At 39.1% G+C, this 121,896-nt stretch overlaps 4 protein-coding genes across 6 annotated transcripts; 3 read left to right on the top strand and 1 right to left on the bottom strand.

Moving 5' to 3' along the window:
* Positions 1-8,931: 8,931 nt before the first annotated feature.
* LOC110048043 (uncharacterized) lies at positions 8,932-13,482 on the bottom strand. Its single transcript, XM_020753809.2, has 2 exons — positions 13,196-13,482; positions 8,932-10,941 (listed from the first exon to the last, which is right to left on the bottom strand). Exons 1-2 carry the CDS (start codon positions 13,422-13,424, stop codon positions 10,112-10,114), a joined length of 1,059 nt encoding a protein of 352 aa, XP_020609468.2. The 5' UTR covers positions 13,425-13,482; the 3' UTR covers positions 8,932-10,111.
* A 269-nt stretch (positions 13,483-13,751) lies between these two features.
* On the top strand, positions 13,752-18,188 carry LOC110048044 (PAT complex subunit Asterix-like). The gene is made up of 3 exons (XM_020753810.2): positions 13,752-13,952; positions 16,198-16,295; positions 17,661-18,188. The coding sequence occupies exons 1-3, from the start codon at positions 13,791-13,793 to the stop codon at positions 17,725-17,727; spliced, it is 327 nt and encodes a 108-aa protein (XP_020609469.1). The 5' UTR covers positions 13,752-13,790; the 3' UTR covers positions 17,728-18,188.
* A 6,757-nt stretch (positions 18,189-24,945) lies between these two features.
* On the top strand, positions 24,946-91,421 carry LOC110048050 (uncharacterized). Of its 2 annotated transcripts, none has more exons than XM_089287414.1 (32): positions 24,946-25,128; positions 25,873-25,895; positions 28,305-28,463; positions 29,752-29,848; positions 30,313-30,641; positions 31,557-31,732; positions 34,102-34,245; positions 34,559-34,700; positions 35,576-35,809; positions 36,249-36,337; positions 36,415-36,652; positions 37,724-37,912; positions 38,465-38,641; positions 38,940-39,176; positions 40,302-40,390; positions 40,749-40,986; positions 42,128-42,316; positions 42,766-42,942; positions 43,773-44,009; positions 44,593-44,681; positions 45,453-45,690; positions 46,594-46,782; positions 47,551-47,727; positions 48,408-48,675; positions 49,057-49,238; positions 50,192-50,379; positions 51,040-51,211; positions 51,946-52,133; positions 53,219-53,483; positions 54,116-54,304; positions 55,005-55,049; positions 91,407-91,421. In XM_089287414.1, the coding sequence occupies exons 1-31, from the start codon at positions 25,049-25,051 to the stop codon at positions 55,040-55,042; spliced, it is 5,427 nt and encodes a 1,808-aa protein (XP_089143540.1). In that variant the 5' UTR covers positions 24,946-25,048; the 3' UTR covers positions 55,043-55,049; positions 91,407-91,421. The 2 variants fall into 2 exon arrangements, with proteins under 2 accessions (XP_089143540.1, XP_089143539.1); XM_089287413.1 differs by lacking the exon at positions 91,407-91,421 and adding an exon at positions 55,950-56,119 and having other exon boundaries at positions 55,005-55,047.
* On the top strand, positions 65,127-120,969 carry LOC110048058 (uncharacterized). 2 transcript variants are annotated; one of them, XM_089287417.1, is made up of 21 exons: positions 65,128-65,420; positions 67,163-67,300; positions 77,706-78,013; positions 78,272-78,419; positions 79,380-79,643; positions 80,993-81,166; positions 83,191-83,436; positions 84,653-84,841; positions 84,978-85,288; positions 88,246-88,393; positions 89,056-89,361; positions 103,009-103,311; positions 104,925-105,227; positions 108,956-109,243; positions 110,481-110,783; positions 113,960-114,068; positions 115,552-115,864; positions 116,615-116,657; positions 117,061-117,327; positions 117,793-118,089; positions 118,836-120,969. In XM_089287417.1, exons 1-21 carry the CDS (start codon positions 65,276-65,278, stop codon positions 119,201-119,203), a joined length of 4,971 nt encoding a protein of 1,656 aa, XP_089143543.1. In that variant the 5' UTR covers positions 65,128-65,275; the 3' UTR covers positions 119,204-120,969. The 2 variants fall into 2 exon arrangements, with proteins under 2 accessions (XP_089143544.1, XP_089143543.1); XM_089287418.1 differs by lacking the exon at positions 103,009-103,311 and having other exon boundaries at positions 65,127-65,420.
* Positions 120,970-121,896: the final 927 nt, after the last annotated feature.

Raw genomic sequence — 121,896 nt, forward strand, 5'->3', positions numbered from 1 at the left:
TACTAGAATGATTGAAGGCAAACTGAAGATTGCCAGTAAATCCGGAGAGAAGTTCTGCCGCAGCCAGTGAAGCCATATAATAACGCGCTGTAGATCGCAGTGAGGGAATGTTTCGGACAACTAAACGAACGGCCAGATTTTGTAGAACGGCCAAAATTCCAGAAATACAACAAATCGTGGTTAGTATGGCAATGAAAGTTACAGATACACTAAATCGTGGATATACCATGGTTAATTAGGAGGATGAATAGGTTTTCAGATCGACGGATTTGGCATTAAAAAGCGCGCGGATTGTGGATTTTTGCGGTAACACGAGCGGATTGGCGGATTTTGAAAACACAGTGGATCGTGGATCAGCTGTGAATTTTGGCGCGGATTCCAGATTGTGCCTGTCTTAATGTTCGGACCTTGGGTCCTAAATGAAATTTAGATCATAGATCTTTCTTCAGCCTTGGTCGGTATGTTAATGAGTTCATCCAAATGATATCTCAGTTTTTTCGAACGAAGCTCATTTAAACTCAGGTGTGAGACAGTTGTTGGAATTGTACTGTGTTATAGTCATCAAATTTAAACGTGCTGCCTTCTTTACTATTTGCGTGAAATTAACAATGGCATGCACATTTATTAAATTACCTTTGAACTTTTACACTTCTGTTTCCGGATGTGGTTGTGGTTTCGGATTTGAGCAAAAATATTGGCGGATCGACGGATTTGGCGAAAAAAGAGGCACGGATCGGCGGATTTCCATACCCCTATTTACCCCCCTCGTTGAAATATTCATCTGTGAAAACATTCATCCTTCCTAAATAGCTGCCGTAAACCAATTTATTCTTAGATTTATTGCCTTCGTCAGTAATCCACCAATAGGAACAAAGCTCGTTTAATTATTACTGCAATCTTTTCGATTATTACAGTTGTCAATGTCGAACCTTTTGAGTTTTTCAAACAAGTAAGTGACAAGAGCAAACAAATTGATACATATTATTATGACTTTTGCCTAAAACAACCTGTATTTACATGCGTATGAAAACGCAGGTCTCAAACTACCAAAATGACCTCTCCACAATGATCAGTTAATCAAGCGACTGACAAACAGTTTATATAAAACGCTAGGTTATATTGTAAAAGGTCACAAAACTTGATCCGTACTGCACGTCGTTGGTGTCTGTTTCTGGTTGGTTTCTGTTTTATTGATATATTTTGATTTTGTTGGGTACTGCTATGCTACAATGAGCATATTTTAAAAATAAAAATGTTGTGCCTCCGAAAAAAAACCAAAGCATATTACACCCCTACTTCTCTATAGCGGCCATCTCTCGAGAACTGCCACTTTTGCCTGTCCTCAAGATTAACTTGTGGCTGAAACAAAAAAAAAAGAAAAACCTTTCAAGTTATTTAAAAGATAAATTATTTTTCTTTCAAACGAGTATGGCAGAAAAAAAATCCCCGAGTCCCCCTGGGTCTTGAACCCACGACCTTGCACTCGCACGTTGTGCAAATGCGTTGCCCCTGGTCAAGGGGGACTCTGGTCGTGAGTTAGGCAATTTTTTAGCTTTATATGTGTCTGTAGTTGCTATTGGTGGCCCAGTTTAGCTCCGGCAACTGTGCCGCAACAATATTACAGTCAAACCTCCACTAACGGCCACAACTTTATAGCAGCCGCTTTTTCAGTTTGTTTCGGCCGACAATCCATACATTCACTCCTATTTTAACCTTTCTAGAACGCCAACGCCCACCCAAACACGTCCCAAACTACCAAAATGACCTCTCTAACACGACCAGTTAATCAAACGACTGACAAACAGTTTATACAAAACACTATGTTATATTGTAAAAGGTCACAAAACTTGATGCGTACCGCACGTCGTTGGTATCTGTTTCTGGTTGGTTTCTGTTTTATTGATATATTTTGATTTTGTTGGGTACTGCTATGCTACAATGAGCATATTTTAAAAATAAAAATGTTGTGCCTCCGAAAAAAAACCAAAGCATATTACACCCCTACTTCTCTATAGCGGCCATCTCTCGAGAACTGCCACTTTTGCCTGTCCTCAAGATTAACTTGTGGCTGAAACAAAAAAAAAAGAAAAACCTTTCAAGTTATTTAAAAAATAAATTATTTTTCTTTCAAACGAGTATGGCAGAAAAAAAATCTCCGAGTCCCCCTGGGTCTTGAACCCACGACCTTGCACTCGCACGTTGTGCAAATGCGTTACCCCTGGTCAAGGGGGACTCTGGTCGTGAGTTAGGCAATTTTTTAGCTTTACATGTGTCTGTAGTTGCTATTGGTGGCCCAGTTTAGCTCCGGCAACTGTGCCGCAACAATATTACAGTCAAACCTCCACTAACGGCCACAACTTTATAGCAGCCGCTTTTTCAGTTTGTTTCGGCCGACAATCCATACATTCACTCCTATTTTAACCTTTCTAGAACGCCAACGCCCACCCAAACACGTCCCAAACTACCAAAATGACCTCTCTAACACGACCAGTTAATCAAACGACTGACAAACAGTTTATACAAAACACTATGTTATATTGTAAAAGGTCACAAAACTTGATGCGTACCGCACGTCGTTGGTATCTGTTTCTGGTTGGTTTCTGTTTTATTGATATATTTTGATTTTGTTGGGTACTGCTATGCTACAATGAGCATATTTTAAAAATAAAAATGTTGTGCCTCCGAAAAAAAACCAAAGCATATTACACCCCTACTTCTCTATAGCGGCCATCTCTCGAGAACTGCCACTTTTGCCTGTCCTCAAGATTAACTTGTGGCTTAAACAAAAAAAAAGAAAAACCTTTCAAGTTATTTAAAAGATAAATTATTTTTCTTTCAAACGAGTATGGCAGAAAAGAAATCTCCGAGTCCCCGCTGGGTCTTGAACCCACGACCTTGCACTCGCACGTTGTGCAAATGCGTTGCCCCTGGTCAAGGGGGACTCTGGTTGTGAGTTAAGCAATTTTTTAGCTTTATATGTGTCTGTAGTTGCTATTGGTGGCCCAGTTTAGCTCCGGCAACTGTGCCGCAACAATATTACAGTCAAACCTCCACTAACGGCCACAACTTTATAGCAGCCGCTTTTTCAGTTTCGTTTTGGCCGACAGTCCATAGCGTGATTTCCTCCTATTTTAACCTTTCTACAGCGGCAACGCCCACCGTCTAAAGAGCCAGCTCAAGTTTTAAGAATATTTAACACTACTCTATTCGTTAACTTAGTCAGTCAGATTTAGACATGACCGATGTCAAACAGTGTTAACAAGCTGAAAGAACTAATTAAAAATATAGCAAAGTGTTGTGTGCGTTTCTTGATAAGCGATCCGGCACGCTAACCTTCTCTAAAGTTTGGTTCATTTCCATAAAGTAACCTTCTCACATACAGTTCACTTGCACCTCCTTAAAACCTCTATTTGATTTGTTATTGTTTAAAAAAGAGTCGTAAATGAAATCATAGTGAAACCCCACATGACCGTTTCGGTTTCCACGGACATAAATTTTTTTCTAGAATGGTTTAAGGAAAAGTAGAGATAAGCGATGAGTCCCATCAGGAGTTCTGCAGCAGCGAGTGAACATGAGCGAAAATTCCTAACAGATAAAACAACGGACTGGTTTTCCACGGCGGCCGAGATTCCAGAAATACAATATACAGATGTTAAGTTTGGAAAGAAAGTTATCGATAGATATTATTGTGGACATGCCATGGTAGACAAGGGGAAGGCAGATAGTGATATAAAAGTACGGTTTGAAAATAATCTATTCAGTTATGTTAGGTTAGGTTGTCACTCAGCGCTGTTTTGAGAGGTAAATGAAAGAAAACTGTTAAAATTGTCATCCACGCTATTTACATTAATTTATTTTTTTACTTCTTGCCATGATAATCAGCCAATAGGAACAGCCTTGGTTTAAAATAATTTGTTTGGGTGCAATTGCTTTCTCGCATGTGATCTATTTCGGTTGTAGATATATGACAAAAAACTTAATAGTCGATACGGGTGGGTTTATTAATGAACCTGACAATGCCACTACTAACCCGATACCCGCCCTAAAAAAAAAAACAGGTGTTGTGCAAACAGCCTCAGTCTTTTCTGAAGTGGCTCTTTGAAGGGTAAATTACTTGATACATGTACTCGGTTTTGCTTCACGTTAAGCCGGCAAACAAGGAACATTATTTGCATCACTGACAGCACACTTACAGCTATGAAGTAAAAGTGTTAGATCTCCGTTGGGTCATTGCTAGGCGAAATTTTCACACATTGAATAAAAAATTAAAGATAAAACGAACAGTGTAGTCACATGTACGTATGGCGTACCTTTTTTATCTATTAAGTATTTTATTTCTTACTTTTTTTGAGGTGGCTTTCTTAATTCTAGATATATTAAAGCGTCACTGTCAACACTATCTTATTCTTTCAGGACGGAATATTGTCTTTAACTCTTTTGACAAAACTGAGAGCATAGATTGATTTTCTCAATAAATGATTGAACTGTTCTTGTTATCTATTGAGGCATCACTAACAGGTTCCTTCGCCGGGATGGACTCGTTGCATTCAATACTGCTTGATGGATTTACCAGTTGTAAAGTTATTTTTGTTACAGTTGCAACAAAAGCCTTTTCACCGCTTTCTTCGATTCTAACATTCTATTTGAACAGTGAATTTACATTAAAAAAAAGCTGTAGGCGCAATTCCTCAAACTTTGCTAATCTCGTCACTTTTTCCCATTTATCAGGAGTAGCTCCAGTATGTTTTGTTTCCCCTTTCCTTTAGACACCCATACATATCTTCTGTGTTATCTTTATTATTAACGTCTTTTTATAACTAGCTGGTGCTTTAGATACTTTGAATACCGTACAAGATATTCCTCTAGCTTGTAGGTCTAGAACAATCGTACAAATCTTGTAGATTGACCAGTTCAGGTAGACGGGGCCCAGTGCTGTGAGAGGTGTTGCCATTAATATTTCACGATCAACAATTGCTCGACTTTCCTTCAGTCGGCAATATGGTGTCCTCGGTTTGAATTCCTTTTAACTGTTTGCAGTTAGGAGAGGTATCAAGTACAGCGGAAGAGTTCTTTCAAAGCCATTCTAAAATCGCGCATTCTTATTGCATAAACCCAAGGATCAAGAACCGCGCTGAAATAAGAAATCGCAACTAGTGCAATCCAAACTTTTCTTGAGGAACTTCCGCTTTTTACGTCACTCAGATCCGGAGGATTGGCTACGAAGACACAGTCATAAATGAAACTTGGCATGAAGAGCAAAATAAACAGTCCCGTGATAATTACAAATGTGTTTGCTGTTTTCCTCTGCCGCTTGTTTTCCGCGATTTGTTGAGCCTCTGTTATGTTATCTCGCACGGGAAAAGAAGTTTTCGTTGCTTGATAGATTCTGAAATAACAGAAAGCTATTACGCAAAATGGAATAGGCACGGCAATTATCGCTTGGCAAATCCATATTTGTATCAAGTTTTGTTCAGGAACAAGGTATACCGTAGTTGCGCCCAATACGGCCAAACACCACGAGAACATTATCAAAATTAAACATCTTGCCGAGGTCATTCTGTTGTGATACTGCAAAGGAGAAGTTATTGCGATGTATCTATCCAACGCAACATTACTCAAGCTTAGAGTTACAGATGTTGTAGTAAAGCAAAATACCGCACTCTCAGTTCCTAGGTTGATGCTTTCTTTTCTAGAATGATTTAAGGCAAAGTGAAGATTGCCAGTGAATCCGGAGAGAAGTTCTGCCGCAGCGAGTGATGCCATAAAATAACGCGCTGTAGATCGCAGTGAGTGAATGTTTCGGACAACTAAAAGAACGGCCAGATTTTGTAGAACGGCCAAAATTCCAGAAATACAAAAAATTGTAGTTAGTATGGCAATGAAAGTTACCGATAGACTAAATCGTGGATATGCCATGGTCGATTAGCGATAAAGCTGCATGTGAAAATTGTCATCCTTGCTAAATGGCTGCCGTACACCAATTTACTCTTAGATTATTGCCTTCGTAATCCACCAATAGGAACAAAGCTCATTTAATTATTACTGTAATCTTTACGATTATTTCTGTTGTAAGTGTCGAACCTGTTGAGTTTTTTCCAACAAGTAAGAGACAAGAGCAAACAAATTGATACATACTATTATGACTTTTGCCTAAAACAAACTGTATTTACATACATATGAAATCTAAAGAACAAACTGAAGTTTCAAGAATATAATACTACTCTGTTCGCTTTTGTATTCGGATTTACACATTGTATTTTCTTGTGCTTCGTATTCATGTTGTTATTTAGTATTCATATATTCTATGAAAGTACGCTCTTACATCACACCGACTAGCAGTACATTTGTATTTGCAACTGAGCATGCAGTCCATATGGGTGTTGGTCATCCGAAACGTGGTTTGCAAATTTAAAACTGTGTGTTTTTATCTCAAAGTTATTTACACATGACCGACAGCAATCAGTGTTAACAAGCTGAAAGAACTAATTAAAGATATAACAAACTGGTGCGTGCGTTTCTTGACAAGCGATCCGGCACGCTAACCTTCTCTAAATTTTGGTTCATTTTCATAAAGTAACCTTCTCACGTACAGTTCACTTGCACCTCCTTAAAACCTCTATTTTGATGTGATCTTGTTAAAAGAGTCTTCTACTTTTCTAAAAGTGACCTACTCTTTTAAGTGTGACCCACTTTTCTAAGTTTTTCGCCCACTTTTCCAAGCGTGACTCTTTTTCCAAGTGTGACTAGTTTTTCCAAGTGTGACTAGTTTTTCCAAGTGTGACCCATCGCTCCGATCGCTTGAAATTCTCTCTTTTATCGGCATCCAGGATCTTTCGTTTTTAACGCTCTTCAAACTATTCCGAAGAGAGTAGCAACAATAACTGTGTCTTTCTTTCTCAAAGATTGAAACCACGATGACCACGATGGATCCACGAACCCGCCATTTGTATCAGACAGATCAAAAATATAAACTTTTTGAAAACGGAAAGGAATCACTTTCTATGAACTCTAGAGGTTTATGAAACCATTCGCTCGACATGGCGAATCAAATTTGGCTCGGATCGAGCAACCTTGATCGATAGAGGCGAACAGAACATTTGCCGCCATGCTCTAGCTAGTTCGCCTCACCCGTTCTTTGATCGAATTTCATGCGATGCATAAACAGCGAAGCCTCTGGTTGTTATATTAACTATTTCAACTTTTTTAACCAGGGCATATATGGTTGATCTGGCTTACCGCATTAAATTATTCTGTCAAATGCTAAACGGCTCATGCGCCACAAAAACATGACAGATCTGTAATCTGATTAGCACCAGCACCAGACGTACCCGGGAATTAGAGCCCATGTCCTGCTGGGTATTTCAGAGTCTCGTGAATTACATCATGAAAGATTTAATAATGGATTTCAAAAAAACTTTATCACTTAAACAAGGTCTTTCATAATTTTCACAGTACGTATTCCAAAGCAAGTTTGGGCTGTCAATAAAAGCTACATTTCATGTGCATATAGGTACCGTTAAATTTGCTACTCAATTCACGGAGTCCCCCTGTAGCCCAGTGGTTACATTTCCGAGCTTCGGTTCGGATGGGCACGGCGTTCAGCCCCCAAAGGGGGATTCCGCGTATTTTTTTCAAATTTAAAAAAAAATTTTTTTTTTAATTTGTTTGTTGGACTCCATTCATATTTTTACGTACAATCTTCTTTTTTCTCCTTTTTGAACCAAGTTAGGTGTTAAAAGAATTTTTACGGAAAAACGTCAGCCCTGGCTGATGGTCAATTATACCCATCTCGCCGTGTCTTAGTTATTTCATTTAAGCCGCTCTTTATTAGCTTTGTGTCCAATAGGCAAAGACCTGCAAAAGTACTGATCTTAATTGCTTTTCCAAGTGTGACACACTTTTCTAAGTTTGACCCATTTTTCCAAATGTAAGCCAGTTTTTTCAACTGCAACCTATTGTTTAATTGTGACCCATTTTTTCAAGTGTGACCTACTTTACTAAGTGCGAGCCACTTTTCTAATTGTGACCCATTTTTCCAAGTGTTACCTATTTTTTCAAGTGTGACCCGATATTTCCAAATGTGACGCATATTACCAAGTGTGACCAAATTTTTAAATGTAACGCATATCTCCAAGTGTGACCCATTTTTTTTTAAGTGTGATTTTTTTTTCCAGTGTTTTCCATTTTTACAAGTGCGACTCTTTTTTTCAAAGTGTTTCCCATTTTTACAAGGTCTTACATAATTTTCACACTACGTATTCCAAAACAAGTTTGGTCTATCAATAAAAACTACATTTCATGTGTATATAGGTACCGTTAAATTTGCTACTCAATTCAAGGAGTCTCCCTGTAGCCCAGTGGTTACAGTCCGAGCTTCGGTTCGGAAAGGCATGGCGTTCAGCCCCCAAAGGCGGACTCCGCGTGTTTTTTAAAATTTTTTTTAATTTGTCTGTTGGACTCCATTCACATTGTTACGAACAATCTTCTTTTTTTTCCCCTTTAAACCAAGTTAGGTGTGAAAAGACCTTTTAAGGGAAAAGATCAGCCCTGGCTGACTGTTAATTATACCCGTGCTGGAAAATAGTGTTTTGCAAAAAGGAATGATTCTGCCTTAATGAAACAATGCAGGCAGAACATGTAAACTCAGTCTCATTCCCAGGCTCTCGCTCCCTTGCCTCCCTTGTTGTCGAGGAGAGGAGAGAGAGCCTGGGATCAAGGTTGATATGACCTGTGGGAAAAGAGCATCATTCATTCCAATCTCCCCTCCTTGATACCATTTCAAGGAACTGACATAAACTTCAACATAATCAGTTAAGTGCAACATCTCTTATAACTTGTAAATTATTCCAAATTAATTTTAATTTGTTGGGAAATGAGCAAGGGTGTCATTCCTCTTCACCAGTCCCTCTCAGTTGTTACAAGAACTTAACATCGTTTGTCACTTTTAATTGTTATTAACAAAACCAGTTTAAAAGTAGATACTGGTACATTAAATAACACAAAATAGATACATTCAGTCAGTTAAATAACAAATACAAAAGCAGTTAACAACCTGTGACAAACAATGTTCCAAAACATTCAAACACAATGCCAGTTAATCATCTACTCTATCTGTGGTGGAGGCAGAGAAACCTCATTGTTAGTGTGCTCGCCTATGGATCAAGCAGTTCAGGTTCAAGCCCTGACAAGAGGAAACGTGTTGTGCTCTTGGGCAAGACACTTTACTCTCACAGTGCCTCTCTCCACCCAGGTGTATAAATGGGTACCGGCAAATTTAATGCTGTGGGTAGCCCTGCGATGGACTAGCATCCCATCCAGGGGAGAGTAGAAATATTCTTAATCGCTTCATGCAACAGAAACAAGAGATAAGCGCTAGCCTGATGGACCACTTTGCTTGTATGCAGACTTTTTACTTTATCTGTACCTATGTGGCACACAAGGCTTCAAGTGATGCTTTTAATTACACAAAATGGGAATATTTGTAAATATTTGTAAAAGTTTCATGTACATGTGGTTCATTTGACCTAAGTCATGTTTTAACCTATTGTTAACATTGTATGCTAATGTATGATCATTTTTAATGGCATAATGCTACACAAGTTCTGATTGGTCAGTAGTAATTGACTATGGTTATTGTTAATTATGTGACACAAAAATCATAGATAAAAGTAAGAGTGGTAACAAACACAAACAAATTACTATATGTACATGTAGTATGTAGACTTCTTGAAGCAGCACTAGTACTAAATAACTATTAATTTTGCCAATGACTGGGCTGTTTCATGGAAAAATATACATAAAGTGTATTCAAATTAAAATGGACTAAAGCTGGTCAAAAAAGTGTGCTTCTAATTCAACAACATTTAATATTTATATTTTCCTATCTACTAGATAGGTCAAAGTAATTCCACACCCAGATCGGTCTCCTTTAGGGGTTTAATTCAAATTTTCCGACAAATATCCCCAACTTATTCACATGCAAATCTCCCCACTGAGGACCATACCTACCAACATTAACAATTGATTATGTATACCCAATAGTTACTTCACAAAATTGTTGATATTTTCCTAGAAGTGGGCCACTCTCAAATTACACACATTTTTACTGACATCAATACCACTTCATTGATGCAATGACCACACTCAAACCTAAGAAGGTGAAAGAAAACAAAAGCTGGCATCCTTTACAAGCTTTTGGGTTTTCCTCTCCACTCCTTTCTGGCGTATGGGTGTCATCATCTTTCCTCGGCCCTGGATTTGTTTCCGTGTGGGTGAAGCTATTCTCACCATATAAAGTTGACTTCCAGTTGTCACTACACTTATCTATCTTGCTTCGCAATAGCCATGTGCTTTCAATGATCTCTGTGTTATTTTCCCCACAGATGTGACACTGCCCCACCCACCCTGTGACAGATGAACCAGTCTTCCATACCACAAAGTAAGCAAAAGTGCTGCTTGAGCCGCCGAGTTGACCAATTCCTAACACCTCGGAATGACTTGTTCCTGCAGCCCCAGTTTCTCGCTCAACAGCAGTCCGGTACTCTCCTTTAATAACACTGTCTTCTCCCTGCTTTAAAATCATCTCAGAACCTAAAAGATTGTACCATTTTCCATTAAGGTTACAAGGCTTGTTTTGACCTTCAGGGTCCCAATTCTTGATTATTGTATTAATATTTGGAGAAGTTTTCGTATTTGTTACATCTGGTTTGCGAGGACCATCGCGTTGTTCATATCTAGTGAATGTGTCACGTCCAATCCGGGTGGATTGCCACTTGTCTATACATGTATCGACCTTGGAGCGTAGCAGCCATGAAGTTAAAAGTTTTTCATGTCCATCTTCACAGACAAGACACTGACCAGTCCACACAGTTGTTGAGGAGCCATTACGCCAGACAACTGAGAAAGCAAAGGCTGCCCCTGGGTAGTCATAGGGTGCAGTACCTATCACAAAGGAAAATCACAATGTTATACTTAAATCCACTGATTAGAGGGCTAAGAATATGGGTCTTTAATTAATTAGATGTGAACAATTCTAGTCAATTTGAATGCATTAAATGTCTGGTTCTCTAGGTAATATTTTGTGTTTTTATTTCTCCGCTTGACGACTTGAATACAAGTGTGTTAAAATAAAATGCAGTGACAGGAAAGTGGAAAGGACAAGATTCTACTACAATTGCCCTTTGATTACAGAGCTAAACAGAATACATGACACCACCTATTTGCCCTTACAGCTGAAGGACATTGTCAATTTCTTCAAATGGATCTTGGGGAGAAAGAGCTGACTCACCCTTTTACTACCCCAGCAATAGCTGTTATTACAGTTTTCAGCGGTTTGACATACAAATGAGGTGAAAGAGTCAATTCTGCTTTGTATTGACTTGTTCGCCTTGTTTGTATGCCTTCTTAAACAAAAGAATATTGGACCGCAGGTTCAACTGTAATAACAGCTATTTCTGCTTTCTTCCATTCTTTGACAACGTATTGCTCTCCCTCCCATCTATTTTGGTTATAGAATTATTTAGCGGGGTTTGGCCTAATTAGTTTTCGCAAACGTTTTCACACAGGTCTTTAATTTTGCAGTTTTTCTGAAAATCGTGAAAATGTATTGCAGCACAATAGTTTGCAGCACAGCGTTTGCAAATTCCTCAAAAGTTCCGCGTTAGAGACAAATCTTATCCATGCGATGGATTTGCATCTGTTGTACTCTTCTCCCTAACATATCTTGGATTCCATCTTGTTAGAAAGTGCGAAACTCAACAAACTTGCAAACAGACTGTGATTAGCAACTTGCCCAACAGCAGAGATTCACTCATCGCACAATCATCAATTTAAGGCTTTCATACAAAAAGGGCGTATATACAGGTAGCATTTTGGGCCGATTTTTATTTTTTGCAGGATCAAGCTAATTTTTGGTACACTGACTTGTTTTGACATGAAACGCATTGTTGCATAATTGTTTTTGCTGATTTGCGTTTCGTTTTCAAGAAATAACGTATGCAAAAAACTCAGTTTTCCGAGCGGCATCTTTTGGAGTGAATCCTTCAAAGGTGGATTTTGACGCAGCACGAACTTAAACAGTTACTTTCAGCAGCTTCAACAGCACGGTTTTTTTTAAATACATGTTTTTATTTTTGAAAGAAGTAGAGAAATAGACCGGAAAAAAAAATCCACCAACCTCGTATCGAACTGGTGTCATGACAAAACAAGCATGAATCCGGCCTGTTCAGCGCCTCATTCGCTTGCGCTAACGAAGCAAACAGTAAGAGACTTGCATAATTATATGAATAATAAAAGTAGCAGCAAATACCACACTTCGGTGACTTCATCGTTTAGCAAAACAAAAGGTTTCTTTTGTTTTTCGCTCAACAAAAGATCTCCAAAAGATACCGTTGGAAAACTGAGTTTTTTGCATATGTTATTTCTCGAAAACGAAGCGCAAATCAACAAAAACAATTGCACAATGATGCTTTTCATGTCATACCAAGTCAGTCTGCCAAAAATTAGCTCGCTCCTGCAAAAAAAAAAAAATCAGCCCAAAATGCTATATATGCCCTTTTTGCATGAAAGCCTTCAATTATTTGTCACCACGTGGTCACTTTTTTTTTAATCACGCGAATGAAACCAACGGTGCCCGGGAGACGGCCTGAAAAAAAAAAAAAGCCATCTCAAAGGATGTATGGGATCAATAGTATTAGTCACGGCACCATGAGTAATCAGGCTTATTTCTTATTGTTAGCTTCATTATATTTTACTGTTGGTATAAGTGAACAAGCCTTGCGGCTATTAAGAAACACGTGTTTCCCAAGGTTTTTTACTTGGTCTATTGAACGCGTGTATACCTCGTGAAACCCACGGCCGGTACACTGACTTCATTAATAAATCACAAGTATTGTTCGATAGAAGGCCAAACACCACAGGACATAATTAAAACTTCCATTGCCTGTAAAACATAACAATGTCTCAAAAAAAGAGATAAAAATACGAAACTAAGCACAGTATAAGCTAAACAACACAGGCAACACTACAATATTACACCCGTAATGCCTGTAATGCGTGTAATATCAATGATAATTTGCAAGTCAGGCATGGTCAGGCATGCCAGCTATCGCATTTAAGCTTGCATTTGTACTTGCACTGCTTGAAAATATTACAAATCAGAATTTTTGAACATAAACAGTTAAGTTCTCATATTCACCTAGCAGGATTGAATGAGTTTCGCCGGCCGAGCCATTCTGTCTCTCAACCGCCGTTCTGTACTCCCCTAGTAATCTTCCATCGTTTTCGTGCTTTAGGAAAATCTCAGAACCCAGCTGATTATACCATTTGCCGTCTAAACTCTGGCAGTTCTTTCCAGTTGAAAGCCATGCAAAAGCAACGACCAAAAAGGCACAAGAAAACAAGTAAATTGTCGGAGAAACAGCCATCTCTCTTGCCGGCGTTTACTCGCTAGTTACGTGCAAATGATCATTCACGACCCACGTGGAGTATAAATATTTTGCAATAGCTTTCGTTACCAGTCTTGCTCGTGCCTTAATTTACCACCCCTGGCTCTAGTCGAGGAATGAGGTTTTAATGAGCAAAAACACCCTAATAAAAGCTTTGCAAATGCCTTAGGCAATCATTGGAAGTGAAAATTTACAATCTGCTTTTCAATCGAGCTGAAAAATTCGAAAACATGGACTTTCAATGCAAAGAGAGTTGTCTAGACCGGGAACGTAAATTGCCTCAGGACCGCCATATTGAATGTCTGCACAAGGCATGCCGGGAAGTTCTTCCTCACGCGATTCAACATGCCTGCCGGTGCGTCGTATTCGTTGCCAAAAGAAGATCCTAGAAGGCCCGCAAAAATCTTCCGATACAAGCCGGTGACTAGCAAGCCTACAGATGATCCGACAGCAGAGTATATGAACCTTCTAGGAATGATATTTAGTATGTGTGGGCTCCTGATGAAGGTATGTAGAACGCTACACTTCTGAATGTAGTCGATCTGTAATCAAACATGTTAACTTAAATTTGTTTATCTCATCGTCATAACATAATTTTTATGAGATCAGTAAGTTCCCACAATGTGTAAAAAGAGATTTTAAATCCCTATAATTTTTCATGTACAGGTTTTACTACCATAAAATGTATTTACACTGTAAAAATTATGTAGATCTCCTGCTCTTCACCTCTGCTCTGTAAAAAATGTTACCAACACAATCGAACGTTCGATCTTGTGATATTTGCGTGTGTTGTGTTCGGTGTTAACCTTCATGATAGCTAGTTAGGCTAGCGAGTAAGTTGAGTCATATCCTGTGCTGTGATTTGTTATCTAGACAGCCTGGCAAACTGAATATCTAGCCATCTTTGACTGAAATATATTTAATTCATTGAAGGCCTCCGCACACTAGCCGATTTTTTGTTGGCCGACAAAAAACTTCACTTGTCAGCTAGTGTACGGTGAATTCAGACAAGTCTGCGACAATATCGAGGCTTGTCAGGCGATATCTGACAGTGCTAGATCTCAAAACATCTTTTCAGGCCTTGTCAGCCAGTGTGCGCTGGAGCAAGACAATTTGTTGGGGCTCACACACACCTCAACCAATTAGGAAATTTCATGAGAGTCACATCAGTGGAATAGGCACCATCTTGATTTTGGATGACTGGGCCCCAAGCTTCATTGCGGTTAGTCATGACAAAAAATTGGCTGATGTGCAGCAAGCTGATGGCCCAACAAATTTTAACGCAATTTGACCCAGACAAAAAATCTGCAGTTCTAGGACAAAAAATCGGCTAGTGTGCAGCAGCTTTTAAGTGGGGATGGAAGTAAACCATGTAGTCCAATTCTTTCAATACCCTAGACTTGAAATAATATTGTTTTATCATTATGAAGTCTCTCTTTGTTTCATATAATTGTACATATGGGTTATTGACCAAGCAAGAGGTCAAAATATTAGCCAAGATCTGTTTTGCATGTTTATAGATTGAGACGTAGTTGAGGTTCATAAACATGCAAAAAAGCAAGGCAAATATTCAGCCCTCTTGTCAGAACAAGCTTGGTCAATGAAGGATATAACCACTCTGTTGCAGAATGAAGCGAACAGTACCAATTGGGTCCAAATATCCCCATCTTGTCTGCTCTGTTACCCAATCAGAGCACATGATTTGGTTCATTGTACTCGGTCACCAAGCTAGCCATATAACAAAAAAAATTAATGTGATAAGTTAATAAAGATGGTGAATTTTAAGCTCGGTAATGAAATGTGAAGGTGAATTAATCAACATGACACGAGCGTGGGACAAAGAAAAATTCTGAGTCCCCGACAGGAATTGAACCCATGACCTCCCGAACACCACACGGGCGCTCTATCCACTGAGCTACGAGAACTCATGGAGAACAAGGTCATTTATAGAGCGCCTGCCCGGTGTTCGGGAGGTCATGGGTTCGATTCCTGTCGGGGACTCAGAATTTTTCTTTGTCCCACGCTCGTGTCATGTTGATTAATTCACCTTCACATTTCATTACCGAGCTTAAAATTCACCATCTTTATTAACTTATCACTACTCACGATGAATTCAATAGTGTTGATCCTAGCAGTATGCAGGACATCTATCATATATGAACTCAGTTAAATGACCTTGCTCTCCATGAGTTCTCGTAGCTCAGTGGATAGAGTGCCCGCCCAGTGTTCGGGAGGTCATGGGTTCAATTCCTGTCGGGGACTCAGAATTTTTCTTTGTCCCACACTCGTGTCATGTTGATTAATTCACCTTCACATTTCATTACCGAGCTTAAAATTCACCATCTTTATTAACTTATCACTACTCACGATGAATTCGATAGCGTTGATCCTAGCAGTGTGCAGGACACCTATCATATATGAACTCAGTTAAATGACCTTGCTCTCCATGAGTTCTCGTAGCTCAGTGGATAGAGCGCCCGCCCGGTGTTCGGGAGGTCATGGGTTCGATTCCTGTCGGGGACTCAGAATTTTTCTTTGTCCCACGCTCGTGTCATGTTGATTAATTCACCTTCACAAAAATTAATGTATTTCTAATCCAGCAAATAGTTTAAAATTTTACACTGAGCAAAGTATGAACCTCTTTACAGGTGCATAAGTTTTAGTTACTCTTAGAAGATCAAAATGGTAAAAATGGTAAATATCATTCTCTTTAATAATAGTAAATAATTATGTATCAACACTTTATTCCTAGCTCAAATGGGCAGCATGGGCAGCTGTATATTGTTCATTCATTACTTTTTCCAACTCACGCTCGTCAGAGGATACCAAACAGATGTTCAGTAGTTTTCTGTAAGTATACAATTTGCTGTAGAAATCATTAGATTAACAGCCTAAAGGAAAAAAGCAATTAATTTTACTGGTAGTTAGTTGGATCAACGATCCCAGACAAGAAACTTGAACACCAAGCAAGTTCTCCCCTCCCCCACTTACAATGTTGATAATTCCCTTTTTGTTGAAAAAAAAAGCGCTGCATTTTACAACATTGATTAGGGGAGATGGGGGATATGTGATCCAGCTCAATTGTCCTAACTAATTTTGTCCAGGATTGAAGGTCAGCACTGAATTACTGCGGACAAAGATTATCAATTGAAAGATAACATGGGGGCTTTGATGATAAAGAATTTTCGAAGATTACCCTGAGTTTAAATGTCATCTCTGATCAGTAATAATTAAATAGTCTCCCAAAGATTGGCAAAGATCACTCATTCTACAGTGATGGGAAAAGGGTCAGACACTGTGATTGAGTTTTCCAGTTTCACATAATTCCTTACCAGATTTGGTCAAACTTACATGTACATTGTACATTTGTCATCTGTTTGACACAGAAACGTGTGTCACCAGTGCAAGGCATAGCCATTAACTGATATCATACAACTAAACTGCATATATTCTTTTAAAATTACCCTTAGCAGTTCAATCAGTATGGCCAGATAATTTTTCCAGGTCATTGACTGATATGTACATGTACATTGAATGCTGCACATCACCCATAAAAGCCCCCAGGTTAATTTTCTCAGGAAGGCTTTGTGTTCACTTTAACATTGTATTTTTGTTATTATGTGATGTGGAGGAGGGGGAGGTGGATTTTAGAAGAGATTGTTATCATTTACATACATGTTAAGTCAAGTGTGAATTTTTATTTTTGAAATGAGTTAGACTCATATTTGGAAGGGATTTTGTCGGTGAAAAATTGCTGAATCAGGGGTCTTCACTGTATTGTCTATTGAGGTTTAACCAAGCTTTCAATGAAAATACATGTACATGTGGGTTTCTCACTGAGATTTCCCTTAAAGCAGGGGCCATTATGTACTGGTTTGAATGACTTTGTCAGCAGACTTACTGCAGCTGCCAACTAAAAAGTCCAAGAGTTTTTTTTTAAATATCAGGCAAGTGCTGCATAAAATTCAGCAACACATTGTTACCTAGTCATGCTTGGCGTGGTTTGTCTTGTCTTATTCATAGGTGTAGTGGAATGACGAGATTATCCAAGATACATTTTCAATCAGTGCTATGAAATTGGTAGCTTCTGCAATGCAATCATCGAGAAAAAATTAAGTGACAACTGAAAAGATTGTCCTGCATAAGAGACTTAAAGGTGTTTTAATTTTTACTGAATGCTTGAAGCATTTAAACTCATTCTGATTTTCTTTTCAGATTATCTGTCTCAGCTGTTGTGATGTCATATCTTCAAAATCCACAACCAATGGCCTCAACTTGGTAGCAGGCATATCTTTCAGTTCACACAACAAACCATTCATTGGGATTCATCTGGGATCAAAATAATTTGCCTGTTGACATTTTACATGCTTTCTACCAGCCCTAAATTGCACAGAATCTGAGAATAACTTATTACAGATAGAACCAGGAATAATTATGCTGTAGAGAACTTTTTTTTTTCATGATTGTGTTCTAAGTCTTGTGTTTTAGAGTTTCAAGCAGTATTTCACAAGTATGGTTTATAGAAGTGTTTGTTATTTGGTCTTGTACCCAGGTCTTCTCATCTTCTCCTGAAGGAACCTCTCATATTTGTAAGATCCATTTTGATACAAACTGTATTAGTACCATGGCATGGCCCATTGGATGTACAACTGTACTATAAACTTGTAAATGCTTTTGGTCACAAATTACATGAATGTAAATCTGGTTGAATCTATTAATAAACTATGATAGCTACAGTCAAAATTAATCCTACAGTACATGGCCAGTGATTCAGGATAACAGCTTCTTGCATCTGTTTGTCTTACAATGATAAAGTTTTCTCTGAGAGCAAGAGATTTTAGCTTTGGGAAGTACGATGACCAGTTTTCAATCCTAAGTTTCTGTGATGGGTGGGTGCTTGGGTGTCCAAGGCAAGCTTTGATTCAGTAATTATTTCTGAAGCCAGCCATTAAGTAAACCATAGGTCACATTTGCCATCAACTCTGGGCTGAGGATTACAGCCGCTTTAAATTAATACCTACATACACCTTTATTTTATTCAAGCTAGGTTAACACAGTCAGTGTCAAAAGATGATTCTGTTATCCAAAGCAGCCCTGGAAATGAAACTTAATAGTTTTTTCATAGACTGTGAAAATCATGTGGAACTTTTTCTAAAGCATTTTAATGAGCTCTTTTGATGACATTTCATTCAATGACCAAATTAAACTACAGGTTCCCCTTTTAATAATCTTTGTTCTGCAATAAAGGAGGTCAGGGACATAAAAGGTCATATTTATTGAAATCAACATTACTGCAGCCCCCGTTCTTGAAATTTGTGCCAGTGTTGTCAAGAATGCTTCCTGGAAAATATTGAGCCTCTTTAACCTGAAAAATACAATGTTGTTAAAACGGCTTCTTCTCTTAACTATCAAAATAGCTTTCGTAGTATTATCTATATAGTAGCCTGTTCCTGGTTCCGTTCAGTCTGAGATGGGACAGGAAAGTTTAATAGGTGCATGAGAAAAACAGGAAAAGAGAAACACCTCTGTTCTCCCTAGTCCTCACTCTCCTTTTGTCCTTTCTAGTCACGTGTCACTGACTATAAGAGAGCTGAGAACAGCCTGCTATGTCAGTACTTTCATGTGAATTCAGGCTCTGAAGTTGCCTTGAGAAAAATTAAAAATGTTCCTTTTTTGTTTCTTTTCTTCCTCCCTCCCTTTCTTCCTTCCCTCCATCCCTTTCTCTTTATTTCTTTCGTTCATTAGTCGTCAACAAACGAAAGAAACGTAGGAAAGTGAACGAAGCTAACACTAATCATTGCTGGAATGACTATTATAACCATGAGGTTTAAAGTGCTGGTAATGTCATACTACTTTAAACTAGAGTAGAGCCACGATTCTTACAATAATTAACTTTAACTGAGAAGCCATCAAAACACAAGACGCTTCTATTCCAACTCACCAGAAAAAGCAAATGAAGTGATTACTTCAATTATTCCTGTTAGCCTTGCTAATTTCTGTCCGATAAACACCTGTCTCCCCTCCCTTGCAATCAACTGAAGGCTGTCGTGATCCACGTCCGAACCAATCCCCACTGCTACTATTTTAACGCACTTTTCCTGTTAAATGTATGTTAAGTGCCATGACATGACACCATAGTGGTTTGTACGTTTCTTACTACACTACATGTGCGATATAGGGGGGTTTATGGATGGCGTCACTTTCTTTGTCAAAGTCTTTGGGCTCGTCACGCAGTCTTCCTCCCTCAACAACGGAGGAAGATTACGTGAAAAGCCTAAAGAGCGTCTGCGTTTATGAGATGCGTGGCTGAGGTACAAACGATGTTAACGTTAAGTACTCAAAATAACGAGGGTATTTAGTTAACAGTGCATAGTAAATGGTTTGTGCCCAGGTATATTAGTAATTTTCATCTAATGTGATCGTCCGTGTTATGGTTTTTCAGAAAAGAATTTTTGTTGGCGACTGACGTTTCCACAACTTAAGGTGGCCGAACACAGTTTTCAAGAGCCTCTGCCTAATTCACCATTACTTTAAAGATATTTATGCTTTGGCGCCCGTTTTTTGCAAGAGTCAACGTTAACCACAGAAGGGTTTATTCTCACATTTTGGCTAAGGTGAGTGCTGTTGCCATGGCAACGGGGCTGGTTAAAAACAAGGCTTAAAAAATGGTTTTTGTTTATTTAAAAAAAATTCAGTCGTTAGATTTTTTTCCTCATTTGCCCACTATGAATTGACATTAAATCCCTTCTGTCAACACTGTTCTAATCAAATTTTGACATAGGCGACTTTCGTAATTCGCCGTAAATCGTTTTCACTGCATGTTCTGTACTATTAAAAATTCCCTATGTCAAAATTCAGATTTTTTGCGATAGATCATTCGCGTGGTTTCTGAATTATTTTTTTGCCAAATTTCTTGAAATTCTAACGACTGGATCGTTAGAAATCGGCAAGTTTCTGCAAAAGCAATCGGTTTCAATTTTTCGAGCGATTGCGCATGCGCTGCATTTAACTGGGTTCTTTCGGTAACAAAGAAAAAGCTGAGAATTGCTGGGTTCTTTGCGTCGTTACCTTTTCTAACATAGCTTTGTAATAAAAGACTGAAGGCATCAGTACACTGCGTTCAATAATGGAGAAAAATAGCGCATATAGTGCGGGTGTTGAGTAAATAAAATGATCGCTCTGTTGAAGGCATGTTTTGCATCAGCAAAAGCGCGCGCGAAAACTGTGTTCGGCCACCTTAAGCGGACGTCACAGATATTTGAAATGAGTTCAGTGTCAGCCAATTGTGTTATATGTCTGGAATTAAACTGATTGCCCTGCAATCTAGCCGTAATGATATTGTCTACACGACTCGTGTCAAATTTGTCAACAGTGATTGGTCGGTTCAACAATAGTAAGTTTCCGCATCTGTCTATTGTTAGTCAACTTGAGCTTTACCACGTGAAGTCCATCCGTCACTTTGTTTAAGCGACTCTTAAACCAATAACAGGATTTGATACTTTTCGCAGAGTGTCGCTACTTTCGAGAAACTTAAAACTGGATTCTTTTTGATAGGAAAAGTTTGAAATAAATGCTAAGATGTTACTTAACGTGCATGAATAAATCAATATAATAAGTCACTGATGAATTAATAATAATAGTAATGATAATAATATGATAATAATAATGATAATAATGATAATAATGATAATAATAATAATAATAATAATAATAATAAATAAATAAATTAGTATTTTAAGAGCAGGCCCTCCAATCACCTAGAGGTGGTTTTCGGGAGGGTCCTCTTAAAATAAAAAAGAATTCTAAAATATTAATTCAATGTCTAAAATACAGAAGTAATAAAAAATAAAAACTTAAGACTACAACTAAATCAAAGAACGAATGAAAAAGAAGATACCACCCACCTTAAATGTTTTGTTTATGTTATCAACAAAAGCCTTGAAATCAAAACCTTTGTAGGTACCCCTATGTTTGCCATCCGTGACGGACACATTTGGTATGTCTGATCTGTCCCCAGCCTCCTTAGTAAACAGTATATCCCGCGCCACTGCCAGCGCCAGATCGATGCGAGTTTAAAATCTCAGTTCTAGTGGTTTACCGGCGATTTTCTCCAAAAGGGCTTTCTTCTCATAGTGAGAATTACCGAAGTTGAACTCTAAGTTCGCTCTGCCATTGAACGTGATAAAGCCCACGTGATCTCCAGCTGCGGCGACTTTGAATTTGTTCACCCAACAGGTTGACTACTTTATCCAGGTGACGTAAATTGATGCTTTTTGATTTGTCGAGAATGATTCCAATATCGAGTCCTTGTGTACAAGGTGGTACTGTGGTGGCTGCTTAAAGAATCAACAAGTAATCATAGCATTATTATAATGTAAGTGAAACAAATTATTACGATAACAACAACAAAAGCATGCTCCTTATATTTTACAATCGGCAGAGTAAAATGAATTTTGTTGAGGACTGTAAACTATAAGCCAAGGCCTAACTAAAACCAAATCAGGCTAATAAAAAAAAACTAGCCTCAATACTATTAAAAAAAACACTAAGTGTGATACTGACCCTATCAGAAAAACTTAAAGTCAAAAACTAATTTCAATTTGCTGTCTACATTTTACACACTGCGGACTGTAGACTGAAATAAAATCTTAGCTTAACAGTTGGTTTTAACGGTTAGCTTTTAGGTATAGGATTAGTTTTAGGGTTTGTTTCTAGTCTTCAATTTACACTTCCACGACCGCTTTTATATCCCCATACAGATACTTACTATATAGTTTAAAAAATGCCGCGCGCATTAAGTTTGCTTGCTAAGCATATGGCCGGCGATGCAGAAAAACGTTAAGTTTCGAGTTTGTTTCACCCGGCGTATACATGTACATACAAAGCATAAATGTTTTAGCAGTTTGGCGCGTGATGAGTGGCCAGTTTGAGCTCACTATAAATTTAATTGTGAACTAGCCCGGATCTACTGTTCATGTGTTGTAGAGTTGAATGAGCACGATCGCACAAGACTTAGCAATAGACGTAATTAACCTAGTACTTCTCCAGCACACTCATATAACCCGACTATCACAACGAGCAACTCTTGGGTTTTAAGACGAAATCCGATGGAAAATCGAGGAATTTCAGGTTTTATTGGACAAAAATCTGGTACCAGAATAACTTTAAGTATTTTACAGTCATTTTTACATTTTCTTAAAGTTAAATACATAAATAATTGCCTGAAATAACACTGAAAACAATTTTCCATGGGAACGAGAGAAAATGAATTTCAAAGTTCAGAGAACTTGTGCTAACACAGGCAAAATTTCATCATCGGTTTCATTTCACCAGTACTTTCAAGCGTTTCATACGAAGTTCAACATTCGTTTTCGACGTTTGGTGTCGCTAGGAATGATTTTTTTTTGAGAAGACATTTAAAACAGTCGTACAGAAGTTTGTAATACGATGTAAATTATCTTGGTACTTGGTTTTTGTCCACTCGTTACTCGAACTTCTGGTGGATTCCATCTTAAATTGTTCAAGAACTATTGTCATAAGCTGCGAGTACCATTTAATAATTAGCTCTTAAGTTGCCATTTTCTTTCTTTATTACACGACTAACATATTTCACGACTAAAATCAGTCAATCCGACTGGTCTGGTGCTTGTCCAATATTTTCTTTTTTGCTGGACTGAGCACTGTACAAAATGCTTTTGTAGTTTGATGGCTCACTTTTGTAAAGAATTAACATGGAAAGTATTTTCTTTTTAGTACCAACTTATTCTTCTTCCTTAAGAAGGAAGAGGTAGGCGGTTGTAAACGTCCCTTTTCAATGAGAAATTCGCGGCTGAAGATTATGATGTTTTTCCAGCCCGTCATCATTGGATTCTCTTTTCTTAAAACCATTTTAAGTTATGTAATAAATATCTTATTAACCAGACTTGCTCAGGACCTTACTGGGTGAATATCGACCCTTGCGCTTGGCTACTAAGTTAATATACAAGTTTGTTTTCGCACAGTAAAGCTGAATAAATACTGTAAGGTAGTCAATTTTTAACTGCAAAGGTAAAAGAAAACAATATGTTGTCAAAATAAAAATTGCTGTTTTAGTGGCGGAGGTGAGGTGTTAAATTCTCAATTAAAAGCCTAATGAAATAATTCATAAACCATTCTAATACTTAGTGACGAAGTTCTAAGAAACTTAAAAGAAAAGCGCGCGCAAAATTAAATTGGGAATGACCTTTGGCTTTATTTGTTTCTTGATGTACACCGTTTTAATCAACTATTAGTTGCTAGATTAAGTTGAAATCACTGATATAATATCTATCTGCTCTTCGTTGAAAATTATTTTGAATTTTTAGAGAATGTATTTTATTGCGGAAACTCTAACATCTGCCAAGTCCGTGCTTCATACATGTAGTATATATCTGATTCAATTGACGATCTTTTTTAGTTTAACTCAGGCTTTCTATAGTAGTTGTAGTTTATTAAAACTCTCTGGAAGTCTTAGGCTCAATTAATGAGCTAGGTTTACAAGAAATAATATTAAATAAATCTAACTAATCTAACAATACTAACGATTCTATCTAGAGTTGATAGAATATTTTTGTTTGTCCTCTTTTTTCAATGGATAGCAGCAGTTGCCGATGTTTATTCTTCTGATAAAAGCTAATAACTCTTTCCCTATTGCGTTGATTGACATATGACCTTATTGGCATAGTTAACCAAAAAATAAATTCTAAATTTCAGTTTAGTTTCAATGATCGAAATTGTAATACAGAGAAAAAGTTCATTATGTTTTTTAATGGCAATATTGTATGAGCGATTAAGATTTTTCTGGGTTGCTTAATATTTACATGCTGACAATGAAACACTTCAATTTGAAAAATAAAGAAGTTCTAACTGAAAACGGCTCGATTTCATTAGATCTTTATGATCACAAAAGAGTACTTCGATAATTAATGAAACTAATCTGCTGAGAAGTCAAATCACTCTTTAGAATTTTAAACATGCGGTGGGAAGACTTTTTTGTGTCGAAGAATAGTCACACGTATGTATGTCATGTACATATTCAATATTTCCATTTTTTCATATCACCTTATTTACTCAGTATCTTTGAAAACCAAGACTAAACAAAAACTCAATATTTACCGCGCGCTTGTCACTAAGAATGAGTTTAGTAGTTAATTTCAAATGGCGAAACTAAGTTACCAAATATCCGACAAATAAGCTGAAACAAAAGACCTCCAGCACGGCTTTGTTAAATTCAATTCGACCTTACAAGCCAGTTCACTAGGACAATTTATACAGCCGTCTCGAGCTGTGTTTGAATAAAACTGCTTTTGCAGTAGGATAGCAGTTTTATTCAAACAAATGGCGGGACAACTGTTGCGCAAAGCCAACATGCCCAAATTATTCTCCGGCCAATTTCAACATGAAATGAATAGAACAACAAACGCAATTGTTACCAAGCAAACTAAACAAACAGCCATTTTTATCGGATTTAAATCTCTTCCACATGTAATTGGTTTGCTATTTGTGTGTAACTCACCCGTAAATTAACTTCCACGCATTAGGCCCGATCGCGGTTGGACAGTCAATTCTTCTCTCTCTTCTCTCTCATGAGTTATTTCAACTCTGATGCAGTCAACATGCCCAATATTGTATTAATCTTGTTTTTCTTTACTGCGTGGAACCACTGGTAAGTACAAAATATAAGATCATGACTTTCTCTTAAAAAACAAATTTCTCTTTTAATAACAGTTTTTCACTTAACCAACGGCGCATAGCCGCTGCGAAGATAATTGCGTTCGCGTATAGAAAGTTTTATCTAAAAAGACAAAATTAGAGCTACGAAGGAGCGTTCTATTTCAATATACAGCATTCCAAAATTATAACTTTTCGAAGGAAAAAACCTACTTGAAACACTAGAATGTTAAGGATATTCTTTAGGAGACATATTTTATGATGCTTTTAAGTTGGCACCTAGAGCACTGAACATAGTTAAGTTTTACGAAGAAAATGGATAAAGTCACATATTGTAAGGCTGCTAGCATACTTCATGAATCATGCATTGATTTTATTCGTTAAAGAAACCTATTGCTTTTAAGGTTTCACAAATTTCTTTTATACAGCGTATTTTGCATCGATTTTCATGTACTGTTACGAAAATTTCTCGTCTTGATACCATAGAACAGATTTCTCGACGCTGAAATAGCTTAGTCGAGAGAAGGCGATGTATATATATCTCGTAAAATAGAGTTTATTTGATAAAATTAAATGCATGGTGGCCGAGTTCTTAATAGTTCTTTTGTTCTCGCTAGTTTGAACAAAGCATAGCTCTGATTTCTTAAATACGTTTCACTGTAGGTCTTTCAGATTTGTTCGTTCCTTTTCTCGAATTGAATAATTTGACAATTTTTCATATATTTTTTCCTTTTAACAGTTTGACAGAAGCTGGAGATGGAGGTAGGTATATTCCTGTTAATAATTTTACCTTCTTTTTGTTTCGATGCTTTGCTATCCGTGTAAATGTTCATGTGGACAGTGTAAATAAAATGTCGGGCAAGATACAATCTAAACAAAGACAAATTGATAATTCTACCATATTTTCTCGTTTTCTGCTCAAACATTATTTTGTAAGATCACTGCTAACCCTTCGCTATCATGGTAAAATGGTAACTGAAATTTCGTAAAAGGCACAGATAGAGATTTTCAACTGTGATTCATTTTCTTTATTGTCTTTAAAGTAATCTGAATTTTAACCTGTGCCGCACTATGTAAGGCTAAAAAATCAGGACTACTGTAAGGCAACAAATTAAAGGAACTGCGTTGTGGCTTTAGAAATAGAAATAAATTTAAAATCACAATTAACCAAGGACGAAAAATGCTAAAGAGGTCATGATTCGCTAAAAACAACAAGGTATGGCTGAACTCGAAGCATTGTAATTTATGAACGACGACAACCTTGAAAAATGGAAGTAACGTTTTTCAAAATTCGCCATCTATGAACTTAAAAGGAGCTTGTCAGTCCTTAGACTATCGAGGAATAATACTGATAACACGTCGGACGTCCTGAATATGAAACTATGATACTCCCAGGAGTACAAGGACGTCTTCCACAGATGCAAAAAATGGTAGAGTATCACATGAAAGTACCGCTCAATAGCTTTTATTTGAATGGTCACACACTAGAGTTTCATCCACAGACATAAAACTTAGAACCACCTTGTACAGCATAATAAAGAGTATCATATGAAAGTACTGCTCAATAGCTTTCATATGCATTGAATGGTAATATCACAGACTTGAAAGTTAGAACCAGCTTGAACAGTATAACAACGGTATCATATGGAAGTGCAGCTCAATAGTTTCATCTGAAGACCCTCTGAATGAGCCCAGTCCAGGTTAACAATTAAGGTTGAAATGTACTAGTGATTGATTGATTGATTGATTGATTGATTGATTGATTGATTGATTGATTGATTAATTCACTCATTCATTCATTCATTCATTGGTTGATTGATTGACTGATTGATTGGCACAAAATAGCAATAATCATTCAGGTTTCAGGTTTCATCTTTATAATTGCCTATTGTATTGTTTTATTTTGTGATTAAAATGTTTTAGTTAGAAATCGCACCAACAGCTTCGCGTGTCTGGCAAGAAAGAAAATTGTTTCAGGCGACCAAGTGTTGCTTAGTATCACACTTAAGAAGTACTCACTGTCTAGCTTAGAGAGCCTAGGTAATTGGTACTTTTTTTCCAATCTAGGTTTCACAATTAATAGCACGGTCAAACTTATTTGACCAGGGACTAAACAATGACCTGTCTGATAAATAAATTAAGCAAATTTACAGTGAAACCTAACCTAATATAACGAACTCGCCAACCCTCTCAATTTTCATCAAAAAAGAATTGAAAACGTGCAGCTATATTTTGAAAGTGTGGGAAATACAGCATTGCTACAAGCTTTATTTACAAGAACTGGGTTTTGGCCGTACGCGTTGACCAAGATTGTGCAATGTTAATAAAATAATTATTCCGCGGAAGCGCGTAGGCAGGAGAGCATGAAGGGCAAGAGACTTAATCTCTTCTATATAGGCCTTACTCGTGGCTTCAGAAATCGCAGGAGGGTCTGGAAATAGCCAATCCTGTGATGCGAATCTTACTCACGTGGACAGCCCAAGCGGCTTCACACGTATTTTCATCCTCCACGAAAACATTCACAAAACGCGCGCGGTAACATTATTCGCGGGAGGACTGGATACCATATCTAAAAATAACGTGAAAGAGATTACCTTAATTGAGGATAAGGCCTATATCAACCTCGTTCCCAGGGTCCACCCCCAAGCCAGGGAAAAGACCCTGGGAACGAGGTTGGGCCTATATGGGATTAACTCTCTTATCCTTGATCTTCTCTTAGCGTACGATGTTAGATAGTAGATAGCATAATTATTTCATACCCATAAGTGGGGGTGGAATAATTGTCTTACTATTAAAAACAACAACGAAGCATTGATAATTCTATTTAAGAAGACGAAACTTAGAAACTTCGGGCTACTGGTCTGCTCGTTAAATAGCTCTTTGACGCTAAATAGCTCCATTTTCTATTTTACAGATATTTTAGACGTTTTTGTATCTCAAGCATGCTTAAAATATGCCAAGCATAGAGCCAAAATATTCTCAAATCAGGCAAATGACGCGATATGCATTTGATAGGCGTATCTAATAAAATAGCGAGAGTATTTCCTAAGTAGTGATACACTCTTTTGGTTGTCCTACTCAGAAAATAGGGAAGTCTTAGCATTGCGTATAAAAAGCTGAGTTTTTTGCGTCACTAAATCTTGCGATCCTTTTTTCCATTTTTTTTCTCAGCCATGTGCAGGATGAAAACAAAAGACAACAAGTGTTGCGTGTTTCCTTTTGTTTACAAAGGAAAAACGTACGACTCATGCGTCACAGCCAGGGCTAACAGTCGTTGGTGCTCTCTATCGCCAAGCTATGACGACGATAGAAAATATGGATACTGCAGAGGTACTCTCCTTAACCTATGCAAAACAGAGGCCATCAACCCCTCTGGTAGAATGTAACGGGCATAGCAGTCGATTTTAAATGCCATAATCCTTGACTCGATTGTTGAGAAACTTACGAGAACAGAAAACATTTTACTCAAATTGAAGGCTTAACTATTTTTTTCAGCAAACAGCTTAACATATTGCGCAGTAGGGATACATTTTCACTTTCGTTCTTGGCCTGTTCTCTCCTTGATAAAAACAACTTTTGATAATAGAGAGTGTTTTACTTAAGTTGACGTGTAAGGGAGGAACGCATAATAATAATAATAATAATAATAATAATTTAATAACTTCTAGAGCACTATTTACATTTACTGATCAACAGCGCTTTACAACTTAAAATACTACAATAAAATTCAAATTTGTAAAACTAATTACATGTATATTAATAAAATAGAATATTTATAATAATGATAATAAACTTAATTAGTAATACTAAATAAGTGTGAATATCAAGCAAGATACGCTTTAAAAGCTATACGAAATAAATAAGTTTTCAGCTTACATTTAGAAATAGCTAATGACTGAATATCACGTAATTCAGCCGGCAAACTCCTCCATAAATATGGAGCAGCAGCAGAGAAAGATCTATCACCTAAAGTGACAAACATTTTCCCTTTATTAGGGTCTAACAATAAACTTTGATTTGATCTAAAATTATATATAGATCTAGGCATAATGGTAATTAATTCTATGATATACTTGTCGCAAATCCATAAAAAAAAATTAAGATCTTAAAATGAACACGATGTTGTACTGGTAACCAATGAAGTTCATACAAAGCACGGGAGTAATATGCAGGTACTTTCTTAGGTTCAGCACAAGTCTAGCCGCAGCATTCTGCACACGTTGCAATTTAACTATTTGCGACTTAGGCATACTTCAATGTGTATTATCTAAAGTGAATTGGAGCGTTCTGGAGAACGTTTCAAGTGAAAAGGAGATTGTTGTTACGAGCGGGAAAGACGGGGCAGGCAGGGGGCGGACGCGGGAGTTGAAATGGGAAAATTCTCCCGCTCGTGGTAGGTAGCTCATTACGCACTCTTAAAGTTTCATTTTTGGGTCGAAAGCTGTTGAGCAAAGACATAATGGCATCTGCGTCCAATGACCATCGCGTTTATCTTTGCGTTTGAGTAAGGAAAGCTGTAGCAACGTAGTCGGACCAGCAGAGTGGTCGTGATTTTTTTCTGTATAGTACAAAGAAGGATTTAGTGAATATAACAAATCTTCGCGTGTGATGTTAACAGGAATGGAAGGTTTGATTACTGGAGATGATCAGGCATGGGTCTACGCCAATGGAAGATACCTAGGAAGGGACAATGGAAGATGGGATGTTCCTGTGAGGTAATAAAATAACTTGTGTAAAGGAAAGGTCTTGCACACGAACCAAGTGGCCCATCAGGCCATATAGCATGAGGCGACTAAGAGTATTTCTCCTCCACCCGGATAGGATGCTAGTCTATCGCAGGGTTACCCCCAGCATTAAATTCAAATTCGCCGGTACTCTTTTGAACACCTGTGTAGAGAGGCACCGTGAGAGTAAAGTGTCTTGCTCAAAAACACAACACAATGTTCCCGGCTAGGGCGTGAACCCGGACCGCTCGATCCGGAGACGAGCGCGCTAACCATGAGGCCACTGCCTCCAAAATAACTTGTGTAGGGATCTGTAATGAAGAAATGGCCATTGCTTTTGAGTTTCACTTCAGGTAAAAGTTGCATGTCCTGAGGTCTGCTTCTCAATATGTTTAGTTGTGCTTACTTTCGATGCTGTTCTTCAGTCTGAAACAAATTTAAAAATTTTCTTACAGCTTCTACTTCCCTGAAAATCTTCAAGTCGTTGCCATCTATGTGAAAAACAGTGGCGGCGCTGCAGGACTCATCGCTTCGTTCGCAAACGGCATCGTAACTGACAACAAATGGAAGTGCACAACTCAAGCGATAAGAAACTGGCATACTACCGGATTTGACGACAGCAATTGGTCAGCGGCCACAATTCACGGCGGTAACAGCGGTCAGTTAAGAGTCAATAGATTGCCAACGAATGCTAAATGGATTGGTTCAAAATATCGAAATGCTGGCGGCCTCTACTGTAGGAGACACATGACTTACTTTGGAGAGAAACCATCAGCTGGTGGAAGTAAGTCGTTTTTCAACCTTATCGCAAATTGAACTCTCATATGTAAAATAATAATAATATAATAATAATACAATAATAATAATAATGATAATAATAATAATAATATTTATCCAGGGAGCCCACTCGCCTTGGCGGTTTTCAGTGGGGCCCTGCAAATCATAACAACAATTAAAAAGAAGACAAGAGATAAAAAAAAATTGGTATTACAATATAAAACTAATTTTAAGATAATTTAACAATTAGATAGGGCATTATTTACGAAGTTTTAAGCTTTGCCTTAAAGAAGGACAATGATTTGCTGTTTTTAATGTCATTGTCTATATACGTTCAACCTGAAGTTAGATACTTTAAAAGGTGGCTCTAACAGTTCCCAGCACTTTCCAAGACTTAGATTTTGATAGGTCATTATAACCGCTCTTTATCAGTTGATGCTACAATCATTGTATCAGAGCAGCAGTACCGACGCAGCTTTTGGCAAAGTTTATAGAAATTCTATAAATAGTGTTCAGTGCCTCCTTAAATTTTCAAAGCTAGAGGCACTTATTTCCGTAACATGAACCGATTAGAAGCATTTCTACTGCCCCCTTGAGGGAACGCTACTCCACCCGTAGGGTTGCCCCCAGCAACAAAAAAATCGCTATCCATTCACAAACTTACATTAAAAGAGGCTTTGTGAGAGAAAGGGTCTGAGGATCAGGAGAGATATAATTCTCTATCCCTACCGCGGCACCAATTTTGGTTACTCCAGTAACCTGTGAACCCTTACAGTGATTTCTTATGCATTTGGTATCTAATCAGATCTTACAATCAACTGTTTCTTTAACGCGGTGAATGGTTAAAGCCTCGTTTGGCAGGGAAGAGTTCGACGCAAAAATAATTCAATGTTTTATTCTATTTTTCCTTTGTGCAATACAGGTTGTGACAAGCCTCTTGGTCTACAAAGCGGTTGGGTGGAAAACAAGCAAATGAGAGCTTCATCCATTTGGAGCAGAACACATGCTGCATGGAGAGGAAGACTACACATGCCAAAGCAATACAGTTACCCTGGTGCGTGGATAGCAAAGACCAGCAATGTTTACCAATGGATTGAGGTTAGGGAGAAAGATAGTTGGTTGATAGCAGTAAATCGAAAACCGAAATCATCCCTTTTCACGTCGACCTGGGATGACTCCTTACTTGAAATCCCATTATTAGCAATGCAGACATTTTGTGAGTGTGACATCTATAAACCCTGAAATCTTCTTTCCTCTTGATTGAGAATAAATTTCCATGCGAGTTGACGTGCCGGCAGGCTGTGTGCAGCAGAGTCGGCGGTTGTCCAGTTTCACCACTTGCCAAAGCAACACCACCGAAAGTTCAATAATTGTATGTTTTTCTTCTTCTTCTTCTTCTTCTTCTTCTTCTTCTTCTTCTTCTTCTTCTTCTTCTTCTTCTTTCCTTTTATAAAATATTTTCAAATTCAAAGTCTATGTTTTTTTTTATTTCGAACGTAAATCTGTTAGTACATTGCTGTAGTAACTGTTCAGTCCAAGTGATTTTTCAATCATTTCCGTCGCGGGAAACCTGCAGCCTGTAGAGTTGCATTGAATGGCTTTTCTTGCGACTTAGTGTACTTTGTCGGTTTGGTCACAGATTATTAAACTTAAATCCTACGAGCCAAAGCTGATATACTTTCAAAACTTAACAAAACTCTTAATTTCGAGAGTTAGACTAATCATTTACTAGCTGGATGAGTTAATTATCTGAAACGTAGACGTGAACCGTAGGCCGACACCTCCATATAGGAGAATGTTTACATGTAAACTTTATGCACAAGTTTGGAAATGACGTCTTGTACAACTGAAGGAAGGTTTGTGTAATTATATCGAAACAGACCCCTAAAGCACAGAATTATTTGAAAAGAAATGCGAACGTTATCTTCATGTAGTTTGCCCCAACCTTAAAAAGTAACATGACTAAAAACATTTGCTGCAAAAGTTTTAGACACGGTCTTCGGGTCTACAGATTAGCTAGGCGTGCTTTTTTCTCGGAACAGAATAATATTCAATACAACTAGAAGTATGTTAGAAATACCAAAAATAATAACCTCTTATACAACTTAGTATTGCTTTCAATTACCGTTTTACAACAGACTAACTGAATAAGCTGAAACTACACGCAAAATGTCAGTGAAAATGTGCGGATGTTCTTGAACAATTTCCCCCTTTGCGAAAGAGATAACTAACGTCTTTCTTCAGTTTTGGCCAAACGTTGAATTGACATATTTTTGAAAAAATATGAAAAGCTGTAAATTTGCTGTTGTATCTGCAATCTCACAAACCATATTTTCAAATCGGGGGAGTTTGGTCGCCATGATTTCAGCGAGTCAAACACATGCCAGCAACTATGTCCCCATTTGGTTACGCTATCTCGATTGTTTATAGTTTAAAAATGAATTATTTTGGATTAAAAGTCTTATTATCTTACCTTAAAAGCTCTCATTCCTTTTTCTTGGGTTGAATTTCGCCTAAAAAGCACCAAAATCGCATCGGTTTTAAATTGTTTTGAAGACAATATGAAACCACACTTGATTTGACACTTGTGCGAGACTTGGCGCTTGTTGCCCCGCAGCCGCGTTTTTGGCGCGAAAATTTGCACTTGGCAGAGATCCGGGGGGGGGGGTACTCCCAGAAAAATTGGGTGGAGTTGTGCGGCCCGGTTCCCAAAACCCTTACCCTTTTTATGACCAAAATCTGCGATATTCCCTAGCCTATTTATGACCTGACCAAAAAATCGAAACCCTATTTATGACCTGACCATTAAATCAAAACCCTGTTTCAGACCTGCGTTATAATTAGTTCCCTAGTTCAGACCAAAGTTAAATTACCGTAAAGATAGTTTGTGAAGGGCTTTTTTTGTTTTTCTTTTCGATAATGATGAAAAAGTGGCTTCTTCTTAAAATCATTAACCCATATTAAGGCTAGAGTGTAAAAACCATACCCTATTTATGACCAAAATGGCCAAAACCAGCTAAAATCGATACCCTATTTATGACCAAAACGGCTGAAAAACCATACCCTTTGGGGCCGCACATACCTATATAGCCCATATAAGGGAGTATTCCCCCCCCCCCCCGGGGAAGAGATATCGACACCTCGTGTGTTTGTAAATATTTGATTAATACACGGTTAGCAAGAATTGGCATTCTTCAATTTCCTGCGAAAAAGGTGCATTTTCTAACTCAATTCCTCTTCGTATTTAATACATTTTCATGAGTTTATTTGAGAAAAGCCAGTAGAGTTTGTGAGATAACAGGAAGGTGTTGATTGTAGCTTTTGTTTGACTACACGGTGGTTCACAACACGGAAAGCAGTGTGCAGTGCGAGCCATTGACAGTAATTTATCAAAGAGGGTGCTATTGTATTTCATCAAATCAGCGCTTTTCATTCATTAAAAATGCAGTTGTCATCTTGTTTTTAAGGTCTCATTTTACCGTCCGGTGCAAGTCACCGCTTTGGCGACACAAGGAAGAGCTAATTATAATCAATGGGTTAAAAGTTACACTCTAACCTTCAGCGAAGACGGCAAAAAGTACTCTCCCTACAGCGTCGGCGGACAACAAAAGGTTTGAAGAAAATGCCTTAAATTACTTAGAAGATCTATAAGACTTGCAACAGTTTTAATTTATATCTGTCAGTTTATGTTGCGAAGGAACGTCCTGCACAGACGCTCGTTTGGCTCGTCACGTTAGGGAGGAATGCGTGACGAGTTTGGCTCGTCACATTGAGGAGGAATGCGTGACGAGTCAAAGGTGAACAATGCGAGCTGAAAAACGCATTTAGCACGTGAATCATGACCCTTCTAGAATTCATTTTTAAAGCAAACTGTTTTAGTTTTAGTTTTCAAGGGAAAAGATTCATGTTCTTTCACCTTTGTAGGTATTCGCCGGAAATAGAGACAAAAACTCTGTGGTTAAACATAACATTTCACCCAGCATTGAGGCTCGTTTTCTTCGCCTCCATCCCAAGACATGGCAAGGGCATATCGCAATGAGAATGGAGCTGTATGGATGCCTGAAGGGTAAGTCAGGTTTATTTTATGAAACTTGTGCCCATTTAACAGCAACAAGCAACAATTTATGATCACCTTGAGTCTCTATATGTACTGTTGCCAAGACGACTAATAATTCAGTATTTATTTCTGACATTTATGATTGTGTTCTTATCTTTTGTACTTAACCATGCTTGACGTGGACTGCTTCTAGTCAAGGAAGAAAATTGTCCTAGTGTGACCAAAATTGAATGAAAAATAATTCGTGAAAAAAATCATTATAATTGGCTATTTTCGTATTCTCGGTATTGGACTGGAACTAGCTTGCAGTGGAGTCTGATGCGGGGGAATACATTAATAGGAGAAAAATTTAATTTGCATTTGAAAAGACTCCCCGCATTGGTCTCAGTTGCAAGCCAGTTCCAGTTCAATGCCGAGAATACGAAAATGGTCTTGAACATAACTTGAGTAACTGATTCCGTCAAAATGAGCGTTCAAAATGAGCATTCAAACTGAAGCCGCAATTTCTTGAAGTTGATGTGAGATAAACTTGTTTGTCAAATGTAAATCTATGAGTAACTCAGCATGTTTCCTCAAAGGGAGTCAAAACCGCATCCTTGATGTTCACGATTTTATTTCTCTATAAACTCCTTAGTATCAATTTCGATCGTGAAGATATACCAAACACTCAAGAATTAAAAGAGTTTTACGACATTTCCAAACATCTCGAAGCTCGTCAAAAATGCTCCGCTCCGCGTCGTATGTTCAGCTCTCTTTTCTTTGTTTGGAATGTGGTAATACATGGTCTCTGGTTTTTGATATATCAAAAACATTTACTTAATTTACTGATGATACGGCAAAAGAGTCAGCTTACTCTGCAGTTAACTGAGATGAATCCTTTGCAGTTTGCAAGGTTGACGTGGGTATATTAATGGACGAGTCTGGCAGCGTCCATAATAAAGAATTTGAGAAAGAGAAGAACTTTGTCAAGGCCTTGGCTGGTCATTTCCAGTTCGGTCCCAGTGCCGCGCAGTTTGGCGTCGTCACCTACAGCACAGGATCACAGCTGGATATCGCTCTCAATCGATACCGCGATCTTGCTTCCTTTCAACGCGGAGTCAGTGCAATACGATATCACGGTATAACAGTGTTAAAGGAACTATTTGTACTTAAAGAGGCCCACCTCTACAATTGTAACTTTGTAATTTCAACCCTTTTCTTGATAATGGCAAAAGGAGTCAAGTGCGCATTGTGTATGACCGACACTACATTAGAAAAGAAAACTAATTGATAAGGAAGTAAATGTGAGTAGTCTGTTACCAGAAACTTGATTCTATTTTGTTTCCTTCCTTATTTTTCTTCCTCCTTTTTCAACTTTAACTCTTGGATTTCTAGGTTATAATCTAATAATTTCCTGAAAAACGAAAATCACCAAATAGTTATGAGATGTTCTGAGATGTGACCCTAAGTTCTCCAAATCAGCATTAAGAGAAAAATATGAATACTAGCAAGGAGAATTTTAACACTACTTAACTTCGATCTTTTAATTAAAAGATCTAAGTGTCTTATGGTTTGTAGGTGGATGGACCCATACTGGAACCGCATTGAAGCTGGCTTACTCTCAACTGTTTAGTTCTGGCAAAGGTGCACGTGCAAATGTTGCCAAGGTAACACCTTCATTCTAGTGTTTGTAACTGCTTTAAATCAGATGTAATAGTTATACTTATTTCTTTTTCAACTCCAGGTATTAGTTATTATCACAGACGGAGAAAGCACAGGAGGAATGAAGACTTTGATGGACCCGATCAAGAGGCTGAAAGAATCTAGAGTGAACATCATTTCTATTGGCGTGGGTCATAAAACAAACAAACACGAATTGAACTTCATGGCTTCCTCCCCTGCTAACACGCACGTGTTCTCAGTCAATAATATGGATCAGTTAAGGGCTCTGATTGGCTCTATCACTTCATCGTCGTGTTCGAGTAAGTTTTGTTAAGACTTGTAGAAGAGTGTATTTTTATTGCTCGCTTACTTGCTTAATTGCTTGCTTGCTTGATTGATTGATTGATTGTTGGTTGATTGATTGATTGATTGATTAATAATAATAACTGACTAATTGATTGACTGATTATTAATTTGTGTGTTTGGTTGGTTGGTTAGTTGGTCTACTGACTGACTGATTAATTAATTGATTGACCGACTGATTAATTGCAGACTGACTCACTGATTGATTGATTGATTGATTGATTGATTGATTGATTGATTGATTGATTGCCAGTGACTGAATAAACCAAAAAACAAAATGGCGTCCATATGCAGGAACTGTGTCACGTGAAAAAATCCAAGAATGCCATTGGTTGAACCGTTGCGTAAACGCAGACGAACGCGGAAAAGTTGAACTGAGTTTAACTTTTTGAAAGAAGTTCGCGATCTCTACATGCGTCTACGTACGGTTAACAGTAGAAATCCACCTTAATGGTTAATTTATATTCCTTACGGTTAACAGAAACCTTAGAAATTAATAGACCAATTTCGATATATTAAAATTTAGCCTAAAACAATAGACCTCAGCTCGAGGCTCCGGGGAATAAATTAACCCCACAGACTCTGTAGTTATTCCCCGGAGCCTCGTACTGAGTTCTATTGTTTTAGGCTGAATTTTAATATATCGAAATTGGTCTATTACCATTGTTTTAAAAAGTTGAAACTTTATTTTGATTACCGTATTATGAGAATATTAAGTCTCCCAGCTTTTCAACATATAATTCATGGTAGGCCACCCATGTAGTCGCCCTGCGGTTTGCTTTTATTTACTACTGTTTGTAGTTAGCATTTCTGTGGCGAAGAGGAAGCCGGCGACCATATGTGTCCTACCATAAAGTTCTTGCCGTCTTTTCCATGTACTACCAAGCCACTAGACAAGACACAAAAAGTTCTTGACAAGTGATCTTCGGACTTTCACTTTCGCGGCTATTTTTTTTTTACGGAGAACACTCTTTAGATTGCTCTACGGCTAACGGTTTAACCCATTGAGACACTCTTTTATTTCACAGCGTATAATTGCCGTTATGTGACTTGTGACTATAACCAGTGGAGTTCATGGTCAGCTTCATGCGGAGTCGCAATGAAACGTACCCGGGGATTGTCCAAGGTCAACGAACATTTCATTAAACGGCAGGGAGGCTGCTCTGGACTCAAAGTCACGTGCGACGCACAGGAGACTGAAACTAAAACGACAAACTGTGAGTTCATTTTAGCATTTTTGCCCTTATTCGAGTGGCTCGAGGTAACATAAAACAAGTTTTTCAACATCACCTTCTCATTTTCTACCCAGCAACGAACGTACTAAAACGTTGAAACTAATTCATGTTAAGCTAATAACACAGTTGATAAATACTGTACGTTGTATCAGATTAAGATAGTTGGTGGCTTAACACTTCCTGTTCCTTACTACTCCCAGCTCTCGCTCCTCTCTGTAAAATATTACTTAAAGTTACGAAGTTGTTTCTATTTCTTCTGGTTTCTGCCACCGTGGGAATCTTGCTTCCTTCCCCCTTATTCTTCTTCGCCCGAGTTTACACCGTCGTTAATTCCGAGTTTCTGCCCCCAACCCCGAGAAAAAGTATATGAAAGAGGCTTACCTTAACCACTCAATTGAAAATAAGAATTCCATTGTGGCAGCTCACTGACAATAATTTCTATGAACTGGACAGCGATGAGAACGAAACTATACTCTTAGCCCTTCACACTAAAACCGAATTAATACTCGACATTTGATTGGACGCACTTGGCAGGTCCTTGTGTCATTGTCACGTGTTCCTGGAACTCATGGGGCAGTTGGTCTTCTACCTGTGGAAAAATGACACGCCAGCGTACCAGCAAGGTCACGCAATCTATCATCAATCGACCCAACTGCAATGGACTGCAGTCAACGTGTCCCAAACCGGACGTACAATCTCTCTATGTCTCTTGTAAGTAACTAACGATCTATAATGATGCCTGGGTTTATAATTATGTGTTCCATGAACATGACTTTCATATCTTCCCTGCTAGTCTTCATCCAGTATCTCGAAGGTGGGATGTGATTGGTGCATTTCGATCCTCCAGTTGCTACAGTTAGGATTAACTATGTACCGACCTAAGTTTATAATCTATTCCAAAACACGCTCATTTTCAAAGTATGGCAAAGAATAAGTAGTCATTAAAATGTGAAAGAGCGAGTTTAGTTAAAAGCGTTTAAGCATGGCGTTTTGGTTTGATTGTTTACAGGTTGTAAGGGTGAACTGGGTATCTTAATGGACGAATCAGGTAGCATCAAAGATAAAGATTTCGAGGAAGAAAAACAATTCATCAAAGATCTGGCAAACGGCTTCACTAACTTTGGTCCGAACGGGATGCAGATGGCAGTAATATCTTACAGCACCAATGCTAATCTTGATATCAAGCTCAATCAGTACTCTAACAAGATGCAGTTCATAAACGCTGTACGAAAAATCAAACAGTTTAGTAAGTGGGTTGTTTGTAGTTGCTCCCTTTAAAGAGAAAGTCCATCTTCGCTACTGCCATACTGTACTCGATTCACAGGTAGACTAGCCCCACCCCCGAAGAATTACTCCCATATAAAAAGGACGGGGTTACTCATCGGAAATTTTGAAAAGAAACCCTGAGAGGTACCAGTATGTAGTCTCCTTCGCAGCCGTTATTAGGGTCGTCACGCAACTCTCCTCCCCACTAACGGCCGTTAGTGGGGAGGAGCGTTGCGTGACGACCCTAATAACGGCTGCGAAGGAGACTAACCAGTATGCTGTTTTGTCGGTGTGGCTTGAAGATTTTTCACCCCTAAGAGGTACCAATTCTAAAACAACACATAATCTCCTGTCATATTTTCTTCGGCTCAATACTCTAAAAAGTAACTCAGAAGCTCCCGCTGTGGACCTTTTGAGGCTGAACACCGTAAGAGGTATCAAAACCGCTTTTTTAGCCCCTAAGAGGTACGACGAGCACCCCCGTCGTCTCTATAAGGGAGTCTTCTCTGGGCTCCCACCACGCTTCTGTGTAATTAAGATGGTGGTTAGCTTCAACGTTTGGGGAGGTGCAGTGGCCTCATGGTTAGTGCGCTCGTCTCCGGATCGAGCGGTCCGGGTTCGAGCCCTGGCTGGGGACATTGTGTTGTGTTCTTGGGCAAGACACTTTACTCTCACAGTGCCTCTCTCCACCCAGGTGTATAAAGGGTACCGGCGAACTTAATGCTGGGGGTAACCCTGCGATGGACTAGCATCCCATCCAGGGGGGAGTAGAAATACTCCTAGTCACTTCATGCTACAGAAACCGGGATAACCTACGGTCTGATGGGCCACTTGGCTCGTATGCAGACTTTACCTTTACCTAGCTTCAACGTTAAGAGATGAATATAATGAGCCAGATTGGTCAGCGGGGCTGGTGCTCTTGCAAGAAACAGATAAAGAAATCTATTCACGAAACATTTTCTGATAGAAGTATTTGAAGCCCATTCATTAATCTCTCGCCATAAACCACCAAGCAATTTGAGATCCAACTAAAGTAAAAACAAAGGTTTAAACCAAAACTCAAATTAATCTTGAGGTATGAGGTCGGTTTGTTATTTTTCAACAGAGGGTTGGACTTACACCAATAAAGCTCTAATCGCCGCCAAGAATCAACTTTTCCAAAAAGCAAATGGAGCTCGACCTGGTGTTTCAAAGGTTTGTTACATAAAAGAACAGAAAATTATATCTAAGGCCACATGTATGTTCACACTTGGTGCCCTAGCACGGTGCCGAGCATGAATTTCGCTGGGAACTAATGTGAACACACCTTTTTTCCAAGTCCAGAATTCAGGCACAGTGGCCATGCCCGGATACAAGGTATCGACCTTGTACTAAATGGTACTTGGGTACTTAGAGTACCCAGTGTCTGAACGTAACACTACGCAAACGCAACCTAAACACAACCTGAACGCAACCTGAAGGCAACCTTGCGCGCGAAAAAATGTTCAGTAAAATCGTCACGCTAGTATTTGTAAAGTCAATGTTCAATTACTAATTTTTTTCCCCACCTCAGATTCTTGTCGTGTTAACGGATGGAGTTAGCACAGGAGGAGAAAAATCGCTTCGCGATCCTCTCGAGAACCTAAAACAAAGTTACGTCAATATATTCGCCATTGGAATCGGTAGAAATATCAACAAACGAGAGCTGGAGATGATGGCCACAGCACCTGTCAAAGAGCACGTGTTCTATGTAGCTACTATGCAGGAGCTGCAAACTCTGTTGACAAATATCGGCGAATCAGCTTGCAAGAGTAAGTGAATGCCGGACATACTCCCCCTTTGTATGGGTTATATAGGTATGTGCGGCCCCAAATTGTGTGGTTTTGCGGCCGTTTTGGTCATAAACAGGGTAGGGTTTTTCCACTCTAGTATTGGATTGGGCATGTTTCTTAGGAAAAATTATCGATAAGACCATCAACAAAAGCCCTTCATAAAAGTAAGAGCAACTGTGCCAGCCGCAACGGTCATAAATAGGGTATCGAATTTTTGGTCAGGTCATAAATAGGGTAGGGAAAATCACAGATTTTGGTCATAAATAGGGTAAGGGTTTTGGGAAGCGGGCCGCACACCCCACCCAATTTTTCGGGGAGCACCTCTGGGAAGTGCATATTGTAGTTGCATCCTCAGTAGGAAGGGGGTACATCAATTTTTACATGACCAGAGAAAAGTGAAGTTGACTTGGAAAAATAGATTTAAGCTTCGGTCTGGTGCACTCTAAAGACCTCTGGACACTTTGGATGAGTCATATTGTTTTTAGAGCAATGACAGGTTTAGTGTAAGCGTTTCCTACCCTGATGTAGTCATCTATATTAAAGAAATGCAAACTTAAATGATCGTTGGTGTGGTGCACGATAGAGGTGTGGAGAACTCAGAACCATGGGAATATATAACAACAGCTAACCAAATTTTGAAGAGTGCGTGATGGCTCAATGTTCTTTAATAAGGATTTTATTGGATGCTCGTCAATAATTTGCGAAAGTGCGTGTGCACCGGAATTCACTAAGTCTAACTTTTAAAGATCCATAATGCGGTTTTCAGATAAAAGCAAAAAGGCGATTTTTTCTTCAGTTGACTCAAGGTTATATACCTTTAGAGGTGTCTCGCGTCCAAGCGATTTAGCGCGCCTCTTTTTAAACTGTAGGTACCTAAACCCCCATATCAAATTAAAGCTTATAGAGCTGGCTATCAAACTATACCAAGAATTTGGAAATAAAATGAATCGTATCGTCGTATTTTATACCTTTTTGCTCTAAAGGTATACGGTAACCTGAAAAGACTGAATCAGTTGTTATTTATTGAGTGTGACATACCTGTTTTATTCTTGAATTGGTGTATTTCGTAAGACGTTATTCAAAATTTCTTTAATAAAAGTAATATCTTCTTCTTTTACAGAATACAAGTGTAGATACGTCACATGTGATTACAGCGTGTGGTCCTCGTGGTCGACCTCGTGCGGTCCTGGTATGAAGAGGAAGAGAACGCTGACCAAACAGAACGTGCACACCATAGAACAACAGGGGGGATGTTCGGGTCTTACGACAACATGTCAAAAGGAAAAAGTGGAAACTAAAAATTCGCTGTGTGAGTATTGCAAGAGGGACCCTTCCTGGTAAAAGCACAAAGTTACTATAATTTAAGAGGGGTTAGGAAACCTATTTTGCGATTTTCGCCAATTCTGTTGTGTGAGGTATGATTGCAACTTGAATAAGACAAAAAGACAAAGTGATGTTCTCAGCTAAATGATAAACATAAATTATTTCTGAATTGGTTGCGAGTGGGTCGTCGTGAAAGGAATTTAACCATAGTTTGTGATTTAACTCAGTACAGCTTGTTTACTCTTCCGCATATTTAACCAAGATTCGCACTCCTTCCTCATTTCGTTTTCCAATTGCCCTTTAAACCGTTGTTTGGCTTGTTTGGGACTTCTATTTCAAATGAATTCGTTACTTTATGCGTAAAATGATTTCTGCAATAGTGTGACCTAGCTAGCCACCCTAAATTAAGGAATATTGCATTGCGTTATTCATCAGGTCCATGCAAGTACGTGACATGTTCCTGGAACTCTTGGGGAGGATGGTCTGGAACATGTGGTCAGATGACTCGACAGCGCACGAGTAAAGTCACGCAACACGTTGTCAACAGACCAAAATGTAACGGCCTTCAGACAACCTGCCCTGCTCCACAGACGGAGTCGACTTTTATATCATGTGAGTTCTGCGTTTCCGTTGGCATTACATGGCATGCTATTCCGACACAGATGACATGCGTACATACTATGGTTGCCCACAGAGACATGTACCATTGTTGTATTGAAAATCGCTTCTTCCTAGCTCCATTTAGGTACCTCAGCTACAAAACTCAACGTCCTTAACCAAAACTATATTTCTCAACACTGGCTCTTTGACATCAGATTCAACTGAACTGAGTTGGTTATTTACGACCAACGTTTCCCCTCTAATCACTTACCACTTAACATCCAATTAATCTAGATCACGTGATTTTTTCTAAGAAGTCCTCTTTTCCCCATTATATAATATTGCAGTCTTACTTCCATTAATGGGCAGGTACCCTTAGAAGTAGAATCGGGTCCATTTAATTATGGAAGGTTTTGTTTGAGTTTTTGGTAGATGTTTTTCTCTAACTAGTTTTACCTAAGAAATCCTTGCACATTGTTATTCCTGGTTATAACGTAAGTAATCTTTACCCTCTTAAGTCTTTACTCAAAGCTTTCTGCACACTGAACAAACTACTATCCTGGTCAAAAGTCTTGGGACACTTTGCACTTTTGCCAGCATATGGTCTTTCTGTCTTCTTTCCCCTCCCCACCCCCAAAGCAACGTTGATGTTGATTCATCCATAGCAGACCCACTATTCCAACATTACTTTGGCAGGAAGGGAAGAGGGGGCACCTCAAAATAATGCCTCAACAGTTAGCATTTTGTGAAGTATCCCAAGAACGTTTGGTCATGATTGTAGAATTTACGGTATAAATCGATCTTAGTAACCTTACACGTTCCTGAAACTTTCTGATTTTCAGGTTGTAAAGTTGAACTCGGAGTAATCATGGATGAGTCTGGCAGTATAGATAGCGATGACTTTGATCGAGAAAAGAATTTCGTCGCGGCCCTTGCAGATGGCTTTTCTAACTTTGGCCCCAACGGAGTTCAAATGGCGGTGATTACATACGCCACTGCCGCTGACCTTGACATCAAACTGAGTGAGCATTCCACCAAGTCTTCTTTCATGGCCGCTGTTAAGAAGATCAGGCAAAGAGGTAAGTGTAAAACTATTCCAAAATACTTGTTTTTCGTGAGAGACGTTCGTTTGTTTGTGCTACTGGCTATACTCAGAAAGGATAAAGAAAATTGGTCATGTGCTTCCAGCAGTGTTGCACCCATTACATTTTGACGGACGTTCGAAAGTCAAGTGTTTCGAATCCTATTGCTAAAACTCGAAACGTTTTTCCACGTGTCTTTGGTAAATTACCATTGAATAAATTCCTCATTTCTCTGTCATGTTTGAGTAAGGTAAAGTCTACATACGAGCCGATTGGCCCATCAGGCCGGTGTTTATCTCCGGTTTTCCGTGGCACGAAGCGACAAGGACTATTTCTACTCCCCCTGGATCGGAGATGCTACTAAGTCCATCGCAGGGCTACTCCCAGCATTAAATTCGTCCGTACCCATTTATATACCTGGGTGGAGAGAGGCACTGTGCGAGTAGTGTCTTGCCCAAGAACACGACACAATGACCTCAAAACTAAACATTCCCCTTCTAACTGTGTGAAAATAACAGTTTGCCATTATTCTTATAGGTTAAAACTATTTTTCTAACTAATATTGTCTTTGATTTTTAAGGTGGATGGACTTATACCGGTAGAGCTCTTAAGCTCGCTAAGACAGGACTATTCCAGACATCAAATGGAGCCAGACCAGGGGTAACAAAGGTGAGCACTAGATGAAAGACGTGTTCAGCATTGAAACTATAGGGAAACTTCCTTCAGCACTCAGTCCGGACAAATTCCTAACTAACCATAGCGCACTATGGAGATATATAGAAGAAACCAGGGACAGAGGATTGACTTCCACCGTGTTTACGGATTAGTTTTGTTAAGGATCTAATGCTTAAAGTAATAGGTTGAGCTGAATCTTAAAAGCAAAGCTACAGAGTTGAAAGTGAGGCTTGAACCGCACGCGCTAAAGCCATTTTCAGATTTACTAAAAGGCCAAACTGACGACCACAAAATAATGGCTAATTCAGTAAAGAAGAAAATCGCCGATGAAGTTAGAAGTAATCAAAGACGAACCAAGATGGTTAAGGCTGGGGAGGATTAAAAACGATTGCATATTTCATATATCTGAATTTATCAAGTGTAAACAAAGTAACTCATGACCGTGGCGGTGTTTGGATATCTGATCTTAATTAGTATAGATTTTTACGATTTTATTTCTAAGTTTTCTCCTTAGTTTTGATTTCGAATGAGAAGATATATCAAACTTTCAAGACAGTGTTTGACTACATTTCCAAACATCTCGAAACTCTCTTCTCGGTGTTTGGAAATGTGATCAAACGCGGTCTTTCGTCTTTGATATATTACCCCAAAGACCATCTTCATGACTTGAGTGTTTACCAACATTGTTCTTATCATTTGTTTGTTTTAAACATGCATTAACACACCAGTAATAACTACTAATACCCTATCCTTGAATATTTACAGATGTTACTCATCGTAACAGACGGAGCCAGCACTGGTGGTATTAATTCTTTGCGCACTCCAGTATCAGATCTCAGAGCCATGAGCGTGAATATATTTTCGGTAGGAGTTGGGAGAAGTCTCATTCGGGCAGAGCTGGAATTCATGGCTTCAGAACCGAAAGATTCTCACTTATTCTTTGTCCGTAACATGGCAGAGTTACCAAAACTGCTGCACACTCTGGCAAATTCTTCTTGTCAAGGTAAGAATTAACAAGACTTGTTACTAAACGACTTAATGAGATGGCTAATGATACTATAAAACACCCAATAAAAATGTATTATGGCCGGCCATGAAAAGTTTCTACTGCTTTGCAAGCCTCATATGACCTCTTATTGATCAAGTTTGCTTGGGACCTTATTGGCAAAGCACCGAACTCGATCTTTTTGCACGGACTTCGTATTTCGCTTTAGTATAGGCTCCGTTGAGTGCAAAACCCAAACAACAGAGTTTGCCCAGCAGGCTTGATAAAATAGGGCAGACTTTCGACTAGGACGATAATTCTCCAGCTTAGTGAATAGATACAATTTCTTCATAGAAAGGCCGACATTGTACATTTGGCTGTATCTGGATAAAAATACAAACGTCAATTCAGTATGTTAGTAAGACTGAGGTATCAACAAACTCCATTCGGGATTATTTAGTAGAAACAACATAACCTATCTTTTTCACCTCACCACTTCATAACTTAGGCCTAGCTATCAGTTCCAGGTAAAAAGTGCGAGCAGAACTCAGTTTGTGACAGGTTTTAGTTAAAAACGAGCCCGTACAGCAGTCTTACTAAAACACACTGCGCACAAACGAATTCTACTTGTGTGGTTTTCAGATCTTTGAATCTCTTCTTTCGGCTCTAGCCTGAATTTAACCCGTCTCCGTGAGTGTGTGACTCGAAGAGATGGCTGAATTTTAGGCCAATTTTTTTTTTGTTCAAGAACAGGATTGATTTTGAAGGTTTTTCAGTTTAGTGAAAACGAGGAACGACCATTTTGATTGGTAACAGCAATATGCATTTTACAAAACTCAGGAAACAAATAAAAATAAACTAATCTCGACAGTCTCGAATTTGACTGATTAATACCATTTGTCTCGTTGTGTTTCTTTTAAGCTTTCAAATGTAAGTACGTGACATGTGACTACAGTGTGTGGTCCTCGTGGTCCAGCTCGTGCGGTACTGGCATGAAGAGAAAGAGAACGCTGACCAAAGAGAACGAGCACGTCATAGAACAGCAGGGTGGCTGTTCAGGCCTGAAGACATCATGTGACAAGGAAGAATTGGAAACTAAAGATATGGATTGTAAGTACAATTCAAAAATAGAGGCAAAACTAGTTCGATCTGAAGTTCTCAAACTTATTAATAATTCATCAAGTTAAAACAAAGAAAATTACAACGTGAAGGAGGTTTAGATACCTGATCTTAATAAGTTTAGATTTTGACGACTTTACTTCTCCGTTTACTCCTTAGTTTGTGTTTCTATTGAGAAGATATACCAAACACTCGAGACAGTGTTTCATTGGCTATCCAAACACCTCGGATTTTGTCAAAATTACTCCGCCGCCCGGCGTAGTTTCAACTCTCTTCTCAGTGTTTGGATAACGCGATGAAACACTGTCTCTCGTTTTTGTTATATTACTTCAAGTGTCATGCACTATCTTTAATTTTCGATGCGTTTAATTTACCTCCAGCCGATGACTCTTGCGTAAAAGTTCTATACTTACAAGGTTTAACTACGGGTTCTCTCTACTTACTTTCAAAAATTGGAAAGTTGAAAAAGCACGAAAAAGCATAGGAGTTACTAGAAGCTTTGGTCAGCAGCTGATCTGGTAATTTCTAGTGATAATAATAATGATAATGATAATAACAATGATAATGATAATGATAATGATAATAACAATAATGGCGCTTTACAATTCTTGTGATTAAGATTAAAACTAATTCTAATTAAAATTACAAAATCATTTAAGGAAAGACTATAATAATATAAAATAACCACCTAGTCCGATACCAGAAACTGCCATTGTAAGTGACACAGTACACACTAAGACTCGATTTTACCATCTCTAGGTCAATGCAAATACGTCACGTGCTCGTGGAATGATTGGAGCTCATGGTCGGCCACGTGCGGAACCAGTTCCAGGCAAAGAACGAGCAAAGCAACAGAACACGTTATTAATAAACCATCTTGCACTGGACTTCAGACGTCATGTCCGAAACCTCAACTTGACAAGAGAACAACTAATTGTAAGTAAGATTACTGGACAGGTTTTTTCTCAGCCGTAGTCCCGTGAAGATTCTTATTCTGGTACACTATTGCCTCACACTCGGCTATCGCCTCCTGTGCTACTTTTTTGTTCTTACCACATTTTGACGTGATGTGTGATCTTTTACTAAACAGACGCACGGCAACATGGAATCTACTTGTTTTATTTAACAAAGAAACAAAAAAGAATGTAAAAGACGTCATCTATGCGTCTGTCTTCCAATAGATCATAAGTCAGAACATCAAAATGCCAGAATAATTCAACTCATTATTTAAGAAATAGAAAAGATGTACCGTGTTTCTATCGAGTTTTAGTATAAATCTATTAGCGTTCTATCACGAATGCCGTTCTCTGATTCGCTGTGCTACTCACTATCTATTCTGTGATAGGTAGTGAGAGGCGTAGCAGTGTGCGGTTTTTACCAAAATGACGGCCGCTTCTTGGCGTTTCGAAGTGTCTGTGAAGAGGATTTAGATAAAGTATTGAACGACTAATAGATTTATACTAAAACAATTGAATTATTCGCTCTCGATAACAATGCGTGATAGAAATCTCGAGCTCAAAATCTAATTGTTTAATAGAAACACGATTTTTAACCAATCAGCGCGCGTATTTTCTTAGGGCTATTTTCTAAATAATTATAATTCATCGACCTGTAAGGTCCTTGCAAGAGTGTCAAGTGTACTTGGAAGCCATGGACGGACTGGTCAGCGACGTGCGGGTTGGCTGAGAGAACACGGTCTATCCAGACCACTCAAATTGTAGTACAGCAACCGGATTGTTCTGGTCTGCCACAGACCTGTACGCAACCACCGGAAAAGGAACAAAGGAATAAAATGTGTACATGTCAGACAGTACAATGCGAGTGGAGTGATTGGAGTGAGTGGTCAGCTACTTGTGGCAACGCCAAGCGAACCAGAACTATACAGTGAGTAAAACGTAGTCCTTTATCTTTTCTCTTTTCTTTAGGGGTGGGGAAAGAGGGGGAGGGAAGTCGCCCTTAAAGCGGAGGCACTTGAACCATGAAGACTGGACATTCTTTAGACACTTTTTTGGTGGCTATCGAATGAGGGAACTCCATATGAGCGAACGTAGTTAGCGTTTTCACATTGTAGAAACGCTCATCTTCTACATCTTAGACTTGTCAAGTGTTCATGGTTCGAGTTGTATCATATCCTTAATGCAAGTCTGGTTTCTGAAGCATACATCAGCTAGGAGTATACAGTTTACCCTTGAAGGGATATTTTTTTATTACATATAACCCTTAACATTTCAACACTTTTTTACTATCGTTCTTTTAATTTCTCAGAACAACACAGATAACGGTTCAAAAAGAGAACTGTGATGGATTACCGCAGTCCTGTCCTCAGCCTCCAGAAACTGAACAGAGAACAAAGGACTGCGCATGTCGCACTGTTAGCTGCAGATGGGAAGAATGGTCCTCGTGGTCAACAAGTTGTGGTGTTGGAACGCGCACACGTGATATCCTAGGTAATCGAGAGGTTAAGCATGACGTTTACTGCGAACGGCGAACGGCAAACGGCAAAAATGAAACTTTTGCCGTCTGTCTTCACCTGTTTGTACAGTAGAGTGAAAATATTTGTATTTGTGGTGAAAAGTAGGAGACATTTTTCTATTTTTGTGTGATTTATTTAGGGATTGAAAGAAAAGAATAAAAATTCCGAGGTTATCTTTGCCGTTTGTCGTCTGCCGTTAACGTCGTGCTTAAACTCTCTAATATCTGAAAAATAACCTCCACGCTATATACGAGCTTTCATTAGCAGGAAGCCCGATACTGCGTCTTTAACGGAGTTTAAAAGCAGAGAAGCGTGTGTATAAGAGAAAGAACTTGCAAACAGTTTGTCAGTGTTTTCATTGTGGTTTCACAGGTTGACGAAAGTTTCAATTACTCGAAAAAGCCGAAGAAACGTTTACCTTTAGTAACAAGAAAATGCTTTCTGTCCCTATCTAAATTAGCGCTTTCTGTCTTAATCAAATAATCAACATTAAGAGGCCTAATCAAATGAATTTCTCACAATTGAGAGTTGTAAGCTTCAAGGAGGAACAGAAACACTGGGTGCTGAAGTATCACAAAATCAATTCGTGTCAAATAGCATGAACCACCAAAGAGCTCAATTGGCCACTGTTTAAACGATCCTTACCACTTATACTTGTTCCAAAACGGGGAAGAAAAAGCAGACTAACAGATTGAGCCAAGTCGTGAAAATGATATAGCCACTAGAACCTTTTAAATTTATTACATCCTGTGCTGAACTGTTTATTTCTACAAAATATGAGTAGAGACAGAAAAGTAAGCTGTTTTCATCGTAAAGCGTGATGACTTGTATTTCATCAAATCTGCAATATACAAAGCAAAGGAACTTTCTTCAATCACTTGCTCAGGCATTTCAAAAGCAATTTTCTTTTTTGCTTTTCTTCCGTAGAAACTGTTTTAACAGTTAACAAGCCTAATTGTGCTGGCCTGCCTCAAGAGTGTACAGAACAGCCTGAGACAGAGTCACGTGAAGTGAAATGCACATGTCCTACTGTGGAATGCAAGTGGAACGCGTGGAGTGCATGGTCTGCCACTTGCGGTGCTGCTTCAAGAACAAGGACAATTAAAACGATTAAGGTGCGAATAGAGTTATCAGTGTCACTGGGAGAGAAAATCTAAAGAGAGCGCACCTGTTTAGGTCAGGTAGCATCTCTCGCAAGGTCTTACATCGGTGGCTCGATACCCCAATAGAACAAACAACAGAAACAATGCAAGTAGCCCCAAAACAATAACAGCTGCTACACTTTGATGAGAAAAAGAATTACAAGATTACGAAAACTGCTACACTTCCTCCTATTAAGCCACTGCAAACTATAGCTATTTCGAGCTATTTTTCGATTCATGGTCCGTTACTTGCAGTGCTGTCACGCGACTAACTGAAGGAGACGAAAGCAATTTTATAAAGTTCGAAATGAGTTGTTTGTCTGACTGAGAGACTATAACATCAGAGAAGGCTCCTTTTTGACCTCATGCGATGTTTCTCGAATTGTTTTTAGCTACGTGAGAGCAAACGCTTTTTCTTGGCGATCTCAAGACTGGGTTATAAAGACAGTGACATTTGAAATATCGTTGTTATGCATAAAAATACCTTAAGATTGATCAAAGAAAGCCTCACTGCTAGCTTACTAGCCTTGCAAATTCAAAATGATGCCACGAAGCATCCAAACGTCCTACAATTCAATAAAGTCCAGGAGGAAGTAACTAAAAGAGATATCTTTCAAACTTTGACCTCCTTAGACAACGGTTCAAAAGTTGAAATGTGAAGGTCTGCCTCAGACTTGTCCTCAACCTCCAGAAACAGAACAACAAACAACAGACTGTAAATGTAAAACAGTGAACTGTGAATGGGCTTTGTGGTCCTCGTGGTCGACAACATGTGGAGCAGGAACTCGAACAAGACACATTGAAGGTGAGGCTATAATTTCTCAGTTTACGAACTTTTTAAAAACTGATTTGGTCAAAACAAATGTCACTTGCATTATTGTGGTTAAGCATTGTAATTTTTCGCCGCCCTTTTCCTTCTATTGGTTATAAGATGTGCGAGCCTTTGTCTCTTACAAATAACAGCAAAACTGAATTTACCTGTGAGCTGTCGATGTGTGTATGTTTCCGATTTCTTTTCCCTCATTAACGGAACTGATGAAAAATTTGAATAGATGTTTTAAATTAAGTAGCTGTAGCTGTATTTTTTAGCTGCCCTTCTCTTTCTATTGGCTTAATGTTTTTCGTTTCTCGCCAATTCATAGCTTGAAAAGACGGGCGAGCTCCAAGATACCGTCTCTTACAAATAAAAGCAAAACTCATTTTTCCCTTATCTTCAGCTGTAAAGTTACCTGTAATTTGTCATTGTCTGGGTATTTCTTTTCCATCATTTATTAAACTGATAAAAATTTGAATAGATGTTTTCCGGAGCCTATGTTTTAAAAAAGTAGCCCAAGCTGCAGGAGTTCTTCTTCTTTTGTAAATAAAGCGTTTCGATTTCTTTAGCCCAACTGGTCGTATCCGAAGAAAAACTGAAAAACATGCACACTAACTCCGTCCGCCAAATGAGAGATTCGTCTTTTGTTAGAGTTTCATCTCCTTCCAACGGGCACTTGTTCTTTATATAAGCGGTAACGTTGTGTCGTTTCCTAAACTTAACAGAGACAGCTGTGGAGGTGTTTAAGCCGGACTGCAGCGGTCTTCCACAAACATGCCCGCAGCCACCAGAATCCAATCATCGTGATGTTAAATGTGACTGTCAAACTGTCAACTGTAAAAAGGGCGAATGGGAGGCGTGGTCGGCCACGTGCGGACTGGCAACTCGAAAGAGAACAATAACTACAGAACAGGTTTGGAAAATATCTTATACACCATGTATACTCTTTTTAGTCTTTTTTGTCTATAATGGCGGTCCTTACATAAGTTTATTGTTTGTTTGTTGAATGTTTATAGAGGTCGATGGGCTAGCTAGTTCTCAGGCATGCCGACTAAATTGAAAGAAAGAAATATTTCAAATTAACATAACAGGATTAAAAATTTCATTTGGGATGAGGCAGATCAGTTGGCTCTTTACAAGCATGACCGAGGAGTTGAACGAGGGTCTACCGAGAAACAACTCCAGCTTAGTAGTCAGAGCGGACTTAAACCCGCGATCTCCGGATTTCAGGTCCGGCGCCCTGACCACTCGGCCATGTTCCCCTCTTCATGCACCCCTCCTCTTTCTGGTGTAAGAATATAGACAGGCTTCTTCCTCTCCTCCAATCTATATTATTACGCACAGGAAATTAAAATTTCATAACTGACGACTGATTGACCTAGAAATCAGCTATAAATCAGCTAGCTGATTGACCGGAATCAGCTATAAATTTATGTTTTGACGGCGCGATAGAAAGGCCTGGGCATATACTTTAGACCTCTCGGGACTATCTAGGCTTTTAGCAGAGGCTGACAAGCGCTTTTTCAAATGAACTTTTTCACCCTGAATGGCTTCTGGTAGTGTTATGAGAATATGCACTTTGGAAGTTGGAAAATTGAACAGTGTACCAGTCAGTCAGCTAGAGAGTTAGTCAGGCAGTCAGTCAGGCAGTCAGTCAGTCAGTCAATCAGGCAGTCAGGCAGTCAGGCAGTCAGGCAGTCAGGCAGTCAGGCAGTCAGGCAGTCAGGCAGTCAGGCAGTCAGGCAGTCAGGCAGTCAGGCAGTCAGGCAGTCAGTCAGGCAGGCAGTCAGTCAATCAATCAGGCAGTCAGGCAGTCAATCAGTCTGTCAGTCAAAATAAGTTAAAACAAGTTGCTGGATAAGTATTGTAAAATTCAGACGAGAAAGTAACTTGGACTGAAAAAAAAAAAATTATAACCCTCTACACCGCATGACCTAGAATTAATAACCCCGAGGGCTGTCTAGGATTAACAACTTTTCCCTTTGACATGTTTGTTAGATTGTGGTACAAAAGCCAAGCTGTGATGGCCTGAATCAATCGTGCCCGAGTGGGCCTGAGACACAGACTCGCAAATCCATGTGCACGTGCCAATCAGTAAACTGCACTTGGGGGGAATGGGGCAAGTGGTCTGGTGAATGTGGCGAAGTAAACAGAACAAGAAATATTGTGGAAACCCAGACATCTGTTCAGGCTGAGCGCTGTGATGGAATTCCTACAAAATGCACTCAGCAACCGGAAACCCAGAACAATAAACTTTCAGAATGTAAGTGACGTGAAATGTTGGAATTTATTGAAATAAATTAAGTTACGTACACGTTACGAGACGTTTCGATATCTTTCGATTGGTTTCCCGAACTTCTAAGCCAATCAAATTTCAAACAACTATACATCAATTTATGCCGGTTAACTCGGTCTTTGATTGGATAATCAGTGCGGAAAACCAACAGGAAGATGCCTAACAGAATCAATCATTCAACCGCATGGGACTGGTGCGACTTATATCACTCTAACAAAATAGCGCGCTGATTGGTTAAAAATCGTGTTTCTATAACTCGATAGAAACACAGAACTAGCACGAGCTGTTGACGTAATGATGGCGCGAGCAAAGAGAATTTACACTTTGATAATCAAGGTTAACAAGTTGTTTTCCTTCTTTTCGTCGCGGTGTTTTCTAAAAGAAATAGAAAACATGTTCTTCGTATTTCTATCGAGTTATAGAAACACTCGTGAAAGTTTGGAAGAACTCGAAAAAGCTGTGGAAACACTCGCCTGCGGCTCGTGTTCCCACAGCATTTCTCGTTCTCCCAAACTTCCACTCGTGTTTCTATAACTCGATAGAAACACGGTACATGTTTTCTATTTCTTACTTATAATTTGCATTTCTTGCGTCATAAGGTGAAGAGTGCTATACTGTGGAATGCAGTTACAATCCTTGGAGCTCCTGGTCAGCAACTTGTGGCGACGCGTTCAGGCGTCGTATCCAGGTCATCGAAGAAATTGAACTTTTGAGGCCAAGTTGTGACGGACTTCCCCTGGAGTGTACTGGGGACCAGATACAGGAGGAGAAAAGGAAAACTCCATTATGTAAGAATATGGGAGGGGAGGGGAATAGGGGTGGGTGTTTCGGTGGGAGTAGCTTTGGCAAAGCTGGCAACTGTGGGAAACAGACTGGATACAAAAATGGGTCACGTGATTTAACGTTGCTTAGCCATCACCCAGTCCTCTTTTCAGTGTGTGAGAACCTTCTTCCGAACGAATCCTTAGTTTGAAAGTTCAGCTGCCAAGAAAAACGTAACCTTGACTCTGTCATTTGTAAATAGTCATGCCAGTCAGAAAACTACAATTAAGTGAAACACTGATTTGGATTATAACATGAGTGATAAACGAGGAATTTGGAATCCCTGATTATGGTATGGCTCTGGCCTAATGACAACATATCTTTAACTAATAGTCTAAACGATGCTTTTATTAATGCCAGGTTATGATGACTTTCATCTTAGAACTGGTTTCGGATCGTGCTTTACTCTTTTCTTATGCAAATTCTATAAATAATTTCTGTCGACTCCGTGCATAAGAATGATATTTAATAAATTATTCTCTGTTCTTATTTGCTTCACAACTGCTTGTTGATTAGTATCAGAATTGTTGCAACAATCGACTATCAGACAGAATGACTTGGGCTACATATCAAGAATGTTTCACATTCTCAGTGTAAATTAAGTTGCATAACAATTCTACAACTCGACTCTGGTTCACGAAGTAATGATTGTTTCTTCTAACTTAGGTCCGACTACAAAGCCTCCTCCAACACCGACAACTTAAATGAGGTAAGTCCCACTTTACCCATTCTCTACCCCAGAGCGTCGCTTTCTGGACTGAGCATCAGTCATGCGCAAAAAAGAATAGCTCTGGGCTTACCAAGAAGAATTCGATCGGGGGGGGGGGGGGGTACAACCATATCAAAAGGACGGGGTGCGAAATGTACCCTTTATGGGAGTGCCCCGTAAGTTCGATGTGAAAAATGGCTAAATTAAATTATCACTTAGTTATTTATCAACTTGAAGTTGATAACTTCGATAAACAAACCCTGTGGCAAGTAAGTGAAGCTGAGGTTAGGAGCCCAATGTTAGAGTATTTCGTTAAGGAGAAATTTGTACGCTAGACACACTTCCAAATTCAACATTGATTCGATTTGTTGTTTATCTTATAATTATATTTTTAATTTAACATTATTTCTGTTCTTCGGAGCCTTTTTTGCCCGGGGGACTCCCATTTGAAAAGGTCGGAGATGCTCCTCGTATCACTAAGGGGTATAAATCAAGTATTCTGGTCTTTCTTGGGGTGTCGATGACGAAACGCCACAATTTTTAGCTGTCAAAGTATTTGTTAGGGTGCAATCGAAAAATGATAACAAGAGAAACGCTCTTATTTCCGTTTTTAGACTTTTCAACCGCGAGTTCCGCCAGTCTCTCAAATCCGGTCTTATAGCACGGGCTCCTTTCCTAAACAGTGGCTGGTAATCAAGCCTAGTCCGTCTTAAGTGGTATCTTTTAGAGGTCAAATAAAGCTCAAGCAACGCCCTGATTGGTCTCCTTGAGGGGTTCAATTCAAATTTTCCGACGAGGGGCGCCCTGACCTTTTCATATGGGAGTCGCCCCCGGGCTTTTTTGTTTCACTTTGTTACTTCTTTGTGCGCCTTTATAATTAGTTCTTCATTATTGTTTTGTAGGTCGCTAACTTGCTTGAGAGCGATCAGCATTCGGGCCTGTTCTGGGGAACATGATGCAATGTAACTAGGCGTGCAAACATGCATGTTGACTTGTGCTTATGAATCACATCATATATAAACACTGTGTAACAGTGACAACGGTTAAAATAAAGATGTGCTAGTGAAAATAACTGTGGTTGCTCGTAAAATTGACTTGAAAAACTGAATATGACGTACCGACAGCTTCGTTCCCAGTGCTTTTCTCTTAGAGATTAAGGAAAAACCCTGGAAACGAGGTTGACGTACCGGGAAAATTTTATTACACGACTAACTGCTCTCTTGTTTCTACAAACAAAGTAGAAATGGCATGGATTTATCTGTCTTGTATAAGCCTTTTCTTACTATCCAGGGGAATTTTGCTTCGCGGTCTTAGTAGAGTACGAGTAGTCTATCTTTCGCTCGGTAACTCTTAGTCGAGCGTGACCCGATAAAAAGTGTGTGATAAAAATGGCCGCGCGAAAATCTGAGGACGAGAAAGGCGCTTCTCGTCCTAAGGTTAATTGATTGATTGATTGATTGATTGCCTGAACAGACGTTTCGAAACGAATAACTGCGCCTAGGTCGCACTTATTGTCAGGGTTATGGTTTTTGATAGAGCGGTCTTCTTTTGTAAACCAATCGAAAGTAATCACTTGGACCAATCACAAGCGACACAGATATCCAGTGAACCAATCAAAACTCGACGCAAATAGCAGACAGCATGTAGTTGGCATGAAGCGCTTGAAAAAGTGCGCTTTTGTTTAAATTCTGACAGGTTTACTTACAGTGCTTCCCGTTAAAGTGCCTATCTCTAAACGTGAATATCTCTAAAACAAAAAAAGATATTCCAAAAAGGAAAACGCTATTCTTCTTTAATTTGAAAAGCCTTTCAAATAAGCGGCAATTATTTTTACTTCATAGGCACTTTAAGGTAATTCCTCTGAAATAAAAGTTACAATAGATTTTTGTTCAAACTTTGTCCACTTAATATTTGTCATATGATAACTTCGATTTTGAAATAAAAAAGGTGGGTGCCCATGCTCATTAAGGAGCAGTGAGGCATTGAAAATGCCCCATTTTGGCATTATTTAATGCTTATCATAAGAACGCATTCCCAGTAATTGTAACATCTTTGTGAGGCCGGACTCATAAGAACACGCATTAAACTACAGTCAATACAATGTGTCGGACACAAATAAACGTTTTAAGTTTGATTCAGACAGAAAGCTAAATCCTTGATTAAAACTTTGAACCAAATTTCTTGACGTGGTTACCGACTGCAAAATAGAATAGGCCACAGTGTATCTGCTATTTTTCTTATTTATTCAATTTTTAGCAATAGAAATTAAATCAGTCTTTTCTCACGCAAAGCTTATGATTAGTTGATTACAATGACTGGAAAAAAAATTGGGGTGCCCGTGCTCGTTGGTGAGCTAGAGCCATTTTTCAGCTGACAGAGTTCAATATCAAGGCAAATCCGTCCTGTTTTCAATGTGCGCGTGCACGAGCGCGCGCTAATGACGCCATAAATTATGCGCAGTAAGGATGCGCAATGCAAATGTAAGGAATGACCTTAAACCGTGAACGCCAATGAAAACTTCTGGAATGTTTATTGTTTCGCGACCAATCAGATGAGAGACGAAACTGCAAAAGGTCACCGTAACAAACCGCGACAGCCTCACGAAACAACGAGCTGGCTTTTTCTTCCACGACAGATCTTCGATTTTACCGTTTTCAAATACTGAAATTGTTCTTTTTGTATTTCAGTGCTTATGTATAACAAATATGAACGATATTTTACTGAAAAGCGACCAAAAGCGCTGATCAGCCACGGCTAAACAGACCCATGACAGCGCATCTGAGAGCACAAAAGTGTTTTTCAATTTCTTTTCGGTAGCAATGGAACGGTCGGAGTTGGTCCATCAACATCCGCAGTCATTCCTGAAGCAGGGCTGTTTCATGCAAACAGATTCCACTCGGATGGAACTTGTTTTGTTTTTATTCTGTGTAATAAAAAATAGACTGCTCGCAGTTTCTCTTTTCCTCGAAAATCCGTGGGGAACAACGCCAAACAATTAAGCGTGTTTTCCGACGCCCGCGCCACTAGCGGCTAGCGGCATTGCCGCTCGTACTTGTTTTGCGTTCTTCCCCACGGATATTCGAGGAAAAGAGAGACTGCTCGCAGTATAAATAACAAATGGCTACATAAAATGATCGAATATCTGTTCTTAGGAAACTGTGAAAACGGCTTTGACGCAGGCACAAGCACAAGCGCAAAGCACAAGCGCAAGGATCAATTTTTTTCCTTTTTCTTGTGCTTGCGCTTACGCTTGCGTTTGCGCTACAACAAGTGAAAACGAAATACCGCTCAGGCATAACACAAGCACAAGGATATTTACCACACATGGTTATGTTTGGCCAATGAAAACACTGGATCCATATTACCTCGCGCCTAAACAGTTTGGACATAACTATGGTTTGGAAGGTTCGGATGATTTTACTTGTGCTTGTGTCTGCGTCGAATTTCGTTTTTACGATAACTGCAGAAATTCTCGCGCGCTCATTGGCTAATTTTCATTGTCAATAAGCGGACAGACACATGAATTTATAATTTATGCGATGCATCGACGAGCGAGAGCGGACAATGTGACAATTTGTTATCGTAAAAACAAATTGACGTCAGTTTTTCATGGGTCTGTCCTGTTATTGGCTATCGCCTCGTGGATCCAGAGCTACTTTGACAACGTTATGACGAAATTCATGATCAATAACAGGACAGACGCATGAAAAATTGACGACTTGACAACACTACTTGTTCCTACATATTGGAAAGGGTTTCTGTGACTGCCGTGTTGATTTTCTTGCTCCTGTTCCTGCGAACATTTTCTGCAATTATCAAAACAGTTGAATTAAGAGCAAGTGTTTTTTAAGTCAATCTCTATGCATAAAATTGCAAAACGAAAGCAACACAGAAGTGAAGACTGCTCTTCGACCCGACTCTATTTAGGGCCTGTTTACATGGAGGGAGGGTACCCCGGCTAACCGGCATACCCGGCTAACTAGCTACCCTGGGAGGGCTAACTTCTCATACGTTTCTTCAGAAAACGCATTGAAGCGTTTACATGCAAGATAGGGTAGCCATTAACAACAGTCCTATACACTGAAAAGAGGCCACTAGCGGAATGAGGGATAAAAAAAATTAAACTTGCCGTCAAAAGTTTCTTTGGTCGGCCATTTTGTTTGTTGCGCTTAGCGGCCGCTCAAAAGATGGCCCACGCAGCCCACTCACTGTCCCGGTTCGGTGAGTTGCATGTAAAGGCGGGGCTATGTGTCAACCCTTCTAGCCGGGTAGCCCGGTTAGACGGGGTGTCACAGTGATATGTGTATCCCCGTGATATGTGTATCCCCGCACACATATCACTAGTGATATGTGTATCCCCTCCAAGATGGCGACCAGTGATATGTGTATCCCCCACCCCCCTCCCCTCTACTTTAAATAGCAATATCCTTCTTGAAAGCGCTCTCGTCGTCCGGTCGCTTACTGGACGAACGACTAACCCAAACAGACTTAAAACACAAATCTCAATTTTTGTAGTTGAAAAAGCATACGTATCTGCTGCTGGAATTGTGTTCTTGATCCTAACTGGTTTTCTGCGAGCAGGATATAATGAATTTAAAGTTGAACACCAAATGGATCTAGATATATTTCAATTTGAGTTTCACGGCACGGGATTTCTAGGACGATATTAATTGCGCGGTGCATTCTCACCCATCGAGTAACGCATATTCTCCACTTTTCATCGCCTTGTTTGCATCTGAATTATTCGTGGAGTGAAACACATATCACTGCTTCGACCCGCTCGCCATAAAATGATTAGTGGCACTCGTGTATCGCCTGCACCCGCTTTTCAGTTCCACTTTTTGTAAGATATGTTAAGTCTCAAGCTGTATACATTGCTATACTGCGAACATTGCTAACAAGTTTCATAACAATCGACGTTTATTCTTCGGCAGTTAGCCTAGATAACGGCTGTCTTCAGGGGATACACATATCACTGCGCCATGTAAGAATTAGTGATATGTGTATCCCCTGCATGCGGTCGTGTACAACCGAGGTCAGTGAAACTCCAGAAATCCCAAGCTATGAATAAATGCCGGGTGTAAATATTTCTAGCAAGCCAGTTTTGACAATGCAAATGTAATGGGCATTTTTCTTCTTGGGTAGAAAGCCAATATAACAGCTGTGTCCATGGGGATACACATATCACTAGTCCATGAAATAATCAGTGATATGTGTATCCCTTTTATCCCGTGCACGCGTGCACGCGTTTTTAGTGGAATTATCGCGTTTCAAACTCTAGTAAACCCAAGCCGTGTAAAAACATCGGGTGCTAATATTGCTTGCAGTTTTGACAACGTTGATGCGCTATATTATAACAGTTGTGTTTATGGGGATACACATATCACTGCGCCATGAAATAATTAGTGATATGTGTATCCCCTGCACGCGATTTCAGTTTAGATATTTAGACATTCGAGTTGCAAACTCCGCAAACCTCAACCTGGGTATAAACGTCGTCGTGAGTAAGCAGCCAGCACGTTTCGGCAATAATTGGCCATTTTCTTCGATCAGGTAGATTAAGATAGCCAATCTAAAGGCTGTGTTTAGGGGATACACACTGAGATCACTGCGCCATGAAATAATTAGTGATATGTGTATCCGCTGTTCGAAGTTTTAGTCAGATATGCAATCGAGTCGGTTGGAACTCAACCAAACTCAAGAAATCCTAATCTGCTCCGTTGGGCGCGAATTCATTTCTGGTTTCTCCTACTCTTTACAGCGCTCGTTGGAACCTCGCAACCGAGTCGCCATTTTGTTCGTTGAATGCCCAGGCGCGTATCAGTGTTTTGTGTGACACCGCGGAAATACGTTTTGGGGCGCGATACAGTATTTTGCTGGTCAGCGGTACACCTTAACAAAACTACAAAATGCCTGCAGCTTTTACATTGTTATCGCAGCGAGTCTGGTCGACAGTGAAAAAGATACAAAACTTAGAGCGCACACTGTAAACTTAGCTTTTAAACTCCGCTCATTTGTTGGATAGTTCTCAGTTAATATTATATATTGTGCCAAAGCCAAACTGAACTTGCACACGGTGTGAAATTGTTGTTGTTTCGTGAAAGTTCATGCTCGCAAGCGGCGAGCCAGTGGCAATTTACGTTACGATGTGCGCTAAGGCTAAAACTAAGCAGCTTTTGTGTTGCTGTAGCGGTGTTCTGAGGACACCAACTTCTCAAGTTTGTTGAATTGATGGGCTTGAACCGTGTGAATCGGTATGTCAACGGCATTTCGATCAAATTCGTCGGGAAGACAAGCTCGTGTTCGTCCACTTGTTCGATTGGGGGCACTCGCGTAAGTAAACACGGTCATCCTGTCTCCACTCGGTATCACCGAATTATGGACCAAGTTGGCCGAAACCGAAGCAGTGCTTCGTATAAATCTTGGACACGTTGGTGTAACAAGTGTAGGACTGAATCCCTAAAAGGGTTCAAAATCTGGCCTCAACTCGGGGAAGAATTCACTGAGGTATGTTTTATCATAAAATATCCAATTTTAATTATACTGTACTTCAGTAAGCTTGAGGCTGGCGAAAATAAAATTTTAAATTTTCATGTTTATTATTGTTTCTTTGTTTCTTGTCATAATTTCGAATTGTTGCAGTTCTGTATTTTGCTTTTAGCGCCTCTAAAGTGTGAAAATTATTTTAAACTAGTTGCATAGCTATTAGAGTTTAGAAAAAAAAAGCTATTTAGTTATTAGAAAAAAACACAAGAAGTACATTACATCTGATCATCTTAAGATGGCAGAAGACATGGAATACAAAGCTGTTAAAAGGGTAATTAAAAATAAATGCATATGTTATTGCAAGACAATAAAAATACCATAAAATCTGGGTAATAACAACTTCCAATTAAAACTCAATAAATGAATTTCATTTTTTAGTTATAAATAGGCTATCCCCCCTGTATTCACACAGCAATCTTCTGATTGTAAGGCCACCCAGATAATTTCTGACCACATTACCTTAGAGCCTGAGGCTCTGTATAACTTTCTAAGATTAATATTTGTTTACATATTACTATTATCTGGATTTCCTAATAGAAAACTTCTTCTATTGTACATTTTTTTTCTATTTTGGCTCGGCAAAAATCCTTTTAGATACTGTCCATGGATGATTTCCACAACATCAATGCTGTAAAAACACCAACTGAGAGAACAGTGACCAATACTCTCCATATGGCAACTCCTCTCCTGAACATTCAGCCATCTGTTGATGGTGGGGAGAGGCAGGGAGCAAGAGCCCGGGAGAATATGGGGCAGGAGCCCGGGAGAATAGGGGGCAGGAATCCAGAGAGAAATGCAAAATGCTAATTTTTGTCATTCATTAAGACTTCAAATACTTTCAAAAACAAGAACTGAAAATGTTACTTGACTTTCATTTAGTGTCTTTAGAGACTTCTAGGCTGCCAGGCAAAGAAAAATTCACCCTTGGGCTCAAAATGAGGCCCAAAATGAAACCCTTTGACAATGGTTACATCATAGGTCATTCACTTGAAAGATATGGGTAAGAGTAGCAAGGCTGAAAACGAAGGAAAAGGAAATGCCCAAGGGGTGTGCAGCTAAATGACTTAGATGTGTTTTGAGTCTCTTAATTTACAGGGGACAGGAGCAGGACGAACAAGGGTGGGAGTCAAGAGATAGAGGTATGGGAAGTGGGAGAACAGGGTATGGGAAGTGGGAGGTTCTGACTCCGCTGTCTCTTCCCCCACTTGATGCAGTACCTTGTCCCTAAGTAAAAGGTAAAGTCTGCATTGAGCCAAGTGGCCCATCAGGCCAGGCTTATCTCGGGTTCTGTAGCATTAACTGACTAGGAGTATTTCTACTAACCCCTGCTGGATAGGATGCTAGTCGATCACAGGGTTACCCCCAGCATTATATTCACCAGTACCCATATGTACACCTTTGTGGAGAGAGGCACTGTGAGAGTGAAAGTGTCTTGCCTAAAAACACAACACAATGTCCTTGACAAGGGCTCAAACACGGACCGCTCGATCCATTGCTGAGCACACTAACCACAAGGCCACCACACCTCTCACCTTGTCCCTTAGGCCTAACCTTAACCCTAAACCTAAAAAAAGGAGTCTGTAGATTTCAGTCAAGTTTATCTCTTTTATCACTTGTGTGTTTGAGACAATTTCTAATTTCCTCGCTTTCTGCCATTCAGTTTACAGTACCAAAGCCTGATTTTAAGTGATTCGCAACTACTGACGGAACTTGTTTTTGCAACTTACAACTTCAGACTTTGCACAAAATTTCTCACTGGAGAAAAGCAATGTTGTAGAACTTAAGTGATGAACTAAATGCAATAAATATTAATTTGTAAGAAATGTATCTGTTCTTTAATACATGCTTTTGTGTCTAGTATCTGAGTTGGATGTAGCGAAGATATATTACCAATGGTTTGTAGACGACAGTAAGCCAATTCAGAGACACAGTGGCATAAACAAACCCACTTGTTAGCCAAATATCACAGGAAAAAAAAATAAATACATATAATTATATAATTTATTGCCATCAGGTGCTATGTCTTGTAATAAAGTGGTTACAAGTTAAGTAAGAATCTTACAGAAGGGAGGATGATACAATATTATGACTAAGGGGATCATAATTAATTTCTTATTGATTCAAAGCACGTGATATGTACATGTCTGATTCATTAAGCACATACAATGTAAAAATTATTTTGTAGTAATTGAGCAAAGCTCATCTGAATTAAATTAAATGAAAGGAAAAACAACAACAGTCAATTATTTATATCAGTTTATACACTGCACATGTAAGATAGGGAAATAGAAATCGAAAAGCTTCAAATGCTTGAGTAAACAAAATAAACTAGTGGGTTTCATTCAAGAGTTGATTACTGCCTCTCTGAAATGTTGAATGTCTTTTCAGCATCAAAAGATGTGAAACTTGACCACATCCCATAAGTGGAAGCGGTTTCGTGTAACCAAATTCAGGTGTTTGGGCATTTTAAAATATTTAGTTACCTGTGCATACATGTACAAGGAAACGGTCTTGAAAATTTCCATGTACTATCAACATGTAATCGATGTAAACAAAAGAGACCTCAAGCGAGCAAAAATTGTCTATGAACCGAACATATTGCGCGGTCTTGAATGTTTTCAGTATTTCCAGCGTTCGCTGCGGCCAACAAATCACAATATTTTCGATTTCTACTCCCTTCGCAAACGCCACCATTATATATAAATGTAGGCTTAAACAATCTTTAATGATAGAGAAATATCTTGTGAATGAAATGAACAAATGTTTTATTCTGACAGCAAACGGCAGGTACAAAAAAATTATGTCACCTGTTCCAAAAGGCGCAGAAAGTCAGAAAGGTGATAGAAATGCCAAACAAGCCAGTCTTTAAAGACAAATTCTTATCAAAGTTTCTTTGACGCGTTGCGAAATATAATCTAAATGAACAAGCACCACATGTCGGCGAAAAGTGAGTGTGAATAAAACGGTCCCGACTTACATGTACCTTAACCACTTCATGCAAATTACACTTTTAATCCAACTAGTCTTCAAAATCCTTGCAAAAGCTTCATACAGAACCAATCTTCTGCTTTGCTGGATACCCATCGTTGTTTTCGACAATTCTGAGGCGAGGGCGACTGAAGCAACACGATCCAGGCTCGAGTCAGCAAACTACACATTACTCCACACAAAATGACTCCCCTGTACCCCTATTCATTACCGGAACATTGTTTGAGTATTAAAAACCCATTTCAGGACGTCAAACTCACCAATAACGAGAATTATCAAGGATATTTTCGACCTTAAAACGAACCAAAATACTGATCTCGGAAAACTGATCGATCGAAGGACAGCACAGCCTGATGGTGATGACCACTGACCAGTTACGGTGACGTCAAAAAACGTATTTCCGCGGTGTCGTTTTGTGTATCCCCACGGGGGATACACATATCACTAGTGATATGTGTGCGGGGATACACATATCACGGGGATACACATATCACTGTGACAGGGGTACCCTTAACTAAAAGTGCAAAGCATGTTGGGAGACCTCTGACACCTGACACCATCTGAGTCACTAGCTAGAGCTAGAAAACGAAAATTAGTTTGAGCATTGCGCAGCAACGCAAACAGCACTCGACGGAAGAAGTACCTGGGTTAATTTTGTACTGAAAAAGGCCTCACTTATGAGGTGAATATTTTAATGCGGAAGAGTAGTCAAGCGAGACAGATACAATCACATTTCGTGACTAAACAAAACCTGACAAAACATATGGCAGAGTTTATTTGTGGTCCCCAACTTTATTTCCGGGTCGCTTTCCTCGCATTGCTTCTTCCTTTGGCTTCAGGTGAGCTACGTATTATTTACAACAGCGGTTAAACTTTGTTCAGTTTAGATGCATTTGTGATTATGTACAAGTTAAATGAATGTGCTTTTGGCAAATTACAATGTGCGCGCTTCCTTAAAATCGAAGCTTTTCTCGCGAGCTTAAAATCTGCTTGTTGTTGTTGTTGTTGCTGTTCAAGGCTTTCGCACAGCACCATGGTGGACGCGATGCTTCATCATGCATAACGTACTAATAAAAGAGATTATGCATTAACATCACAGTAGATAGAGGTGAAAATAGCCCTCCAACATGCATTTTTCAACTAGTGGAAGTTTACACTAAAGCCAGCTGCCCCCGATTTGTAAAGGAAAGTAAAGGTGGCTGAACACAGATTTGGCGCACGCTCTGCAACTTGAATATCAAATGCGAGGTTAAACACGCGCACAAGGTTTACAAGAAAACAATCATGGCGATATGGCAGTCAATTTATTTGCTCGATTAGCCTCAGTGCTCTCTGTGCTGTAAGTACAAAATGTAGTATAAAATACTGCTGAAGCATGACCAACTGTCCATTTTTCTGTGCATCTACATGTTCAGGGAGTATAAGCTGAACTGCCACTAATTGCGTTCGACATTAGGAGAACGCATACTAATCGGGTCATTCCTGCGGGTTTATGTCCCGCGATTTTCTGTAGACTGCTGGCAGTCTGTTTTTCTCTCGAAATTCAGCAGGGGTTATGAGGAATGATGCTTAGCGTAAAGGGGAGTGGGACGAGACATGGGCGTGGCTGCCTTCTTCCCTACTTGACCACCGCTATACCACCCTTTTGCATTCGCGATGACTAAACACTCCTTAGAGAAAAAACCGGCTGCCAGCAGACTAGATTTTCTGTGATGCCAGATGATTTCAGGATTTGGACACCATCTTGGACTGACTGGCTGGCTGGCTTGGCTGGCGGGCTGGCACAAATGGCCTCGATCTCAAGTGAAATTTTTTTGGCCGCCGGGAATTGTTAGGTAATAATAGTGGCGTGTTGTGGGCCAAATCTATCTACTTCAAAGGTCTTGTTTCATTCCTATCATGGGGAAATTACCACTTTGAGATTTAAAGTAGAAAGGAAAAAATGCAAGTCAATGTTCAGGTGACCTCAGAATGGAGGATCAACGAGTACAGAGTCCTCGAACCATGACGATTCGTTGTATGCATTCAAGTAAGTTTTGAATATTATATCAATCCCTTGAATATTTATGTGATCACTCTCAGGAAGAAAAAATATTGTCAAGTTGTTAATAAAAATACTTGACGTCACTTCCTTTTTGTCTGACCGCTTACTTTACTGAAACAAGGCCATTAAAATAATTTAGCGATTTCACAATGGGAAACCTATACGGAGCAAACATTTGGCAGACAAGGCCATCGTTTGCTGTCTGTAAATATGTTGAACCCAATTAAATTGTTGAAAGACACCGTTGTAGAATGTGTCAGATAAAACAATGCATTGATGGCTTTCATTTACAATCTGCTGAAATATGCTGAAATAAACCAAACATAAGTAAGCTGAAATGGCCATAGCGCAAAGAATATCGGGAAGCATGTAACAGATATCCACCTTGCCCAGACCTGTGGAAGTAATCTTATTTCAGGAGATCGAGGAAAATGAAAATTGTTCATGCATCAATAATGGCCGATATCATGGCCAGAAACCCCCACAATTTTCTGGTTCAACTTTGTGCTGCTAACAGAGGCCGTTCTTTAATATCAGGTGAAGTTTTTATGGGAAAGGCTAGTCAAGCGAGACGGGTACGATTGCATTCTGTAACTAAACGAAAGATGGCAGAGTTTTTATCGGAACTGTATTTTCAGGTGGCTTTCATCTCATTATTTCTTTCTTTGGCTTCAGGTGAGCTCAATATTATTTGCAATATGTGAAGCAGTTAAAGTTTGTTCGATTTAGATGCGTTTTTGATTATAAATAAGTTTATTGAATGTGCTTTTGACTATTACATGTAAAGTGCAAGCTTTGTGACTCTTAAAAGCTTTCTGCGAGCTTAATTGATGTAAAGTCTCTATGAGACGGAGTTCTGTTTGAGCTTGTTGTCTTTGCTGAGGACTTTCGCACTACACGATACAGTGTTTCATCATGCATAGCGTAACAACATAGAATATTACAAGGAGATCAAAATAAGAGGGGTTGTGCGTAACGGAACAATATATAGCAGACATTATTGTTGTTACTGTATGACCCGGCGGGGGAGGGGGGGGTACTCCCAGAAAAATTTGGTGGGGGTGTGCAGCCCACTTCCCAAAACCCTTACCCTACGTATGACCAAAATCTGCGATATTCCCTACCCTATTTATGACCTGACCAAAAATTTGATACCGTATTTATGACCTAACCCTTAAATCAAAACCCTGTTTCAGACCTGTGTTACAATTAGTTCTCTTGCTCAGACCAATGTTAAATTACGGTACACATAATTTGTGGAGGGCTTTTGCTGATCTTCTTTTCGATAATGATGAAAAAGTGGCTTCTTCTTAATAACATACCCATATCAAGGCTAGAGTGCAAAATCCATACCCTATTTTATGACCAAAACGGCTGAAAAACCATACCCTTTGGGGTACCTATATAGCCTATATAGCCCATATAAAGGGAGTATCCCCCTCCTCCCGAGCTGTATGACAGGGCTCAACTGTTTCCGTAGTGTGACCTCCTTTCTGTTCGCTCTTGCTTTGGTGACCCAAAGTAATGCAAACTATCAAAAGTTATACCCAGGCATGATGCATAGGTCAAGCTGTTGTTTAGGGTGCATTTCTTTGAGAAAATTGAAGATTGGATTCTAAAATTCAACAAGTGAATTTTGCGTTTCAGCACTAAACAGGTTAATCCAAAATCACTTGGATCATGGTGCATCGAAGAATCAAAGAATCCACTGGGGGTAAGGATTCTTGACTATTTGACAGTTCCTTTGATGCACTATTATGCAAGTGATTTTATATTAATCTGTTTAGTACATGCACATATTGAAATATGCAAAATCCGTTTTTGGATTAAATAATGTTGGAAATGATATTCCCAAAGACGACCACAATAATAATTACAAATGAAAACCTATTCAGAAGGCAGTCTGGCACATGTGAGATGAACATACTTAAACACAGAGCGAGCCTATATAACTAAGCTGAGGTGTTCATGCTCCCATTTGATTGGTGTATTCATTCAAATCCAATTTTGGCGTGTACAGAGTTGCCATTGAGTTCTGGAGAGCGATCAGGTGTAATTTTAATTCCATTTCTTAGACGTAAGCAATGCCTTTTTAATTAATTGACTGATACCTTCAGGAGAAGAGTTTAGAAAGATAATTAATTTTTTTATTCAGTCATAATTTTGTTTTTCCATGTGCAAAAGTATATGTTTTTGAGCTGTTTACTCAAATTAAAATGCTGTGTCTTGTAATTTTGATGCCAGATGAGAAAATGGGGTCTTTGCGGTTCAGAAATAAGTTTGGAAACTAAAACTCGTAAAAGACCCAAGGTACAAGCTGTAACACTCTTGCTAATTATGCTTACAAGAGGCCCCGCAGGACATCTGGTATTTTTGCGCGCACGTGAGGTCAATATGTTAATAAGACTAGTAGTTTAAATTCTGTGGCAACAGTCAAACTAACATCCTTCGAATTATATTAGAGCTAGTCATTGTTGCTGTTCTTATAATTTCCTTTTTGCGATCATCGTCTACCAGAGGTCAATCATTCATTTCGGGAAAAAGCTGTAAGTTTGTGTTTTTCAGGGTTTGTCTGTTCAGCCGTCTAAAGTTGTAAATGTTTATTTTTGTTCTATTTTCAGTCAAACTCTTTGTTGTGAATAAACTTAAATGTTTGTTTTTTTTAAACGATGTTTGGAGACCGATCAAGATTGGCTTCGTGATATGGTGGTAACATTGTTTGAAGCTTTCCTTAATGTTTGAGATGTCTGTGGATCGTGGAGTAAATTCAGCGACTGAAGCAGCAGAAGATGCAACCGGCAGAGTTCGGGTGAGACATCCCAATGTCACTATTGATCAATCCCAAGTCACATACGAGCGAAATCTTCGTTTGAAGGCCTCTAGAAGCGCCGCTAAAGGAGTTATTACCCATAGGCGAAATGAAGCGAGAGAGATGATGTCAGATTTTGGCAACCCATACGACATTGGACAAAAGCTTGTGGAGTTAGACGAAGCAATAACAGGCTTCGAAGCAGTGCACCAAGCATATCATAATCAACTGGATGATCGAAACGTGATCGAGGATTCACTTGAATACTATGAAGTTACAATGCTTCTTGCTAGCGATTCCAAAAGAATTATCGAGGATTGGATACAGAAATTTAAACAACCGTTGAGAGCAACTAATCTGTCGAACTTGGACCCCGAGGACTCAATTAGCAACGTTGGCTCACGAGCTACATCAAAGGTTTGGCAGAAATCTAAGGCCAGTTCAAGAGCAAGCTCCAGATCTTCCAGACGAAGTTCAGTCAGTAGTGCTAGGATAGCAGTGGCGGCAAAAAGAGCATCTTTAATGGCTGAAGCCTCCATGCTACGAGAACAGCAAGCCTTACAACAGGAAGAATTACGCCTGCAACAAAGAAAGCAAGAGTTAGCACTTGAGACTGAAATTGCTAAAGCCAAAGCTGAAGAGTGTGCCCTTGCAGAAGCCGAAGGTGGGATTCCAGAGCGTTCGGCGAAAGAAGGCTTTTGAAATTGGGCACCTGCCGTAAAAGTTGAATCTGTTTAACTAAAGAGCCTATGGAAGGTCAGCAAGTCCCTATAAGGATCACTCATCACCCGGTAGCTGAAGTAAATGTTAAAGAATCTCAGCATCATACATTTGAGGACAGGGAATCTCAATATTCCACTTCAAGTGAAGAGGGATTACATCTATTATGGGATTTGGAACGTCAACAGCAGGAGCAGAATCGTAACATGCTAAATATTCAGCAACAGCAAAACCAGCAAGTGCAACAACTGCTAAAACAACAACAGCTTCACACTCTAACTCTAACTTTGCCACAACTTGAGGTTCCCACGTTTACCGGTGATCCTATCGAGTATTACCGCTTTATTAGAGCCTTTGAGAGCATGATGGTGGCAAAGACCACGAGCTATAGTGCGAGAATGTATTACCTTGTGCAGTACACGGCAAGCGATGTTCAGGAGCTGATGCGTAGTTGTCTAGCATTGGATTCAGAGGAAGGGTATAGAGAGGCTCGAAAACTGCTCGCTAAACGGTATGGGCAGCCGTACAAGATTGCTTCTGCTTATGTAGAACACGTAGCTAATGGACCAGTGATAAAAGCGGAAGATGGGGCAGTATTACAGTCGTTTTCTGCTCTCGTGACAACCTGCAAGAACACATTGATTGAGATCGGATACCTAAGCAAGACTGAGAACCCAGACAGTCTAAAGAAAGTAGTGGCCAGACTTCCTTTCAGCCTATGACAGAAATGGCGCGAAGTTGCAGATGAAATAACGGAGGCAAAGGCGAGGGAGGTGATGATTGCTGACATTGCTGATTTCGTAGAGAAGAAAGCCCGCATACTAATGCACCTGATATTTGGAGACATTATCAGCGAGCTGACAAGCAAAAGTGTCCTTGACGGAAAAAGACCAGGAAATAGAAGACTCTCCTCGTTTGCGGCTGATGCCCATAATCTCAGTAGTAGTACTGACGGTGGTGTGTCGGATGACACCTTGGTGTTAGGACCCACCTTCAGCTGTCCATTGTGTATAGCTGCTCATTGGTTGTCCCTGTGCTACAACCGCTTGATCCCGGGTCATTATGCTGCAGCGTGCCCAAAGGTGAGCTTTTGTAGGGTGGATGGCTGCAAAGACAAGCATTCGACATTCCTGCATCCACCAGCTGTGCGTGCTACCAGCAGAACGCAGCCAGACGTTGGAACCAAGAGTGCGTATGTTAATGTCGACAAGTTGCAATGTGCCTTTTCTGGGGTCAGAGGCTCAGTGACAGGGCTACTGGTAGTGCCTGTAAAAGTGAGAGCCAAAGGGAGCGACATCACTGTACACACATATGTCTTTCTGGATGGTGGCTCAAACAATCCTTCTGCAGTGAACAGCTAATGAAGCGGCTCGGGGTTAAAGGCATCAACACCACCATATCATTAACAACGATGGAGAGAGTAGTACGAGAAAGTGCAAACTTGTCCAGTTGGAAGTTTTCGACTTAGAGGAAGACAATTTCATTGAGCTGCCCTTTGTATTTTCTACACCTAGACTTCCAGTAGCCTCGGAGAGCGTCCCTCGCCAGGAAGACATTGACAGGTGGCCTCATCTGAAGGGGGTAACGGTCGTGGAGATCAATGCCGATGTCGGGCTACTCATAGGCCATGACATTCCTAAAGCTTTAGAGCTGAGTTTAGCTAGTATTTTGCCAAATAACAGAATACTAGCTGCACACCGTCTGGAACTGCTATGAAGGAGACTTGTCAAAGATCCAGTCCTCTTTCAGAAATACTCGGCCTTCATAGACAATCTTCTTGACGAAGCATATGCCAGAAAGGTCCCAGATAATCGGCTTTGTCGATCAGGCGAGGCTACTTGGTTTTTGCCGCACCACCCAGTCTTTCATCCGAAGAAACCTGGGAAAGTTAGAGTAGTGTTCGACTGTGCAGCGAAGTACAAGGGCGTGTCCCTTAACGATGTGCTGTTGCAAGGCCCAGATATGACCAATACCCTGATTGGTGTTCTGACTCGTTTTCGACGAGAGCGAACTGTTATCATCGCCGACATCGAATCTATGTTTTACCAGGTCTGTGTTCATCCAGACGATTCTTATGTACTGTGTTTCTTGTGGTGGCCTGATAACGATCTCCAAAGATGACCCGAAGAATATCAGATGACAGTTCATCTTTTCAACACCGTCTCCTCTTCAAGTTGTGCAAACTTTGCTCTTAGAAAGACAGCCGAGGACAACTTTCAACGATTCGATTTCGAGGTGATCAATACAGTCAGAAGAAACTTTTACGTAGATGACTGCCTGAAATCTGTACCTAGCGAGAGAGAAACTATCTGTCTGACTACTGACCTCAGAAGACTGCTAGAAAGGGAAGGCTTTAATCTGACTAAATGGGTCTCAAACTCTCGCAAACTTATCCAATCATTACCTGAGTCTGACAGAGCCAGATCATTCAAAGACCTTCCTGATAATCAAATGCCCATTGAGCGTGCTCTTGGGGTCCGTTGGGACGTAGAAGGCGACGCATTCTGTTTCAAGATCGAAGTCAACGACGAGCCCCTCACAAGAAGAGGATTGCTATCTGTCGTTTCCTCAGTCTATGATCCGCTTGGGTTTGCAGCCCCAGTGATACTCCCAGCCAAAGCAATATTGCAAGATTTATGCCGAAAGAGATTAGAGTGGGATGGCCCAATCCCTACCGAGGAAAAGGAACGTTGGCTGAAATGGTTGAAAGATCTGCCCAAGCTCGAACGCTTCTCAGTTGATCGCTGCTTTAAGCCACAGAACTTCGGGAGAACTGCGTCGCTGCAACTACACCACTTCTCAGACACTTCGCAGCAAGGCTACGGTGCAGTCTCTTATCTCAGATCTGTGGATGACAAGGGTACAATTCACTGTTCATTTGTGATGGGAAAGGCGTGTGCTGCTCCGCTGAAGTCCATAACAATACCAAGGCTAGAATTGTCAGTAGCTGTTCTTGCATCAAGGCTGGACAAAATTATTAGACGAGAGATTGACCTTCCAATACACGAGTCCGTGTTTTGGACAGATAGTACTTGTGGGATGAACTACATAAGAGCAATGACAAGCGATTTCACACCTTCGTTGCTAACAGAGTGGCAATCATACATGATGGATCTTCCCCGTCTCAGTGGAGGTACATGAGCACCGAAGCGAACCCGGCAGATGATGCCTCAAGAGGTCTGGCAATAGACTCGCTCATTAAGAAGAATCGTTGGATACGCAGTCCTGATTTCCTATGGGAACAGGAGTCAAGGTGGCCTACACAGCCGACTACCGTCCAAGAAATACCTGACGACGACCCTGAGATCAAGAGGGAAACTCGCACGTTTTCCACTGTATCGGACTCTGGCACAAATAGTATGAACAAATTGCTCGAGAGATTCTCGTCATGGTCTCGACTCAAGAAGATTATGGCCTGGATCCTGCGCTATCGGGACGGACTGAGAGCATCGTGCGAGAGGGGTAAAAGGGGATCGTTGTTAGTACTGAAATCCACCGTTGGCAGGGAGAGTGAGTCTATCAATGTGGATGAGATTAACAGAGCAGAGAAAGAAGTTCTAAAATTCGTTCAACGTCAAAGCTTTGAAGAAGAAATGTCCCGTCTCGAACAGAAAGGAGGAGGCATTGGAGACAATAGCTCAAAGCGTTGCAAAGAGCAGGAATCACTGGTTAAGAAAATGAGTGCGATTTACAAGCTTGCACCAATAAAAATTGATGGTTTACTGTATGTTGGAGGATGTTTGACGCAAGCTTCCATACCAAATGCCGCCAAGCACCAACTAATCCTGCCCAAGAAACATCACATTGTCGATTTGATCGTGCACCACTATCATCTAAAGTTGGGTCATTCAGGCCTGGAACATGGGCTGTCCTTGATTCGTGAAAGGTTTTGGATTCTTAAAGCGAGAACTGCTGTGAAGAGCGTGCTACATGGCTGCTTCGACTGCAAAAGGAGGCAAGCACCATTAGGGGAGCAGCAAATGGCAGATCTGCCTACAGACTGCGTGACACCTGAGAAACCACCTTTCACGTTTGTAGGAGTCGACTGTTTTGGCCCATTCGTCGTGCAGAGAGGAAGAAACCTTGTGAAAAGATACAGGGTCTTGTTTACCTGTTTGTCCGTAAGAGCCGTACATTTGGAGGTCGCCCACAGTCTTGATACAGACTCCTTTATCAACGCAATGTGACGGTTCATTGCTCAAAGGGGACAACCCAAAGAAGTGAGATCAGACAATGGTGGAAATTTTGTTCGTGGGGAAAGGGAATTGCGTAAAGCGATCGAGGGCTGGAACCAACACAAGATTGGCGAATTTCTGCTACAACAGAATGTTAGATGGACGTTCAACCCCCCAGGAGGCTCTCACCATGGTGGAATTTGCGAACGTTGCATTAGGACGGTGAGAAAGGTTATGGGCGCTTTGACAAAGGAGCAGATCCTTGATGATGAAGGCTTGGCAACGCTGTTGTGTGAAGTGGAGTCTATTGTAAATGGTAGACCGATGACTAAAGTCTCAGACGACCCGAGAGATATGGAGGCCCTCACATCAAATCATCTGCTGTTACATCACTCAGGACCTTCGGCACCACCTGGCCTCTTCTCCAAAGATGAAATTTACTCTCGCAGATGCTGGCGGCAGGTTCAATACCTAGCAGACATATTTTGGCATAGGTGGATCAAGGAATACCTCCCTTCCCTGCAAGAGAGACAAAAATGGAATAGACCTAGGAGGAATTTTGCTGTTGATGACATTGTCTTAGTAGCTGATCTGAGCTGCCCACGAAGCTGCTGGCCGATTGGTCGAATCTTGGATGTTCATAGGAACACCCAAGATGGCTATGTGCGAAGAGTAACGGTGCAGACCAAAGGATCGATCCTACAATGACCAATCGACAAAATTGTCTTGCTTGAATCTGCTGATTAGGTGTTGGATCTTCCCCAGTCATAGTATGGCAGAATTTTTTGGGACTCAGTGTGCAAATCACAAAGCGAGCGGGCTATGACATTGGAGTTCCTGTGGATTTCAGCGGTAAAGAACCTTACCGAAATCAGAAGGGAATCCCCCTCTTTGAACACTACCTAAGAACTGAACTTATTATTCTTCACTTAGCAGTATCGTTTGGAACTATAAAATAGGTTTTGTTCTTTCGATTAGTTTACTATCACACAAGCTGTGAATGTCAATCATTCATTCCGGGAAAAAGCTGTAAGTTTGTGTTTTTCGGGGTTTGTCCATTCAGCCGTCTAATGTTGTAAATAATTGTTTATTTTTGTTCTATTTTCAGTCAAACTCTTTGTCGTGAATAAACTTAAAGTGCCTATGAAGTAAAAAATAATTGCTGCTTATTTGAAAGGCTTTTCAAAATAAAGAAGAATGGCGTTTTCCTTTTTGGAATATCTTTTTTCGTTTGAGAGATATTTACGTTTTTGTAAGGAAAGTGATGACATCATAGGTGGTTCCACTAAAACAGCACAACACTCAATCGACAATAACTTAAGAAATATTAAAGCAGTGTTCTTTAAACTTGGCACCAGAAATGTACATCACAAAAGAAACATAATGACACCCGTCGTGTCATTGCCATGACAACAGTTTTGCCGCTGGTTCTGTTTTAATTAAGACTTAAATTCTCAGATTTTATCTTAAACAAGGATCATCCACTCCCACCAATCTAATGGGGAGAGTTAAGACAATATGGGAACCATGTGTGTTCCGAGCAAGACCCTCTGTCCCACTTGAAAAGGTTGCAAATGGGAATATTTGGTTTTTCACAGAAAGAGACTGGAGCCAAGAGTGTTGCCATGGCAACAACATAGTAGGTGTCATTCTGTTTCTTTTGTGATGAGCATTGCTCGTTCCAAGTTTGAAGAACACTGCTTTAATATTTCTAGAGTTATTCTCGATTGAGTGTTGTGCTGTTTTAGAGGAACCACCTATGACGTCATCACTTTCCTCATTTGCATAATACAAAAACGTGAATATCTCTAAAACGAAAAAAGATATTCCAAAAAGGAAAACGCCATTCTTCTTTACTTTGAAAAGCCTTTCAAATAAGCGGGAATTATTTTTTACTTCATTGGCACTTTAAACGTTTGTTTTTTTTAAAACGATGTTGGGAGACTGATCAAGATTGGCTTTGTGATATGGCGGTAACACAAGCAGACTAGCCCAAAACAAAATATAATTTATTATACCTACGGTAATATGGCTATTCTTCAGCCAGTTATCTAAAAGATATTCCATAAGGTGAGCATTGGCTGCTGTTGTAATCTTGTTGCTGAAATTCAGTTGGTTGTTTTTATTGCATTCAGCTATGAGTCTTCCTTCTCCTTTGTAATGTTGATTTTGAGGCGAAATCTCACTTTGCCATGTTTCAAGTTCTCTTTGTTTTCTTCTTAGTAATTTTTATTTCTAATTCCTTTGCTCTGAATGACCTGAATGTGTACTGGCATGCAATTAGAGTTTTTGGCATATAGTGGCGTGCACATTCATATGGTGCTGGCGTATAAACGCTTAACTTTGTAAGGTGAATTGGCGTGATAACTGTGGCTTCTTAACTTCTCTTTATCCCCCAATTTTATTCTGTATTGAATACTGTATATCCTGGCTAGTAACGGGTATCTTGCACAATCCGTTTGAGTCCAAAGCTTCCCAGTGAACATAATAGGAAGAAAATTGGGCTTATTTGAGCAGAGCAACGTGTGACTTGGCTGCTTAGTATGTTGGGTGCCAGAGGTATTTTTTTGTTGTAGCTAAGCCACTAAAAGTGAGCGGTGGAGCTGCAATCGTTGGCGTGGAATTTATAAAGACTTGGCAAATCTTTTGCATGGAGGTCATGCAGAATGCACCCTGGCCTCCTTCCCTTGGGCAGTGTTAACTGGCAATACAGAGAGCTGGCCATGGCTTCAACAAGAGTGAAGTGTATAGATAGTGCACAGTTAGGAAGAACTTTTCTGGCCATTGTAGCAAGATGGGCTTTGCAAAAGGGTGGCAACATGTGGAAGTTTGACTGTAGTCTCTGTTTTTTGGTCAGACTCCGAGGAGCTGTACTCACATTTTACATGGTTGTCACAGGTCAGGAAATGGTCAGAGAAAAAAAAAATTCTTCAAGGTTATGAAGGGTCAGGAAATTTCATTTTGAGTCAGGGAAAATTGACAATGTGAAGAAAAGTCAGGGAAAATTGAAATAATAATAATAATATAACACAGCTGATTCCATTAAAGGCTGGAAGGACCATTTGGGGTCATCGTGATCTCAGTGATATTTTTACTTAATGAAGAAGGAAAATTTGTTGAAAACTTATCAGTCTTAATGATCAAGTGTAAAGAAGGGCTGTAAGTTGCGGCCAGAAACTGCTACTGCATGTAGATCTGACATTTTGTATTTATTTGGTCAGGGAGACTTTATTTTGATCAGAGAAAAGTAAGGGAATTTTGAAAAGTGATGTCTGTGACATGTAACCATGTTTTATGAGGCAGTGTAATGTTTCTTACACTTACAAAGAAGTGCTTTTTCTCTCAAGTTAACTACACAACTTATTTTTAACTGCAGGATACTGTAATTATTTGGATCTTGGTATGGAAACTGGATCAATTCCAGACAGTAAACTAACAGCTTCATCTGAAAAAAATGTTAACACAGCAGCCAAGAATGGTCGACTGAACTCAGGATCATCATGGTGTGCAGGAACAAGTGACAGTAATCCATATCTACAGATTGATCTACAAACACTTCATATCATCTGTGCTGTAGCCACTCAAGGGAATTCTCAAGCAAATCAGTGGGTGAAGAACTACACTCTACAATCATCCATAGATAGGTCAAAGTGGACAGATTACACAGAAATTGGACAAGTTAAGGTAATGTGTGAAATGAATCATTATATTTTCATACATAAGGAAATGACTCAGACTTTTCTGCAGTTACATGTAATTATTTATGTTTGCATGCAATATGTTCACTAGCTGATACAAAGTTGTACTATTGCTCTGTGACTATAATTATTTTAAAATATGATTTTAAAATAAAGATAGTTTTGGTGAGCCATCTAACTTACTAAAAGAAAATCAATTTGTTACATAATTGAAACTTATTGTTTCCTACTTTTTTAATTTCAGTCTCTGAAGGGAAATGAAGACAGAAACTCAGAGATTAAGCACATTCTTAATGCAGGTGTTTTAGCGAGGTATTTGCGATTTTTGCCAGGAACTCACCATGGTGGTGTGTGTTTGAGAGCAGAGGTGTTTGGAGTGAAACAAAAACCAGGTGATTATTACCTGTATTACTAAAACACATCTTTGATGCTGTACACGTGTTGTAAGTAAGTTTGAGTCTGCGTATCCTGTGCTTCTCTCTGGCTTCTGTAGCATAAAGCCATCAGACTCCCCTTACAATGGACGCTAGTCTATCACAGGGTTACCCCCAGCATAAGCATTAAAGTTACTGGTACCCGTTTATACACCTTGGGTGGAGAGAGGCCTTTATACATGTATGAGTCGGAGTAAAATGTCTTGGCCAAGAATGCAGTTAACATTATATACATTTATAACCAATACACTTAAGAATTTTTTATCAATACAATTTTCATCAATTGCAATTAATTATGAAATGAAAGTTTAAAATTACAGATTAAACTACTTGCCATTAAATTATAGACCCTATTCATAAATGGCTGCCAGTTTAAAATTCTTTTGTATGCATTTAAATTAGCGCAACTAACCTCGTTTGAGAGTAAAAATTCTTTTGAATTACCAACTCAAAAACGAGGCTAATTGGGCTAATTTTAATACTTACAAAAGAATTTTCAATTGGCAGCCATTTATGAATAGGGTCTATTACTGAATCTACAATACAGATATTTATAGTATTACAGTACTGTTAAAACACAGTTTTTACAAGCAACGTTAATTAACTTTAATAAGAAATACATGTACTCTCAAGATTGCCCTTGCAAGTGGACAAGAGATCTCTAAACTTAAAATGGAAAATTTTTTGTCCATTTCTATAGAGGGTTATTAAATCACTGTTCGTTATGGAAGTATAAGGTAAGATAAGGTAAAGTAACTTTATTTAGAGTCATAAACATATCGTAGTGGTTGCCCAATCTCCTGAGCCAGGGGCTTATGTTAAAAGTGCATGACTATTTACAAATAACATTACTACTAAGTGTTTTTTTCTACATATATGCATAAGAGTTGATGTTTGTTTTTACTGACTGACACACAGAGAATCTTGCTCTTGGAAAGCCCACAAATCAGTCGTCAACATACAGTGATGCTCTGATCGGTGCTGCTGAGTCAGGAAGAGCAGTGGATGGAAATGCTGACACTGATATGCTTAACAAACACTGTTCACATACAAACCAAGACAACCCCAGCTGGTGGCAAGTGGACCTGGCTTTAGGTCATGCAGCAGTCTATGAAATACACATAGTTAACAGGTTCACAGGTGATCCAGGAAAAGATAATGTAGACTACAAAATAACATTTGGTGAGTACATACATGTAGTGTTCTTAAAACTTAAACCCTAAGACAAACTACATGGAAATAGCACAAGAGCACATGTTCTGTAAATTATCACTAAAAGGAGGTCATATTTATATATATATTTATAATGCAAAACGTTGTGTTTAAGGGGCAAATTGTTTGAATGTCTTGATAGATTAATAGATAAAAGGTGTGCTCAAAATAGTACTGGCCAGTTAGCTTAGAGAATTTCTTGTCAAACTTCTTTAGTTGAAAGATGAGTTCTAAATGTATCTAGCCAAGTAAGAAAAGAGCTTGTACGCTTCAATGTGATGTTTTCATGGTACACTGTACCTTGATGATCTTGGACACCGACAGATGTACATACAAGTAACTTTGTCTTCAGATGTTTTTCTCTAGCAAAGCTCCTCATTGTTAGAAAATTATAGGCATACCTTGACAATAAGAGTTTGTAATATGACCTGTTTTTAGCATTGTTCAAATGTACTTCACTTTTAAGTAAAGGTTGCTTGATGGCACATAATTTGTTTAAAAAAATGGAATTTTAAACAATTAACAAATAGCAGACATAAGATCCCAGGAAAAGGATAGCATTATTATTATTAACCAAATTTGAAGGATGTCCCTGTGCTAAAAAAAAATTGTCCAGAGCCATTTATAATTTTTGCATACATTGGTCTATGATTTTTTTCTGTGAAGTGGCATGCACTTTTAAGCTGCGTACAAGTTTGCAAAAATGTGACAGGATGTTTTCTCTTCCAGCTGTTTCCCTCGAATTTGCTTAATGCAATCTTTTGTCTAGAAATTTAACTTCACGATTAATAAACTGTTCAGAAGTAGATTTTGAAGAAAATTATTTATCATAGGTTCCCTTTCAAACACTGTTAATAAATTGTTAATAATTATTTTCTGACACTTGCCTACATGTAACCATCAAGAAAGCTTCCAAAATCATGATAAGGTCTATTGGAACTCCTTTTTGTCAAGTTTGGGGTGGACCATTGGGCTTTTGAGGAGGGTGTGGGTAATATGGTGCATACACAAGTTTTCCTCTTTACCCCTCCATGCACTAGCAAATTTTTTTCTCACGACATGTGTACAGTATGCATGGTATTTTTTCCTCTGTGTAACATGCTTTTTATTGGCTCTCTGAATGACTGTGAATTTTTTTCGCCAGTGGTTGTGTGCATGAATGTTTTTTTTTGGTACAAGTATGTTTGCAGTAATTTTTTTTACAAAATTACCTACCCCTCAATATTCAAGTGGTCCACCCCATAGTGAAAGCCCCAGGTGAGTTCTGCTGGGAATTTAAAATAGTAAGATTCAATGGTAGTTCTGTTTTTATGGCCCAGGTAACTCTATACATGTGGCAAGCAACCATGAATGCACAGGACGCTATAGTTTTATTCAGTTCAGAGCATCAGCCATATGTTTCACTAATCCACTGACAACTGGTAAATATGTTGGTATTATGACTACAAAGAGTCAAGTTCTCCAGCTATGTGAGGTGGAAATTTATTCACGAGGTAACTCAACATAATACTTTATCTTTATAAATTTACATGTAATTCAGCATAGTCAGGTTGAATGATACACACGCAGTCAAGAAATGCTTACTGCCTGTTGGCACCCAGGGAAACAGTGATTGCTCTTTGACATCCAGGAAATCTTTGTATTCCTGGTATGAGATAAATATGGAGTACAAACCGACACTGTACGGACCTGGAGACATTTTTCATAAGTATATCAAACAAGAGAGACAGTGTTTCATTGGGATATCCAAACACCCAGAAGAGAATTGAAAACATGATGTGCAGTGGAGCATTTTTGACAAAGTTTGAGGTGTGTGGATAGCTGATGAAACACTGTCTCAAGCATTAATGATATATCTTCTCTGTTGAAACAAAAAATAAAGAGAAAGTGGAGAAGTAAAATCATCAAAATCTATGCTAATTAAGACCAGGTATGCAATCCCTCTTGATGGTTGTGATTTTCTTTGTTTTTACTTGATGAATTATTAGTGGGTTTGAGAAGTACATACTGTACTTGTTTACACCTTATGGTGCTGCTATTACCATTTTCAAGAGAGGCTAAACAGACCAGTATTCTAACTGAAGCCTTTTGAGACTATGAAGAGCCCCATCCAAGCTGATCTGAATGCAAGTCTGTAGGTTGCAGTCTGTATTTTGTCACACCCATCTCATTGACATTCTTTTGTGATGTAATCATTCATTGCTTTCAATTACAAATACAGCTAACTGAATAAAAATAAATTAATATTATTTGAAATTATTCATTTACCACATTGACATTTTGCTGTTGGGGAACTTTTCTTGGTCAATGTTTCTTTATTTGGTGATGTTATTGCTTGTCAGTTAAACCACTTGTACATGTAGCTCTGCCTACCAGGCAATCATTAAATTGTGTGACACTGTACCTTGTGTTCCTGCTGTGAGCAGCTTTGACGAGAGTTTTAATTAATGATAAACTGTATTCCTGAGCTTAAGTGGTCAAGATACATATACATCACTCACTCACTTCCTGCCCATTGTGCCCACTGGCACGTAGGGCAGCAACAAAGTTCTTCCACTTCTGTCTGTCTTTGGCCAGCTGTTGGATCTTGTTCCAGCTCTGTTTTAAGCCCGTCAATTCTGTCTCTACAGTACGACGCCATGTATTCTTAGGCCTGCCACGCTTGGGCCTGCCTTCGGGAGTCCAGAATAGTGCTGTCTTTGTGATGGATTCATTATCCTTTCGAATGACATGGCCAATCCACCTCCAGCATCGTTGCATAGTAATAGTACCCGTGTTCTCCTGTTTGCACCGCGAAAGCAGAGCCTTGTTGGAAATGGTCTGAGGCCAGAATATACATATACATACATACACAGACATATACATATACATATACATACATACGTTTATTCCACGTCCCCAAGGGGCTTTTCAGTGATCTTAATTGTATTTATCAATGCCTGGAAAAAGATACTTGGTGGTAGTGGTAAAGAAGACAAATAAACAGGGTAAAGATCAGGTCAAAATTAGCAGTAATGTGTTTAAGTTACACTGTTAGTAGATCATGTTTTGCTAAAAATAGGAAGGCAAGTCTATTAAAGTCACATGCACAACAAATTAAGTTCTAGCAGAAAGGTGTAATGGACAGTTACTGTTCATGTACCTGTCAATAGAATGTGAATGTGCTTCTCATCATTTTATTTCTGTCACAATTCTTTACCTTGAATTTGGCAAGTACATGGTTTTTCTTCACCATTACGTTGTGTGAAGCATTGACACCATTGAAAGGGCTTGTTTGATAATAATTATTATGTTTTTATCCCATGGTTCATCGGTCAACTTTTGTCCTCTTGACTTTCCCATTCTGTAGAAATTTTTTTTATACATGTACATGTAACTTCTCAACTGCCCTTTCCTAACCCCTTGAAAAATAATGAAATGATTCATCATGTTCGTTCTGAATGTCTCTCTAAAAAAGTTTTGAAGACTATATAGTTTTATTAATTTTAATCCAATGCCATGCCATGCTTCTTTCAAGAAAATCTGGCCTTTGGAAAGCATGCCGATCAGAAAAATGGTGCAGCTTATGGTGGTTTAGCCAGCCGAGGAGTGGATGGTAATAGTGAAACAATCTATGATAAAGGATCTTGTACACATACACCATTGGCAGTTAGACCCTGGTGGAGAGTTGACCTAGGGCAGATAGAGCCTGTTTCTGAAGTGTACATAGTCAACAGAGGAGAGGGTTTTGGAAAGAGGTTAAACAACTTTGAAATCAGAGTGGGTAGGTTAGCTTTTCCATCAATTTTATAGTGTTTTATAAAGGTTCAATTACATGCTAACACACCATTCAGCTTGTTTTTCCATCAATATGCATGGTGACTGTAATGAACCTTGGAAAGTTACCCTTCTATTACATGTATATATGTTCTGTCAATGTACATTTGCAATACAGTAGAGACTAAGCACAGCCAAGCCCAGCCTTGCTCAGCACCATTCAGCATAAAGAACTGAGTCCCGTGCAGTGTAGTTTGATGCAGTACAGTGTAACACAGTGCAGTGTGCAGGTGTACATGTAGTTCAACTCAGTGGGGCTCAGCACAATTCAATAATGGCAAAAATGGAGTTACCAAAAAAAAGCCTCATGGTATGGTAATATTTTGAATACTGTTAAGAAGAACTTATCGAGACTTAAGCTCTCATGCTGACCCCACAAGAGAAAATTGAACTTGAAGTTACCCATATTTCAAAAAAAAGAGATACTTCGTGTTAGTTAAAAACACAATCACACATGCTTTGAGCATTCTTACGAGGTTTGATATTAGCTTTCTCGAGAATGCTTGAGAATTGAATCGTGGGGTCACTTAGAGAAATGAACTAAAGTGAGCTGTTTTAAATAGTATTCCAAAAGTTACCATGCTATGAGTAGATTTTTAGGAAATAAGTTTTGCACTTACTGCTCAAACTTTGTGTGGAATGTGTCTTAATTACTGGTCCCTTTGGCCTTGGGAAACAGTTAGTTTTGTTTTCCCTCAAATCTTCATCTCAGGAAACATTGAGGTCCTCAGGAAAACAAAACTGACTGTTTCTCTTGGGAAAAGTAATTAAGTAGATAATATGGTTCAGTGGTTTATTTTTTTATGCTGCTTAGAAGACTCCTGAATATCAGTTTCCTAATTGTTAGCCAACTCAAAATACTATACATTATTAAGCTGTATAAGTACATGTAGCTTTGCCATGCTACACTGTAAGTACTTTTTAATTTGTAGCAATGTTTTGTATCAATATTAGAATGATAGTTCTGTAAAATTTTGAATAATTTTGCCTTAGACTTCACCTGGCAACACAGACATAACTTTTGATAAAATCATGAGTAATGTTGGAAAACTAAGAATTGTCCTTTGACCATAGAAATGATAATCAGTGAAAGGCAACATGGCAAATGTAGAGCACAGTTATGGTGTCATTCTCTTTTACTGTCTTGTCTACCTTTCTTTAAGGGTCAGAGACCAGTGGTGGGGGTGTGAACAACCCTACGTGTGGCAGTGGTTCCAGGAGTGTTCCAGGAGGGGAGGGTAAATCCTTCTTCTGTCGCCCTCCCTTGTATGGAAGATATGTGACAATCAGAAGTTTATTGAGGAATGAGCCATTAACACTGTGTGAAGTTGAAGTGTATTCTGAAAGAAGAGGTATTGATGAGTAGTTATTCCAAAATCTGGAATCTGGATCAAGAGATCCAGCTTCAAGCCTGTGATGTTATGTACATGTATATCTTGATTTGGGTATGGCTTAGTCTTTGATAGAGTGTTCAATTATTAATTTCAGCATGTCAAATCCAGGCTCTTGGAGTCTCCAGCAGAGATGCATTTCCAGACAACAGCTTTTCAGCCACGTCAAATAACGGGAGTAATAATGTAGCTTCCAAAGGTCGACTGAATGGAGTTGGGTCGTGGTCACCTAGTAGCAACAACAATTCTAGTGACTATCTCCAAATCAACCTCCAATATGAGTTCTTTATCTGTGCTGTAGCAACGCAAGGAAAATCAACTGAAGATCACTGGACAACTAAGTACAAGTTACGTTTATCACTTAACAATATTGACTGGGTCACCTACAAAGAAAACAGCACTGATAAGGTGGGTTGGATCACATACATTGTCTTTCTTATGACTAGCACTGTGAGAATAATATTATGCCTCTCAGTACATATGTGCCTAAATTCAGTGCACTTTAAGGTCTGCGGTGAACATACAGTGCATGCTTATTGTAGTGTATTAGGGTCTGTAACATGGTGCAGGCCACTGCCAGCACTGGTCAACATTGAGCAGGATTGCAGTGGTAATGTTGGCAATTACTATGACTTGGGACTATCATAAAAGATTACCATAAATATGTGACTGTGACCATGACTAAGCAGACTCTGACTGTTACTTTGCAAATTACTTTGACAGTGACTAAATGTACTCGTACCTGCAATTGTGACTCACTGTGACAGTGACTGTGACTGTGACTGTGACTGTGACTGTGACTGTGACTGTGACTGTGACTGTGACTGTGACTGTGACTGTGACTGTGACTGTGACTGTGACTGTGACTGTGACTGTGACTGTGACTGTGACTGTGACTGTGACTGTGACTGTGACTGTGACTGTGACTGTGACTGTGACTGTGACTGTGACTGTGACTGTGACTGTGACTGTGACTGTGACAGTGACAGTGACTGTGACTGTGACTGTGACTGTGACTGTGACTGTGACTGTGACTGTGAGACTGAGACTGTGAGACTGAGACTGAGACTGAGATATTGCATGGCCATTGATGCCATGGCCATTGCTGTTACCAGGACGTATCATCTTTCTTATGGCTATATAATTACTGTGAGATACACTCAGGTAATCATGCCTCGGTAGACTTGAATGCTTAAATGCAGGGTATTGCAAGGTCTATGTATGTGTACATTCTTAGTGTAGTGTATTAGGGTCTGTTATGTGAGGTGTAGAGCACTGCCAGCACAAAGTCACCACTGACAAGGATGGTGGTGGTAATGATAACAATTACTGACTTAGAACTCCTCTGCTGTATGTTGCTTTAAATAATTTGTGCTATGACTGACAAGAAGCGATTATGACTGACAGCACATGTAAATCAGTGCCTGTCACTCGGCTGTGACTGTGACAGTGACAATGAGTGTTAAGGACAGCAGCAACCATTATTATGCATAACTGTGACATTAACTGTGCATGACTGTGAGTGTGACTATGACTATGCATGACTTGACTCTGACTATTGTATTTACTTTGATGGTGACTGAATGTACCTGCAATTGTGACCGTGATTGCAACTGTGACTGTGACTGTGACTGTGACCACACATGACTTTGACTGTTACTGCATGACTCTGACTGTGACTGCTTCTGTGAGAAAGATTTTAATGACTCGCAAGCGTGTTTGACTTGTGTGACTCTGACTGCAACTGACTGTGTCTATGCATGACTGTGAATGACTGACTGGCTTCACATGACTGACTGTGGATGACACTCTTTGATTGTCATTGTGACTGACTGACTGACTGACTGACTGACTAAATGTCAAAAGTGACTGTGACTATACATAACTGATGTACTGACTGATTGACTAAATGACTGACTGCCTTATAGGCTGACTGACTGATTGACTAAATGACTGACTGACGCATTGACTGATTGATTGACTGACTGACTAGCTGGCTGACTGGCTGACTGACTGACTGACTGAATGTGACTGTGATTGTGCATGGCTGACTGACTGGCTACAGTTGTAACCCCCTGTGATTGCATTTACAACTGTAAAAGTGACGGTTAATAAGTGACTGTGACAGTGACAGTGACTGTGCTCACACATTACAGTACATGCTAACACAAAGTGGATTCAGAGGCAGTGGAGTGGATTTGGTGGGTTAGCTACCCTTAGTAAATTTGCCCAAATTTAAAGTAAGCCCATTTTCATTGGCATGTAAATAACACTACTGTCATGCTGCAGTGTTTTAAACTAAATTTTTACAACACTTGCCATTCTGGCAAGTGACTCTCAAAATGCATTCACCTGGTGTAATTTTCACTTGCGCAGAAAGGTGCCTCCCCTCCCCCAATAAAATCTCCACAATGATTCACAAACTACAGTCAAACCTCGATTATCCGGACTTGTCGGGACCTTGGTAAATAGTCCGGATAATCGAGAGTCCGGATAATCGAAAACATGAATATTAATGAGATAGAAATGGAACGCATCAGAATATTTCTTTGTCTCGTCGCACTTCCGAATTTTGAAAAGCGCACATGATAATACGCTGTTTCAACAGTCTTTTGAAAGGATTATTGGGCTTTTTGCGACTTTAAGTTTTCAAGATCACAACTAATTACTATTCATGAAAAAATTGGGACCAGAGAAAAAAGTCCGGATAATCGAGGCCCGGATAATCGAGGTTCGACTGTACTCTTTTTTTTTCGATATATTGTAATCGGGGAGGCCCAGCTTACCATTTTGTGTACTGAGCTTTCTTGTTCTGTTCCAATTACTAGATGCCTCCTTAGGATATCTGCCAGTGGTTGGTTTTACTGTTTTATCCATGTTTTTATCTTTTGACACTCCTTGGAAGTATTTCGATCCACATTCTGTAGTTTTTTGAAGTGAAAAACAGCTAAACCAACAGCTGGCACTACCTAATTTGCATATATCCCCATAGAATCGAGACATTGGTTGGAGTAAGTTTTCATTTAAAAATATCCTAGCCAAAATGGAAAATAAAAAGGGGTGTTATCAATAATTAAGCCTAAATAGTTTTCTCCAAAAATGAAAATTGTACTTGCCAAATGGGCAAGTGATAGATGATTTGTACTGAGCTGAGACTTTTCATGCTTGCATTGGCGAACAGACGAGTGCTAATTTCCAACACTAATGCTGGGTGCCAGTACTTTGTTATATGTTACAAATGTGAAGCTTAAATAACTATTTAACAGTAGCTGCATAAGTTCTGTGCAGCAATTTCAACACTTACTGGTACATGTTCATGTACAATAATTGTTTGCAAACAATTAATACAAAGGCTTCTTTTGCAGGTCTTTGATGGTAACTCAGGAAGAAATGATATAGTGAAACACAATCTAAAAGAAATTGCAAGAGCAAGGTTTATCCGGTTTCAGCCGACAAGTTACTCAACTCACAAAGCTCTGAGAGTAGAAGTATTTGGAGTACTTAAACCTGCAGGTATCTTGCTTCCTACACTTGTGACCTTTCATATATTAAGTGCTATCATGGTAAATTTATTTTTTATCAGCCTTACTGGCTTACAATAAACTCATTACATGTATGCATGTACATGTATTAATCTATGTAAAATAAACTACAAATTATATGGATCACAGTTGCTCATGGTTCAAAAACATAGAGTATTGCAAAACTTTAAAAGGAACCACACTTGGTACTCTTAAATTTTAGCGACCTTTTTCTATCATTATTTCTGGAGGTTCCCCACTTTTGTTGGGCTATTAGTTTTGGTAGTTAAAACAAGTACCATACATGTATATGAAAATGAGCTACATGTTAGTCATCTTACAGTAGTCATGTTAAAGACAGTCTGCACGTCACCACTATAAACATAATAAGGGACGGAAGTTTTACAGAAGGAACACCAGAGTAAAATACTGCATTAGTGAATTATACTGCTCTTGTTATCTGTTATGCCACTTTTTTTTATTTTAACCTTACACTTTAGGTAGCCACATACGTTTGACGTCATTGTTTTCAAGCTCGGTCTCGTGAAGTAACATTGTCTGTATTTTGCAGTAATTTCTGCAACACCAGATCTAGAATATAGTATTGCAGAGCCTTCAACTGCGTCATAAATTTGGTCATTTCTTAATTTTTAGCTCCAAGCCAAGCTCCAAGTAGCTTTGTTGTGTCTCCACTGTCTTCCACAAGTGTTAGAGCATCCTGGCAGCTGCCACCAGTAGGCTCCAGACATGGAACAATCGCAGGATTTAAACTGTGTTTCCAAAGGAAGAACTCTGCTGCAGATTATCCAACTGTTTTAACCATTCAAAGTAATGCAACTTTGAGCAGAGATATTACTGGACTGCGTAAATATTCAGAATATGAATTTCAAGTGTTAGCTTTCTCTTCTGTTGGAAATGGACCAAAAAGTTCTGTTCAGGAAGTGAGGACAAATGAAGATGGTAAGAAGTGAAAGATAGCTATAATGTTGAATTTCTTGAGTAATAAAGTATGAAGGGTATAATGTACAATGTACAATGTAGGTGTCATCTGGAAGTAATGTGAGCAGTGACTTACCAGTATGAAAACCGAGCAATATGCAAATTCATGGAGACAATGGCAACCTCACCATGGGTCAACCCCCTAGCAGGTGTTCTTTTGGAGAAAGAAAATAGCTAGAATTACATTTTTAACAAGATCTGCAGTCCAGATATGTAATGAGAGTGGCAAAGAAAGGCAATTAAGATCTAAGCTTGCAACCGCAAGGGCCTAACTGTCTTGAAAGGGAATGAACTGCACATATCCTGGAATGCTAACCTCAGCGACTGAGCAGCAGCCAAACTCCTTGTGAGCTATTAAGATAAACTAGTAGTAATCAAAGATTAGAGCAGTGCGTTCACATGTGTACTTTGCATATTTGGTCAACAAAGTTTGATCAAATGACAAAATTTATAACAATTTGCTTGTGAAGTTGAACTAGCGATGAATAAATTATATCCCACAGCACTGAGTAGCGACCCCGTAAGAATGTTTTTAACTAAAGTTTTAATTTTTCCTGGACAAAACGTTTTTTAGGAGACATTTTATTTAAATATTTGCAAAACTCAAATAATTTCAAATTCAGATCACCAACACTTATCATAAATATTTCTTAAGAAAATGAATTTTTGACCAGCCGACCCTACCAGACAGCACATCACCAATACTTATCTTGTACATTTTACCTTGTGTTTGTGTTTGTTTCAATTGTTCTAATTTACATCTTGTTTTAATGGGTAAATGAAGGTTAAATTAGTTCTAAACACAAATCATGGCCTTTTGGCGAGCTACACGACAAGGAAAGTTTGTTTTCTGACAAGAAATCATGGTCACTTGCTGAGCTAGTCAAGCTACGACTGGGAAAATTCTATTTTTAACCACATATCCTAGCCATTGGTCAAGCTACACAACCCTAAAAATGTGTTTTCTGAACACAATTCATGGCTATTTGCTGTCGCTGAGCTACAAAATATTCGCTCTTGTTGTTGTTTGTAGAACTGGACTGATCCTCAGTGAGAATCCAGTGCTGTAGCAGCTTAAGTTAAATGTGTGTTTTATTATACTTTATTCCTATAGAAAAGCTACACATGCTAGAACACACTTTAATTTTGGCGTAATTTTGCATGCATTGACTGCATGATATCTAATTGCTCCAATTTACTTCAATCTAAATAAACTGATATGTCAGAACAGCGAACGGAAATCATCCAAACTCAAACTACAGTGAGACATTTGTGGCTATAAACTTGGGTCTAAGGATCTCTTAAGAATGGCTGACTGTAAGGATCGAGAAACGCCGGTCAACGACCCATTTGGCAAATCGCTCATATTTTGCCCAAAGATACCCTTAGGTGACTTAACTCTAAAAATCATATTTAATGGTTCCAGCGAATTTTTATTTTTCAGAAATTCGCAAAAATTTGAAAGCGCGGTCAAAGTGCGGTTTTTCGTGTAATAAAATGACAGAAATAAGGTGCGAGGACGAAGCGCTGCTTAAGTCTTAAAATAATTTCAATTGACTTCAAACTTCACACAAATGTGGAACAACCACTCTAATTTATTCCTCGTTTTAAACTAATCTCAGAGATGTTGATATAGTGGTTTTCCGAATCATTTTAAAAACACCTATGAAGCGTGTGAAAAATAACGGCAAAATATAGGTCATGTTTAACAGCATCAAAATGCATCTGGTACCTCACTTTCCAGCCTTAAAATATCATTATTAAACATATACCATGCCAAGTTTCATGCTCGAACTCGCAGTATTTCCCTTTGAGAAAAACGAAAATCTATGTCAGTGTGTTGGGCGCAAATAACACAATAATTATACACGAACAAGAGACAAATTAATTTCAACGGCGAAAGTAAAAGGCTGTCATTAATTAAAATCCCGTCAATTCACTGCTATCAGTGGAAACATAATGTCCACTACATAAAAACTGTTTTTAGACGTTTTTGGAACATTGCGCGTTAACTTGTTTGATTTCCTGTCCGCCGTCATGTCTAGTTTGTCATCGCGTGTATTTTCTTAATGTAAACAACACTGTGAATGGTTGTCATAACAAACGCAAGAGATTTCCTGGAACATTAATGTTTTCGATTCAACAAAATTAAACCGAGGTCATCAAAAGTGTAAGTTTAAAAGTGTAAGTTTAAAAGTGTAAGTTTAAAAGTGTAGTGGCAAGTTTCAAATAAATTTTGTCTATATAAATTGGAAACAAGAAGTGAAACGGTCTGACCCGAAACAAATAAACAAAATGAAGTGAAGTGAAAGACTTTATTTAATGAGGGTGACCCGTGACAGTAACTTAAGTTACTGATAGACTTGGGGCCCTCAGCTTAAAATAATTAGAATGCTAAAAATATATTATTTACAATAAAATGCTAAAATACGATATTATTTACAATAAAATACTTAATTAAGTTACTATTAAAAATGGTTACAAATAATAAACTGGACTTACAATTTCAAACATACTATGAATAATAAGAGTTAAAAAATTCCATTAGTTTTCTGAGAGTTAAGAATAGTATTACATAATTTAGCCTTAAACGATTTAACGGACTTCTCTGTTTTTAAAGACCGGGGTAAACTGTTCCAATCTTTAATAGTTCTGACGGCGAAAGTGCGTCCTCCCTCAGAGGCATTTCTGTGAGAGGGGCATAATAAATTTAAATTACAATTTCTAGTACTTCTCAAATGGACGTCAGAGTTTTTCCTTAAAGATGTGTTCATGTATTCAGGTAAAGTTCTGTTTATCCTTTTGTAGGCCAGTGCACATCGATTTATATAAGCTTCTTTGTAAAAGGGGATCCAGTTTAGCTTATTAAATAAAGTGACAGTTCGACTAGTACATTGTGCTGCAAGAATAATACGCGCAGCCCGTTTTTGCATACGGAGAACTCTCTCGAGTGCCTCTTTGTTACACGATGTCCATACTGTGCTTGCATACATGAAGAGTGGTTTGATTACTGCGTTATAGTAGATCAATTTTTGATTCTTTTTCAAGTAGCAGCTTATATGGCGTAGAAGACCAATTCGTTTTGAAAGTTTGTTACATAGTTCGTCAACATGTGCTTCGTAAGTTAGGTTCTCGTCAATTATCACTCCAAGAAGTTTATGGCTACCAACTTGTTCAATTTCTGCATTTTGCATCCTAGCTTCAAATTTTCCTGCATCATGGGTTATACGTCTGCGCAGACGCTTTCCCGTAGCCAACAACGCTTTGGTTTTCTTGGTATTTATAAACATTTTGTTTTCACTAGCCCATTTCTCAATTTCTGTCAAGTCCTTTGTTAATGATTTGTTTAGTGCAGGAATAGCTTTCCAGTCTGAGTTTAAAGACAAGGTGGTATCGTCTGCATAGATATCCATAGTTGACTTGTGAACGTTTAGAGGCATGTCATTGACAAACAGGAGGAAGAGCACCGGTCCCAATATTAATTCTTGGGGAACGCTCTGTCTGATAGTCAGCTGTTCAGATGTGGTTTTCCCTAATGTAATAAATTGCTTTCTCTGAGACAGGTACGATTGAAACCAGGCAACAGACGGAGGGCTTGCACCGTAAATAGACAGCTTTTTTAGAAGAAGTTCGTGATTTTTAACATCATATTTATAACATCAAGCTTGCACGAAAATCTATAAATACCAGACCGGTCACTTCGTCATTGTCCATGTTTTTCAGGATGTGATCCGTAAGTCTGATTAGAGCTGTTTCTGTAGAGTGACCTGACCTGAAGGCTGATTGATACTCATATAACATGTTGTTGTCATGTAAAAACTTAAGAAGACAGCTGGCTACGTGTTTTTCGATAATCTTCGAAAAGACAGGTAAAACTGATATCGGGCGGTAATTGTTGATATCGTTTCGTGCGCAACCCTTGTGCAATGGTGTAACTTTTGCTACTTTCCAACGGTCTGGAAAACTGTTTGTCGATATTGAAAGGTTCAGCAATTTGCATAATGGACTTGCAAACGCTGGTGCAATAATTTTGAGTACACGAATACTTATGCCATCGTGCCCAGAGGCCTTGTTACAAGCGATTTTCCCTATGGTGTCAATGATCTGCTTAGGCGTTATTGGAGGGATGTTGAAAGCCACATTATCATTCAATCGCGAAGAGACAAAATTTTTCAGCTTGGTGTCATCAAACTCTACGCTAGCGTCGTTTTCCTTGCCAATTTGATCTAGGATGTTTACGAAGTACTGATTAAGCTCATTTGCAATGGAAGCTTCGTCACTAATGATGTTGTTTCCTGTGTTTAATTCATCGATGCGAACTCGAGGTTTACTAGTCCCACTTAATGTTTTGAGTACTTGCCAAACTCCTTTTGGATTTCCTTTGTTTTCGTCGATTTTCTTGCGGAAGAAACTTCTCTTTGTTTTTTTGATGAGACTTGTAGTTTTACCCTTTGCATGCGTAAAGCGTTCCCAGTCTGCAGGCAGATTTGAAATTCGCGCCGTTTTCAACAGCTTGTCTCTTGTTTTCATAGACGACAAGATCTCTTTAGTCATCCAAGCAGGCTGGTTCGGTTTCTTGACGCGTTTAGATTTTAGTGGAATGTGCCAGTCCAAAACGTCATTTAGCATTGTTTCCATTGTAATCAAAACATCGTGTAAATCATCAAAAACAAAGGCAATGTCCCATGGGGCACATTGTAGATCATGTAATAGTTCATTTGTATTCAAATTTTTGAAGTCACGATATTCTATGGTACTGTGGGTTTGATCTCTTTGCTTTTTGGAGTATTTACGTCTAATAAAAACTGGCAAGTGGTCTGAAAGACCAATATCTGGTACAGAGATTTCAGTAACAAAACCAGGATGCGTTGTGTAGACATGGTCAAGACAAGTTGAGCTCACGGGACGTGTAACTTTGTGCACGAGTTGGCTTAAATTTAGGCTTTTTAATGCCTTCGCTAATCGATGATGTTTGTAGACATATGTATCCAAGAAGTTTATATTAAAGTCTCCAAAAACATACATTTCTTGGTTTCTTAAATAAGCTGTTTCAATGTTAAGCTCCAGTTTGGCATCCGTGTCCGCCATTGAAGAAGGCGGGCGATAAACAGCTCCTGTGAGTATCGGGCGATTTGATTTATAGGGATAGGCTTGTAACCAGACGGTTTCTAGATCCATTTCTTCCAGGCTTGTAATTCTTTCGACTTTTAGATTGTCAGCAATGTAGGCGAGAATTCCGCCGCCCTTCTTGGTTCCTTGCCGGTCTTTCCTGAAGAGCGTGTAGCCAGGTATTTCTAGAACGCAGTCAGGTTTGTTTGGTTTAAGAAATGTTTCGAGGAGAAAAAGCACATCGATTTCTTGACGTCTAGTGGTTAGTAATAACCTTATCTGCTCAAACTTAGTGTCCGTTAGATTGTTTACGTTCCACTGTCCTAGTCTGAGACCTTTTCCTGGTAAACATACCTTGGACAAATTGACTGTCTTGTCATTCTTGTTATCACTTGGAGTAGTCGGGCCAGGATTCGGGTTTACATCACAGGCCTTAAAAATTTTGAGCTCCAAAATACGAGGATTGAAAGTTGAAACACCATTTGTAGTATATTTCATCACAGAGTGAAAGAATTTTCGCTTGAAGTTCTTCGGTTGGAATGCTGAAACTGCCTTTAGTCCCAAAATGGCCGCGCTCGTCGGGCCTTGCTTTGTTGCCGTAACACATTGCTGCTGATATCTACCCAAATTTCCGATATAATCGCTATCAGAGAAGTTATGATCGTAATAACTTGCTGAGAGAAGCACAAGTACTTCGAAAACCAACTGTAGTACTCGAAAATTTAGCCTTTTCACCGAGTAAGACGCCATGGCACTCACGCACGCAATACGACTAATACGACTAATTTAATCCGAAAATGTGACAGAAAACATACGTACATACATACATACATACATACATACATACATACATACATACATACATGCATGCATGCATGCATGCATACATACATCCTTTATTATCTTTCCCCATGGGGGCTTTTCGAAGACAATATGGTACAATACTACAATTAAATACTAATATACTAAAATTAATAATATTACATTCTAATTTAGATAATCACGAATTTAAAAAGTCTACAATTAATTTACGATTAATTTACAATTAAACGTACCTAAAAGCGGTCGATTCCCCTCAATACCACTCCACATTGCCTTAAAGAGCCCAAGCTTTCTGCTGTAAGAATCGGGGGCCTCATGAATCTGTTTTTACTATATCGGCAACCATGCTGCGGGGCTGATATTCGAGACTTAGTAAAAGCTGTCACACAACCGTATGAGCAGCCCAGTCACGCTTTCACTACTCTTGCGCAAATGTTCAACATTTCACGATTTACATAAACCGATTACAAGTTTAAAGTAGTGACAGTAGATTGAAATGCGCTTTTTAAAGCTGTCCTATCCAGGAGCAATTACTTCTTGTTCTTGAATGGCTCTTAGCTGTAACTACAGTCCGGCGAGGAGAGGGGAGGGGATACTCCGGGAAATTTCAGATATCTGTATGCCGTGGAAGATTAAGTGGTCTCCAGCTCTTAATGGCAACACTGAAACACCAGATGATTCTCGTAGTATCACAGGGATCACTAAGCTAAATAATTTTGAGTTTAGCTCTGCTGAGTCAATTACCTGTTGGCGCGCATATTGCATTGACCGTGGACAGGTGGGAAAACAGTTCAACTGGAAAAGCCTGTTGCACATTGTAATTTAGCGTTGTGCAACATGCAATCGGTCTGGTTGTAATGCTAATCGTATTTGATAAAATCTCAAGTTTTCTTTCGACACATGCTGGGGTGACATACTACTAGATGGGCGTGGCAGGGAGCCACGAGTCAAGTCAGTCAACTCCCAAAGCTTAACAGAGGAGTGATAGTGAACCACTGGTGGAAGGACTGCAGATTGTCCCTACGCTTTTCTCTGATAGGCCTCTGTGTTATTCTAATGAACTGAAGCTGTTACAATGATACTATGTAGCTTTATGAACACGCTAATGGTCAAGGGTTTCTTTTTCAGTATAAAAGAATCATAAATAAGTAGTTCTTTGTGAAAAACTATTTTAAGGAAAGTAGGCTGTTCGCAATATCTATATTTGTTTTCCGATGTTCTAGAATGATTAGTTTGTTAAGGCACTGTTGCGCTGCGTCTGCACGCAGTGTCGGAAACAAAGTACATTAGATCATCTGTTTTTAAGTTGATAAAGGTAAATTAATCGCTTCAGCGAATTTGGAAAGGGTGACGATTCCAACCTCGTTCCCAGAGAGGTTGAGATGACTCGGCCGTTAGTTTTTCCTCTAAAGGGTCTTCCTCCTCTACTCCCTCTCCCTCTCTACAAAAATTTAACGATCCTCTCCCCCCTCCCCCCCTGCCGCAAGAGATGTTGCTAAATATCGAAGAAACAAAACACCGACAGTTCCTAAGAATACTTCCGGCAAGTGCAGTTGTTAGTAAAATACTTCAGAAGCGCCGAGGATAGAGCTTTTCCGCGCTCGAGTGAGAGAGGTATATCTAGTTCCATGTCTTCGCAACCGCACCGTTGCATAGGCGGTTTCAGGTTCTTTAGACCAATGCGGAATTTTGCTATAAGATACGATTTCTGCTCGTCAGTGACTGCCCTGAAAGCCTAACCCTCTTTTAAAGCAACAAGGACTTCTTGGTGACCTATCGTGGCTTTGAGTTAAGCGCCAATGCTTGCTCCAAGCAGGGTTTGTAGCACATTTTGGCTAAGGTCATAAGGGAATGTCTCTCCACGGACTGAGTACATTTCTCCAGAGACAAGTGCCTCTCTAAAGTAGACAGCATATGAAAGACACAAATGCAGCCGCCTTGAAGACATTAATACATCCCTGCCGTACATAGTTTCTATCCTCTATTCATGGAAACATCAACAGACGCTTGCTCGGTCACACCCGTTGACAATGGCACTGATGTTAAAGTCGCAGTGTTCGTACGTTTTCAGAAAATGACCTTAAGTCTCCTTCAGAGAACGATGCTTCCAGCAGAAATAAAGAAAGAGCGATGTCTGACTAAATAGCAAAAGAAACCCTTGACCATTAGCATGATCATGAAGCTAAACAGTATCATTATAACAGCATCAGTTCATTAGAATAACACAGAGGCCTATCAGGGTAAAACGTAGGGACAATCTGCAGTCCTTCCACCAGTGGTTCACTATCACTCTTCTGTCAAGCTTTGGGAGTTGACTGAGTTGACTCGCGGCTCCCTGCCACGCCCATCTAGTAGTATGTCACCCCAGTATAAGTCGAAAGAAAACTTGAGATTTTATCAAATACGATTAGCATTACAACCAGACCGATTGCGTGTTGCACAACGCTAAATTACAATGTGCAACAGGCTTTTCCAGTTGAACTGTTTTCCCACCTGTCCACGGTCAATGCAATATGCGCGCCAACAGGTAATTGACTCAGCGGAGCTAAACTCAAAATTATTTAGCTTAGTGATCCCTGTGATACTTCGAGAATCATCTGGTGTTTCAGTGTTGGCATTAAGAGCTGGAGACCACTTAATCTTCCACGGCATACTGATATCCGACCTTTCCCAGAGTACCCCCTCCCCCTCTCCGCCGGACTGTAGCTACAGCTAAGAGCCATTCAGGAACAAGAAGTAATTGCTCCTGGATAGGACCGCTTTAAAAAGTGCATTTCAATCTACTGTCACTACTTTAAACTTGTAATCAGTTTATGTAAATCGCGAAATGTTGAACATTTGCGCAAGAGCAGTGAAAGCGTGACTGGGCTGCTCGTACGGTTGTGTGACAACTTTTACTAAGTCTCGAATATCAGCCCCGCAGCATGGTTGCCGATATAGTAAAAACAGATTCATGAGGCCCCCGATTCTTACAGCAGAAAGCTTGGGCTCTTTAAGGCAATGTGGAGTGGTATTGAGGGGAATCGACGGCTTTTAGGTATGTTTAATTGTAAATTAATGGTAAATTAATTGTAGACTTTTTAAATTCGTGATTATCTAAATTAGAATGTAATATTATTAATTTTAGTATATTAGTATTTAATTGTAGTATTGTACCATATTGTCTTCGAAAAGCCCCCATGGGGAAAGATAATAAAGGATGTATGTGTGTATGTATGTATGTATGCGTGTATGTATGTATGTATGTTTTCTGTCACATTTTCGGATTAAATTAGTCGTATTAATATTTTGTTTATTCTGTTCAGACCGTTTCACTTCTTGTTTCCAATTTATATAGGCGAAATTTATTTGAAACTTGCCACTACACTTTTAAACTTACACTTTTGATGACCTCGGTTTGAGTTTGTTGTTGCACCGGTGATACATTGCCGGATTAACCTCTCGACTTCTTGAACTTGAACGGAGATCGGCTGTTTACCAAATTAGAATAAGGGCGCGATTTTGATTTGCCTCAAGATATTTCAACTCGATTAATTTACAGTCCTTTAACGTCCTTAGTGCTAAACAGCATTCCAAGTTGACCCATTATTGTGTCTTAACGAACTTAAAGCATTTTGCTGAATCGAAAACATTAAGGTTCCAGGAAATCTCTTGCGTTTGTTATGACGACAATTCACAGTGTTGTTTACATTGAGGAAGTACACGCGATGACAAACTAGACATGACGGCGGACAGGAAATCAAACAAAGTTAACACGCAATGTTCCGAAAACGTCTAAAAACAGTTTTTATGTAATGGACATTATGTTTCTACTGATAGCAGTGAATTGACGGGATTTTAATTAATGACAGCCTTTTACTTTCGCCGTTGAAATTAATTTGTCTCTTGTTCGTGTATAATTATTGTGTTATTTGCGCCCAACACATTGACATAGATTTTCGTTTTTCTCAAAGGGAAATACTGCGAGTTCGAGCATGAAACTTGGCATGGTATATGTTTAATAATGATATTTTAAGGCTGTAAAGTAAAATAATCGGAAAGTGAGGTACCAGATGCATTTTGATGCTGTTAAACATGACCTATATTTTGCCGTTATTTTTCACACGCTTCATAGGTGTTTTTAAAATGATTCGGAAAACCACTATATCAACATCTCTGAGATTAGTTTAAAACGAGGAATAAATTAGAGTGGTTGTTCCACATTTGTGTGAAGTTTGAAGTCAATTGAAATTATTTTAAGACTTAAGCAGCGCTTCGTCCTCGCACCTTATATCTGTCATTTTATTACACGAAAAACCGCACTTTGACCGCGCTTTCAAATTTTTGCGAATTTCTGAAAGATAAAAATTCGCTGGAACCTTTAAATATGATTTTTAGAATTAGGTCACCTAAGGGTATCTTTGGGCAAAATATGAGCGATTTGCCAAATGGGTCGTTAACCGGCGTTTCTCGATCGTAACAGTCAGCCTTTCTTAAATACCGTTTTGAAATACTTCTTTAACCCACTGAGTCCTGTGCCGGCCGTAACCGGCCGTGACGAGCCTTGTCTCTCATCGGGAAGATGGGAGACCTTGGGAACGAGGTTGTGAGAGATTTACATTTTTTTGCTCAACTTTTGCTAATAATTATGTACAATTGTAGGAATCAACCTTGTCGATTCAAATCAATGTACATAGTCATATGTGACCAAACAAAGCATCTGGAAATTTTCAGTTACATTTGTTTGTGGCCATTTTCCTTAAAGCTTAGTTAATAGCGGAAAAGTTATGGAGACTGGCAGAGTTCTTTGATGTACGTTTTTCTTGGCTATTTTGGGGGTTGGCCCTGCGCAAAACCTGCCAAATTATAAACGGTAGTTATGTGTGCTCGTACAACTAACCATTAGAAGCATAGCAATTATGTTATTTATGCATAGTCAATGAGCATAAAACAAACGATGTGCAGGGTCAAGGACCGTCCAACATAAATCTTAGCCTGTTTGTATGCTTCTTTGATGTTTACTGAGCTTCTTAATCATTTCCCTCTATGGACTCTGCTTGGAGACAGAAGTGGAATTTTGTGTTGGACTTCCTGTAAAATATTATAATTATCTTACCTTGCAACTGGAGTAGGACATTCATTTCATTTTAGTCAGAATTTTCCGATTTCAAAAGTAAGTTTAACAAATTGACGTCAGTTTTTCATGCGTCTGTCTTGTTATTGATCATGAATTTCGTCATAACATTGTCAGAGTAACTGTGGATCCATGAGGCGATAGCCGAGTGAATTCGCAGACTACTTTGACAATGTTATGACGAAATTCATTGTCAATAAGAGGACAGACGCATTAAACACTGACGTCAATTTGTTTCTTACGATAATAAATTGTCAAATTGTCCACCCTCGCTCACTGAGGCATTGCATAAATTATAAATTCATTTGTCTGTTCACTTACTGACCATAAAAATTAGCCAATGAGCGGGCGAGAATTTCTGCAGTTATTGTAAAATTTGGGATATACATGTACCATCCAAACGTGTCACACAAGTGAGGGATAAAAGAAATAACAAAAATTTGCTGTTACAAAATGAATGTGCCATGACTCTTGTGTGCTCAATTTTTGATGCAGTGTAATAATATGATCAGTACGAATATTGCTGTGATAAAACTCAGGAAACCTATTTATTATTGAATGATCACAAGCTAGGTGTGATTTTGATGGACAATGTTAATCCGGTTTTGATATGTGCAAAATGCAATCGCATGACACTTACTTTCTTGTGTGTGCCTCAATATCACGGAGCAAAAAGTTGCAAAGTCAGGTGTCATTTTTTTAAGCAAAGGGAAGTTAGGCTTTTAATTAAAAACAAATATTATTTGGCATATATGTAGTATTACTGTACTTCTGTAACTATGAGCAGAAGGCGTCAAATTTTATAATAGAAACAGAGGAAATAGTCTTTATTTCATATTGAAAGGAAAATGTTAGGTGATGTAAGGAAAGCAAGTAAAAACTAACGATATAATGTCCCGACGTTTCGGAATGAAAAAATGAGAGTTAGTTCAAAAAAGATAATTATGACCTGTGCGGATTGAATCTGTTTGTACATTCAAACGTGGTCTTAATTATTTGGGCATGTCATTACAGAATCGCACCCATTGAAAAGCGTCGCCCGGGAAAAGTGAGGTACCCACGATGCTTTGCGGGCGTCATGACCTGGGAATGAGGTTGCAAAAGTTCACCGCCAGCTTCGGTCTCTTAAGATCTGAATTGCCGAATTCCCAAGCGGGAGTTGTAAAATTTCGCTTTGAGTCCGTTTACAGACAATGGAGATACAACTGGAGCAATTAGTATTGTTTGAAAGTGGTGAAGTGCTCTTTTCATCAGTAAAGAGCAAAGGCTGCGTTTGCATATCAACAGAGCGTGAAGTGTTTATCCGTATACTAAACACGCGATCGCGAGCAATCCTTTACGATAAAAAAAAAAAATGGACGTCCGCCCTGTGGAATTCTGTAATCTATCCGTATTTATGAACGGAAATTCTCATGTAGTCCTTGCTTTTAATGTTTTAAGTAGCCACTTATTCGCGTGTAGAGTTGGGTTTGTTTTGGAAGCATTTTTTAACGCTTTGCGATCACCGATCGCCGATCACCCGATGCGCTCGGTGACTTCGTAATCTGTCCACGTTGGAGCTCCATTTTCAAAGCGAGTGTTTATTTTTGATTTTAGTTTTTTTTTCTACTATAAATGTATAACTACGAACATAAACGAAATTGCTTTCCTCGAAGAGAGATCGCTAAATTTGATCACACCATCGGATTGTGTCATAGATTTTTAAACCAGCTGTGTGAACTTAATGTAAATAAACATTCGGACTGCCGATGGTTTGTAGTTTTGCTTTTGGCTTTCCATACATTATTCTGTTAGTTTAGTTCTGATAAAAACCCGACATTTAAAGGGTAATTTAATTTTACATCATCAAAAACTTGTAAATATGTCAACATTATAGACCTGGTCTGGGTTGTTCGAAAGCTTAGTTAATGCTAACCCAGGATTAAGAGTTAACCAATTAGCTATTAATTTTTCTAGTATAAAAAATGTTTTTCACTTCTTATATTTTGAGTAGTTTGAGATTGCTCAAGCTCAAAACTGAAGGACAAACAAAATAAACAGAACACCTCACCGAAATGTATACAGACTGAAATCAAAATTCTCGCTAATCGTGGCTTTGAAAAACCTGGCCCATGCAGAACTACAGGACTATAATTATTTTGCAGTATCAGCGGACCACTTTGGGCTCAGCCTTTTTGAAATTAATTTGTCGTACATGTGGGTGAATTAAACAAGGACACAGGTAAAGTAATTGAGGTGTTTTTGTTTAATAGGATTTATGTGATGCCTACTTACCGTTGCATGATTCTAATTAACTCTGTCAACGTCCTTTACAGTTTCCAGTTATTGGTTCACATACCTTGCGAACTTCACTGTTCTGAATGGTCACTCACTCTGTTTGTTGTGACTCAGGGACAGTGTACCATGTGCTGAGTTGTGCTATACTTTGTTTGCACTTATACGTGTACAATTTTTGTACTTTTTTACTTAACTTAATGTTTGACTAAAAATAAATTTGAAAAATAACGTTTATGTGTAGTAAAAGAACATGCTTAGAATAGAACTAACTTGTTGTTCAATTGTAGCGCCTTCAAAAGCTCCAGATGGCTTCACTGTGACTGCAGAAACTTCTACCAGTATTGCAGCATCCTGGGAGTTACCACCAGCACAGGACAGGAATGGAATCATCAGAGGATTTAAACTGTTCTACAAAAAGAATGGGTCTTCTGGGTTACAAACCATAGAACCAATCAACAGTGAATCCATCCGGAACAAAGTTGTGACTGGGCTTGATGTGTACACAGAATATGAATTTCAAGTGTTGGCCTACACTTCTGTAGGTGATGGACCAAAGAGTTCTAAACAATATGCGAGAACGAAGGAAGAGGGTAAGAAATTGATAAAAGATGATAAGCAAAACACCTCACTGTATGTGATCCTGACCTTGCTGGGTATGGTACAGTTGCAAGTGGCCAACTACATTCTATGTTTATTTCGATATATTTATAAATAACCCTTCAACCACTATTACACAGACGTAATAACAATTATCCTGTTTTAGATGAAACCAAGTGTAAGTTTTCTACTGATTTAACAACTGCCGTAATGGTTTATGTCTTATGTCGTGGTAACAGGTTTGAAAGAGTGTTATATTACACATTATAATATATGTTTCGTTCATGAAAGAACGTGCGTTATTTTGAGCTTACGCGTGCTTAGATATGCAAGAGTCATTGCTGTTTACGTATTTGCATATTCTATCAGTGTTTCGAAATCAGCATCCTTGTAACGGTTACCGCACATTTTGGCTCTAGTTTCGTTTTGTTGTAACTCTCTTGAGCCACCGGGTAAGTGTTAGCCATCAGGCGTCGAACTGCTTATGTTTGTTTCGTTTAGTTTCATGTTACTTTGCTCATGCCTTTGTGTATATTTCTACGTTTCGAAGTAATTACCATCAAATGGAATTAAATTGTTGTGACTAAAACGTTGACTAATACTTTGATAACAGTGAATTGTACAGCGAGTGAAACAATATAAATAGGACCCAGTGAAATCAAAATCCCCACATCTAAGAGATTCGCACTTTTACTAGCAATTCGCTGAAAACAAACGCACATAAACAAGCTAATTATACAGCACAGGAAATCAAAACGAAATACAAATAAAGCAACCAAAAATGACGGAAAACTAACGAAACTTACAAGATTTGTGTGGCGACTTCGGCGACTACATGTAAAAATAATGACAATGGCAACTAGAAAACTAACGGCAGAAGAAGCTATACCAAAACATACAAACAAGGATGAAAGAAGGTACACGAAAATATGAAACGTTACGTAACCGAAAATAACTGGCGAAACTAGTTAGAATAACAAGTATACACGGAGTAATTGAAAAATGGAAAACAATGGACAAAAAACGTGAAGGCAAAACAAAACTGAGGCGCCGTGACTACACCCAGCACGCACTTTGATTGGTCAAAACCCATGATTTATCAGAGTATAAACATAGAAAAACTGTGTTTTATTGTTTTTCGCCGTATTACCTGTATATCACAAAGCAAATGAAGAAGCCTAAGCCATGTACAACACTGGGATAAAACACTCCGGACATTTGAGAACACTCGAGAAATGTAGAAAACACTCGACTGCAGCTCATGTTTTCTACATTCCCTCATGTTCTCAAATGCCCGTCGTGTTTTATCACAGCGTAATACACGGCTTAGGCTTCTTTATTTGTTAAATATGAATTTCACTATTAATAGTAGGCTTGTGAGAGAGGATGATTGTTTTATTTATCATTCTCAATTCTCCATGTAGTTGATTATAGTCAAGTACTATTTGCTTGAAACAATTAAATACCACAACGTTTAACCACTGCTAAATTAATTTAACATCTATCCATTAGTGATGTGTTTCTTTACGTTACTTGCTGTTTAACTTGATTTTTGAATCTCAAAAATGTACTAACAAATCATGATTATAATGTTGTTCAATTACAGCTCCTTCAGCTGCCCCAAGTGGCTTCACTGTTACTGTGAAATCCTCCACCACTATTACAGCCTCCTGGCAGTTACCACCAGCAAACACCTGGAATGGAATTATCAAAGGGTTTAAACTGTTTTACAAAAAGAAAGACTCTTCAGGGTCACAAACCATGAAGCTTATTAACGATAAAGCGATTCACACTACAGATGTCTCTAGGCTATCTAAATTCACAAAATATGAATTTCAAGTCTTGGCCTTTACTTCTGCTGGTGATGGACCAAATAGTACTGTAAAATCTGAGACGACAAAGGAAGACGGTAAGAAATTGGTGTTAATTATTAGCAAATTTTACTTACTTGTCTTGCATAAATTACTACGTGGTCCTCGTAGTTTGGAACAATGTTTGTAAGATGGTAAAAGAGTTAATTTTCGTTTCCTAATTGACTTAATTAGGTTAACTCCTCATACATTGTAGAATCTTAATTTTATAAATCTTCTTTTGATATAATTGTTTCTGTCTTTAAAAAAAACATATTTGAGGAGTGTAACTGTGTAAATATTCTTAGGTTGTTTCTTACTCAGAAACTCAGCAATCAGAGGTATTGTGCTGTTCGAGGCGATAGATAATTCGAACTCCACTTGATAGGTTGATTAAGGGCATATTTAATCAAAGCTCAAAGTTCGCGAGATACACTAGTTGGGACGGTGAATGACAGAAAGTAGATTACGGTAGAAAAAAGTTCCAAAAATAACTGTAGTAGACTTGAAGCTAGTTGTAGCCGCCACAAGAGTTCGTAGTTTCAGTACAAAATGCAGAGTGAGAGTTGAGCACAATAAGGTAGAAGGTAGTGCAGGTTCGATACGAAATATAATTAAAAATACAGTATAGCTTAGATACAGCATTTAGCTACATAGGTATGTTACGGATATAATTATCAGTACCTAAAACAACTGAGAAGGGTTAATATTGTTGAAACGCTGAGCTGAATGTAATAACACTGAAAAGACAAATAGATCATGACGACAACAATGTGATTAAAAAAAATCAGTCATTTGGTCTTGTGACAATTATAGCAACATTTTAACATTGAAAACTTGCTTCTTGGAAATCATAGCTTCATGTAACAATGGAGGTAAAACACTTCTTTTGGTAATGACTTGCACAGAAGATTGCAGAAAGTTGCCCCAAAGGTAGTCAAATGGTAGCCTGTAGCTGGTCCTATGATTATAGGAGTTGCGGGATTACTAATAACTACCGTTGCAAGGAGTTGGCCTTAAAGTGCACCTAACCCCCAAATTTTTTTTTTCGCTAAAACAAATCTAGACTTTATTTGAAGCATTTGGGCGAAGAAATTTTTGAATTTGGTCCAATCCTCGATTTTCTATGCCCTTTCAAAGTCGCGATTAAGTGTTTCACGACCGCGTTTTAGGGAGTCTGGGGCGGCGGTACCTGATGACGTCTACCCAGGAACCAAACACAATAGCGCCTCAGTCAACTCTCTGTATTTGCTCGAGAAAATAGAACGCAAAACTAATCGTTCCGATGTATTTTGGGACTAAAACGTCCAAGTTTTGTCTCAGAATCATTTCGTTTTCGTCACTGGAGTCAGAGTTAAGTTTCGATTCGGAAGGCTCCGAAATAAACTTCGATCGAGCACGTTCGACAACTGTGAACTCACTGCTTAGAGCTTTGAGAGCAATTTACAATATTTCAAGCGACGACGGGGAAGACGTCTTTGCGGACGAGCTGCTTGTATATTAGGAATGGAAAGCTAGATACGAAGTGGAGGAGCAGGCAAACGAAAAGCAGGAAAGAAAACTCAAGGACTGCTTTGGATGGTAATTTCGTCAACTAAACATAAGATTCCCACGCGTGTTTATAGCCCGTTTACATTTGTCCTTACCGAGAATGTATTTTGTCAAGGTTCTGTTACATCCAGTTTGTGTTTTACTTTCAGTTGAATGCTTCATGTTTATAAGAGCGACGTACGTGTTGCAGTTTTCGAGACTTGATGACCTCCAAAACATTGGCTTCGATCGATTGAAAATCGTATTGTTTGGACCTGTATTTTTGAAGCTGCGGGAAGCAAGGCGGAAGGAAACATTTCATATAATTACCGATTTCACATTGTCACACGTTTTAAGTCGTAACTCCAAATAACCAATGCAAATTGTTCTCAAAGTTTGCAGTGAAATAGGCCCTTTGCAGCTAAGCCATCACGTGACCTACTTTTCATAAAATTATGGGCTATAACTTAACGAATGCCAGAAATGGAAAAAGCATGTTGAAAATATCAAAATTGCCAAGTTTGAGGCCCCCATCATCAGAGAATGAGATTTTATGATGGCCTGAATTTTTGAAAGAATAAGAAGATTTGTATGGGAAAATGTTGCTGGAGAGCAAGACCTTGCTCTCCAGCAACATTTTCCATACGAATCCTCTAAATTTTCCGAAAATTCAAACTATGGTATAAACTTACTCGTTTTTTCCCGGGGCCTCAAACTTGGCCTCTTTGGTATTTTCGATGCGCTCTTTCCATTTCTGGCATTCTTTAAGTTATAGCCCATAATACAAAAATTTTTTAAGGAAAAATTTGGTCACGTGACCCCAGCTGGAAAGGGCCTATTCGTCGGATAAGCGAAAAGGATGTGTTCCCTAAGCGGTCCGCAGATAATGTTACGCGGTCATATTTTCGACGCTATTGCACAGAATCTTTGTCGCACTGCTGATTTCCAAACCTTCGAAAAACTCTGTGAGTCTAACAATTTTGTTATCCTGTAATTCTAGAGGATTAATCTTCGACTTTCATCTAAATCGAAAGAGAAATAAGTGTTGGTTAGCGGCGTACAGTTGCGATCTATTTACATATCAGTATAACGCTTCTTGATCATGACCGGATCACACAACTTTGCCGGTTATGTTATAAATACTGCGGGATTGGAAGATATAGGTTGTAGGTAGTATTTCTACAAATTGCTGGTTAGCTTTAAGCAGAAAATTTATGAAAATAGCGTTCGAAAGTCTGCGGAACAAATTCCAGTGAGAGTTCTTCAATGGTTCTCACAGATTCAGTTCGCTTGTTTCGGTTCGACAAAATCAACCATCGTTTACGTCTTTATTGCACCATTAGCCGATCATCGTCAGTAAATTGTACAGTATATCCCGATAGCACCTCTGGAAGACGTTTCTGCGCACTTTTCGAATGTGTATTGCACCATCCTGAAGGAAATGAGATATCCAACCTTCCTGGGTAGACGTCACAAGAGCCGCTGGACCCATTCTCCTCAAACTCGGTCGTGAAACAAAATGGCGGTGTTTTGGAGCTATTTTCGAGATTTCGTCGTGGCACAGAAAATCGAGGATTTAACAGAATTCAAAAATTTTTTCGCAGAACTATTTCAAATAATAAGTAGATTCGTTCTAGCGAAAAAAAAATTTGGCGGTTAGGTGCACTTTAAAAACACACGCATGCATGATTATGCCTAGTGTGTGAACCATATGTTCAGTAGAAAGGGTTATTTCATTCCCTTGCATGAAACACGAATTTATCCTTGAGTAAGCACGAAACAGTAAATTCCTCACTAATAGACAAATTCGGCTAACTCACGCGCGAGTGTTACGTGACTTGAATTGGGTACAACAGCAATCAAAAGAAGTACGTTCGTATTGTCATTTAGAGAAAAATAAGCCACGATTCCGCAGTTTTGTTGCACCGGAGACTGTCAGAACAGCTCCGCTAACCGAAAAGATCTCTCGTTTCACGGGTTTCCGTTAAATTTTAAAAGCGTCCTCTCTGTTTGCATCGTGAAAATGTTAGGTTAATTTTAAACTACGTTTCTGCGTGGTGTAACCCAGGTTTGTGGTCTCTTATCAGTACCATGCATTGGCTTTTTCGTGAAATGTGTCAGTCATCACGGTCTGTGTGTGAAATGTTGTTCACTGTGGCACAAACAAGTGCATAATCTTGTACTGAACATGGCGAGTGGTAACAACAGTATGAAACAGTTGTATTAGTTAATGAGTTGTTATGTTTTTCCTAACCAGCACCTAGTATCCCCACGTCGCTCACTTATAGTGTGCAAGACCAAGACAAGTCACATGGTCCAAGAATTAACTTGACCTGGTCGATACCTGCAAAACCAAATGGAGTCATTAGAAGTTACACTGTGTTTTACTGTTACAATGGAAATTCGCAAAAAGAGATCTCTGGAATAGATGCATTGAGTTACTCAGTTGATGTACTGGGTGGTGCCACCTACCAGTTCCATGTCAGAGCTGTGACTATCAAACCTGGACCAAATGCTACTTTAACCGTAGCTGTCCCTGAGTATGGTAGGAAGACTTCCACTCAAAGTACAATTCGATCAGCATTTTAGATGAACAAGTAAATTTGTAATTGACTTACATTTACAGGCCACAATACTGCTTTGTGATATTGTCTAAAAGTTAATGAAGAACTTTAAAACTGGTGTGTACATATTTTCAAGTTATATACGTAGACTATGCAAATATTTCAAGCAGTGTTTATGAACACCAGTCGGTATCTTAGCTGTTAGCAACGTTGGTCACATATAGTCATAATTTGGTGGCTTTGTGTTGAACCCCCTGTACCATCATTACGGTTTGGAGGGGGGAGGGGGGGGGGGGGGACTCCCATACAAAAATGACTGGGGTGCCCCTCGTACCTTTTAGGGGTTAAAAAACGGTTTTGGTACTTCTTAGGTTTTATCTTTTAGGGAATTGTGTCGAAACAAATAAAACATGAGATATTTGAAAATCAACTTGAAGCAATCATCTTTATCGCTATTAAAAGTAATGAAGGTGTCAGTCAATTTGTTGTTTTAGAGTTGGAACCTCTTAGGGGTTCATTTAAAAATTTCCGACGAGCACCCCCGTCCTTTTTGTATGGAACTCCCCCTCCCCCCCCCCCCGCCGCCCCACACACCATCATATTAGCGGCCAGAAAACCGTAATACTTTGACGACTCTGTTGGTGACCTAAACGTCATTTCTGAAGGTACCTAGATGGTCTTCAAAAAAGTCTTATCTGTTCAATTTTACTTTCGTCCCACTTTCTTACTGTGGGCGGCACAATTTGGCTTTACGGAGAGATCCTTCGCAAGTCCTCTTTCCTCCTAAGGGTATAAAAGGGATGTAAATGGGATACCATGCTGGGAGGTATGCAACCCGTGATAGTTTGAATCCCATCCAGGAGAAGGAAAATCGCTTGTTTATTTGGATTATGAAAACGTCGTTACATGTAAGTTCCTTTGCTTGCGCCAACATTGCATGTACGTCAGCAGCCGATCTTACTTCACTTTGCTTTGTTTTTGCTTCGCTTCTGTTTTGTAGATATTTCTGTCCTCAGAAAGGGGAGAACCAATAGTCGACAGTTTCTGTTGGATTATCTTACAGTGTTCTTGCGTAGTGGGAAACTGTCATTCAACTTGACACTTCAAATTAAGTTATTATTGTGTTTTTCACTTTTTGTGTTTAGTGATCAATTCCTTTTTGCGACTAAGAATAACAATAACAATAGTAATAACACAATTGTATCTTTTCTCCCTTAGTGCCCAGCCACGGGCCAGAAAATGTGTCTTCTACAGAAGTTAACAGCACAACATTTGAGGTAACTTGGGCTGCACTGCCAGAGAGGGTGGCACATGGCGTTATCAAAATGTACCAAGTCAGACTAGTTTTGAAGGAAAATTGTACTTCAGCTCAGTCTGAATTGTATTCAAGATTTAACACAACCTCAACAAGTATGGTCGTAAGTGGTCTATCAATTTGTGCAAGGTATGAAGTGTCTATAAGAGGCTACACTGTGGTGGGACCAGGACCCTACAGCAGACCTATAGTGCTTCAGACTTCCGGTGAGTGAACGAAATGTCTGATTGGATTGTTTGATTTATCACGAAGTAAATACGATATCTTGTGCTGTCCTAAACTGATGCAACGTTTATAGTTGTAGTCACCCGATCCACCAATGGTTGTCCTATCCGACTGTTTCTAAGCAAAACAAAATACTCTAGAGTGAAAAGAGCTTTCAGTTATAATCAAGGCATATTAGGATGATTGGCTAGCCTTTCAGCTTGCTTGCTTTTATGAAGTTTACTCTTTGCGTTGCTTATTATTTTCGGTGTGATATCCTTTACGTGCTTTCATATTTTTGGAGAAATGAAAAATTATATTGCAGACTATACAATCTTCTTTCTAAGATCGTCGTCAAACGTTGTATGCATCAAAGATTTTATTGTACTAGATATGTGTTTTAATTAGAAAACAAAAACGAGATTCCTCAGAGCCCCTCGTCAAAAATAAGACCATAGACTATTATTTAGGTTTTAAATCCCAAACTATGTAGCTTTTCTTTGTGTTTCGTCTTTTGCAGAACAGCTAGTTGCTTTTATATAATGTACTCTCCGAGGCTTAAGTTGTTTTAAGGGACCGTTCATTTTTTATGAGGTAGGGGAGGCTGGTGGGATATGGGGGGGGGGGGGGGGGGCATGCGAAAAAAAATGGCTTTCGAGGGGGGGCCATCCCAAAAAAATAAGGGGAAAAGGGGGGTCACGTGAAATATTTTAGTAAAACTTTAAAATGGCATCATGTTTGAATATCAAAAAAATTGCTATAGAATAAACATAGAAGGCAGGATACAAATTTATTACAAACTTTCCTTCTGCTTTAAAAAAACGTTTGGCGACAAAAAGCATTTGTAGCTACTGAAAAGAAGTATTTAACACTGTTATTTTCGAATGCAACTTTCACTGGCACTCATCTTCATCTCCGCTGTCGTCGAGTTCTTCGTCGCCGCTTGTGCTGCTATGGGAGTCTCTTTCACCAATGCTGCAAGAAGCAGCAATGCTTTCCGTCAGAGTGTACTCTTCAGGGTACATGAAGGTGTAAACATAATCTCTGACTTCCCGCTCAAGGTTGGTGGTGATTCTGCTTCTTGCAACATTGGTGAAATAATTCCCTTCCAAGAGCTGTGCGATGTATGGCCCATCTCTTCTAAATATCGACGTGGCAACATCCTCAACTTTAAGACACTCTTCCGGGACGGCCGTTCTAGGAGGGTACACAAGGCATTGTGGAAGATCATTTCCTAACGGGTTTCCAACACAGATTCCATAAACTCGTTGGACGTTGTTTTCAGTCCGCTTCCTCTTTCTTTCATTTGACTTTCTGCGGTTTTCTTTTTTCCTTCTCCTTTTGTTGATGTGCTGTTTGAGTATGCCTTTGAATATGCTGTTATAATTGCTCTTCTTATTTTCTAGTGCTTTCATGTCCTGCGTGACCTTCGTCAACTTAGCTTCTGTACATTTGATCTGTTTTACATTAAAACTATGGGCAAATTCTCCGCCCTGCTTTAAAGCAAGCCCATTGGACTGAAAGAGTGTGGAATCGTGTTCCTTTACATCTTTCAATATGACATTCAACTTTTCCACCATTGCTCTGTGCTCTTTGATGGAGAAGTTCAGTTTTCTTCCATCACTGGGCTTCAACTGGTACCCTTGCATGGAAAACTCACTCGCCCTTTCTGAACAGCCATCCGCACTTAGAAAGATTGCTTCTTTTGCTTGTAAGATGTCAAACTGCCTGGATCGTTCAGCGGTAAACCTTTTCTTAAACGACTCGTCGCTTTCGCCATTATTGCGCATTTTGGAATGAGCCTCTTTCATGATGCTCATGTAGTAATGCGCTCTTTCCCCGATTGGATTAACAACATAAAGAAGAAAGAGCATGGAAGTGGCAGGCTGGTTTTATCTGACCCAGAGAGCATTGCTCTATTTGCAGATAAGTTTATTGTCAAATCGAAGTTTGTGGTGGATTATCTTCAGCATCTTGAAGTGCTGGAATTTAAAAGGAAAAAGAGAGCAGAAGAAAAGGCAAAGTTAAGTAGGGAGGAGGATTATCCTTGGACTGAGTTGTGCGAAGATCTAACCAAGCTTAAAAAGCTACGTGTTCCAGAACTAAACAAGTACTCAAACCACCACGGGCTGAAGCAGCATTTGAAAAGCAGCAAGAGTGAGAAAGTAAAGGCAATTGTAAGACATTCATGCTTGCAGCAGAAGAGTCCTCTCAGAGCTGGCCAACCAACACTGAGAAATGCCAGGACATCGACACAAAATGACCACAGGGCAAGTGCTGACAGCAGTGAAATGGATGAAACTGACAATGATGAGTATGACAGTGATGCCATTGACTCTGGGGGAGACGATGACTCAAGTGACGTCATTCTTGCATTCATCAATTCAGATGAGGAAGATGCCAATGAGAGGCCAAATGCAACATGCTCAGGGCGAGCCACAACTAGGAGATCCGAAATTGACTTCTCTTTCTTTTGATTTGTTTTTTAAACAACAGCTTTCTGTCGTATAGAGATTGTAAATATTGTCTTCATAGTGAGCACAATAACGTGAAGTAGGGGGATAATAGAGAAATATTAAAAAAGTTGAAATCTAAATATTGTTTGTTCAATTTTTTTTTGGGGGGGGGGTCATCCCAAAAAATGACCGCTATAAGGGGGGGCCATGTGAAAAAATTGGTAAGCTGAGGGGGGGTCATGCGATTTTTAAATGGCGCTTCCCAAATCCCACCAGCCCCCCCCCCTCCCTCATAAAAAATGAACGGTCCCTAAGTCGCCTCAAATCACCTAAAGTAACAGTGGTTTTTTCCTGCCAATTTTGCTTAAGTAGCTTAAGGTCGCCTCAAATCGCCCGAAGTCGCCCAAAGTTTCGGCGACTTAAGGTCCCAGAGTAGGCCTTCTCTGTTTCGCATCTACAAACCTTGTTTTCATGACATGTTCTGATGTCAACTGAAATGCTAGTCCTAGCCCCCTGCCCGATGCAAACATATGTATTAGAAAAAGCCTTTCAGGAACGTGAAGGTAAGATTCACTGCTTATGTACATTCAGTCATGGTTGCCAAGGACATAGACGATCAAAATGGTGTGAAATTTCACGAAGGCACAATTTTCGGGAGTTGACAGTTTGCACTGTTGGTTCTTGATGTCCAGCTGACCTGAACCTGACTTTTTCTTCCACAGGTATGAGATGGTCCAAAGAAAGGCCTTCCTCGCCATCTTTTCCTTTGAATTCAACCGAAGCAGGTTTAACAGCAAAAATAACATTACCACGCTTTCCAGCAAATGCAAAGTATGTATAATTAAATAAGAGGCGTCCGTAAATATTTCCTGAAGTCTTGCAAAATGGAAAAAAATCGCAAATTCCTAAACGTGGCCATAATGTAGGTCTAGTGAAAGTTTTGTACGTTAGTTCTTGGCCCGGTGTTCTGGAAATGTAACCTTGGGGAACAGGGCTGGGAAAATGAAAGAGCAACGTTTCTTCTTGAAATAAATGTAATAACATTGGGAGAGTATCTAAACCGCAAACTTTCAGAGTGCTGCACCCAAGTTCTTGTGCAGTGAGCTCAAAATTTATCTTTGTCTTTCAAGTTCTTGTATCTTCGTTGTGGACAAGGAAAGTACTAAGCTAAATTTTCCTGGAAGACCTTTGGCACTCATGGAAAGACAGTTTCTTAGAAGTACATTATATATTGGTTGCTACAAAGTTTGTATGAGGGATTTCATGTCTTTTGGTGTCGCACAGCTCAATGCACTTTCTCATTTAATTGATTTAAATAACCGGATCATGAGCAAGCTTTTCAGTAGGGATTATTGGTTGCATATGTATACATGCATGTACCCTTCTAAAGCTGACAACAATGGCTTTCAAACGACTGAAAAAGCCTAACACAAATAGAAATAGTGTCGGATAGGGTGTCAAACTATCATTGCCGCCGTTTGTTTAAAAGCAAAATCTGATTGACTCTTAAGCATAAGTTTCACTGGCCATGTCCATGTTTTTTGCGGTTATTTTACACGTCTCCAGGCTATATTTACAGGTAAACGCTCTTAGTGGGAAAGTAAGTGTACGTGTTATTATATCTTGGTTGACAACTTTCGTTATTTCAATTGGAAAAGGTGATTAATACTAATACTTCTAATGAATACTGGGTGGTACCAATAGTTTATTTCCTAGGGGTCTTTGTATTGTGTTCTTGGGCAAGACACTTTACTCTCACAGTTCCTCTGTCCACCAGTTGTACAAATGGGTACATGCGAAGTTAATTCTGGGGGTAGCCATGCAATGGACTGGTATCCAATCCAAGGGGAAGTAGAAATTGTCCTAGTCGCTTCATGTTACGGACACCAGAGATAAGCTCCGGCCTGATTGGCCACTGGGCTCACACGCAAACTTTACCTACTTGCCCTACCTACATTGTTTGCTGTTGGTATTAGTCCTATAATTGTTATTACATTCATGGGTAGTACAGCCCATACTGGGTGAACAAGTTCAACAGTTCCATGGCAGTTTCACGGTTACGATTTTCACGAATAATAAACTAAGTGGACGAGAGCACTTCAGTAAAGATTACCGTAAAGTATAGTATTTCTCAGATTGGCAGAGTTTGCAACTTTTATCCAGATTTCTGAAATGTTGATGGTTGCACTGATCATGCTTCGCACTACAATTACTCTTCATTTACCAGGTGTACATTACTTCGTTTCACACCAATATATCTGTTTTTCTAGTCTTGTTCTTGGTGAGTTACAAGTTCATTGTCGCAATCTTGCAGATTCTTTCAAGTCATCGTCATAATGGTTAGCTCACACTATTCTGGTGTAGTATACTCGCCAGAAAGTTTTACACCACAGGATCTGGTGACATATGATGAAGCACACGAATCTCTAGTTCCTGCAGCTTATGTGACTTTCCAGTTTAGTGGAAACGACTTTGATAATTACCAGGAATTTATTGTTGGAAGTGGAGCACAATCAAATAGTAAAGCAAGAAGTAAGAGAAGCTGTGATAACAACGAGCAGTATTACAACAAACCACTCCAGCCAAATACCAACTACAGAGTGTTCCTTAGGGCTTTTGTTACTGAGGTATTGTAACCACCTCTTATCATTTATAACTACAGTTTTGCTTATTGATGCCAGTGGTAACTGTCAAAATCATAGATGCATAATCCCGACTCAAGTTAAACGTTACAAACAAGTCAAGTTGTTAAATGTAATGCTGCATTAGTGTGTTTTATTGTCAGTTTCGTTTCTTGGGAATACTCATCCTTCGTGCCTTTCTAGTCTTTCTACAAGTTTTAACAATGGCCAAAGAGCTGAATTGAATTTTGTACGTGCGGTAATTAATGTCACAATACCATCTGTGCACGGTGACTTTTTCGGCAAGTAAGGCATCAACAAATCTTTGCGATCAGATCCCATAAATGATAGATATACATGTTCAAAGGTAAACGTTTTCAACATAACCTGTTCATATACACGTACTTGCACATGAATTAAAAGACTTAAGCGGTGGAAACAAGGCATTGTTGCAAGCATATGTATAGGTTAACGTTAATCGTTTTAAGAAGGCGAGATTAAAAAAAAAACGAATATCGCTTTGCATAGTTTTCGTTAGATCCCAGTGGGCGCTAAATCCGTAAGAAAACTTTCGCAATAAGAGGGTTGATATTTTTGCGATTGTTGTCTGTTTGACAGGTAAGCAATCACATCTGGCTTGCAAAACTGAGCGATGTGATTATATTGTTGACCACTGTGATGATGGGTATTGTTGTCGATAAGGATGCGGACCACGCTAAAACACATCCGATTTGTTAAATGTATTTATCTTTGTAGGTGCTGTATATTTCGAGCAACTTCGTAGAGATAAAGACCAAAGGTATTGGAGAATAAAATTCGTTGTTTCTTCTTGTTGGATATGTGTTGTGTTAAATATTTATCTGTGGTTTTATATTTTGCATTTGCATTGTGCCAGGTTCACTGTAATAGCCTGAAACAAAACCAAATTAAAATCAAAGTGGTTGAATTTTGAACCAAAAAAAAATTTAGACAGATTCATAAGGAATAGAATGCAAGATTGTAAACTGATGTGGACATTTAAACGTGGCAGTCCTGTCGCCTAATAAGATGAGTTCGGTAACCGTGTCGGCTAGTTGTACTTGGGGAGAGGATGGAGAAGATACCGTAGGCCAAAAAAGAGGTTTCCTTGGTGGTCAGTATACAGCTCTCCCTATATTGCGGATACGTTCGGAAAATTAAAACCTTTGTTCTTAAACTCTTAGAGAAACCTGCTGTCAAGAAACTACCAGAAAAATCAATTTTACTGGTTGGCGAACTGGTATTGTTGACGTGTGAGGTCACCGGAGATCCTGAACCTTCTGTTACGTGGACTAAAAATGGAAATAGCTCTATACCACGGGCTCAGTTCAAGAACGGTGGTCGTATCCTTGTTATTAAAGACGTGCTTCCTGTTGACAGTGGTGTTTATCAATGTAAAGCATCCAACAAGTTTGGAGAAAGCCGTACATCTACAGCAGTGATAGTCGCTGGTAAGATGCACCGACTAGAAAAGAGATAATGACAAAATTTAAAGAATTTATACAACTGTTATAAGCAGAGTTTTGGCTTAATCCATCGTTAATCCTCTGAAAAAATTGTGAAACGACATTGGATGGACCGGAAGGAGGCTCGTATCTCTAGCTCACTCTATGGATGTTCTCAGGTTTTAAAACTTTTAAGGAAACGTATGGAAAATTGCGAGCCTTCCTCTTATCACCCCACTTTCTACTATGAGAGGAACATCACATTATGTGGGTGGAGTTTGTTGGCTCGCTTTCTTTACTCCCAGGGATTTGCTCGTAGTATAAAAATATAAGTGTCGCACTATCGTAGTCTATTGAAGCAGTTGCAACTTTTAGTTTAAAAAGGTTTATAAAAATGGGTTTTGGCGTAGTTCTTCTAATGACGTTGTTTTGCAGTTTTGATTTTTTTTTTTCTTCTTTTTTGATGCACAGTTCCACCCACAATAGCTAGAGAAGTTTCCCCATCTTCAGTGATATGTGAAATGCAAACCCTTTGTACTTTATCTTGCCATGCAACCAGTGGCAGTCCTTTTAATTACTCTTGGACAAAGAATGGTCAGGTCCCAGGTAGTGATGACATCAAAATCATGAACAACATCATTGTTCTCACGCCTCGTGATGCAGAGGATTATGGGATGTATGTGTGCCATGCTACAAACAGCTTTGGTTCCACAGCCTACAAAATCACCTTGTCAGAGGGTCACAAGTCTTCATCGTCTGCGTTTTCATGTAGGTGCAAGCAGTTGGTAAATGTTGTTAAAACAGAGTACGCTATCTACTCGATAGTCACGTATCTACTGAATAATGTTACAACCAGGTCAGGGACAGAGGTACAAACCACTTTTCTTTTCTTGTGGTTATTCATGTGTTTTAGATTTTTTCGAGTAGGACGTGGATGATTCAGCTCACTCGAGTATAAGCAATTTATTAGCCAGCTCTTCCCTGGAGTTTTTAAGGACACTTCCTACCGAATTTGAATCACTGATGCTTCACTGTAACTCTTTCAGGGTAGCTACTTCAATCATTTCGATGTAACAGTGACTTTTCAGCTCAACAAGCCCTGGCAGTGAAGTATGGGCTGTTTAGACTCAGAGAGATATTTACTTAAAAACTCCAGATAAGCCACTTTACATTCCTTGTATATCATCTTATCAAGTGAAAACTAACCTAAGAAGATACCTAAGATACCTTTATTATTTTGATGCACCTTGTGAAACCATTGGAGCAGTAAGACTATGTTCTTCCCGTCACCGGAAAGTTCATTAGTTAAGAAATGAGTTAGAAAACACATTTTCTCGTTTCTACGAGTTACAGAAACAAGAGTGGAAGTTTCGAAGAATGAGAAGTGCTGTGAGAACACGAGCTATAGGCAAGTGTTCCCACAACTTTTTCGAGTTCTGGGAGACTTCCTGCCGAGAATATTGCGCGAAAAATAAAACCTGTGTTTATTTCCATCTATTGTTACTCTTTGACAGATGGAAAAAGCGTTTTCTATGCTACGGTTATCACTTTATCCTGTATTGTTTTCATCTCGCTTGTTGTAAATGGTGTGTTGATACGGCGGCTAAGACGAGCTTTGCCTGAAAACAGAGCAACGACTGCGGACAAGTCCATCGCCGATAACGGATGTCAAAGTGTTTCACCACGTGATCAGCACATGTCAGAGCCAAGTTCATACATGGAACTCCGTCCCAGGCCTTTGGAAGGGCAGTCACCTGGTCCTCCTGAGTTCAAAAGTCTACAGGGCAAAGATGAGGATACCGAATATTACAATGTGGGATTTAACGAAGGAAAAGACGGACAGGAAGAAATTTACCTTGAAATAGGAAATGCCTCGTGTTGAGTTGTTTCCGCTCTTTGAAACAGAGGAATATAATAGGAAAGCTTGGAAAGAGCCTATTCACGCAGTGCAACTACCGGGGGTACTATGTAAATATGTCACATCACGTATCTTCTGCCTGAATGTGCTTCACCTCGAATGAGGTTTCCAAAGGAAACAAAACTTCTCTTGTAACCTTCTATATTTCATTATCTACTAGGCATAGTTGGTCTGGTGTGATTGTCTCGGTAAGCTCTTTAAATCACAGGAGCGATCAAAATCTAATTTCTCATGACAGCACCAATACATTATCAAGCAAAGGTCATGGGAATAAGGATAATCAGCAATGTTACTTTGTCTTGACATACCACCAAATTCTCAGAAGTTGTTAAAAGAACTGATTACTGAAACGATTAATAGAACAACAATAGTTCTTTTTAGAGAGATCTAACCATTTACTACGTTAGCTAGTGTGCAAAAAGTCGATCATATGAGTAAGCACAGTGTCATTTTTTTCACCTTTGTGATTAGCAATCTCATATTTTGCTATAATGATAATGATAATGATAATAATTAAAATAGTTAAACAGGGAGTCCACTTCACTATAAGGTGCTCTTCAGTGGGGCCCTGCATAAATAAATATTAAAAGTTAAAATAAACGTTAAGTTAAAAGTTGCTATGGCTAATGATTTCGTTTTCCAATCCCGTTGGCACTTGTGCCTCAGGCTCACTGTCTCATTTTAACTTTATGTAATAGTATAGTAACTTTGCAAGTAAGAGAATGTTTGTAAAAAAAACATGGTCATAGGGGGAAATGGTTAAGAAGCCAGGTAAACATCAAAGAAGCAAAACAAACAGGCTAAGATTAATGTTGGAAAGTCCTTGACCCTGCACGTCTTTTGTTTTATGCTCATAGCCTATGCATGGGTTACATAATCGCAATGCTTCTAATAGTTAGTTGAATGAGCACACGTAACCACCTTTTGTATTTTTGCCAGGTTTTGTGCAGGGTCAACTCCCAAAATAGCCAAGAAAAACATACAACAAAGAACTTTGCCAGGTTTCATAACCATTTCCCTCCATTAACTATGTAAAAAAACAAAAATATATGTACGTAACAGAATAGTTCAAGACAACACTATTTGTAGGTAATAACATATTTGTCGGTATTATAATTTTAGTAAGTAATAGATTATTTGTAGAATACAGTAGCAGGTAATGAAATATTTGTAGTCAATAGATTATTTGTTGGCAATAGAATATTTGTAGACAATGGAATATATGTAGGTAATAGAATATATATAGATGATACAATATTTGCAAGTAACAGAATATTTGTAAGTAAAAAAATAGACTACTTTGAAAATAATAGAATTTTTGCTCTTAATGAAATATTTGTATCCAATAGGATATTTGTAGGTGGTCTTAAGTTATTTTAGGTAACGTATTATTTTCATGTAATAGAATGATTTTTTATAATATAATTTTTGTAGACAATGGAATATACGCAAGAAAAGATTATTTGTAACTAAAAGAATACTTCAAGAGAGTGGCATATTTTTCGGTAGGCCTAAGAGAACATTCGTATAAAGCATAGTCAAAGACAATAGAATATTATTAGTTTATAAAATATTTGTAAGCAATAGAAAATTCGTAGCTAAAATAGTCGTGGACAAGAAAATATTTCTAGGCAATATCATATTTGTAGATAATAGAATATTTCTGGACATTAAAATGTTAGTAAATTGTGGAATATTCAAATTAGACAATATTATTTGGAGATACCAAATACTAGTGCATTGTATTCTAGAATTATAAACACATGACTTTGTAAGCTACTACTTTTCACAACCGTTTCGCTGCAATTTCTAATTTTACAATGACATTGCATTTTTTTATTCATTCTCCTAAGGCCTGCTAATGGTCCGTTAAAAGATCTCACCGAAAGCAGCATAAATTATACAATAATCCTATTGCAAAGATTCCATTTCGATTGGCTGACGTGCTCCTTTCTATCAGTTGTCATGGGGCGATTTCCACTCAACCAAAGAAAACCGGAATTTTTCATTGAATGGAAAGCGCTCATGGTTTTAGACTTTTTTTTTGTGATCTGATGTGTTTAAATTGATCAGAAGACGTGCTCGTAGAAAATTACAAAAAAAAACCAAAACAAAACAAAAAAGATGTGCTCGTCTGTAGAGGCCATCTCTACCAGTCGTCATTATTGGACGAGACTGACCACTTGGTTCGAGCTTCTCGGCCTGGACGTGATCAGGCGATAACATGCCCCATGAACGTACTTTCAGATGTTAGCATAACCCACTGACCGACTATCAGGTGAGAGCGCAATTCGTTAGGCTTAACAGGGGCCGTGTAAATTAATTAAACGGCGAGCTCGGGTTTCGATTTAGCAAGTAGATTCCTTGTTGCCGTGCGTCTGTTGATTAATAGATCACAGATGACGTCAAAATGTGGTAAGAACTAGAAAGTGGCACACGATAGCCGAGTGTGTTATTGAAGTCTAACCATATTTTGATTATCTATGATCTTTTACTGAACAAACGCCAGGCAACATGGAATCTGCTTGTTTTCTACAGAAGAGAAACAAAAAAGAATGTTGATGACGTCATCTGTGTCTGTCCTCCAATAGATCATAAGTAACGACCAATCAAAAAGCAAGAATAATTATGATTGTTGTAAATCTACTGGCATTCTG

The sequence above is a fragment of the Orbicella faveolata genome, unplaced genomic scaffold (genome assembly GCF_042242905.1).
Source record: "Orbicella faveolata isolate gen_17 unplaced genomic scaffold, um_ofav_v1 contig_14, whole genome shotgun sequence".
NCBI lineage: Eukaryota > Metazoa > Cnidaria > Anthozoa > Scleractinia > Merulinidae > Orbicella > Orbicella faveolata.

What these genes read in the sequence shown, in the direction of transcription:
- LOC110048058 (XM_089287417.1), top strand. Translation starts at nt 65,276, where the DNA reads ATGCGGAAGAGTAGTCAAGCGAGACAGATACAATCACATTTCGTGACT. An exon ending in GCTTCTTCCTTTGGCTTCAG is followed by an intron (nt 65,421 to 67,162) that starts GTGAGCTACGTA and finishes CTTTAATATCAG; the next exon opens with GTGAAGTTTTTATGGGAAAG. An exon ending in AAGAAAACAGCACTGATAAG is followed by an intron (nt 85,289 to 88,245) that starts GTGGGTTGGATC and finishes CTTCTTTTGCAG; the next exon opens with GTCTTTGATGGTAACTCAGG.
- LOC110048050 (XM_089287414.1), top strand. Translation starts at nt 25,049, where the DNA reads ATGAGTTATTTCAACTCTGATGCAGTCAACATGCCCAATATTGTATTA. An exon ending in AGATGGGATGTTCCTGTGAG is followed by an intron (nt 29,849 to 30,312) that starts GTAATAAAATAA and finishes ATTTTCTTACAG; the next exon opens with CTTCTACTTCCCTGAAAATC. An exon ending in AAGCGAACCAGAACTATACA is followed by an intron (nt 48,676 to 49,056) that starts GTGAGTAAAACG and finishes TTAATTTCTCAG; the next exon opens with AACAACACAGATAACGGTTC.
- LOC110048044 (XM_020753810.2), top strand. Translation starts at nt 13,791, where the DNA reads ATGCCTGCCGGTGCGTCGTATTCGTTGCCAAAAGAAGATCCTAGAAGG. An exon ending in TGTGTGGGCTCCTGATGAAG is followed by an intron (nt 13,953 to 16,197) that starts GTATGTAGAACG and finishes CTTTATTCCTAG; the next exon opens with CTCAAATGGGCAGCATGGGC. An exon ending in CAGATGTTCAGTAGTTTTCT is followed by an intron (nt 16,296 to 17,660) that starts GTAAGTATACAA and finishes TTTTCTTTTCAG; the next exon opens with ATTATCTGTCTCAGCTGTTG.
- LOC110048043 (XM_020753809.2), bottom strand. Translation starts at nt 13,424, where the DNA reads ATGGCTGTTTCTCCGACAATTTACTTGTTTTCTTGTGCCTTTTTGGTC. An exon ending in AACTCATTCAATCCTGCTAG is followed by an intron (nt 10,942 to 13,195) that starts GTGAATATGAGA and finishes CCTTTGTGATAG; the next exon opens with GTACTGCACCCTATGACTAC.